Raw genomic sequence first — 144,179 nt, 5'->3', positions numbered from 1 at the left:
ATTTTTCGTTCGACCCAAATTGGGGGACATCAGAATTCGTTTTAGAGGTATGGTTCCTTGGGCAAAGTTTCTTATTTTGATCCCTAGAATATGATTTTCACAGAGCAATGAGCGATTTTTAAATCGACCCGCCCTAATGTATATTCCAGAGACAAGCAAGCCTTTAACTATCTTCCAAGTTTTTATCTAGAGCGGAAAAGAAAAGCGTTTTTTTAGACGTACCCCCTAGAACAAGAAGCTGTATAATTCTTAGTTTCTCAGATTTTTTAGAAGGCTAGAGTAGTTACTACAACAGTTTGACCAATCCGCACTCTTACAAAGGCTCCCTAAAACGAATACGTCGGTGCTCTCAGGAATACTAACAAAGAACTGGGCGATTTCATAGAAGCTCTAGAGATGAGGAGAAGTAGAATCCATTTAGTACTTCTTTTGAAAATTTCTCACACTTAGAGGAGTATGAATCACATTTCTGCGCGTCCAGTCCTCCGAGAAAGCTTATACTTATACGTTGTTAGAGGGGTTGATTGCGGGATCGGGATCGAAAATCACTTTATTGTTTTTCAAAATATTCTCCATGAAGATCTATACACTTTTGCATGCGTTTGAACCAATTGTCGAAGCACTTTTGCCACTCTGAATGCCGCAACCGCTTCTTCAGGTGTCGAAAAACGTTGACCTCTCAGTTTGTTTTTTACGTACGGGAATAAAAAGAAGTCATTCTGTGCCAAGTCAAGACTATACGGCGGATGACCCATTAATTCGATGTTTTGGGTGCTCAAAAATGCAGTTGTTTGAGCCGATGTGTGAGAACTCGCATTGTCCTGGTGAAGAGTGATCCGTCTTTGGCGATTGGTTTTCCTAATTTCTTGGAAGACAACTGGCAAACAAATGGTTGTGTACCACTCAGAATTTACTGTTCTGCGTTGTTCTAGTGGTACGGTTGCGACATGTCCAGTTTTTCCGAAAAAACAGGCGACCATTTGCTTGGAAGTGCTTCGTGCGCGAACAACTTTTGTTGGATTTGGCTCATCTTGAAACAACCATACAGACGACTGCTGTTTACTTTCAGGCTCATACGCGTAAATCCATGATTCATCACCTGTCACGATGTCATAGACGTGTTTCGAAGCCCCGCGATCGTATTTTTTGAGCATTTCCTTCGACCAATCGACACGAGCCTTTTTTTGAGCGATTGACAAGTTGTGTGGGATGCAACGCGAACAAATTTTTTTGACAGTCAAATGATTATGCAATATTGAATGTATGCTGGTCCCACTAATGCCTAAGATTGTCTCAATCTCACGATAGGTTACATGACGATCTTGCAATACGAGTATCAGTTCGCGCACAGCATCAATGGTTTTCGGAACAACAACTGATTTTGGACGACCTTCACGAAATTCGGCTTGGAGTGAACTACGACCACGATTGAATTCACCATACCATCGATAAACACTGGTCCTTGATGGAGGTTCATCGCCAAAAAATGAATTAAGTTCATCCATGCAATCCACGTCGAAAGTTGTAAAAAATAATCGCACGAAAATGTTCACGATTTAATTCCATTTTTGGACCGAGATTAATCTTTTAAGTTACTGTAAACAACACAAATAGCGCTGGTATTTCAAAACGTTCTGAGTACGTAAAAGCCAAAAAATGTCAAACTTTGCGATACAGCTGTCAGTTGCCAGATTGCAACACTAGGGTTGCCAAATCCTGCCAAATAAAAGGCACCCCTCGTAAAATGGCAATTTAATAAACAATAACAAACCTTGGTTTAACTGCACCACAACATAGGTACGTATTTGGTAGGTTCAAATGAAATCTTCAGCTATGTTTAGTTCAAATTGATTTTATGACACTTTGAATTTATTTGCGTTTTACGATTAACTCAAAGTACGAGGACTTTCAAGTTCGAGCTTATTTTTTAACCAAAATCAAACAAATATTTTCGACGCGAATTCGATATCTGTCTATTGACAAATGTACTTAAGTAGAAAAGATCTATAACTTATGAATGATAACTGATATTTTGCACGTGTTCACTAAAATAATTTCGATGACATTTAAACATAATTGGGTTTCTATCCTCTACCTTTGCAATTTCGAAACGACCCTAATATTTAAAAGCTGCAAAGGCGTTCAATGGAGCATGATTTGTTAAACAAATTGATACAATAATATTTTCGTGAATTTAGTTGCCATACCAGCAAGATATCAAGAAAACGTTGGTGGCATATCTCGAAACCGCAATTTATTGACTGTACTCGTAATTGTATTTCTAATTGAATTTTCGAAGAAAGTTTGCCCAATTAATGTTTTTATATTTTTCCCAGCGAACTTCAACAGCTGCCAAAATGAACGACTGCTAAAAAGAAACTCGCACTTGGCAGACCCTGTACTTAAATCAACAACTTAAATGATCCGATAACATTGTGTGTGCATTTTTAAGACTCGGCTTTCATTATTATTGGAGTTCAGGGGTCTTCCTGTGTAAAGCTGATTCTTTTATGTTTGTCAATGTGTACTCACCCTTAATTGTGTGGTACACATATTAAAATTCAGACCTGTTTGCACGATATATATATCTTAATTATTTACTATGTGGCTTTACTTCCTGCTGTGAATTGTGTCAGGGGTGTGGTGAATAAAAATAAACTAAAATAAAAAAATTAAAAGAATGTCAGTAGCGATTTTTATATATGTATGTAAAATTGTAAGTGAAAATATGCAAAAAACTTGTAAATGAACTCATTCGAACAAGGCTGCTATACATAGATCCTCACAGCACATGGCTCTGATTTTTATGATATAAGTATGCAACACTTAACACAATATTATTTATGCACTTACACACCTAAAAAAGCAAAAATATTTTACATAGTGGCTTTTTGCATTATTTATAATATTACATTTGGCTGTTTTTGATTTACCTTTTCGGGGCTTAGTGCGACCCTGACCACGTATTAATTTATAGATTTTGTATGGAAATAATGTGAGTTTATGGCGTTTAATTTGCATATGTGCGGGGTGCGTGAGTGTAGGTAGTATGAAAGCCTATTATAAATTGAAGCGTTTTTCTATCACACAATGCAAACTATGTTGATCTTAAAGTTTAGCTTGCATAATATTAGTGCAAATTTATACAAATGGCATTGAATGCCATTGAAATCAATACCCAATCACTCAACTACACTCCGCGATTTATGAAGTGTAACCTCTTTAGACCCAAGTAATAAGGGAACTTTAAACGGGCCATAGTAGTTTTGAGTTAACACAATAAATGCAATACTTTCATCTGGCCGAAGTATATAAATATATTACGATATATATATATATATAATTGGCGCGTACACCATTTTTGGGTGTTTGGCCGAGCTCCGCCTCCTATTTCTGGTGTGCATCTTGATGCTGTTCCACAAATGGAGGGGTCTGCAGTTTCTACCTGACTCCGAACGGCAGATATTTTTACGAGGAGCTTTTTCATGGCAGAAATACACTCGGAGACTTGCCATCGGCTGCCGAGGGGCGACCGCTGTTAGAAAAATGTTTTTCTTAATTTTGTTGTTTCACCGAGATTCGAACATACGTTCTCTCTGTGAATTCCGAATGGTAGTCACGCACCAACCCATTCGGCTACGGCGACCGAAGAACTTGGAGTTAAATTCCAATTAATTTACTTTCAAACGTATACATATGTATAACATAAACTACATACTCAGGCCCCAGTTTACCAATCACAACCACAGGTCGTGGGCCAGCAGCCTTCTCGCTATAGGATGGCTTGGCCGCACCCTTGGATGTGCTTGAGCTTGTACATTTGCGCATTTCTTATTTCATATAGGTATACCGATTTTGAGTTTTCAAAAATTCACTATATCCCCTATGTACATGATGAAAAGATTTTTAGAGGTGTGCTCTTTAGCAGACCGTTATTGGGCTCTGAGTGAATTTGACAGAGTCAACTGATGGGCTGCCGTCACATTGCATGTGATAGTACAGAAATCGGCTGCCGAATCTTCCTTGTGACGTTGCAGCCGAAGTTCTCCTCACAATTATCTTTTTCACTAATAGTTAAAGAGCAAACCATGTAAACTTATTATCCTTTCCCTATGTATTATAGGTATGTATTTAAGATAATACCTTACGGGTAATAAAAATTTTAAGCTCGACATGCACATATTTTGGTAAAACTTCTGTATTATTAGCAGTATGTTTTTGGTGTAAGTAACTGCTTACATACTTTGGTATACATTTGAGGTGTGAGATTAATTTGTAATTTCAAGTTATTTTGCACCTGCTTATGTTTTAAATAAATTTTTTATTATCCTATTTCTCCCTTTCCTTAACTCACTTTTGTTTATTATTTTACTACGTGAATCATGAAGACTATATATTTATACTTGACTTCGTACAATGGCTACATTCATTTACATTAAGATGGGCTAATTTCTGTCGAAAAAGTGTATGTTCTAATGTAGGAACTGTAGCATAAAGTACCACAAATCAATAATTTATGGCACTTGCTTTAGAAAAGTTGAGACTTGGGACTCAATTTTTTAATGATGATTTACTCGATTTATAAATGATAGAAAAGCAAAGGCGTTACCGTTAAATAAACGACGCAATTGACGCAATAACCACCTCAGTGAATTTGACCGAGTCCAATAAAGTGCACCAGTCGTTTCTTTCACATGCTAACCAACCCTAATTAGAAATACCAGGTGAAACCTTCTCAACTTAGTTCGTCCAACGCAGTGGAGACCTTCCTCTTCCTGCTACCGTCCTCGGGTGTCGAATTGAATATTTTCAGAGCCAGTGCGTTTGTACGACATGACCTGGCCAACAGAGGCGCTGAATATTAATTCACTGCATCATATCCATGTTTAATTACGCGAATGTGCTGACTTTTTTGCGATGACGAGAAATACTTCTTTTATCCGCGTTCACCTCCAGACCCACTCGCCTCGCTTCTTTATCCAGATTGAAAACGACAAAAGATAAGATAAGAGTTTATTAAGTAGAAAACGTTACAAAATTTATGTTATCGCACAATTTACAGAATATGATATAAATCTTAATTCTACATCATTATATTTGTATATTTATCACAGGTTTGGTTTTTTAACCGATTTTTTCTTTTTTTTCGGAGGAAAAAACTACTATGAAAAACCTCCGCTATACATCTTACAAGCTAGGGTTAATCTGTACGCATTTAAGTACCAGGGCCTAATTGAACATTAAGAAAGTTCAGTTATTAGTAGATTGTCCGAAAAACTGGAACGAATTTTGAATCTTTTAGTCAAATTTTGTATTTGATCTGACAAAATCTTAGTTTTTGATTCATCATGAAGCTTTCTGGTGGAGAAATGCCATGGGAGTCGTAGCATCATTTTGAGTACCTTATTTTGGCAGATTTGCAGTTTCTTAACATGTGACTTTGCGGTATTACTCCAGGCTGGACAGGCATATAATATTATTGGCTGAAATATAGACTTATAAATTATTAGCTTATTTTCATCACTTAAGCCTGAGCGTCTATTTATTAGGGGATATAACATTTTAATCGCCAAATTTACTTTCTCCGACAAAACTATCATCAGAATACGCCAGTAATTACAAGGTCTTGTGCTAGCTCTTTAACACGCGATAGAATGTTGTCTTTTCTTTTTTAATATCAAACAGCTCGGTCCTACCCAATTCTTATCGAGGTGACGGTATTGCTCACTGCAATATCGAAGTCGACTTTGAAATCGCCGAGAAGGTGGTGTATTTCGAGCTTCTTCTCGCGGGTTTTTTCCAAGATTTGACGAAGCACTGCATTTTTGTAAGTCATGCTTTCATGGACTTTTTTATGGAGAATTGTTCAGTGGAATACTTTAGTTGCCGAAACTAAGTAGAAAACAAATCTGACCCGCTCTAATGTACATACGAATATGTATGCATGTAAGAAAGGGTGTAAAATATCAGGGCACGCTTTCTTTGTTTGCTGCTCACGGTCCGCCATTGTGCACACAGTGACTTTAGCTTGCCGGAGTCGATTTGCCAAAAGTAGCGAAAACTTTTAATTACCAACGTAAAACCCAACAACAGCATTTCGTTGCCCACTTTTTTGGATCGCCATTATCACCCGTCGCGCCTTTACCAATTTTCCATTGCCTTTGTTTGCAAAAGGAAAGGTGCCGTCGGCAACTTGATTTGAGAATGAATTGGAGGCGGAAAATAACGCATCACTCTGCACTGTGGTTCCTGGTAGTTTATTTTCAAACTGGCTCCGCATTTACTTACCTACATTAATACATATGCAAGTATGTGTATACATACATACGAAAATAAAAAATAGTAAGGTTGGTTAAGGGTAATGTTCTCCATTGATTGAGGTAAGTGTGTCATAATTTTCGCTTTATTTTATGCACTTTAGCAATTATGTATGTATGTAGTCATCGCGGAAAGCAGTATGCGAGCATTGTTTGCAAATTGAAAACTATTGGAATAAACGCCACAATATGTAAATTTAATTTTTATAAAACTATATTTCACATTTAAAGGGTGATACAGATACAGTTATATTTATATATATATAAAGGTTTTAAATTTTATTATGATGTTATTATGAATAAATGCACTCAGGATTAGCTAAAACGATATGCATTTAAGGGACTGAACTATTTCTGGATTGTATTCAGAACATCAAAAAAGTCTAAAGTTGATCTCTTTATATCGGAGCTTCGAGATGGTCAATTAGCATCGCTAACTGAAGAGTGGTAATAAATTATACGATACGAAATTGTTCTGAGTAAAATATGAAATAAATTCTACAGCTTGAACTCCGTTGGGTTATAATTTGAAACTTCCAGAAATACACACCCTCAGGTAAAATTGGATGCCACAATTTCAGTCAGCTAAAATGTGTTTTCTAATACAAGGTGGCGCAAAAGTAACCTTGCGATGTTTTTTGGCTGTAATTAAAAAAAAAATGAAAAACTTTGATTCTTCTTGTGGATTATTTTTATTTGGTCTTTTAATTTTTTTTACATCAAGTCGAGAATATGATGTCATGTAAATGGCCGCCGCCACAGTTGATTGCCATTTGAGCCCTTTTTATGGCATTTTCCATCACTTTGGCCAAAACTTCCGGCGATAGGTCCTCACATTCTTGACGGATATTGTCTTTAAGAGCTGCAAGAGTCTGAGGCTTGTTGACATAAATCCGCGACTTCAAAAAGCCCCACAAAAAGAAGTCTGGAGCGGTCAAATCAGGCAATCTTGCTGGCCAGTGCAAATCGCCAAAACGGGAGATTAGGCGCACGGGAAATGCATCCTTCAGCATATCCTGTTGGAACTACATGTTTTCCAATCCCAATTCATCAAGTTGCGGCAAAAAGAACTCGTTGATCATTGCTCTGTAGCGCTCACCATTCACAGTAACCGTCTGGCCCGCGCCGTCTTCGAAGAAAAAAGGTCCGATGACTCCTCCAGCGAAAACAGCACACCATACAGTGGCTTTGAGCGAGTGTAATGGCTCTTCGTGGGTTACACGCGGATACTCATTTGCGTGGCACGTCGTCTGGTCGATGTCGATGGCGCTTCCATGACATGCTCGGCTACAGCAGCAATATTCTCTGCAGAACGGCTACTCCGGGTCTGCTACGCCTGGCAGCATCTCGTGTTGTGCCAGTCTCTTCGAGGCGAGCGGCTAAACGTCGCAGTGTTTCACCAGTAGGCGTTAGACGGCGAGGAAATCTGCGACGAAATTCACGTTGTGCCAAAGTCACCGACCGATTATTGGTCAAATAAATAGTCAGCAATATTCCGCGTTCTGGAGCAGTGTAGCTTAACATTGTTTATTAACGTGTATTTCGCATGTGTTTACTACACAAATGTCAAAACAGAACTGACATTAGGGGCCAATCGCAAAATTTATAGCATTTTCTGGTAGGAGGATTACTTTAGCGCCACCTGTTAGATACCGATACCAAAAAGCCCGATCACAGCTTGAGTTTCCCCAAACGGTACCACATATGGTTTATCTATTTTAGTATTCGAGTATTCGATGTGGCTATCCTCAAATATCCTTAATATTCGGGATATTAAAATTCTGTATACAAATTTATTTTCTGTATTTTTTAAGGTACCTTAAAGAAAAAGTATCTGCCATGTTTACAATGAGAAAATTAATGTTTATTAAAAACTGAAAAACAAGTGAAAGCAATTGGCAACTCAACAATTATATATCGACTTTGAAACATATACTCGTACTCCTATATACTCTTGTATCTGCCTTCATTGTTATAAGTTGAAACATTTGTCGGAATTTTTAATACAGAATTTTATAATACTTCATTTCAAAACTAAGAATTTTAGCAAATAATATAGAATTTTACAATACAGAATTTTCAATAGAGAATAATGTATCATAAGAATTTTGTGCCCAACCCACCGACATAGATTTACGCAAAAATCCAATCACTTGCTGGCTTGTGTGACATGGCAAGTAATCCTACCGAAGCCAAAAATCGTTCAAGTGTTAGTCTCGGAAATCTGCCCAAAGTTAGTCGTCATGGTTTTCATTAACCTTGGAGAGTATATACATATGTTGAGTTCTTGAAATCGACTGCGACTGGTTGATACAATATTGATTACACCCTCTTGGTCATAGAAGTGCATTATTGGCGCTATACACTGTACGACGGCGGGTATCACTTGCAATCCAGTCTCAGAATTTACGCAAAATTGTATACGGCTAGCTGGTCAAAACTGTTCTTCTGATACTTACTGACTTATTGTTATCGCGTTATCGACTTATCGTGACTGAATTATCGTTATGGGTGTCGAAACAACCTATCATTAAATAGGAAACTTGTACTACTGTCGGCAAAAAGTAAGATGAATTTGGTTGTAAAATGAAAAATCTTTATTTATTCTTGTAAATCAATTTCATCCCCTTCAAAATAATCCCCTCTCGATGAAATACACTTATGCCAACGATTTTTCCAATCCCCGAAACATGCCAAATAGTCCATTTCCGGTATAGCCATCAGCACCTTCTTCGATTCAGCTTTTATATCCTCAATCGAGTCAAAACGCGTTCCCCGGAGTGGTCTCTTGAGTTTTGGGAATAGCCGGAAGTCACCCGGAGCCAAATCAGGCGAATACGGTGGTTGCGGAACGATACGCGTGGAATTTTTGGCGAAATAGTCACGAAGAACGAGTGCAGTGTGAGACGGTGGATTATCGTGATGCAAAAACCAGATCAAATAATATTCCTTATTAACAGTTTGGCCAGGTGGAAGGAATTCATAGTGCACCACACCACGAAAATCGAAAAAAACTGTCATCATGACCTTAATTTTTGGACGACTTTGACGTGGTCTTTTCGGTCTGGCCTCGCCTTTAGTACGATATTCGCTTGATTGGTCGGTTGTTTCAGGGTCGTAAGCATAAATCCAAGTCTCATCTCCCGTAATGATGCATTTGAGCTTGTGCTGATAGTCTGGAAGCATTGTTTCACACACATCAACGCGACGACTTTTTTCCAAGAAATTGAGAGTTTTCGGTACCAAACGAGATTTGACTTTTCGTAGGCCCAAATGGTCTTTCAAAATGGTTTTCACAGATCCTTCTGATATTCCGATCATATCAGTTAGGTCTTTAACAGTCAACCGACGATTTTTGAGCACTAACTCCTTCACTTTATTGACGTGTTGGTCATCTGTTGACATCGATGGTCGTCCGGAGCGCTCCAAGTCATCAACACGTTCTCGACCCTCTTTGAAGTCTTTGTACCACTTATAAACATTTTTCTGCGACATGATCGAATCACCAAATGCCTTCTGCATGCTAAACGTTTCCGCAGCCGAAATTTCATTCCGCAAACAAAATTTGATGGCACTTCTCTGCTCAATCAAATCAGACATTGTAAAAGTCGAAAAATGCACTCTTGGTCGTTTGGTAAACACAAGCGTAAATATATTACTGATAATGACATTCACATGAAAGTTGGCCCAGATGTTATTAACAGTGCTGCCAACTCATGAAAAAAATAACTAGAGCGAAATTTTAATTCCGCGAACTTTGACAAATAAATTCACCTTACTTTTTGCCCACAGTAGTATTTGCAGCGCCCTATACATACTTGTTAACGATGAGACCCCATTGACGGAGACCGAAGGAAGTCGATCGAAATATAAGCGTAAATATATTACTGATAATGACATTCACATGAAAGTTGGCCCAGATGTTATTAACAGTGCTGCCAACTCATGAAAAAAATAACTAGAGCGAAATTTTAATTCCGCGAACTTTGACAAATAAATTCACCTTACTTTTTGCCCACAGTAGTATTTGCAGCGCCCTATACATACTTGTTAACGATGAGACCCCATTGACGGAGACCGAAGGAAGTCGATCGAAACAGTGTTGTTGAGAAAAGTCCACGCGAAAGTCATAAAATATCATTGCACGAAATATTTTATGATTTGATACCACTTTTTCTGGGATGAGTCTTCGAAGTCAGAAGCAATAAAAAGCCCATACCTATATGAGAAAATATTCTTGTACTTGTAAGTGTATGAAAATGTATATAAAATTGTCAAGCACTGCAAAGTAAAATTAGTTGGGTGAAATGTTATTAGCGCCACAAGTTCAACCCAGATAAATGACAACATACCTAAATTTAGCAAAATATCTCAACTTAATTCATTTCCTAAGCTATTTGCCTTTACTCTTTGTTGACAAACGGACTAATGCCGCATACCCCGTTTTCACTGTTGCTTTTTTTCTTTAATATTTCTCTGCTTCCATTTCATATGCTTCGAAAAAACGCCATTTGGGAATTGCAAAAGACTGGGAACTTGCGATATCCCTAATGCATACATTTGTATATCCCATATCCATTCATTGTATTCCACACTTCCGCTCAGACGAAATGTGAGAAATGCGATATCTTGTACGAGCAACCTGATAGGCATATTTAAAAATTTTGATTAAGCTGGGGTTAGATGTGAGCGAAAGAATTGTAATTATTTCAGCTTTAAAATAGAACTCAAACAGGCTGCAACTGAAGTGAAATAAATAATATTTTAATAAAAAATTAAGAAATAATTAGCGCGTACTCTTCTGTCAGGTGTTTGGTCGAACTTTCCTCCTATTTGTGGTGGTCGTCCGAAGTACGACCGCTCTCAGAAAACACATCAATTGACGTTTCTTAGCCACAGTGAGTGGCTTTGAGGACAGGTCTATCGAACAGCAGTGGTACACAAACCCACTCAGCTACGGCGATCACCACATGTATGTAGTAAATGAAGAAAAAAATGCAATAAAAATAATCAGTAATTGAGCCGATGATGCTCGATTAATTTTGTATGGCATATCGCTCGTTTGCTGTAAGACTGTCTTAAAAAACCAAAATGTCAAGAAAATTGGCTTCAAGGCTTTGCATTTATTGTGTCGCCCTGAGTAACAGTAAACACACATATCCATCGAATGAGATACTGATACTGTCGAATTTTTACACAACTTAAATAAGTGGTAATTTCTGTACTGCTATTAGAGAAAAGTTTTATTTTTGGATTAAGTCACTCTTTGAAATGAGTGATAGTTACTTATAATGCCCATTATAGCTTCAGGAACGCGGAAAAGTCAGGCGAGACTTTATCATCTGATCATAAAATGAGTGATAGCAGCACTGTTACTTTTTATCCAAATGCATGCGCATTTCTAAATAACGGTTTCTAGGAAAATTTCTTACACATTAATTTGTTTATTATAAATAATTACATTTATTACAAGAGGAAATGCACTTGTGACTAAAACTATTAGCCGTTTTTATATAATATTATAGATATTTGAAATACTCGTACAAGCAAACACAATTTTATCCAAAACACCTTTTCCATGGCAACTCTTAAATTAAATAAGAATACATGGGACAAGATGAAGATTGTAATTATTGGCAGATTGCCGCTCGCCTGTACAAGTTTATACCGCATCATTACGAGCAAGTGCAGCTCCTTGCACATCTACGGAGAAATAAGAGCGTATGATATAGCAGAACTAAAATCCACTTCAAATTTTAGACTCTTTAAATTTTGCTTGTTCACGAAGCTACTGGATTAAGCAAAAGTTTGCGCACTCAACTTTTAGCAAACAGAGCAGCTTTAAATAAATACTAAATACTTTAAATATTGTGTAACAAATATTAACAATTTCTAGGCGCTTCTGAATCGTGTAGCGTTCCAAGTTGAAATATTAAGGCAAAATAACTATTCCCAGCAGCTGTAAGCCTATAAATATAACCTCAACACTGCCAAAATTCTAGTAAAAGATGGAAACCAGAGCCGCCGTCTGCACCTACATTTGTTCTGTTCAGTTTGGAAAGCAACACCTCCGTATGTCTTTTTTCATAAGATCCGTCCACTTTTTAGATTACTTTTAAGATTTTAGTTTGTTTATAAAACCTGATTTAAAACAAAATTTCAAGCGTTTTGTGCTTACATTATTTCTTTGAAATTCTCCGTGCGAAAATTAATGGGCTCACCAGTAATTAAAAAAAGTGTATACTGGATTGATACCATCCTCTTAACGGCATAAACGTTCTTTAGGCAAAATGGTTCTACAAGAGGCAAACAAAAGAAACATTTTTTTCGAATTCCTGAAACATTGGAATCCCCAGATCCCTACTTCAAAAGTAAAATAAAGTGAAAAAAGCTTAAATTTTATTTATAAGATACGAAATGTACATCTACTTTAAAAGCAGTTTTGTGTAGAAATTAACGCATTAATGAGCTGTGTTTTGTGCCTTCTAACTTCTGTTTTCGTCCTTTCTCATTCCATATTTACGTTCTGATCCTTCTAAGTGTAGTGCTTAGTAAATGATGAATATGCTTTAAAATTTTTAAAAGTTGCAAACATTTTTATCATCTAAATCCTGTCACTTAAACACTAGACTTACAAACAAACACAAAAGTGACGCCTAGTTGTCAATAGTGAATAATTCCTAGACAGTACTTTTTTCATATCATCTTTGACATTTGTCAAGCAGACAGATGTACAATTTTAAGGGAGTGGTTAATTTTTAAGAACAACATATCGCCAAATTCGTAATTTTTTGGTGCAAATAATCGTCCGACATTTCAAAGGTTGGTGAAAAAATTTCATTCAGCTGCTACTGTCGAGGATGGAAAAAGACTGGCAGTCCAAAAACTGGGCGCTCTGTTGAATATTGCTCATATAGCGTAAAGTGTTGCTGAACAGCCTTCAATATCGTTTCGTTTGTGGACGTTTAAATGATGTAATGTTTTACATATAGTTGTTTAGAGCCATATTTGGAATAAAAGTAGGAAACCTCAGAGAATGTAAGCGTTTACAGCTTTAAGCGCGTCTTTTGAAAGGCCCTTTATAATTTGAGGGATTAATAACTCTAGAGACGTAATAGCGCCAAATAATATTTTTTACTATTTCCTGGCATAAAATGACAAAATAAATATTTATTTCTATTTTAAATGCATTTTGATCGAATTTTTCTTTATCCAATTACACTGTGAGTACATTTCCACTTGCGCACCTCTGCATCATTGCTTTTCACGTTCTGCTGCAATTTCGGATAGTATACGAGTACATACGAGTATAGCTTTTCTTACCTTTGTTTTCATTGTAATTAAAAATTAAACTCACTTGCTACCCTCAATGCTATTTGGAATTTGAGTTATTCCATTTTCCTTTGTCAATTACTTACTTTTAAATTTACTTTTTTCATTTGCCCAAATACGCTAAGAGAGTTTATTTCATTACTTGTATGTAAACAGATTCCAATAAGAGGGTTCTATATAGTCCAAATATTTTGATTACCACCCACACTAAATTAAATTACTGGGCAGAAAGCAATCCACACGTCATTCATGAGGCACCGTTGCATCCCGAAAAAATCACTGTTTGGTGCGATTTATATGCCGGCGGCGTAATTGGCCCATATTTTTTCGTTGACGAGAACGATCGCCACGTTACTGTGAATGGAAATCGATACCGCGACATGATAAACGATTATTTTTGGCCGCAATTGAATTTTATGGACTTAGACGACATGTGGTTTCAACAGGACGGGGCCACAAGCCACACAGCACACGCTACAATTGATTTGTTGAAGAGTAAGTTCGATGAGCGCATTATTTCCAGAAATGGACCGGTCGAATGGCCGCCGCGCTCGTGTGATTTGACGCCTATAGACTATTTTCTTTGGGGTTATGTGAAGTCATTGGTCTACAGTAACAAGCCGGCGACGATTTGTGAGCTCAGAGCCAATATTGAACGCGAAATTGCTGGAATTTCGGCCGATTTATGCAAAAGAGTGGTCGAAAATTGTGTTCAACGATTGGACTTCGTAAAACGTGCACGCGGTGGTCATGCAAAAGAAATCGAATTTTATACTTAAATGTATATGTTCAAACTCGATAATAAAAAAAAAAAATTAGTTAAAAAAGTCAAACCGTTTGTGTTTTATTCAAAAAAAATTTGAAGCGCTCTTACTGAAAAACAGTTTATTAGTTTGGGGAAAGGAAATCTATTATTTTTGCGCAAATGGTTTACAATTCTTTTATGGTCGATCTTTGGCTCCTGGGCGATGCTACGACTACTAACACGCTGGTCGACTTCGATTATTTCTGTGATTTTATCGACATTACGACATTTTCTTTAACATCGAAAATGTCTGAACGGAATCGACGAAATCGAAACCGAAATTTCGGCTAAAAGCAAATTCTTTGCCATTTTCACACCTTTAAAAGAGGACTTGGCGAGTTTTAACGCCTATCGTGCCCATACATCTTGTATTTTAACTTGCAAATTATCAATGAAATAAATTTTATATTGTATCGCAAATTAGGTGGTATTTACTGTTGAATAGAAATCATTTCACATAATACCTTATTTACTCTGATGATATTTGATTTACTTTTAAATAATTTAAAAAAGTTAACAATCTTGTTCGACTAAGCTCTGGAGTTACAGCTTTCTAGGTAAACATAGGAATACCAATCGATCAAGCCCATTTTTAATATAATATAGCCATCAACGTAGTCCAATCCACCGAACTCAATATCACTCAATACTGCTATATGGTTTAAAAATCGTTGACTTCATATTGTTTAGTAAACTAAAATAGATATTTTCAATTTCTGTGAAAAATTACCATTAATTTTTTAATCTCACAGCAGAGGTGTATTATGGCAAAACCAACTAATTCATGTTTTTCTTTTTGTCTTATGCTAAGAAGGTATTCATCGTCGATTTGATAGTATCTGAGCAGCATTTGTGGTAAACGTTCGTTTTCATCGCCACCTTTGAATGAAAACTGTTATGAACTACAAGCATTCGAGATTTTAATTATCTTATAAATATAGTTTATGGTTAGACAAATGCAAAACGCATTTGAGTTTCGCTTGAAGAAAGTGAAATATGTTAAAATATCAATAATCAGAAAATTTTTTGCGGAGCGTCATTAAGGCATAATCATAATCATAAAGTTACGCCAATCATCGAGAAGTTGAAACATTAAATCGAAGTTGCCAACGGTGAAAGAAATGCCGAAGCTCTCAAACTTGTACTAAAAAATTAGGTTGACTGAGCTTTAGAGATTATTTGAATGAAAAGGCTTACTATGGAAAAAATCATTGAGAAATACTCATACCCCTTTTATTTACAGCCAAACTAAATTCAATTTCAAAAGCTGGATGGACCACCCTATAAATTTTTTTTAACCAGTTCATACTTCAGTCGTTCGTTCATAAATCAAGAACCTTTCAGAAGCGTATGCCTTTTAAAGTTTGTGCTTTCCACTTCTATTCTTTCTAATTGTAAATGAAAAATACAGTTTTTGGAAAATTTGCAAATAGTCTTGACATCAGAATAATAAAATTTAAATAAATCTGCCAAACTGCTAGATAGTTGTTGGTTCGGCTGTCAATACTATTAATGGGTTTTCAATGTTTGGTTTGTTGTTAGCGACACAATTTCTTCAGACATTTGTAAGTCATAAAACAAAAATACTCTTTTCGTTTTTCGAATTTAGGCTCCGTAATTGAGATACGGCACTTCGAAGTTCGAAATAGAATCTTTTTTAAAAAACTATATATCATTATTATTGTATGAAATAACTAAAAAAGTTAATAGTATACAACTCATATTCAGGTGCTATTAAAGAACAACGTGAATACAAGGTTTTTAATTTTTCGAAGATCTGGCCATTGACGTCGTGTAACATCTATACAAATTAAGTAATAGGTCTATGAATAAGTTCGTGCGGTTTTTTTTCGAAATTTGAATTTCGGATCATTCCCATGGCTTTTAAACGTTTGGAAATGGTTGATTGATCAACTCCCAAAGTTTTTGCAACCTCTTCTTGCGTTTGAGCCGGATCTTGATCGAGCAATTCCTCCAATTCGGTATCCATGAACTTTGGCGGCGCGGCCAAAATCACCACTTTTAAAGCGTGCAAACCACTTCTGGCACGTTCGCTCAGCTAGAGCATGCTCACCATAAACTTCCACCAAGATACGATGACTTTCGGCTGCTTTTTTCTTCATATTAAAGAATTGCCCGCAAAAACACATTATTTGGCACGAAATTCGACATTTTCAAGTGTGGTAAAAATATTGTTGTTTACGCTTCAAATAAAAAACTTATACTGACGTTTGTGCCTTACGACAGTAGCTCTCCAATGAATGTTTGGAAATGTGGATCGATGGAATAATAATCAAGTTACGCCATCTGTTGTAAAACCGCACGACCTATTAGAAAAAAGAGCGCAACTTTACTGTGACGTAATTGTTGAAGAGATGTGAGCAAGAACCTAAAAGAGAATATCAATATACCGAAGATATGTAAATAAAAGTGAAAAGTTAGGTTATGGTTATGTAAACGAGAAAAATAATAGATAGGAAAAGTCATTTGTCAATAAAAAAAGTGAACATTATCTCTACATTTGTGTCAGCTAAACACCTGATTCTGTTAAATTTACAAAGAGCCGTACAACGGTACCTCGACATGCTCAACATTCCGTATTCTCGCAACCGTGATTTAAAATAGTAGACGATTTGCCCGACTTACTATTCTCACTATATTGGCTCGAAATCCGCTCTGAGCACGAACAATCATAATGATGAATAAAGTTTTTCTAATAGCGGGTGCCCTGCGACAGGCAATGGCACACCTCCCATAATGTGGTAACTTGCTTTACCTATTTAAAAACATTATGAGCCAATTAATGCGAGTAAGAATATGACCTCTCGTCTCCAAAACATGTAATGTCACAACCTACTTCTGACCGGGGATAAAATGAGATCCCAAAATAAAAGAAAACTCTCGACAACGATTGAAGTCTAAGTTTGGTACATGGTTTGCCCATGATTTGGTACGTGGCGAAACTCAACGCAATTTTGAGATACTACAAAGCTGATCCCACCACTTCAATATCTTCTGCTCAGCTATCCGGCTATAGCGAGGGCAATATGCTGAGCCCCTGTCTCGTCGTAAAATGCAGACATCCTATAATTAGACTTCCTGTCGTTTAGACTTATTTTACATTTCCTTTTTTCTCGCGTTTGCCTTTATTCTGTTAATTCATCAAATTTTTTACGCTACTCATAGTCTTAATATTTCTTTAGAAAAGTATACCAAAACTCTTCGGACGGCTTTAACGCGGAAAAGCCGAATTTTCAGCAGTGAAGGTCGTCAAATGACGTGACCAACATTGTGACCTTCTTGCCATATTCGATTCACACTCCTTTATTTCATTATTGGCAAAACACTTCAATCAAACAAGTGTACACATATTCAAGTGTGTATGTATGCACATAATGTAAATTCAAATAAACAAAGTTTTTTCATTATGTATTGATTCCCAATTTTATTAATTTATTGCATTTCCTAACACTCCCTTCCCATGGGAAAATACAGCCAATAAACAAACCAGCTTTGCCGCGAACAAAAAATGTGCATACATACATACATACATGTATATATATATATTTATATACATATTCATAAGTATATGACATTTACAATATAGTCAATTATGTGCGTGTGTCTAAACAATTGTCATTGTGGGTAGTATTGTGGTTAAACGGAAAATCGTGGCTAGGTTTTGTGGAAGTAATAAAAGTAAAAAAAGTTAGGAAAAATTGAAACACAGTATCGAGGTCGTCGTCGAAAAAGTTCAGTTCAAGTAAAACAATCTAACGAAGACAGTAATCACGCAAAAATCATTTCGAACAAGCGAAGGCCAAACAACAACAACTAAAAAATCATGTAAAAAGAAAACAGAAAGCCAAAGAGTGAAGCGATGTCGTTTACTATTTTGTTAGCCATTACACACATCTCGCTAGTCATTGATTACAACTCATGTGCCTTAGCTCTGCATGGATACGCATACAGTGGCTTACATATTTGATCACGTATTTATAAAAATAATTCAAATTTTCCTATTATGTACTTATGTGGATATTTATTTAAATATTAAGAGAAGGAGAAAGAAGTAGAAGCACTGTAATTGGCTGTAATTGGATATGCGAGTTGTTATACTCGAACAAGGGGCGCAAAATGAATCATTCAATTTTGTTTTTAGATAACTTTTTTGCTAAATAAATGTTTTTGAGCTTCGCGCTCCATTGCTTATCTGTTTGTATACTAAAACTGTCTAGCTCACAAGTATCATTTGGAAAAATTTTAAATCTCACGATTAATTTTGGGCCACCTTGTACAATTCCTTAAGCGTTCGATACCTTTTACACCCTACTTGCATCTAGAACTCAGTATGAGCTACTCAAATGCATCTTAATAATTTCTTCCTCACTTGATGAGCTCTTAACTATAGTTTCTCCTGCATTTACATTCACGTTTTCATTTTCTCAATAGTTCTAATCAAAAATCGTTTCTAGAACCGTTCGTTGTTTCTCGAAAGATGACTAAGACGTGAGCAGATCCAAAGTATTGCGAGAACAGAACTCCACCATCTTAGTTAAAGCCTTCAGTTTTGCACGTACTCTCATCATTTGCAGGAAGTTTTGATTGGAAGAAAATTGCATCTGGGCGTCATCGAATTCGTAAGTGGGTTGAACGCTGCAAGAGCGGTGGCTTGCTGTGGAAGAGCGGTAAGGCATCTGTATTTGGTGGAACCAATCAATGCATATCGCCGAAAGAAAAAGGACATATTTTCAAGAGAGATATTAAAAGTTGTGCTGCGGCATGATTACACTCAGCCCAATGCACTTAATATAATAATACTAATAATAACTTAAGATTTTCAATTGGATTCATTTCTTCCATTAATCAATATTGTGTCAGAAGTAACACTCACTTTGCTGGAAAATCTATACGAAAGCATCTTTCATAATCAAGAACAAATTTGTTTAAATTTATAAAATAATTCATTCACTAAACTACTATAAATATTATCTAAAAAGTTAATTTGTTAAGCTCACAGGAGCTAATACATATTTACTACATATATGTTGATGTCAAAGTAAACAAACAATTCTTGCTTCAAAGAATTTAGAAAATTTAAATATTGCTAACATGGGTGCAAGTGACAGTCACTGTGTGTACGTATGCCATGATGATTCGCCAATCGATGGAACTTTAGCTTATCTATGTGTAACAGATTTATGCACAAGCATAACTGCTACCATCGAAATAATACCCTCGGCCATAAGATAAGTATAACACCGCCAGCTTATATCTGTGTAAATATCAACTTAGGAATGGTTAGTGTAGGTTTCAATATCTAAGTGATGAATAAAATACGAGTTGCTTTAGACGCACTTCGGCACTCTCATTCATACATATACATACGTGTGTGTCCATTTCCTGTAGTAAAACGGACTTTCTCAAGACTAGGCCAGGACTAACATAATATGAGACCGCTATTAGAATCATATTGCCTGCGGATATTACCACAATTTGGACTATCTTTAAATGTTAACACTATTAAAAATATTAATGTCTAGTTAACATACCAATTCTTTTCAGCCCGAATTCTTCTACAAAAGTTATTTACTTAAAATCCGATAAGCTCTATTTTGGCCCATTATTGAACAAGTACGTATTATATTGATCAAGTAAAAATTGAGGGCCAATTTTGCGCATTATTTCGACGATGAAATTTTTTCTTAGTTAGGATTATTAAATTTAGATTTAGATCAAATATAACTTTCTACCTATTTTGAAGACGAATGAGAAGAAGAACTCTACCCCTTTGGTAAAGAGTGCTAACTTATTTTCAAGGGTCTGAATTCATCGACAAAATTTTACGAGTGCTTGAAAAGATCAGTTGATCCAGACTATACGGCGAATGCTTCCGTTCGGGCTGGTGGGGCCTCCCATTTGCCAATTCTGACCTCTTCTAGTCAGTTTATATACAATATTTTTATATATTTTTTAACATTTTTTATTTAATGATTCGATCCCAGCACAGCAAGGATAAACGTTATAATTATTAGTACTAGTCACAAAAGGCCGCCGTAGCCGAATGGGTTGGTGCGTGATTACCATTCGGAACTCACAGAGAGATCGTTGGTTCAAATCTCGGTGAAAGCAAAATTAATAAAAACATTTTTCTAATAGCGGTCGCTCCTCGGCAGGCAATGGCAAACCTCCGAGTGTATTTCTGACATGAAAAAGCTCCTCATAAAAATATCTGCCGTTCGGAGTCGGCTTGAAACTGTAGGTCCCTCCATTTGTGGAACAACATCAAGACGCACACCACAAATAGGAGGAGGAGCTCGGCCAAACACCTAACAGAAGTGTACGCTCCAATTATTTATTTTTTTTTTTAGTCACAAAAGGTTACAATTTTACAAACTTACAAAGATATTTTAATTTACTAAGAAAAATAATTCAAGTTAACATTACTTATGATTAAAATTAAAATTATCTCTTTTACTACTAATATATCTCTGAAGTTCGTGCCTTTTTTCCAGAGGAAGTTAAAATTGAAAATGGCAGAAATATCATCAAAGGTACCGTCCCACCAGTGGTATGCTCTCACTAACCAGATAGTATTCCTCCCCTCTCGACTGATTCCACCCTGGGACTGCCAATGCATTTCATCAAAGTGGAGCCGTGTTTATGCGTTTAAGATGCCCAGATACCAGCGTCCAGGTTCTTCTCTTAACTGCGTATTGGGATTATTGTTTTGCGACCAATAGGGGCATCAGAAAGTGGCAATATCGTTGCTCGATATCGACTTGACATCTGTTTGGGTTCGTCTTGAGGCTTTACCTCACGCGTGCGTGCTTTTCGTCTGTTCGTTGAGTTTGCGTCTAAATGTTTTCATCAAAGTCGAGTCACATGCACCAAGAACTGTCTTTTCGAAGTTAGTGTTTTGTATCTAGCAGCGAGAAGTTTTAAGTTTCTCACTGACTTTGTGGCAGTACCCAAGTAGTTTCGCGTAGTAGATTTTGTGCTAAAGTAAGAGGGATCTGGACTAAAAAAGCTTTTCGAAGGACTTGGAGTAGATTGTGTCCGAAAGATGAGAAACGTGGTATCTTGCCTTGATCCCGAACACATAACGAGTAATACTGCTACAATATGGCCAGACTGACATTTTTGTTTTCGGAATTTAGTGTTTAGTCCAGTAGGAGGAGTTCATGGTAAATGGTTCCCTCCAAACACAACGCAAACCCCTCTTTACCATTAATCCGGTCTTAATGATCGTTTACTCCGGCTCACAGCAATTTGGCCGCCATCTTTCTCAGCCATTTTTCTCGTATGTGACTCAATTTTTTGTTGCCAGCAGCGTTGGTAAAGTTCATATTATAATCTACTTACACGTCCTAAGAGGCCCGCTTTCTCTTAATTTCTGCATATACAGTAAAATAAATCGTAATTCAGGCATATAAGCAAACTCACAACTGTCGCATTATGTAACCACTTTGTACTACTTTGTATACAGTTATAAATTGTTTAGAGCTGGTTTTGTTTCGACACTGTCGATGCTGTTGCGCTATAAACATTCTCCACCTTAATTCACGAAGGTTTATGTATACCTATACATATTTATATTCATACAAAGGCCCGTATCAGTATTCGTACGGGTACAATGAGCGTTTGAAGTTCATAGTACGAATCGAAATTGCTAAATCTAAGGACTTACATAGATAACCACATACCTATATTTGAAATATACTTACGCACCAATGTAACAATGGCAAGTGACTGCAATATAACGCTTGTATTTATACATGCACGTATGTATTCGGCATTATTTTGGGCACTTTGGCGTAGACATTAAGCCAAACAGAAAGAGCGTAACATCGGGTACGAGGTGGGCATGCGTATGGCTTCTTTCCGCTCTCGCTGATGAGTGCCTTCATCGCATACTAACCGGGTGAACGGCTTAAACCAATGTTTCAATTTCATAAGTATGTGTGTATATTTGTCATACTATGCCGCTCTCCCAGATTTCGTGGTGTCATTACCCATCTCAGCTTCCGCATACGGTCGTTCAACATGTCGTATACGCAACATGACCTCGCTCTTGCATCGGAGATTTAAATTGTTGACTTCGCAAAGTGCGAATTCGCAGTTTTCATTTATCGGTATAGTGCCAAAATCGACATGAGTGTAGCTGCACCGGAGTGCAGCACCGATTTGAACTAATCACAGGATTAGGGAAAATTTTTCGGTATCAGAAACAATAAAATCCATTGCGAACATACTTAAATTGTATTGTTTTGCATATTCTCAAAAAAAAATAAAATAAAATTGTATTTAATTCATTTAAAATCAAATTTGAGTTGACAAAAAAATAGTTCTAAACACGGTTGAACAAGGTTTTAGTGAGTGCAAAAAATGTGTCATGTTGAAGTTAAAATTAGCTATGCTAGTGCGTTTATTAAGCTAATAAGATTCTGGCGTGAGTGCATCACATATACCCGTCGAAACCCAATTTTTGATTTGCTGTCAAACATGGAAGTTCAATACAAAACAAGACAACCGTCACTGCAAGTCAATTAAGGTCAGTATTTGTGACAATCGACAAATTCAATAGCTTAGCTCATTAAAAATTTAGCATATCAGACTATGCATTTCAGTGATTAAAAATTAATTGATATCAAAACCGCAATTTTCAAAGAAAAATTTCAGCAATTCTGTGCACAAATATATGTGTGCATATGTATGTACGCACATAAAAATTTTTTGCAGTGTCACATTTGTATATCTGAATCGTAATGCAAAACAATCCAACTTTCCAACTACTTATTTTTACTTTGGATTCGAGCATAATATTCTGCTTTTAGAATGAAGGCTTGTATGCTCCATACAATGTATTTAATATACATATGTATGTATATATGTATTATATTTTATCTCAGCAAACATTTTGTTTAAATGATAAAAGTGTTCTTTGATGAATTTTCAAAACTTTCGGCGTCAATAAGTTCTGTTAAAGTTCTACCTTGAATTTTCCGAAAACCTAAAAGAGCATAATTTCCGACTTCAAAGACAAATCGGGTGTTCAGTTTTGTTGTAATTCATTATTATTTCATTTAAGTTGTGCATTTTTTTGTTATATTTACCAAAAACATAAGCGAACCTCACAACAGAACTGCTGGAATCGGTCAATAGCCACGAATGTAGAAGATGTACATATCGTTGTTTCGCTACTCGGGTCTCAGTGGCCGTATCAGTTGTTGAGCTGAAGTAATTCTAGACTATTTTGAGTCATAGACAATATTTTGCTTTCTATTCTCTTCTTTATTTAGCTTATAAATCTTCACAATTTTGACTTTCTCTCCTTAGTTCTCTCACACACCTCATCTACATTTACGTCACAGCAAAGTTATGCTTATAAACTTGGTGTCCTCACACCGCTAGATGTCCTAATGTTGAAAGATGAGTGGAGCATTCCTGAAAAATTTTTAACTCGAAACGAACTGGCGGAATGTATGCTAAAATAATTTTCCCATTCATTCTTAGCATGGAATTCCTTCTAAGGGAATGTGGTTTTTCACGATTGAATGACATTTTAACTAGTTTGGCTTTTTCTCGGGTTTGAATATCTCTGATTCCTTTCCAACATCTAAATCTTATGTTTCGAAATTTTTTTACAAAATATTTCCTTAATTCGAAAAAGGCCTTTGAAACCCCCGTGGTACAACTACGGACTTCTTCTTTTTCTTGATTGGCGCTATAACCGCTTAAGCGTTAGTTATAAAGGTAAAGGGTGTTTTTTTTAGAGGTTAGGTTTTCAAGATGAAATAAAACGTATATAATTTAATGTTATGGCCAAGAATTTAGCTTTATTATAAAGATAAGGGTTTGCCATTATGTTTTGAAAATGATTTCGGGCAAGTGGCCGCCGCGGCTGGCTCGTATAAATTCCAGCCGAGAGGCCCAATTTTCGACCACTTTTTGCAGCAATTGGGGCCGTATGTCAGCAATAACGCGCCGAATATTCTCTTCCAAGACGTCAATCGTCTCGGGCTTATCTGCGTAGACAAGCGACTTCACATAGCCCCACAAAAAATAGTCCAGCAGTGTTATATCGCACGATCTTGGAGGCCACGCCACAGGTCCTCGGCGCGAGATAATGCGCTCACCAAAAGTTTCCTTCAATAAATCGATTGTTGCGTTGGCTGTATGGCATGTAGCGCCGTCTTGTTGGAACCAAGGGTCGTCTACATCAACATCGTCCAATTCAGGCACGAAAAAGTCATTAATCATGGCTCTATAGCGCTCTCCATTGACTGTAACATTATGGCCGGCTTCATTTTTAAAGAAATATGGACCAATGATTCCCTCTGCCCATAGAGCACAGCAAACAGTGACTTTTTGAGGATGTAACGGCGTCTGAGCAATGGCTTGTGGATTATGTTCACTCCAAATGTGACAATTTTGCTTATTGACATACCCATTCAACCAAAAGTGAGCTTCATCGCTGAACAAAATTTTCTTGTGAAAATCGGGATCGGTGGCCATCTCGTTTTGGGCCCATTCACCGAACGTGCGACGCGCTTGATGGTCGTTCGGCTTCAATTCTTGCACGAGTTGGATTTTGTAAGCCCGCAAACCAAGATCCTTCCGCAAAATCTTCCATAAAGTGGATGGGCACATCTCCAATTGCTGCGCGCGATGGCGGATGGACTCATTCGGGTCTTCTTCGATACTCTGCTCCACAGCAGCAATAGCGTCTTCGGTGCGCACTGTACGACGTCCCTGAGGATGCGTATTATCCACTAGAGCAAACGTGGTGCGAAACCGATCCATGGTTAATCGAATTACTGACACTGATGGACGATTATGTCGACCGAATATTGGACGCAGCGCGCGATGCGTCGCGCGAACCGAACCATTATTTTCGTAATAAATTTGCACGATTGCACGATTGCAAACGTTGTTCAGGTGTAAGTCTATTCATTGTGAAATGGCAAGCCAAACTGAGCATAAATCAAGTAACAGCTGTCAAAAAGACCATCTACGAAAAAAGTAGTGCCAACTTGAAAACCTAACCTCTAAAAAAAACACTCTTTACTTAGTCGAAAGTAGCACTTGTTGGTAAGAGAGATTCTCCATTGGATTTCAAGGCTGGCATTATTATCGATGTTAATGTGGTTCCAGCTAAGCTTAAAAACCTGAGAAATAAGCTGTTTAAAAAATTCAAGGTCCAAAAACTTCCGCAGAATCTTTCTCTCAAACCCTTCAAGGGACACCTCACCGGATATTGTCATCGTCCAACCTTCTGCGCCATACGTTAGGACGGGCATGATGAGAGTCTTGTAGAGTGTTAGTTTTGTTCGTCGGGAGAGGACTTTGCTACTCAATTGCTTACTTAGTCCAAAGTAGCACTTGTTGGTAAGAGAGATTCTCCACGGGATTTCAAGGCTGACATTATTATCGCTTTTAATGCTGGTTCCTATATAAACGAACTACGTGAAAGTTTAAAAAATTCAAGGTTCAATTGTTAATATACACATAAAAGCAGTACTTGAAAAAATTAAACTCCTTAAATAAATTTCTTTACAATAATTACAGCTGTTGAAGGCCTAAAACTTTTTGGGACTACGTTAAATATAAGAAATCCTGTAGTGGTGTTCCATCTGATATTTGATTTTGTAGTAAATCTGCTAACACGCCATTAGAAGCAATGATTCAGATTCTCCTCGCCTTGTAGGTCGGTCTTCAATTCAATTCTCAACTCTGAATTTTGGACACCTAAGTCTTGCACTCTTGGGGCGGCTACCGCAGCCGAATGGGTTGATGAGCGGCTACCATTCGGGAGCACGTAGGTTCGAGTTTCCGTGCATGAACATCAAATGATAGAACAAGTTTTTTCTAGTAGCGGTCACCCCTCGGTAGGCAACGGCGAACCTACGAGTGTATTTCTGCCATGGTAAAGCTCCTCATAAAAACCATTTGCCGTTCAGAATCGACTCCTGGTCAATACATTTGGGAAACAACATAAAGGCGCACACCACAAATAGAAGGAGGATCCCGGCCAAGCACCTAACAGAAGTGTGCACGCCAATTATTTATTTATTTTAAGTCTTGCACATCATGATGTCATGGAATTTTAAGCTCCTCACAGACTGATATCGATCGGAGTTCTGTATTTTTCTAAAGAAATGTCCGGCAGTTATTTCACCTCTAAAGGAATCTTAGAAACTTTTATCAATAACTGTAAATGAATAAGCATATTCGCAATGAAGTGAGTAATCAAATAATTATCGCCCAATTTTAAAGCCCTTGACAATTTCTAAGCTTTTTGAAATGGTTGTCAAAGAAAGATGCCATAGTTTCGTGCAATCAGCATGGATTCGTCAGTGGATGATCCCCAGTGTCTATTTTCGCCGTTTTTAGTGAATATTGCATTAGAACCTTTACACGCGGATTTTTCCAAAGCTTTCCACAGAGTTTCTCAAAATATTTTATTGTATAAAATATCATCGATTAAGTTTCACTCTGTTTTAACTGCAATAGTTGAACTCTGTATGGTAGGAAAGTATTGTATATTCTCTGTTTAAGGTCCGCTACTCCTTGTGTTATTTATCAACGACAGCAGTAAATGCTTCTAATTGCTCATTTTCTGTTATATGCTGATGACTTAAAAAATTTTCCGCTTTAAATAACTCAGCTGATGTATGTAAGCTTTAAGCAGATATAGACAAATTTGTTATGTGGTGATGAAAATCACCACTTTCTTTATTTTCCGTCGTTTCATTTCATCTTAACAAATCATATTATTTCTTAATCTTTGTATGACGGAGTAGCTCCGATTTTACGGACCCTTACACGCTAAACTTACTGTTGACTGTACTCGTTCGCTCTATTTGGAGGCCATTACCAAAAATTTTCAATCGACAGGATCGAACGTGAGCAAAATATGTCCCTGAAATTTGCATTTCAGTAAAATTTTCTGATCGTACATATGCCTTTATGCTTTTTGCAGCTAATATATCAACCAGAGAAGACACGTAAAGCACTAGAACATTATTTATATTATGAATGTTATTTGTTTAGTAAGGAGGAACAAATTTTATTTTTGGACCGTTGAATACATGAATTTAATGTTCATCATACGCCTTGTCAGACGAATTTAAAAATTTTCTTGAATTAAATTTTCAGGCCATACAGAAATTATTTTGCTAGAAAATCTAACGTTTTGCAGGGTTGTAGCAGTATAGTAGTAGTGTAGTGAGGGTGTCACAGACTATACATTTGCCATTAATTCATTTTTCAGTATAATATTATATATTTTAATAAACGTTCCTAACTAAAAATTCAAGTAAAAGCCGGTACGGATTATCGTTATCCAATGCCCAAAAAACTTCATATTTATGTATATTATTTATCTAAAAATCACAAATAAAGATGATGATTATCACAAAGGGCATGAATAATAAATTTTGCATACAAATTTTTCTTCTCCTTATACTCTTGAGGCACTCTAATACATATTTAGGGAATATGCATTAGTTGCGTAAGCGAATGGGTTGGTGCGTGACTACCATTCGGGAGTACGTAGATTCGAATCTCCGCGCAAGAAACAGCAAAATGATAGAACACGTTTATTTCAATAGCGGCCGCTCCTCGGCAAGCAATGGCAAACCTCCGAGTGTACTCGTAGATGCTCCTCTTAAAAAAAATATCTGCGATTCGGAGTCGGCTTAAAACTGTAGGGTCCTCCATTTTTGGAACAACATCAAGTCGCACGTCACAAATAGAAGGAAGAGCTCGGCCAAACACCTAAAAAGGGTGTGAACGCCAATTATATATATATATATATATATATATGGAGTGAGTGTCTGTATATATTTATAGTCATATATTTCATTTTAAATAAGCAAATAAATACTCAAATCAAATTGCAAGAAAAATTATTACAAGTTGATTGGATAAAGTCATGAGTCGGAAAACCTTTTAATTTTTTGTGTACACACAGAAGGAAAACAAAAGCTTTTGTGTATCCAAAAGCATTTCAAAAACAATAAGCGTACCATATCTTCTTTGATTAACGTAACCACGCATTTCAGGTATTAGCTAGTATTTATGTATAGTAAGTGCGTATATACATATATCAATCCGCATGCCAGATTTGCTACTTAGTTTTTGTCGGATTAATTTTTTCCACTTTTTATATGAAACCCTCTCTGTTCCCCTATATTGTGTTCTTTATGTCCATAGGGGATAATTAAAGAAACTCTTCAAAGAAGGAGGTGAAAAAGGAAACAGGAAAAGTGACACATTAAAGAAATATGGCACATTAGAGGTGAGCGCACGTTAGCTACAAATACTTTTAAAATTTCTGGCTAAAATGAATCCAATGCTTTAAAAAAATCGTTTAAATAAACTACACAAATACGGATGCATATTATTTATTTATTTGTTTATTTATTTACATACCCTTTGATCAAAAAGTACCGGGAATGTTTAATTTAAACGAACCGCGCACGTGGGAACCATATTTTCTTCTTATGTTGGTAGGACTGTAAGACACACATCTGTCACTTTTTAGCGCCATCAGATCGTTTGAGAGATGCTGTATGTCGCAAACAGCCGGAAATGTCGGCAAACAGTTCTTGGATTTTGCATGAGCCCACATTGTGGATTATTTGACCATACACCAAGTAAGTACCATCGTGCGAGCACCGTATTCTCTTGATATGCCCCGTGCGATTTCTTTTGAGTTTCCCAAGTTGAGGTTACCACTTCATGGAAGAAGATTTCAGTCGATAGAAGAGATCAAAGAGAATGCGACGAAGGAGCTCAAGGCCATCCCTTCGTCGGCCTACCAGGGGGACATGGAGGACTGGGTTAAACGTTGGCACATGTGCGTTGCTTTTCAAATGGGGCATATTTCGAGAGATAAAAAAAATTTTCCTGAAATCTAACTCTGTTTTGTTTTATTTAAACATTCCCGGTACTTCCTGATCATAGAGTATGTATTTAATAATTCCTTGGTTCCTAAGATTTGGCGGGAGGTTAAGGTATTATTTCTACCAAAGGGAGGTAATAAGCTTACTGAATCTCTCAAATCCTACAGATCAATCAATCTTACGTCTTTCATATTGACAACCATGAAGAAACTATTGGACTGTTACCTAACCCCACTCCATAAGCTGCAATTTGCATATCAAAAAGGGAAATCCACAGTCACAACAGTGCACGCAATTGTTCGTGACTAGAAAAAGCTAACGGGGCTGATCTAGCAATTGTCAAATAGGTAGGCGACATGCTAAACTAAAGATTAACACACAAAGCTACCTTAAGCCGGGAAAGGATGCCCACAAGGAGTGGTATTATCGCCACTGCTTTGGTCTATCCTGGCTGACAACCTAGTACAAACCCTTAACAATAAAGGGTACAAAACAATAGGATATGCGGATGGAATTTCTGTAGTAATTAAAGACAACCACTGAGAATGGTGTAAGAAAGAGGAACCACCCGTCCAAAACCAACATTGTCCCATTTATCAAGAAAAAGGGTATTAAATAAAGGGTGCTTTTTTTAGAGGTTAGGTTTTCAAGTTGGCACTACTTTTTTCGTAGATGGTCTTTTTGACAGCTGTCACTTGATTTATGCTCAGTTTGGTTTGCCATTTCATAATGAATAGACTTACACCTGATCAAGCGCGTCGCACGTTCGGTGAATGGGCCCAAAACGAGATGGCCACCGATCCCGATTTTCACAAGAAAATTTTGTTCAGCGATGAAGCTCACTTTTGGTTGAATGGGTATGTCAATAAGCAAAATTGTCGCATTTGGAGTGAACATAATCCACAAGCCATTGCTGAGGCGCCGTTACATCCTCAAAAAGTCACTGTTTGGTGTGCTCTATGGGCAGAGGGAATCATTGGTCCATATTTCTTTAAAAATGAAGCCGGCCATAATGTTACAGTCAATGGAGAGCGCTATAGAGCCATGATTAATGACTTTTTCGTGCCTGAATTGGACGAGGTTGATGTGGACGACCTTTGGTTCCAACAAGACGTCGCTACATGCCATACAGCCAACGCAACAATCGATTTATTGAAAGAAACTTTTGGTGAGCGCATTATCTCGCGCCGTGGACCTGTGGCGTGGCCTCCAAGATCGTGCGATATAACACCGCTGGACTATTTCTTGTGGGGCTATGTGAAGTCGCTTGTCTACGCAGATAAGCCCGAGACGATTGACAACTTGGAAGAGAATATTCGGCGCGTTATTGCTGACATACGGCCCCAATTGCTGCAAAAAGTGGCCGAAAATTGGGCCTCTCGGCTGGAATTTATTCGAGCCAGCCGCAGCGGCCACTTGCCCGAAATCATTTTTAAAACATAATGGCAAACCCTTATCTTTATATATTAATAAAGCTAAATTCTTGGCCATAACATTAAATTATATACGTTTTATTTCATCTTGAAAACCTAACCTCTAAAAAAAACACCCACTCTGGAAATAAATGGAATGGAGGTACCCCTAAAGGAGAGCTTAAATATCTAGGAATTATCCTGGACAAAAAACTCACCTAAGAGGCCTACCCCAACTCAGGAATAAAAAACGCAACGAAAAACCTTCGGTCAAAAAAACAAAAAACTAAATCCTGAGACCTGAGCCCTAAAATGACCTTCTGGATCGACACTCAAATGGTGAGACCTATCCTACCACATGATGCATTAGTATATTAGGCAAAAACGAATCAAATAACAGCTATATCAAAACTGTGTAGACTACAAAGGCTGGCGTGCCTAAGCATAACAGGGGATATGAGAACTTCCCTAACTGCTGGGATGGAAGCGCTTTTAAATCTACCACGTCTACACTTAGCAATACAAAAGGAAGCTGCTATGCCAGCACTCTTCTTTCATGTGAAAGAAAAATTTAAACCACATAAAATGGTTGAACATGCAGCATACATGACCCAGTCGAATGACCACATGGAGCTCGTGCTCAATTTTACTACTTCATGAACTTTAATACCGACAGAGCAAAATCTGCTCTAGCCCTAGGTAAAAATGACCTCAGATAGGCACTTACAGGCCAATAAGCATTTCAATACAATAGCACCAGTTTATGTCAAAATAGCGCAGGTTCCCGACTAGGACATCTACTTAAGATCTCGCCACAATCTTCGTAAAACAAAAAATAGGGCTCGGCCAAAGTTCTCTTTTTCAATCTACGGGATTTAACTTCAAAAGCAAGTTCTATAAATGCACGTGATCAGCAAAGTTGAGGGACCGTATTTGGCGATTACATCGTTTGTTGGGTATTCGGCTTCTCTAATTTCTATTCTGAGTCCTGATGTTGTTCCACAAATGAATTGGCTTACAGTTGTACACCGCTTCCCAACGGACGATGATTACTATATTTATGAGGAGGTTTGACATTGCCTGCCGAAGGATGACCGCTATTAGAAAAATATGTTCTTATCAATTTGTTGTTCCGTGTACATAGCGGGTTTCTATCACGGCTCATTCCGTTATGGCGACCGCGGCCGGATTCTGAAAAGCTAACATTGGGCACGCATTCTCAACTATATGAATTATGTAGCTATTGAATGTAAATTTAGAGTCAATTTAGTATTTAAATTTACCTACACATGTCAGTTGAGCTCCAAATGTTTTTTTTTTTTTAACGTTTTTTGAAAAACATCACCTAAGCAATATATTTGCGAGGCGTGTTCAAAAAATAAGGTGAAATTTCAAATTTTCCGGTTTACGTATATTTCACTTTCGATTATTATTTTTTTATGTTAGTACACTCGTCGTGAAGACATGTTTACGGTTTTAGCAATATAGCAGTGTTTAGTTTGTTTGTGAGAGACATAAATAAGACAAGTGGTTTGCTATCGAAAAAAAATTAATGGAATTAAGTGCTCAAAAACACTTGAAATGTTGACAGTGGCATACGGCAAGAGTACTCTGAGTCAAAAAAATGCTTACAAGTGGTACAAGATTTTCACAGAAGGCCGAGAAGAGGTGAATAACGCGGCAACCGATGAAAATGTTGAGAGAGTGAAGAAAATTGTTATGGAAAATAGTTGAATCACAATTAGAGTATTAGAGTAGTTGCTGAGGATGTCGGCATATCGGTTAATTTCGGAAATTTGGGAAATGAAGCGTGTGGCAGCGAAGTTCGTTCCAAAATTGCTGAATTTTTACCAAAAACAACGTCGCATGAACATCCCTTAGGAATTGTTGAATGACGTCAACGATGATCCAGACTTGCTTAAAAGGGTCATAACTGATGACGAATCATGGGTATATGCCCAAAGTCCATTGTGCCAATAGAAGAGTCCAGGAGAGCCAGGACCAAAAAAAGCTCGCCTAGTTGGATCACATGTCAAGGTTTTGCTAACTGTTTTCTTCGATTACCATGACGTAGTGTATCAGGAGTTCTTACCCCAATGTCGTACGGTAAATAAGGAGTATTGCCTTGAAGTTATGCGCCGTTTGCGTGAAGCAATATGAAAAAAACGCCCACTCATCTTTGCTTGTGACAGATTATTTGACCAAAAACAACACGGTTTTCATACCTCAGCCACCGTATTCACCAGATTTGGCGACTTTTTCCTGTTCCAAAAATTGGAGAGACCCATGAAAAGACGGCGGCTTGCGACAATTGAGGAGATAAAAACCGAATCCCCTCTCCGCGATTCAAGAACATGCAAAAAGTGCATATCACAACTACTTCCAGGATTGGAAAAAACGCTGGCACAAGTGTATTATATCTGAGGGGGACTACTTTGAAGGAGCTAAATTAGAAATGGATGAATAAATAGATATCTTTTGAGATAAATGAAAATTCACCCTATTTTTTTAACACACCTCGTATGTATAAAATATATTATGTAAGTAAAGTTTATGCTTGGTTGCTTTTGTTTCTTAGTTAATGTGTTTATTTATTTTTTCTCCTTCCATACCAAAATTGTGGAAATTTATTACCAAAATCAGCGCACATAAAAACCCATCAAAACTGCCAAATTGAGTTCGTTTATGAGTCTCACTTTTGGCTCACTGGCTTCATCATCATCATCATTAGCATTACAGTCTTGTGCAGATTATTGCTTCCACAACTACGGTTCTCCACTCCGATCGATTCTCTACTACTCCTTTCCAGTTTGTGATACCCATTTTCTGCAGGTCGGCTGTGACCTCATCTACCCAGCGTTTGTTTGGTCTCCCTCGAAATCTCCGTCCAATTGGTTGTCTATGGAACGCTATATTGGCAGCTCTCTATTTGGGCATTCGGTACATGTGCCCCAGCCATCTGATTCGTTGACTTTTTATAAAGCGTATTGCGTTTCCATTACGTATCAATGTGTCTAGCTCATGATTGTATCTTATCCGATACGTTCCGTCATCTCGCCGGGAAGGACCATATATTGTTCGCAGTATCTTTCTTTCAAACCTTAGTATTTGGTCCATGTCTTTTGTTTTAAGTACCCATACCTCACTGCTGTATGTTAGTATGGGTCTTATAAGCGCTTTATACATTGCCATCTTTTGATCTCTTGATAGCAATCGGGACTTGAATAATTTTATGTGAGCAAAGAATGCTTTATTTGCCGCACTTACTCGGTCATTTATTGCCACGGAAGTGTCAGAATTACTGCTTACTAAGCTCACTGGGTTAGTGAATAAATAAACTTGTTACATTTGGTGTAAGACTAGTCCACCAACCCACAGTGTTGCAACGCCCTGAATTTTTGGGAAAAAAAATCTCAATCACTAAAAACTTCATGTGTTTGGAACACTCGTCTTGATAAAATGAGAGAACAGTTGCCGAGAGTGGACGTGTCGAACTTGTGCTCTAAATAAATTATCTATTTAAACAATTTTAAAGTGTCAAATTAAACCAAAAGTTACCGTGACTACTTACCAGCGATTGGATACCCGTCCTGGACAGCAGCAAAATCGTGGTGATCAGCAAAATCAATTGGAACAAATTGATAAGTAAACAAATAGATAAGTAAGCAAAACAAAAAAAACAACATAAAAAAACTGAAACAATTGCGGCAAAAAGAGGAGAGCGGTCTTCAGCTGCTCTTGTTTATCAAAATTAAGGTAGTAGTCTAGTAACTCACACGTTTTTTGAGGCCATGCTTGGGACATTTTTGGAAGGCAAAATAAAATTCAATCGGTTTGATTTTCGGATATGTTATTAAAGGTATCAGAAGGTGTACAAAATTTTTTTTTTTTTTTAATGTTTTGATACTATTTTTGTACAGTGCAGCAAGCGGCAAAAAAAAGAGGTACAGTGGCTGGCCCGCGTGATTTCGTCACTTGTGGTCATCTGAAACAGAAAAAACAAATTGCTTATTAATCAGTGTGCTTGTCGTTCTGGCGGGTAGTAAGATCAAATAATTTTGACAAAAAATATATTAACAAAATGGCGGACTTCGTAAGAAAATTGCCTTTTTTTAAAGTGGAAATCGGACTAAAAAATGGAAAGTTAGGGACGAAATAAATTAAATCTACTACCCGCCAGAACTATTGATGTGTAGAAAAACATATCTAAATTTCAGCTCAATCCGTTAGATAGAAAATTTGTTTTCACGACGGCCATCCGGAAAAACGTTGTTTTGAGAAAAACGCGTTTAAAGTTTTAGCGGCTTACCGCGTGCAAGTACGAGCCGCTCTCATGTATGTGCTATAATTTCGTCAATATTTCGAATTTCGGTCTAAAATTTGTACAGTATATTACCAATACATATATCGCACTTTCAAAATATGTAAAAAACCGAAATTCGAAATTTTCAAAATAAGTTACCAGACTACTACCTTAAATACTGTGTGGCGCACTACCTATGCACTGCCATAGAAATCTTAACATCACCTGCATTATCGACGCCAGGGCTGCCATTTAAATAAAATAAATAAATAAAAAAATGAATTTGCAAAGAACACCTGCACCGGGTGGTGGAAATTCGTTAAAAAATCGAGCCACTATTAATACACCATCTATAGGTGGAAATCTATTAAAAAAAACAAGAAAATATAGTGAAAGAAGAAATTAAAAACTTATCGAAACAACTACAAAATATGAAACAAATTTGTGTTGAATTAAAAAATGAGCTACAGCAGCTAAAAATAGAAAACGCTAAACTAAAAGCTCAAACTGTTGTCACTAGTAAAACCAAGAGAGCACAGCAAAATAAAACACCACCTCAATACGAAACCGATGAAGAAGAGCTAGATCGAGAGACGGACTGGATCTTAAAAAAGCGTCCATCTAAAAAACGAAAAGCTGTCAATTCACCTGAACAAATAGGTTCAAATTCAAATTTGAATACAGTAATAGCCAACAATAGAACACCACGAGATGATAAAAAAGCCCCACGTCCGCCACCAATTATGGTAACACCTGAATGTGAGTACCAAAAACTCTTCAACATTGTAAAAAACGGGTCTAGCAATGCGTTCTCTACTAAACTTTTGAACAGTAAGATCTACGAGGGTGGATCAATAAGTCCGTACCTTTTTGTATTTCTGACCTCTTTACTGAAAAAGAAATACTGCTCCTGTCAACAAGCATCTGTCAGTTGACTCCTGTCAAAATTTGAAAGTGCTGCGTCAATTAGTTTGTGTTTTACAGCTACCTTTATCAGACTACCCAGTAATTCCCAGTCGACCACAAACGCAATCGTGTAACAACTTCACAGGAAGGTTTGGCGTTTTTTAATCGCAATACGGAGGAGTCTTTGCGCCGTTTTGTAACCGTGGACGAAACATGGGTGCATCACCACATACCAGAGACCAAACAGTCGAAACAGTGGGTTTCTAAGGGTGAATCGGCTTAATAAGCACACGAAATTCAATTTTTTCCATTTTCTCCTCAAATTACAGGGTAGTCTTATAAAGGTAGCTAGCTGTAAAACACAAACTAACTGACGCAGCACGTTCAAATTTTGACAGGAGTCAACTGACAGATTCCTGTTGACAGGAGCAGTATTTATTTTTCAGCAAAGAGGTTAGAAATACAAAAAGGTACGGACTTATTGTCCGCCCTAGTATAACATAAATACATTTAATCCAGACGATTATATAAAGACTACAAAGTCGCTATCAACACAAAACATTTCTTGATACACTTATGAAAATAAGCAAACAAGACCAATAAAAATAATAATCTTCATCATTCGTGCGATCCTACTGATATCATACAAGATCTTAAAAAACAAGGCCTAAAAATCACTAATGCAGTTAAAAAGCTCAAATAGAAAACGAAGGAGCCACTAGATATGTTTCTACTCACATTCGAATCAATTGAAGATATTAAAAAGATATTTGAAATAAAAACTATCTTACATGCGGTTGTCAAAATTGAAGCGATTAAACAAACAACATGAATTCCTCAATCCAAGTCATGTCAGTCCTACGGACACACTCAAAATTATTGCGGCAAGCAGCCAAGCTGTGTCAAATGTGCGCAGAACCACAAAACAATCGACTGCACAAAATCAAAGGAGCAGCTGCCAACATGCCGCAACTGTGGAGAAGCACACCGACAAAAAAATCGGACAGCGGAAAAATATATTAACACTGAGGCTGAAAGCCAAACTAAAGGAAGAGAAAAATAAAGATGAAGCTAGTACAAAATCAATATCGCATAAACCAATATCAATTCCAGCACCAAGCAACCTACCAACCTATTCACAAGTGGCAAAAATTAACGAAAATCTCACTACACATGAAGACTTACTTTCAAAAATATTGCAAGAACTAACAGAACACAAAGAATTTAACAAATCACTGGAGCAAAAGTTGCAAAATCTTGAATTGAAAATTTATCAGTCAATTAAACATGCCTCATTTTTTAAGAATAATGCTATGGAACGCGAACGGTCTCCCAAAGCACCAGCAAGAATTGGAAATTATTCTCAATTCAGAAAAAATCGACGTTTGTTTAACTGCTGAGACGAATTTCACTAATCAAACTTGTTTCAAAATCAAAAACTTTGAAACTTACCATACTATTCACCCAAGCAACAGTGCACGAGGCGGAAGTGCCGTAATTATTAGAAGTAATATTAAACACTACAAACAAGAAAAAGTCAGCACCAATGAATTCCAAGCCACCACCACCACAATTAATGCTGGAGGTGATCTAGCATTGACAGCTGTTTATAGTCCTCCAAGGCACCAATTCAAATGCGATCAATATGTCCATCTTATTGAGCGTCATAAAACAAAATTCATTATGGGCGGCGATTTTAATGCTAAACATATCATATCCATTGCGGATCTAGGCTAACAGCCACTAAAGGAAGAGAGCTCTTCAAGGCGCTTCAACAAACAAACTGTAACACTGCATCTTCATGGATGCCAACGTATTGGCCATCTGATCCACAAAAAAATCCGGACCTTATCGATTTCTTCAACACCAAAAAAGTCTCCAGTGCATATTTTAATATTAAAAATGGGCTAGACATGAATTCAGATCGCTAGCCAATCTATCTAACTCTCAGCGAAACGGTAGTGTTACGTGATCCAGTTCTCAAACTAACTAGTCAATTTACCGATTGGGATTATTCCCGCAAAATGTTAGAAGAATCTGAAGACAATACGTTTCCAATGGAATCAACAATAAAGATAGATGGCGAAGTTTTAAAACTGACGAGTGAAATACATCACTGTGCTTGATCGAGCACACCTCCTTTAATGAAAATCTCCGCTGGCCACAAATACACGAAAGATATCAAAGAAATGGTGCTAAAGAAGCGAAAAATGCAGCGTAGGTGGCATCAAACAAGATCACCTGTTGATAAAGCAGCTTTGAACAAAGCAGCGAAAGATCTCAGCCGTAAAATTAAAGAATACAAAAATCAATCATTTACAAACTACGCACGGCAATTAAATAATAAAAGAGACACAAACTACTCACTATAGAAATGCACCAAAAAGCTTAAACAGCCAGCTAACCATAATCCACCAATCAAAGCAGACAATAATGGATGGGCGAAAACAAACACAGAAAAAGCAAATATATTTTCAGATTATCTAGCAAAAATCTTTACATCCAATAGCGGCACATCACCAATACTAAATAATGATGGCATATCCAATGATAATTATGGCGATATAGTACCCATAACTGAAGATGGGATGTATGCCGAGATACAAAAGTTGAAGCCGAAGAAATCTCCAGGGTTTGATTTAATAACTGCCGAAGTCCTCAAACAAGTTCCACGAAACATCATTGCAAAGCTAACAAACATAATGAATGCTTGCTTTAAGCTGCAATACTTTCCAATATATTGCAAAATAGCTGATGTCATCATGATTCTAAAACCAGGAAAGCCCCCAAACGATGTAGGATCATATCGATCAATACCACTGTTGCCCATCTTAACAAAAAATTTTGATAAAACGCCTGAGCAATATCATAGAAAATAAACAAATATTACCAACCCATCAATTTGGATTCCGCGCGCGCCACTCAACCATTGACCAAATTCACAGATTTACTCGTATAATCGAGAACACATTTGAAGAAACAAATTTGCGTTCTGCTGTATTGCTCGATGTCTCTAAAGCTTTCGATAAAGTATGTCATGTTAGCCTCCTGTGGAAAATAAAGAATGTACTACCAACAAAATGTTTTAATATCTTAAAAACCTACCTGTCCGAGCGCTATTTTCGCGTCAGACACGAAGATGAGTTCTCTGAACTGAAAGAAATAAAAGCTGGTGTGCCGCAAGGAAGTGTGCTTGGTCTTCTTTATCTATTTTTTACTCACGACCTGCCGAACAGCAGGAATTGCTTTACAGCAACATTTGCTGATGACACTGCAATAATAACCGTCGGAAAGACAGAAATAGAGTCTACTACACAACTGCAGCTTGCTATCAATAAAATATACAATTTAACAGATAAATGGCACGTTAAACTGAACGAAACCAAGTCAGTACACATCAACTTTACAAACAAAAAGACCAACTACCTGTGAATATAATAAACAGCATTAAAGTACCATGCTCTAATACAGCAAAGTATATAGGTATGACGCTCGACACGAAGCTTAGGTGGAGTGCGCACGTGAAAAAGAAAAGAGAAGAACTGAACCTAAAATTCCAAAATATGCGTTGGCTAATGGGTAAGCAATCAGCTTTATCCGCACACAATAAGATACTGCTTTACAAACAAATTCTCAAACCTATCTGGACCTATGGGATTCGGCTATGGGGATGCACCAGCTATAGTAACACATTGCAAATACAAAGATTTCAGACTAAGGCACTCAAGCATGCAGTTTGTGCTCCATGGTATATTAGGACGCAAGATCTAGAATTTGGCAAAGTCGCACGCAGAGCGACTAAGCAAGCATGTGAACAATGAAGCCTTGAAGGCTCAAACGTAAAAAACCTCTAGATTTAAACTAATAAATAAATAAAAATCAGTTAAAAGTATGAATTGTATTTTGCTGAGGATTAATATAAATTATTGCGAGGTGATTTCCCCGCGAAGGGAGAGAATTGGGATCCCCCTGACTACCTGCGGTCTGCTCCTGGAAAGATGGGCATCGCACCAACTCAGCGAGCGCTGGGCAAGTACACAAACGTGTAAGGTCGCGAAATCCTTCTGGCCACGTGTGGACCGCAGGCGCTCGGGCGAGCTTCTGAGGCTAACAAAATATCAGCTCTCTAATCTCATGGGTTTTCTCACAGGACACAATGCGCGAGGAATTCATGCTGTGAGACTTGGAATCCCCTCGAGTCCTTTTTGCGCTGGATGTATGGAGGATGAGGTGGAATCATCTCTGCACCTTCTCCTTAGCTGCTCTGCTCTGGCGGGGCTAAGATCTAGGCATCTTGGCTCCTACTTCTTTGTCACGCCTGCTGATATAGCTGGCGCTGACATTAAAAATCTGATGAATTTCATCAGCAGCATAAAGCGGTTGACGCAAACATAGTCATCGTTCGTAATCCGCACGCTCCCAACTATCCCAGCACCACCTCTCCCCGCCCTCTCCCTGTATCCCATCGGTCTTTCTCTCCCGCCTCACCCGTCCATAATGGCATCACAAAGGACGAATCCTTCTTCGTCCAAGTGTGCCCATTCCCTGGGCAACCATATCAACCTAACCTAATATAAATTATTTGTTGTAACAAAACTCCACATAAACTGCTCGTTAGTATATACATATATGTAATATTATACTAGTTGCAATGAAAATACTAATAAAAAAAAATGTGTTTGGAATCAATTTCCCCGATTGATAGCTCGAATAACCACATCAAGCAATCTCGTACTCGTTGACTCTGATAAAAATGCCAAAATAAGAGATAAGTCTTTGTATGATGTATTTTACCATTAGTTATAGTTACAAGATTTTCTTTTGTTCTCTTTTTTAACAAAACTAGAAAAATTCCACAAACTTTTCATCAGAATTCCAAAAAAGATTTTCGGTATGTAATTTTATGGCTTATTAAAGCAAGCTTGAAGTTGCCACAAAATCTCCCTGACTTTTTATAATATGATATTGACATCACCGGCCTTAACAACCGCGCGGATAGTGCTGCCTTTTACAAACTGGATAAAGAGGCAAAGCGAATGGGTCTGGTGGAGAAAGAGGACAAAACTAACTACCTCCTGTCATCAAACAAACAGTCATCATGCCCGCCCTAATGTATTGCGCAGAACCTTGAATGATGACAATATCCGATGAAGCATCCCTTGCAGTGTTTAAGAGGTTCTTCAAAGGATTTTTGAGTCTTTGCACATTTGCGACGGCGAATATCGCAGACGACATAGACATAGCGCAGCTAGACATCTAGCAGCTACGTTGGCTAGGTCATGTCGTCCGAATGGATACACACGCTCAGGCTCTGAATATATTCTATGCGGTACCAGCTGGTGGTAGCAGAGGATGAGGACGACCTCCTCTACGTTGGAAAGATCTTGATGTGTCCAACTGGCGCCGGTTAGAACGAGAAAGAAACGACTGACACGCTTTGTTGAACTCGGCCAAAATCGCGCCGATTAAGAAGAAGAAGAAGAAAAATTGTATAGCTCATTAAACAAAGTTTAAAGTTGCTACAAAATCTCCTTGATTTTTTATAATATTTGAACATTTTCCCCATATAAAAAGAAAACTTTCGTGCATACTTTATATAGAAAAAATTATAAGGATAAAACCCTACGGCTTTTTCTAACTGTATCATTAACTATTTCGTGGATGCAAAATTGTATCATATTTAAAAAATAAAGAAAAAAAACTTCAAGTTTCAGCAGAATGATGCCATATATCATATTACCCGTGAAACCATCGCCTTATTGAAAAACAAGCTTCGGTGGTAAGATTACCTTCAAGTGATTTCCTGCCGTTATTTAAGGGCTATTTGAAGAAATATCAACAGTTGTCGTTTACCAATCTACCTGTGGAATACATTTAAATGTGAAGTTTTTCCAGAGATCTCTGGTTCCCTGGTAAGGCATATATCTGAAATCAGGTAATTGGAAAATGGAGTTAACATAAAATGTGCACCTACTACTTAATTTTTTGTACAGGATCTCTCATTTTTAGAACAGCTTTTAGTTTATTATAGTTTAGTTTACTGTTAAATTCCAATTTCAGAGAAATAACCCTTTATCTAAAAAAAGAAAAATAAATATTACTATGAAAATAAATTATCCAATGTTTTTTTATTAATTCCTCTCCAAAGTGCTCAGCAATTTTGAAATGATCCTAATGGTCTCATGTGGTTTAAACCCTACCATCGTTCAAGCTGGTCCTTTTCACAGCTCTCTTCCCTTTAAAGAGGCCTGGTTGTATATGATTTATTCAAATTATTTTCGATTTTGGACTTATTGAATCAATCGGCTAGTCAAAACATTAGTTTTCGTTATAAATTTCATATGATTCAAGTATTATTGTAAAATAGGAGATTTACCCCTCAATCTTCTAATTCACTTTCTTGCGGAAATGTTGTTATAAAATATTTTTTATGATGTAAAAATTTTACTTCCACGAATGGAATATTTTGTACATAATTACTAAAAAACAATTATTCACATTTTCAATAATTGCACTGGAAATACTATTTAAAACAAATTTGGGCACCACTTTTTGATTCAAGATCCCTTTGAAAAAAAAACAATTTTTTTTAACTCTCGTCACCTTTAGGTAATACTGGGAACGGAAGTGTTAAATAGCTTAAAAAGCAAATGGCAGAGCTTTACGGTACAATATTAGGTCAAAGGAGGGTTGCTCAAATATTTTATTACTTTTAATGGAAACATTAATCATAATGCTTTAGTCATCAACACTACCACATGTGTATGTGTATGCTGTGTTAGCTTATCTCAATTGGCGCTTACATCCTTTGTTGGTTATTTGGCCGAGCTCCTACTCCAGTTTGTTATTGGTCCTGATATTATTCCACAAATAGAGAAACCTAAAGTTTTATGCCGCCTCCGAACAGCAAATGGGTTTTTATGAGGAGCTTTCTCAAGGCGACCGCTATTAGAAAAAGTCCTTTCTATCATTGATATTTCGTGCTCACAGTGGGTTTCCAGCCCGTGCAATAGCGAAACCGAGATGCCAGAAAAGCACTCGCTCTATGTGCTTTCAAAATACATTTTTAGCCACTTCTTTCCCTCAATTGTTTTATTGGCCATTGGAAGACAACTTTGTTACTTATTATATTTAATTCTGGTAATAATTAATTCGGCGGCCGCCGTAGCCGAATGGGTTGGTGTGTGATTACCATTCGGAATTCACAGAACCCCTTTCTTTCTTCCCTTATTGACTGAACCGAAATGTTCTACAAATGTTTGATCTGAACCGAGAACCGAACCACTTTGTATAAAAGTTTAATGTTCCTTTGAACCAATTTTTAATAGACAAATTGTCGCTATTTTTTTCTTTTCTTTTGTTAAATGCAGTAATACCATCTTTATTTATATATATGTACTTATATATACCATATAATTGGCGCTTACACCCTTTTTGGATGTTTGGCCGAGCTCCTGCTCTCAATTGTAGCGTGCGTCTTAATGTTGTGTCACAAATGAAGCGACCTACAGTTTCAAGCCGACTCCGAACGGCAGATATTTTTTTATGAGGAGCTTTTTCATGGCAGAAGTGCAGTCGAAGGTTTGCCATTGCCTGCTGAGGAGCGACCGCTATTAGAAAAAAAACTTTTTTTCTATCATTTGGTGTTTCATGCACGAAGATTCGATCCTGGGCACTTCCGAATGATAGTCACTTACCATCTGACATCACTTTCAGCTGATTTTTGTAAATAATTTTTTTTTACTACGTGTAGCAAATTATATATATTTTCATAATTTTTTTGTATTATTACTGAATAAAAATAGTACAAATACAGGGTGGCTGATGAAAGATGCTACCAAAAAAAATTGAATAATTTTTTTTCTTTTTAAGTTATCTGTTCCATTTTTGTTTTAATTTGCAGATTGATCTTTAAAATTTATTAAAATGGATAACTGGGACACGAAAACAAGAATTTGGATAGTCCGCCGCTATCACGCACTGGAGTCCGTAGTTTTGGTACAGAGAGAGTACAGGCGGATGTTTGGCGGTGATCCCCCGAGCAGATGGACCATAATGAGACTGGTGAATAATTTTGCTGAGCAAGGAACAGTCGCAAGAAGGCCTTATCATCGAAACCCACCAGTTCGGACGGAGGAAACGATCGCTGCTGTAGCTGCAGCTATACAAAGCAATCCAAGGGTTTCAACAAGAAGCTTATCTGCTCAACTTGGTGTCAGCCGACAGTCTTTGCAAACAATAATGCACAAAGATTTAGACTTATTTCCCTACAAAATTCAAATGGTTAACAAACTGAATGCAGCAGACTTGCCGATTCGCTTGGAGTTTTGCCAGAAGATCCTGCAAATGGTGGAAGAAGACCAAAACATGTTAAACTGCCTTTTCATGTCTGATGAGGCCCATTTCGATTTAAACGGCAATGTGAACAAACAAAATTGTCGAATATGGAGTACTTCTAACCCACAGATACTCCTCTTCGCGTGACAGTGTGGTGTGCGGTTTCTTTACGCTGTATTGTCGGGCCTTATTTTTTTGAAGAAAATGGTCACACCGTTACGGTTACTGGAGACCGTTATTTGAAAATGCTGAAAGAATTTTTCTATCCAGAACTACGCGGAAAGAGAATTCCTTTCAACTCTGTGTGGTTTCAACAAGATGGGGCAACGTCTCACATAGCCCAGACTGTTATGACAGAGTTGCGACGAAAATTTCCCAATAAACTGATCTCAAGAAACTCCGAATTTCGTTGGCCCCCCAGGTCGCCTGACCTTACTGCACCTGACTTTTTCTTGTGGGGTTTATGTAAACAAGAAGTTTATAAAACAAAGCCAACAAATTTGGATGAACTAAAACAATCCATTCGGGCAACAATTGCGGCTATTCCTGTCGCAACTCTCAAAGCAGCAATGAACAACTTTTTACTAAGATGCCGCACTTGTGTCAACGAGCATGGGGGGCATTTAAATTCAATTATTTTTAAAACTAGTTAAGCTACATTTAATAAAATTTAATGACCTTCAACTTGAAAAAAAATAAATTAATTCCATACACTAAAAAAAAGTTATTTGAGTTTCTTAATGTAGCACAATTCATCAGCCACCCTGTATAACCGTACATGTTTTTTTTTTTCAATTGAAACGAAGCCCCGGTTCAAAAGCAAAAACAACAGTTCTACGAGCCATTCCAACGAGCAAAAACAGTTCGAATCGACAAAATGTCTCATTCTGTACACGAACTGATATAATCTTAAAGATTGATAAATGACATAGTTCACAGTTCCCCCACTTTTCTTGAGCAAATAAACTTACAGAACATTGCGGTTTCGGTATCCGCTTTATGTAAAAATCTTTAATTCTTCCTAATTTTGTAAACTTCTAATTTTGCCACTACTTCAAGTGCTATAAGCATTCAGCTAAATAGAGTTTCTATAAAAATTGATTTGAATTTTGCACTTTACAGTTCTCTGTTTTTCTCTGGAATAGGTCCTTTTATAAAATACATTTTTTTCAAAGATTTTAGCTTGTAGGAATTATTTTGAAAACAGTTCTTGTGCCTCTTGTTTGTACGATTTTGATCTCATTTCATTACATTCATAGACTTGATAAAATATAAAAATACATACGAGTAAGTTATGTCCACTAATCTTCAAATAGTATTTTGAAAATTGCAATCGCTCCACCAATTTTCTCATATACGCATACATTTTCTATTTTCGAATAAAAAGTCCTAAGGAATTTCTTCATTCTGAAGAAAGCACCGCTTAAGTGATTTTGGTCGAACTTAACAAAGCACATCTTACTAACTACATTTAAATACTGCCTCTAATGTAAGCCTTCCCTTTGTTCCAAGTTTTTCAAGTCTCGAAACAACGTTATCTTGCCTAAAAAATTTGGAATACCCTAATGTTCTCAATAGTGAGATCTGGTGTGGCATATGCACATAATCACTCGTATGTACCCTAACATATACTACAAAGCCAACTGCTGCCATTTTCTTTGTTTAGTATTCTGTATATTGTATATTACACATACATATATACGTACATGGGTAGGTACATAATACTCGTACAGAGTTTATCACCTGAAGGCTAAAAGCGTAGCTCCCTAATTCTATAAGGTACACGCGTAAGTCTCTTAGTCTTCTACTTTTTATTTTTATTTCAACAATTTAGTAAGAGTATTTTTAAAGAATGTAGATTTTCCGAGTAGATGTACCAAGAGATTTACTACTTTTTTATACAGAAATTAATTTTGATTTACTCATTTTGCCATATAGTATGTGTACGAGTATGTAAGTAAGTGTATATAAAAAATTGTATACTACTTGTGAGTTGTCACTAATCCAGTGTCGCAAGAGCATGACTTCACGTATTGCATAGACACTCTTGCCCGTTTAAGAAGGGGGCTGTACTTGTATTGTTTATGTTGACGCGCTTGTGTGACATCCCTGAAGAGTGACACGAAAGCTCTGCGTATTCTTGTTAAATCATATGCTAGTTGCGCATTTTATTTACTTAGACCATAGAAGGAGGAAAGTCATTTTCCAAATGCTTGTTAAAGGAATTTAAGGAATTCGGTCAAAAGCTATTTGAATTTAGTATATACATTCTACATGTTCATGCATATAGTATGTATATAGTACACTCAAACGAACATAAGCGCATTCTACATATACACACACTTGCACAATATCTATTCTATGAGCAAATGGCTTTGTTGACCCTTACAACTAGATTCTGCATATGTATTCGCATTGTTGTTATTCATTACTTTGTTTAAGAGTTTATGTATTGTTTTAGTGAACTGGCAACATAAAGATCCTGGGGGACTTTGCGATTTGTCTATGCATTTTCGTCTCTTAAACCGCTTCATATAGCAAAAGTAGTATATCTGTGTACTTAAAAGTACCCTGCAGGAAAATACAGTTGTTCCAAAACTTTGCACTTCCAGGTAGTGAAAAAATGTTTTGTTATGTAATAAACTGGAATTATCGGAATCGGAATTGCACAGGCTCGTAACCTAGAGAACAATACACCAGTTGATAGAATAAGTTGTTTGTTAATAGCGGTTACTCCTCGGCAGGTAGTGGCAAATCTGCAATGTATTTCTGGCGCCTGGAAAAAGGCGGCGTAAAAATTTAGGTCCATTCATTTGAGGAAAACATAAAAACGCACTCAAGAAGTAGGAGGATAAGCGCGGCCAAACAAACCAAAAATTGTGTAAGTGCCAATTATATATATATATACATATATATATACTTATATAATAAACGTACAAATTGTACCTATCCTATAGTGTAGCAATCCTCGCATATGTTCATTACCTCTGGTGGCATTCCACCATAGTACAGGGTGATACAATAAGACCGCAGATATTCTTTTATAAATAAATTTCTCGAACATATTTTTTTGTATGCCATCATGTTCGAATTCACATTTATGCGTGAAACAGAGTATCCGTTAAAGGCATTTATGACCCCTCTGGCAAAACCTGATGTGAACGACGAAAAGCGTGCCGCACGCCCGAGCCCTTCAACAACAGACGAAAAAATTGATGAAGTGGTATTGGTATTGGCCAATCGTCGAATCACCGTTAGAGAAGTTGCTGAGGACCTAGATATATCGATTGGCCCGTGTCATTCGATTTTTTTTCAATGATTTGGGCATCAAACGGGTCGCCGCAAAATTCGTATGAACATTGCTAATGAGATGTTGGACTCTGTCCGCGACCACCCAAATTTGCTCCAGAGGGTCATAACTGGTGACGAATCGTGGTTTATGGTTATGACGTGGAAATCAAAGCTCAATCATCTCAATGGGAGCTGTCGCACGAGCCAAGACCGAAAAAAGCGCTCCAAGTTCGATCGAATGTAAAAGTTTTGCTTACCGTTTTCTTCGATTGCAGGCGTTGTGCATCATGAGTTCTTGCCACAGGGTAAAACGGCCAATAAGGAATATTACCTTACCTCGGCCGCCGTAGCCGAATGGGTTGGTGCGTGACTACCATTCGGAATTCATAGAGAGAACGTAGGTGAAACACCAAAATTAAGAAAAACATTTTTCTAATCGCGATCGCCCCTCGGCAGGCAATGGCAAACCTCCGAGTGTATTTCTACCATGAAAATGATCCTCATAAAAATATCTGCCGTTCGAAGTCGGCCATAGCCACCGTATTTTCCAGATTTGGCTTATTTGACCTTTTCTTGTTACCGAAACTGAAGAGGCTCATGAAAGGACGACGCTACGCTATGATTGACGGGTTAAAGACGGCATCGAAGGAGGAGCTGAACAAGATTAAAAAAAATGATTTTTTGAAGTGCTTCGACGATTGGAAAATACTTTGGCACAAGTGCATAAGGCCTCATGGGGATTACTTTGAAGTGGACAAAATAGATATTAATGAATAAATGAATAATTTTTGAAAAAAACACAAAATTCGCGATACTTTTTGAACACACCACGTACAACTCATCCTACCAAGGATTTTTGCGGGCTCTCCGAAATCTAAGGAATATTGAAATGTGATACAAAAAACAAAATATTTGCAACAATCGCTCACTTATGTCCTTATATTGAAAACCACAATATTTCAGAACTCGCATTGTTTTACAAAGGTTTCAGCAGGTTTCAGTCTCGATAACGAGCCAAATATTGTCGGTATTAAATGGGGGTTAACACCTTGTGTTTGGTGGCCATCTGCTCAAAATGCGAGTTACGCTAAAATCGTGAGTAAGATCCAAAGAAGAGTTTCTTTATGCATCTCTGGTGACTTAAGGACTACCCCAAACAAAGCGCTGGAAGTGCTAATCAACTTGCCTGCACTAAACCTCGTAGGGAAACACGTGCCCGCCGCCTCACCGCTTAGACTTAAAAATATGTGGTATAGCCACGCTTTTTGCATAGCTTCACGTAAAAATATTGCTTATTGTTGAAAAAAAAACAGATCGCAAAAAAGAAATTGATTAAAAGAAAAACACAAAGTTGGGGGTATTCCACACATATTCGGATGCTGAAAAATAGATTAGTGTCTGTATTTGAGCACGACAAAATAAAAATACTCCTCATCTGCAAAAAATTACAATTGCGATATTTTTTATATAATTTTACTCCTCACAGTAGCTGAGATCTAATGAATTGGTTTAAATGAATGAACCTTAGAATCGTTTGTGCCCGGTGCATCAGTTTACTTAAAAAAGTGATAAATATTTTTATACCTTAAGGCTCCACTGTTATGCGAGCCGTTTGAAAATGTAAAAAACTGGCTTTGAATACCGACAAAAGACAGTTCTACATTACTGGAATAACCCCAATTCATATACCCAAAACTTTATGTGGAATGTTTTAAAATAATATATGATATATAATATATAGAAATAAAACAAAATTCTTATTCATTTCAACGTCAACATTTTTAATCATTTTAGTTACCTTCTCAGAAATTCTGTATACATACCTATGTAATACGCGATGGCCCTCCTAGCGTACGAAATTCGAACTATGGCTTGTCTGATTTTGGCAACTGAAATAACTTCCGTGTTGTGCCTGAAATTTAATTTATCTTAGACATTTTTTAAATGGAATGCTTTTCGCTTGAAGATGAGCATTCTAAACGAAAATCATCTTTCCAGATGACTACATTTACAAAAAATGCCTGTTTAGTTCGAATTTCGCACGGTAATTCAATTGGCCTCTTGGAAGCTGCAATTAAACTCCATTACACTTTTTTCTGTGCGGCGCCATAAAGGATAAATGTTACGCCAACCATCTAGAGACGATTTAAGAGTTGGAGTTGCCATTGGTGAAATTCATAAAGGCCACAATTCATCTATATACTGAAGTCAGAATCAAATAAAATAAATTCAATACTCCACGTTCCTATAAAGTTAAGTAAAAAATAATTTTTCCTAGACTAATGTATTATAATTGGTCTTATATGTTTCAATTTTCAGATTATAACAATAGTTTCTACACAGAATTTATGAGGTTTTAAATGAAAAACGTTATTGATATGAAAATGGATAAATACCAGAGCTCTAGATACTCAAGTATCGAGCGATGCTAGTAGTCCTATTCTCACACGAATTTCGTTCAATATTAAACAGTATAAACTCCAGTTTTTGAACAATTTCAGCAGCTAAACAAACATTTTCAATATTATTTGTCAGCATTTCCTTAGAGGCTAGCACTATTTATGAATAATTTGTAAAACTTGAAAAAAGTCTGGACAAAAAAGTCAAAATAATCAAATGGCATCGCTTAAATAACTTGAAAAGATCGATATACTCGAGTTCATGCTCCATAATTTTCGAGAAATAGACATCGAACAGATGTGCAGGTAGGAACAAACTCGAAAGCTCTGATATTCACCAACTTTCGATTACTGTAGAAAGACTATAAAATTTCAATATTATTTACATACATAGTTTGAAGGTCAAATGAAAGAATTCATATCATAGTCTGTAAGCTTATTGTCAAATACTACAGGGCTCGGCACTCGAAGTATAATCAATTAAAAGGTCCACACATTTGGTTTGGAAAATTACTTTTATTCAATTCAAAGTAAAAAATATGTGAAAATAATACAATTAAGAATTAAGAATCAATTTACTTTTGCGCGATATGACCATCTTTTGTCTTGACTATGGCCTTGAGACGGTTCAGAAACGAATCGCAAGCTGCCGATTGTGACTTGCTGGTATTTTTGCCCACTCGAGGACAATGGCTTTTTTCAGCGCCTCCGGAGTGGTGAATATTTTAGTTCGGACCTTGCTCTCCAAAATGGCCTCAAGAGAATAATCCATCGGATTCGAATCTGGTGAATTTGAGAGCCATTGTGTGGGCATTCTATATGTGTAGACATTCTTAATTCACTCGAAACCTCCATGGTCTGCCACCGAAAAGTTTGTCCGTCCACGGCTTCAAAGCAACCTCCAGAATAGGTAGGTAAGTAGATGAAATGGTTGGAGTGCCAGACTGGCACTCCTCAAGTAGAACTAAAGCGTCTTTTTGATACCATTATGAGACCTCTAACAGACAGATATCTACAGCCAGCCAGAGCTGTGGGCATAATGGAGGAGATTGATTGGACTTAGGTTAGCGTACTGCCCCAGGCTGTCGACGAAAGGAGCGTCCAGTGACCTTAATCGTCTAGCTGCCAAACCCGGACATTTACAGAGAAAGAGATTCACAGTCTCCTTCTCTGAAAGGTCCCCACAGCTTCTGCAATGGGGGTTAAATGGTAACCCTAGCTTTTTCGCTTGTGTGCCGATCGTCCAAAAACCGGTAAACACAGCTACGAGTTTGGAAATTGAATGGCGAGGAGTCCAAAGGACTTTCTGAGTCCTTCGTATATTGTATACAAGGGCCAAAGGATTTTCGACATAGCACATGAAAAAATGGAGCTCCATCTTTTCTGCGATTTCCTAAGAAATAATTTGTGCAGTTCCCCTTTAACAACTATCAGGGGGATACCGATGACCGGGTAGGAGGTATCTGTGGCCAATTCAGTCCCCTTCCTGGCAAGCTCATCAGCAATTTCATTGGCCTCTATGTTCTTATGTCCTCGAATCCAGTTCAAAGGAACGTTATGTTATGCACACCCAAGAGATTTGATCTCCTCCTTACAGGAGTTTCATTGGCCTCTATGTTCTTATGTCCTCGAATCCAGTTCAAAGGAACGTTATGTTATGCACACCCAAGAGATTTGATCTCCTCCTTACAGGAGTTTACTAGTCTCATTCTGCACCATGGTGTTGTCAGAGCCTTGATCGTGGCTTGACTATCGGAAAAACCTCCAGAATACTTTCCCGATAATATTTCGCATTTACCTTGACGCCAGGTTCGATGAAAACGATCCGAGAGCGCCCATCTGTGCTTACAGCGCCCCAAACCATTACCTGTGTTGGGTGCTTCCTTCTGGTGGCCAATCGATGACTCAAATTCTCGTATGAACGGTAGGTCAAATAAGCCCTATCGTTTTGAGAGTTTCCGAATTGCTGAGTTTGAAAAATTTTCTCGTCAGAACACACAATGTTTGGAAATTGACCGCTTTCGGCCAAGCGAAGTAACTCCTTGGCTCTCTCAAGTCTGACTTGTTGCTGCTTTGGTGTGAGATCCTGCTCCTTTTGGATCTTCTAAGGTTTGACTTTGAGATATGTATTTCAGTATGCGGCGGATGCTACGATCAGATATTTTCAGTTCTTTCGCCACTTGATTGGCACTTCTTCACTTTTTGAACCATTTCACGTAACGTTGCAGTTTTTTGATGAACACGTCCATGACGTTTCGCGATGCTACCAGTATCCTTGTAACGAGTAACGGTGCGATAAACAAAAACTTTATTTACTTTAAGGTGCGCGAGGTGACGAACAATCGTTGGTTGTGATTTCCAGCCAAATATAATATAATGCAATCACACTGTTACGTTTTAAATCACTTACTGATTTTTTTCGCGTTTTCGAAGTCATTTGAATGAAAGTGTAATAGGCCTCATTTCATTCTCAACAAGATTTCAAATCTCTATTATTTTTGCTTATAATACAAAATCTGCGAAAGCAGAATTGTTGGAAAATTTGTTTGTTCTATTTTAAAGACTTTTTCATGGAACTTCTTTTATTTTTTAATACGCCTTAAGCTATTTTTTTCTAACTGGACACGATAATCACTAAAATCAGTTAATTTTCAATTTACCGATAAAAACAAAACAATCATTGGGTTATGAGGGGCGTTCAATGTATTCCGGCTAGTGAGGTGAGTAGTTTGCTAATTACAATAAATGGTTACAGTACTTCAAGGAATATATATATATGATATAATTGGCGCGTACACCCTTTTTGGGTGTTTGGCCGAGCTCCTTCTCCTATTTGTGGTGTGCGTCTTGATGTTGTTCTACAAATGGAGGGACCTACAGTTTCAAGCCGACTCCGAACGGCAGATATTTTTATGATGAGCTTTTTCATGGCAGAAATACACTCAGAGGTTTGCCATTGCCTGCCGAGGAGCGACCGCTATTAGAAAAATGTTTTTTCTTAATTTTGGTGTTTCACCGAGATTCGAACCAACGTTCTCTCTGTGAATTCCGAATGGTAATCACGCACTTCTGGGAATAAATAAAGAAATTCACTTAATTACGGTCTTTAGTTATCTTGTAATCATAAAGAAGATCGTAATGGCTGAAGCGACATGTTGAAGACAATCGAACACCGCGTTGTGATTAACACAATTTTTCTTTCTTCATTATTTCAGAATCCAAAAATAGTCAAGTTAATTGAAAAGGGCAGGGAGAGTATTACATACGACCATCGCTCAAGCCGCCTGAGAAGAAAATGAAAATGCCGCTAAAGAAGAAAATGTGAACAAAATTGCGAAACTAGTACTGTAGGATGCTAAAATACTAGCAGTGAAATATTATTAGAGGAGACTAACCTTCATCTTATTCTCAAAAAAGTTAAAGCAAGGGGGTACCGCGAATTCTCAAGACAGCTCAAAAACAAATGCGAGGGGAATGCTCTAGAGAGCTTTTGGAGCTCTGTTGGGGAAATTTGATATAAAGCGAGTATTTTCGACCGTACTGTTACTAGAGATGGAACATGGACTCAACACTATGACCCTGAAAGTAAGCAAGAGTCTATGCAGATCCTCCAAACAACCCGGCGGAGAGATCATGTGTTTTAGTATTCGAAAGGAACTTTATTTAATTAGTATACGACTAAGGGTGAAACCATAAATGTTGTATGCTACGCTAGTACTTTGCATAATTTAAGGAAAGCAATTAAAGAAAAAAGACGGGGACAATTAAAGGCCGGTGTCCTGCTTTTTCACGATAACGCTCCGATTAAGAAACCGCGGGTTTCTAAGGCCGCTCCGAGAAATTTAACCACCCACCATATAGCCTAGACCTGGCCTTGATCGATTACTTTTTGAGTGGAAACAAATTTTCCGACTATGAAGAGCTCAAGTCTGCAATAGACACACACTTTTTATGACAAGGAGGAAAGATATTTCTAAGAGGGTATTGAAAAATTAATTTAAAGATATAACAAGTGTTTGGAGGTTATGGGGATATAGTGAATAAATAATAATACTTGTACTTTGGATTTAATACGAGTTGTTTTTCATAATGATACCGGCAACTCATTGAACGTTCCTTATACTTACATACATGTCTCCTCAAATGACATTCAACACTGGTCGTGTATATCAGAACCATTTACCAAATTAAAAGACATTCAACAATTGTCAGCCGACAATCAGATAGCCATTCCGCTAATTTATCACCATTTCCGAACTACTGATTTGTGGAGGTGAATTTTATTTTATAACTTGAAACAACAGTAAGAAAAAACCTTAACTCTGCTGGTTGGCAAAATAAGAAGAGTAAAAGGAGAAATCGAAATTACTTTAGGAATAAATTAGCATGAAAAAAGTTCAACTACTTATTTTATTAACTAGGGCAACATTAACGAGGATACCATCTTCTTACTGTGAAATGAAGCACAAGACAGCAAAACCGCACAGACTGGTGGCAATAAGAAGATTGTATCCTAATAAAAATCAGCAAAGAAACAGAAAAAGTTGTATAAGATACCCGTACATATTCAAGTAGACTGGAAGTGCATTATCGCGGTCTCTTAATTAAAACGTTAAATGAAGTTTAAATAACTTTTTGTTTTCACTTATTAATCAGTAATTTAACTGACTTGGTGTAAGTGGCAGCTTATAGCAAACTCGCTTTTTATTGCTTGTTGGCATTCATGTATGTTATGCACTAACTCGTATTCGACAATAATAAATATTATATGATACATGGAAGAGTACACACTCAAAGTTATACGAGTATTAGAGCAATCCGCGTAAGATTATGAGCATCAATAAATTTTGATACCAAATCAAAAGGATATTCTAGTCAACGGTTCTTATTATGTTATACCACAAATATGTGTGCGCTCGTATGTGTATGTACCAAACCATTTGTCTCTCAGGTATCCTTGCGATTGCATTATAGATATTTACCGAAGCAGAGGGACACATAACAGTGATTATCAGGTTTATCAGATTAGGACGCTGGTACTTGTATGCTGTTAATGTTGCTTCTCTCGCAATAACATTGTCACAAAATTTTAGCATCTCTGCTATGTGAGCGAATGTATGTATATATTTATGCTTGTAGACTCTGTCTCCTGAGCATTTGTTTTGCTTAAAATAAGCTAAAATCATCTGGAGCAAAGCAGTTGCGTGGATGCTGTAGACAAAGCAACATTAAATGGTGCGCCGCGTATGCAACATCTACCAAATACGGTGGCTCTATTGTATCTGTGTGTACCGGGTTTACAAATCGAAATGCCCGAATGCATCAAACAAATAAGTGTAAAGCTTGCATCCTTTCGGCACTACTTAAAAATGAGTGAACGATTAGTTGAGTGGCAATGTACAGCGTATGGGGAGAAGAGTAACGCCTCACTGAGATTGTATGCGTGTGCGGTGTGCATACTGGCTCGGGACTGCTGACCCACATTGACGGAAATATATTTACATATATACATATATATGTACATACATACGTGTACAATGAGGTTCTCGTACGTGCTCGAGTTAAAGAACGAAAATACAGCTATATATTCAACTTAAGTGTGTGTTGAGACTGCATTGGTTTAAAAAATGTCATAAGTTAAAAATGAAAAAAAGTTAAAAACTAAATATTCAAAAATTCTATGGAATGATAGTGATAAATGTTTGTTCCGCTGACTAAAATGTTATTAATAATTGTAACGTACGATGGCCGTAAAATGCATAGGAGTTATGGCAAGTGACGTATGCTACAATTTGTGGCCACACAAAGTATATAGGAATACCAAATTTTGCAATTAAATGCAAATGGTGAGTACCTATATTTGAATAAAATCTACACTGGACTCAAATACAATGTCCATAGACAATGGACTATCGCATCCCTCCTTTCCCTCAAACATACACTTTAACACTATAACCTGTAATTGTGACTTAAGTGCGGTGTGATCAGAATGCTGCAGTACCACCAGTCCAACAAATATAGGGTTTTCCAATAAGAGGTGTTATTTCGATATTCAAAGAAAAATGCTATTTTTAAATATAAATGATTGGATGTTTATTTCGTTATAAAGAGGAAGGTATGCCGTTAATAATGGAAAATAACATCAGGCAAATGACTACCACGACCACGCTTACAGGACAATATCCTTTTTATGAAATTTTCCATAACCGAATTGCAAAGTGGCTGCTCTATGTCCTTGATAGCCTCACGACTTCCATCTTTGAGGTCTTGAATCGACTCTGGGCTGTTGGCGTAGAATTTCTCTTTCACGTAGTCCCAAAGAAAAAAGTCACAAGTTGTTAAATCAAAAGATCTCTGTGGCCAATTGTGATTACCTCTTCGATAACACGTTCCAGAAACTTTTCCTGTAAAAAATCAGTGGTTTCGTTGCTTGTGTGTCACGTAGCGCCGTCTTGTTCAAAATAAACGTTATCCAGATCAATACCATCCAATTCTGGCCATAAAAAATTGTTAATCATCTCTCGATAGCGCAATCCATTCACCAATAACACCTGTTATTGGAAAACCCTTTACATATTTACTTACACATATGTACATATGTTATATTCGATTAAAGGGTCGCCAAAGAAGAGGCCGCTACAGGCAAACCTTTTCCCGATGAAACTGATCGCTATTTAAATAACTAACAAATTCACAAAACCTTCCCGTATTCTGGATGAAATTACTTAAGCGGCGCAAAAATAAATTCATCTTGTGTTCTCTGAAGGCCCTATTGAGGCGCTATGTTCCCCCTAGGAACGACGGGAAAATATATATATATATACTGTAGTAGATTCGCTTATTTTATTTGAATAAATAAAAAATATAACCAGCAAATGCTAGGCATATTAATACCGTACAGCTAAGCACCATTAGCACAGTTACAGTCGCAGGCACAGTTTTAGTGTTTTAATCTATACGCCTTTCGATCACAAAATAATGGTCTCCTCTGTTGGACATTTCCTTTTATAGCATTTACAAATGAACATTAATACTTTCAGGTTTGTATCAAAACGAATTCATATGAAGTATTAAAACTATTAAACCTAGAGAAAGGCGCTCATTACAATAATATTTGAACTAGGTGTCGCTAATAACTTAAAAGTAAAACGTTATAATAGATATGTATATTCCTTAAACCAAGGAAACTTTCCCAGTTGGTAAGTAACGTTTTTCACCTAAGTAAACTTACAGTTAACTGCTCTCAGATGACATAACAAATCTTTCAAGAGAGCCATATGAACTATAGCTTAGCAAAGCAAACGAAACCCGTTAACTCAGAGAACTGCGTCTAGTTGGTTTATTCCTAAATCTCTCTCTTTTCTCTGCCTTTTATAGAAAATATAAAGAAATAACCGTTAATTTAAACAATGTAACAATTGTAGCCGTAATCATACAAAGCAGGCTCAAAGATATCGAACGCTCCTTAAGAGATGAGTAAGCTGATTTTCGCCCTCACCGAAGCTGTGTTGACCAACACAAGTTGAACCAACACATTTCGGATTATAGTAGAACAATCAGTTGAGTGACGCTCGCCGCTCTACATGCTGTTCACAGACTTTAAGAAGGCGTTCGACACTATCAAACGAGATGCAATATGGCTGACACTGAGTAGAAAGGGAGTTCCCGTCAAGATAATCCGCCTCATCACAGCGCTCTACGAGAACTCCGAACTGGCAGTGCTTCACAAAGGCGATATCAGCGATCCATTCACTACCAACGCTGGCGTAAGGCAACATTGTCCCCTGTCGCCCCTTCTCTTCGCCATCGTCCTTGCTGACATCATAAGCTCACTGACCCTGCACAAAAAAGGCATCGTATGGAGTTTCACCAGACATCTTGAGGACCTGGACTTCGCCGATGACATCTGGCTCCTCTCTCACAAACTCTCTAACATGCAAGCGAAAGCAGTAGTAGAACTCTCTCTGAAGCAGAGAGTGGCATGAACAATAACGGTAGCAATGATGGAACCTCTAGGTACAGCTGGTATATTGCTAGTCGGATAGTGACGAGGGAATCGATAAGGTTTTCCTTGTCTTCCTTTGAGAACTTTAAGTCCCCTGGACCCATATATCCAGCAATGCTTAAAAAAGGAGGAAACAGGCTGATTGAGGCCCTGAAAAGGATCTTTATAGCCTGTCTTGCATTTGGTTATATACCATCCCAATGGCGACGCGTAAGAGTAGTATTTATTCCGAAACCAGGAAAAGATGACTATTCCCTAGCAAAAAGTTTTAGACCAATCAGTGGTGGAGAAACATATTCGAGTGGGGGTATTGCCGAGAAGTCCACTTAGTAGAAATCAACACACTTACCAGAGTGGAAAATCATGTGAATCAGCCTTACACGATCTTGTTAGCAAGATTGAAGCCAGGCTGGAAGCTGACGAATACACAATGGGCGTGTTCGTGGACATTGAGGGGGCTTTTGATAATGCCACTTTCGGCTCGATATGTTCTTCTACCGAACGACACGGAGTTAATCAAGCCATTATAAAATGGATATACTCCATGCTCTCTGAGAGGCTGTTAACCGCTGGTGGGAGCAATGACGAACAAATCACAGTCAGGGCCAAGCAAGGATGTCTCCAAGGGGGTGTTCTTTCTCCGCTGCTGTGGTGCTTCGTCGTAGACTCTCTATTAGTGGAGATGCAGGAACTCGTGTCCAAGCATATGCGGACGATGTCTGTGCGCTAACATCGGATAAATCCTTAAGGAGGCTTTGCACGAAAGTGCAGAGGATTCTTGACAAAATCGATGACTGGTATATGAGACAAGGTCTTTCCGTTATTTTTCAGCAATGCCGTAGAGCCTTTGGTCTGAAACTTGCTGTAGTCCTATGGATATACACAGCACTTATCAGACCAATCATCACTTACGCTTCTGTGGTCTGGTGGCGACGGAGCATGATTAAATCTACAATCCGGGAGCTATACAGACTGCAAAGAAGTGTATGTTTATGCCTCACGGGTGACATGAGTACAACCTCTGGTGATGCCCTAAATGCTATGCTTGATTTGCTCCCCCTGGATCTTAAGATACAACAGGAAGCAATAAAAATAATGTGTAGACTCCATAAATATGGTATCTGGCACGAAGACGGAACTGCGGGACACAGAGAAATCTTTAAGCTGCTGTCGGAGCAGTTTTTGGCACCTAAAGATGACCTGATACCCACAGTTTCATTTGGAAGGGAATTTGATGTCAGATTTCCATTGCGTGAGCAATGGAGCAATCCAGAATGCATTCAGGGAGGTTTGACGGATATTTTCTTTACCGATGGGTCTAAGAATGAAATAGGGTCTGGAGCCGGATGATACTTAAATGATAGTAATAAGTATTACTATGCTATGGGGGGAATGGCAACTGTTTTCCAAACAGAAGTTTTTGCCATCCTAAAAGTAGCCGAATGGATAATCGAGAGGAAATGGAGCGGGAAACAGATTGGAGTCTTCAGTAATAGTCAGGCTGCATTGAAGGCCCTGGAGAACGCGAAGCAAACCTCAAAGATTGTTCAAGAATGTAAGAAGAAGACATTCAAGAATGCTTAATTCTGTCGCAAGACAAAACAGGCTTGTACTTGTCCGGGACACTCCGGTGTTCAAGGAAACGAAATTCCCGACGAATTGGCCAACCGTGGATCAGCGGGGCCCCACAGGGGCCAGAGCCAATAATCGGAATCAGTCCCGCATGAATCAAGAACTGGATCAGCGATTATGTAGACAATCTACATAAAGAGCGATGGTCCTGTCTGGAACCCTGCAGAACTGCAAAGTGTTTTGTTACAAGTCCGAACAGAACACTGTCAAACTTTCTACTAAAACTTAGAAGGAAAGATATTCGGTTGATGATCAGCATCATTACAGGACACAACCCATGGGGTCAGCATATGACCACCATTGGAATCATCGAGAATCCGGTATGCCTATCATGTTTGGAGAAGACGGATAGCACTGAGCACTTTCTCTGTGAGTGTCCTGCCTTTGCTAAAGCAAGGCTACGAGTATTGGGTTCCGATGTCATGAGATTGAGTAATATTCGTTCTCTAAAACTGGAGGATATTTACAGATTTGCCAAAGAGTCTGGAAAATTCTCACAGGACTAACTATCTCTATCTCTGTCTCTATTCTTTCCTATCTCTTTCTCTGATACTTTCCTCCTTCCCTCCTTGACTATCTACCCCCCTTTCCAGAGCTATAAATACAATGGGCTCTTTAGCCTGAGTGTTTTAGGAGCCACCAAATCTCCTGGTGCTCCTTGGCTCGACCTTTTCAAATTTCAATTTCAATTTCAAGCGAAAGCAGACAAACTAGTCGCACAGTCCGACTGGAGGTCAACATCGCCAAGACCAAGGCCATGAGAGTTAACCACAACATCGCAAGGCAGATATTGGTTGACGGATGCCCGGTGGAATTCGTTGAAAGCTTCTGCTACCTCGGCTGCATCATCACGGTAGATGGTGGAGCAGATGAAGATGTCAACTGCAGGCTTAACAAAGGGCGAATGCACACAGTATGGGAGAGTTCGCAAATCTCCAGGTGCACTAAACTATGAATATTCGGCTCATGCGTAAAGGCAGTATTGTTGTACAGAAGCGGATCATGGATGGTCTCTAACACTATCACACAGAGGCTACAATCCGTCATCAACAAATGCCTCCGCTTCATTTGTATCTATCGGCAGTAGGCAGTATTGTTGTACAGAAGCGAAGCATGGCTGGTCTCTAACACCATCACACAGAGCCTAGAATCTGTCATCAACAATGCCTCCCCATCATTTGCACAATATTCTAGCCCAACACCATCAGTAATGATGCACTGTGGAGATTAAGGAACGATGAACCCATCCTTAGGCAAATCAAACGCAGAAAGTGGCAATGGATAAATCACTCATTGAGAAAACCACCAGATAACATCACGCGAATGGCACTGGACTGGAACCCGCAAGTGAGCAGAGATGGCGGTCAAGCAAAAAACACTGCGCAAACTAGCAGATGCCGACATCTCATGGGACGGTGCAAAAACATCAGCACAGAACCGTGTACGATGGAAGAGTATTGTCGAGGCCCTATGCTCTCGAGAGGATTGAACAAGAATTTTTTTTTTTTTTTTTATTTAAACAATATAATCAGTAATTAACGCTAGCAAACCTGTACGAGCAATACTGTAAACAAACATTAAAATATAAATCACCTCTGATTTACACATTGTCGCAAACATATAACTGGCCGAGAGCTAAACATGGTTCATCTACATTTAGTCCACAGAGTTTTAGTGCTTGACCCTAATATTTAGCTGTTTTTATTGTCATTAGAAATCCAGACGGAAAACTGTAAACGTTTGAACTTAAATGACATATTCATAGGGAACATAAGAAATTATGTAATCAAAGCATCCTTCCTCAATTTACCCTTAAGATTTGGTAATTCAATAAAGTTGCGCATAATTTTTTAGTAAGAGACGATTTCAAATCTATATTCATATTTACATCCATAACATTGGCAATAATTTTGTACGTTACACACTTCCGGCTCGTCCGTAAAATATGTGATTGGTCGCATTGAAGTCATATGTTTTCAGCGAAGCCTTTGATGGTTTTTATTATATTTTGAAAACATAGCTGATAAGCCATCTTTTTACACATGTAAAAACATTTAGCTGGATGTTTCTTCACTAAAGCTATAGCTACAGCTGTCATATTTGGTTGATTTTACAGAAGGCATAGAAATAAACAAATTAACAGAGTCACAGGGCTTAAAAGCATCAGATATTTATATTGGAATACAATATAATCTCATCCGGGCTCATTAAACTCGACCGGTGGACAAAAAATGAAGAGCGATTGAACTTTGACAGTGGATAGCAGCCATTTTGGTTGAGCTATTGCACAATTATCAAATTTGGGGGCAGATTTTATCTAGTCTTCGCCAACGATTCAACTAAGGCGGTTCTCAAGTTGAAAACAAAGTTAATAATATAGAAACTAGCTCTTTCTTCAGCACTCATCTTTGTGTGGAAGACACAAATATACAGCGCTTCAGGCGCACAGGTCATCTGTGAATAATCTGACATTCCGAAGAATGTTAGCATTTATGGTTGACCTCATTGGAAGTACTTATTATACATATTTGAAAACTGCTCACCTTACTTTGGAATGTTCCTTTTTCATGTAGAAACAATTTTAATTTCAGGAATTTCTTTATTTCCGGGATGATGGAATTAAGCCTACAGCCCTTGAACAAACAAGGATTTATGTAGGCCAGCTGTAACCAAAAGAAGCGTTTTAATAGTGATCGAAATTTATCCAAAGTACAGGGTGGGCCATATAGCGTTTGCTTTTTGAACCACCTATTTTTTTGAGAATGGTAACACAAATGACATGTCAAATGTGTTCATAATTTACCTAAAGGTTTGACATTTACGAAATGGGACGCAATACGCTTAAACAAAATTGGGAAATATTGAAAACCTATTTTCAAAGTGGTGAGTCTTCTTCTTCTTTTCTGATTTTCACATCGGTGGCTACGTCAATAAGCAAAATTGTAGGATTTGGGGCTCAGAAAATCCACTCGTTACTGTAGAGAAGCAAATGTATCCATAACGAGTCACAGTTTGGTGCGGTTTTTGGTCTGGCGGCATCATCGGGCCATTTTTTTCGAAAATGAGCGAGGAGCCGCGGCTACAGTAAATGGCGAGCATTACCGTGACATGCTCAACGTTTGTTTTTGTTTCCAAAAATTGAAGAGGATGACATGGACGACATTTGGTGCAACATGGACGGTGCAACTTGTCACACTGCCAAAGTTACACTCGAACTTTTGGCTACCGTTTTTGAAAACCGAATAATCAGCCGAAATACCGATATCAATTGGCCGCCTCGGAGCTGTGATTTGAGCCCGTTGGACTATTTTTTGTGGGGAGCCGTTAAGGACAAATGGTATGCGAACCATCCAGAGACGATTGATGCTTTAAAACACGAAATCGAAGTTGCCATTCATGAAATTGGAGCCCAAACAATCGAAAATGTGCTTAAAAATTGGGTTGATCGAATGGCCTACTGTAAATCCAGTCGTGGCAGTCATTTGAACGATATTATTTTTCATTCATAAATGACAATATTCAATCTTCAAAATAAAAAAAAAAAAATTTGAAAAAATATTGATTAGTTTTTTTTTTATAGCCGATTCAAAAAGCAAATTTTACATGACCCACCCTCTAGGTAAATGTTATTAACAAATAAGGAAGGAAGACCTAAATTAGAACGGACATATAAAAAACGGGCGTGGGTTTAATCCGATCTAAATAATATTTATGTCGCATCTAAATGAGGAGGATGGTCCTGTGGGTAGAAGTCCACGCAAGTGGGGAAAAACCCCTGATTGCCCGGGGGCAAACCCCTAAGTCGCTCACAACTTTCGCCCACGTATCCTCTGAGTAGATACCGAACTCCCGTTTGAGAGCGAGCTAATGTGAGAAGACGAAGCATCCCAGGATAGGGGATGGGGAACGGGGAAGGTGCCTCTCCCCGGCTGGTTGGTGTCCTCGTTTTTTGGTAGCCTGCAGCACCAGATTCCAGAGTGAAAAAATAATCCAAGCTACGTAGGTGTTTTCTGACCGCAAAATGCGAAACCAGATCGATCATGTTGCGATAGATGAAATGCACGCTTCTAGTGTTTTAGATATACGTGTGATCCGAGGGCCCAACATCGACTCGGATCATTGGCCGCGTGTATTGATAAGCCACATCAAACAAGATAGTTCGAAACTAAAAATATAAAACACACAAAAAATCACGTGGATATGACCGCATTACTCTAGAGATGCTACTTTTCTAGTCACAAAACCTTTCAAAGCTTTACTAAATTTGGCATATTTTCCTAATGTACCGAAAAGGCCGCCGTAGCCGAATGGGTTGGTGCGTGACTACCATTCGGAATTCCCAGAGCGAACGTCGGTTCGAATCTCGGTCAATCACCAAAATTAAGAAAAACATTTTTCTAACAGCGGTCGCCCCTCGGTAGGCAATGGCAAACCTCCAGGTGTATTTCTGCCATGAACCAGCTCCTCATAAAAAATACCTGTCGTTCGGTGTCGGCTTGAAACTGTAGGTCCCTCCATTTGTGGAACAACTTCAAGACGCACGCCACAAATAGGAGGAATAGCTCGGCCTAACACACAAAATGGGGGTATAAATATATACTTGTATATATATTATAAAGGGTTTTTCAATAAGGGCGGGTAGATGTTGAAATGGAATAAAATGGCGTTTGCTGTGTGGCACGTAGTGCCGTCCTGCTGGAACCACATGTCGTCTAGGTCCATATGGCTCAATATGGGCCATAAGAAATTGGAAGGGCCACCACGTCTACCAAAAAATGGGCGCAATGCGCGCAACGTTTGCGTTAATGAACACTCATTTTGATAATAAAGTTGTATCATTTGATCGTGCTGCTCAATCGTGTAACTTGCCATGATGATTTGGAAAAAACAACTAAATAATAAGCAAAAGATTTGACAGATGTCACCAAAACAGAATGGCTGCCACAGGGCGCCAAAATCAACCCGCGCCAATTGAAAAACCCTTTATATGTGGCATTTACACTCAAGACAAACACGCTTTGAATAACATTCCCCAAAATAACAAGGTTGTGTACCTTTGTATACACTTGCCTGGAAAAGACATAAATAGAAATCTTCAAATCCCGATGTTATTAATAGCTTGTTCAATTTCGAGCCGCCTTATTGGAATACTGTATATACAACCGAGCCTCTCCTATACTTTATGGTGTCCATTTCAAAGTTTTCCTACACATGGAGAGGCAGACTCTTTCATGGCGCCTTCGAACATTAGAACGGATGGTTTACAGAAATACACATGGAGATTTGCCTTTTCCTGACGAGGAGCGACTGCTTATTAAAAACTGGTTTTAATTTTTATTTCTATAGGTATTTTTGTACATATTCCTTAGCTTATATTTGATAATAATTCTTCTTCCCGGTCCAATTATTCGTATCATAAAACTTTTCCTCGTGATTTGCTGGTTATCAGTCGAGACTTTTCGAAATATTTGAATATTGCTCCAATAAATTTAAACATCGTTTCACAATTGCACAAGTTTCATAATTTTATTAACGTCGCCTGTGGTCACTCTCCCGGTAGCGGCAGTATTATTTATTAGTAAATATTTATTGAAAATTGTATGTATAAACCTTTTTCTGCCTTATATAATTGTTCCAGGGTTCACTATTAAAAATTCCTTAAATTACGACAAATTTCCACAATAATAAGTTTATAGTAAGTATTTTAATATAAAAATGATTTTGGCTTTTTACAGCAATGGAATCTAAACTAATTTGGATAATAGCAATATTTTATTCAACTCTTCAGCATATCGGTTCCGCCTCATCGCCACGTAAGTAAATATAAAAGATAATATGAATTTGAATATTTCATTAAATCCAGTATTTTCCAGAATCTATGTACATTAGGATGGTCCTCAAATGTAGGAAGAAAATGTTTACATCAGGTTTCCTAAAGCTTATATAGGGTGATCAATCATGAGGTGCTTTTTTCAATAGTTAAAAAAAAAAAAAAATGTAAATTATGTTCAAAACCTTTATTTATCATTTGAAAGGACATTCTTTGACATTTACTTTTTGAATATGACTTCATTCAAATGTTGGCCGCAACTACGCTTAAGGTGGTCCATTCTGAAGGCCCATTTTCAATCACTCGTTCGAGCATTTCGACTGGTATGTCGTGAATATCACGCGTAATGTTGGCTTCCAGAGCTTCAATCGTAGCTGGTTTATCAGCATAGACCTTGGACTTCGCGAATCCCCAAAGAAAAAAGTCCAAAGGTGTGATATCACAAGATCTTGGTGGCCAACTCACAGGTCCTAAACGTGAAATCAGCTGCTCTCCGAAATGACTTCCCAATAAAGTCATTGTTTCACGAGCTGTATGGCAAGTGGCTTGTCACAGAACGCTGATTTTCATAATACAGTTGAACAATTTGTAGACGTTGTTGCGGTGTGAGTCTTTCCATGATGAAATGCCAAACGCTGTTCCACAAATCCACGATGACAGTTTGCCACAACTCGCGCGCGATCTGTAAAAAAAACGCAAATGAAAAAAACTCCTCTTAATTGATCACCCTATATAATCGAATAGGTCACATATAAATATTAGTTCCGACAAAGTTCAGATCCCTCTATGGAGACTCAAAAAATGAGAAATAAATGAATATTAAAAAAATAATGATGTTTTCTAATATTTTTCCGTCTAAGTGTTTAAATTAAGCAACTCGCCAGGAATAATTTTTTAACGCTAAATCACGAATGATTCCGATAAAGGTTGCTTTGTAATGTTAGTGTATTTTTCTCTACAGTATTTGACAACTTTCAACATGCATCCTTTGTTTTTATGATCAAGTTGTACGAGTATATAAATCTGATAAAAAACGCTAACTTCCCTGTTTAAAGGCAATTTTTTACACGGTATTATTCCCTAAAATAGTACCAATTCCAGTGGTCCCCAAATTTTACCAAAACATCTGCTTTACATACTTTTATATTTTATTTGTTTTGTTATTATTTAGACTTTATTTTTGAGTCTTCGTAAGATACTCTGAACTTTCCTATGTGCGACACTCTTAACAGTCTCCAATCCGAACAAAAATTTATATTGGATACCTTTAACCGTACTATTATCGATTGAGGGGGTGAAACTGAGAAAAACTTCCATTTGAGTTTTTAAGAACCACACTAATTTGCACATGAAAAAGTATTTCCATAGATAAAAAGTAGTTAATTTCTCTGTTTTCGGAGACACTCACTTCATCCTACTATTACTATACTATTTATGTATTTTACATGTTATCAAATTTCACACTTCGCTATTATGATTCAAGAGTTTTAGAATATTACAATGTATTTGGTGGCCGCCGGTTTGGTTATGGTTTTTTCCGTGACTGCCAATCGGTTGACGCGGATCCAAAGCTGACAAGAAATACCAAAATATGTATGTGTAGAAACAATTTTTCCTAAAAGTGGTGGCCTCTCAAGTGCATATCTGCCATGAGAAAACCTCTCATAAAAACCATTTGCCTTTCGGAGGCAGTGAAACAACATCTAAACGCACATCAAACCAATTGGAGGAAGATCTCGGCCTATTTAAGGATGTACATGTCAATGATATCCACACCCATATTGGAATTCCTTTCCATTTGAATTTAAGTCCAACCTAAAATTTTTTAAGAACACCAACCAAAAAAATTGAAATAATGTCAATAATGGGACTATCGAAGGCCGGCCGCATCCAGAACGATTGTCAGATCCATATCTAATAAAGATATGTACAGATACATAAACATGCATACAAATATATAAATGTATACATACATTCTCGTATATAACGTTCATGTCAGTGGTATTTTCAAATTCATTTTCAACATTTACTTAGCTCCGAAAATCGCCCCTATAACAGGAACCCCTTTTCGGAGTACCTGCTTGCGGTTCGTAACAGTAGATTATTATTATTATTATTATCAGTTTAGTTTTATAATTAAGTTGTAATTAAATAAACCTTAAACTAAGATACTAGCAACTAGAGGATATCGATCTCAGTACGAGCGCATAGTCCAGAAAAAATAGATATTTTTAATTTAGACTTGAACGGCTAAACGGTGTTCGAAAAAATATACCATATTTTAAAATGTAGTATTTTGAAAGAGAAGATTTTTCCAGAAATTAAAGAGATCCACTGGGAATATACGGAATTGACAGTGATGCCTTCCGAAAACCATTACTTTATTTTTCGTGATTTTGAAATAAACAAACAAAAGGAAAAGAAGTTACTTGTTTAGAAATAATCAGTGAATGGCTTGGTAATATTGTGATTTTCAAACTAAACAAACTAATAAAAACGAAGTGTCGCGTGTTAAGTGTGCTGCTATATGTCCAAATAGTCGATGATGCCGTGACAAGAAAATGCGCCTTGGTATAGTAGATAGTAAAATCCTCACGAATGTCAGCATAAAATAAAATGACGACAAGCCGTTCCATTCGAATGCTTCCAGCTCCAACTGAATTTCGGCTATCCGTTCTTTTCTTTTTCTTTTGTAATGACATTCTAATGTACAAAACATTCTGGTTAGTGCGGTGCCACCACCTTTAATGAATTCGTATTAGAATTTTGTGCTGTGTAGGTAGTACAGCAAACGCTTTCAATAAGATACAATTTTACTATATTGTCAAATTTTTAACAGTTTCTTTCACCAACCATAAATTACATCCGTTTAGCTCAGTGATTGATCTTCACTTAGTTGTCCAATTATTATTTTGAGAATTTTCACGTGCCTGAAAAGATGAGGTAACTAAAAAAAAAGCAATAAATAATTGGCGCGTACACTTCTGTTAGGTGTTTGGCCGAGCTCCTCCTCCTATTTGTGGTATGGGTCTTGATGTTGTTCCACAAATGGAGGGACCTACAGTTTCAAGCCGACTCCGAACGGCAGATATTTTTATGAGGAGCTTTTTCATGGCAGAAATACACTCGGAGGTTTGTCATTGCCTGCCGAGGGCGACCGCTATTAGAAAAATGTTTTTATTAATTTTGCTTTCACCGAGATTCGAACCAACGACCTCTCTGTGAATTCCGAATTGTAATCACGCACCAACCCATTCGGCTACGGCGGCCGCCTATAAGATAGGTAACTCCATGACCTAAATATCGAATATTCCCAACAGTAAGTCAAAGTTTTCAACTGATTTGTAGTGTCACTTAAAAGTATAGCTAGCGTACGGACTCGTATTACGTCCATTTGCAAATCGATCGAAGTATCCCTACTATGAACATTTCAGAGATTACTGAACATAGTCCCAGCTTTAATGAAAAAAAAAGAAATCTGATGGGGTGTGTTTTTTACAAATGACAAAAATTTTGAATAAAAATTTGTTTTTGGTTGAATGGACGAGCTCCTCCTCCTATTTGCACAAATGGAGGGACCTACAGTTTCAAGCCGACTCCGAACGGCAGATATTTTTACAAGGAGCTTTTTTGTGACATAAATACACTCGGAGGTTTGCCATTGCCTGCCGAGGGGCGACCGATGTTAGAAAAAACTTTTTCTTAATTTTGGTCTTTCACCGAGATTCAAACCTCCGGTCTCTCTGAATTCCGAATGGTAAATAACAAATTAAAAATGTATAAAAATGTTAAAAAGAATTGAAGATATTTTACTTTCACTTTATGCCGAAATTGCATTTTGCAAAGTTGATAGCATTCGCGGAGCCAGTTCCGCTATTTTTGCCATGTGCTACTATAAATATTAGCTTTCACGAAATTAATCACATTTTAATTCTCTTCAGGTTAACTTAATGTTGTTAAATTTTGTATAATTGTTTAGAAGCCTTTGTTAATTAATTAATGCGAAAAGAAAAAGTTGAGAGTAAGGCCGAACGCCATAACCAATTGGTTGTTAAAATATATGGGCAACGCTCTGGCACCGAATTAATAATCAAAACATGTAAAGTAATTTGGAATATTTTTGATGAAACAGTTCTTTGAGAAAAACCCACGCCGAAGAACGTGGGATCATCGCTCGGGTAAGTACTCTCGGTGAACGCCGCTGCGAGTTTACGATTACTCTCTATTGATCCCTGCTCCTCTGTGTATACTGGGTAGTCCATAAGTGTGTTCTGTTTTTGAATAATGTGATATTTTAACATTGGCAGCTGTTCGCCACAAGAAATCTTAACAGAAGGTCAGGAACAAGATGTGTGGCCCAAACCGTGAGTTTATTGAAAACGAGTCAAACCCATCTTTTCTGACAAGACACGATTTCATCTAGGCGACAAAGTTATGTTAAAAAACAAAACTGCCTTATCTGGGGATCGGAAACGTGGTCGCTGAGAGTCCAATTCATCCTCAGAGTGTGACAGTTTAGTCCGGATTTTCGATCGGTGGTATCGTTGCCCCATTTTTCTGTGAAAACGCCATTTCGGGAAACGTTGAGCGCACCAAGGCATATAAACGCTTTTTGTGGACGAAAATCGAAGGCATGGACCTGGACGATCTTTGTTTTCAGCAGAATGGCGTGACATGCCATACAACCTACCACAATCGATCTTGTGAACGCCAAGTTCGGTAATCTTGTTTCCAGCCATTTCAACGATGTCAATTATCTACCTCGGAGTTGAAGTTTGACGCCTTTAGATTTTTTTGTAGAGTGCCATGAAGGACCGAAAATATGCGAACAATCGATTAATGATTCAGAACTTTAAGGCGAATATCAAGCAAGCTATTCAAGAGATAAAGTCAGAAACCATCACCAAGTTTTAGGAAAACTGGATTAATATAATACACTATTGTGAATCCAGCCGAGAGATCGTGTTTTAATAATAATATAATGTTCGCTATTTCGAATAAACAAATAATTTCCTAAAAAAATTTATTTGTATTCATTTTTTTTAATTTTTGAAATTAAACCACTATATAGACCACCCTTTACTCCCTTTACATATATTAGGATATTGGAAAATAGTAAAAAAAGCTTCACAGATATTTAGCATTTTCATAAATGATATTTTCAAGTGCTACACAAGTGAACGTGTACATGTTAATCCCGATGATGTTCCACGGTATTTCTCCCCTAATGTTGAGCTCAATCTAGGTATCAGTTATGGTCTTACCGAGTTGTTCACGTCAATCTTAGATTGATCCATTGAGAACTAGCTCTATCTTGAAGCTTAAATAATGTCCAAAAATGTGGAAAGTTTTTGTCCAGATGTTACTAACTTTTATATTACAACCGTGATTAATTGCAAAGTAGTGTAAAAATTCCATTTTCTGTAGATTGAGGAGCTTCCATTTTGATTTTAATGAGATGAATGATTTCGCTAAGAAATATCTACATGTGTAATTAATACTAACTTTTACTGTAGTATTTCTGGCTTCTAAGTGCTTTCCGAACGCCATTTTAGGTGTGAGAATGACACCACTTTAATTTATCTACCTTGGTACCACCATTTTTCTGCCTGAGAAAGTCGTCCACTCCCTTTAAAGACCTTCATCTCCGATTTAATTGGGTTTACTTCCACATTCCACTGTATTTTTCCAGGTTATTAATCATGGGTTGCATGACCTTAGGGTTTTCTGCCAGGAGAACAATATCATCGGCCATCAACCAATAGTCCACCTTCCAAATAGTGGTGCAGATGATTTAGGTATAAAGTGAAGAGTAAAGGCGACAACAGGCATCTTTGTTTCACACCAGTGCAGGTTTCAAAATAGTCGGATACTTCCTTTCCCGTCCGAGCCGCTGATCTAGTATACGCGTAGATATTTTCTATCAGGTTTGTTATTTTTCTGGATATCCCCATCTGTCGAAGTTTATAAATCAACAGCCTCAGCAACACCCTGTCAAACGCCGCCTTCAAATCAACAAAATATTCGTAAAATTTTTGATTTTCATTAAACTTTAAATGTACAATAGACGCTTTCTGTCGCCGGACTTCTGATATTCCTATATACATATGTATATCTAAAACTCTAAGTTTTTACCTTAATATGGATTTCTCTGATGGCTGAATGCACTGTCCTCCTGCTCTCGGTTCTAAAGTTATAATTAAATTTGAAAGGAAAGCAACGTCGCGTTTTAGCATTGTCTATCAAAATGATTGTCTATCAAAACGTTTCCACTAGGGTGGTTCGACATTTATGGGGTTTAAGGTGTGGCCTAAGCAGAAATAATTAATATTTTTGCTCTTAATTAAATTCATTGTTATTATTTTCTAAAAATCTAAGTTTTATGCTAATTACTCTATTTAATAGTGAAACGTCCAAGAGCAGGAGATCCTTTCGATACATTTCCAAAAAATTTTTGGCAAGAATTTTCATCCCCTTTTACGGACACACCAGAGGATGAAGAATCGGAAATAACAGAGACTACAACTCATGAACCTTTTCCTTTTTTTGCTGATCCTTACACAACAGTAAACGTCAGCACGCAATTGAGCTCGAATGTACATTTGCATTGCAGAGTTAACGACTTGCAAGGAAAAACGGTGAGTAAAACCTTTAAATTCACCTGTCCCATCAAACCGATTACAGCAACATTCAATTTATTTCTAACTCATTATTATCCTTTTTGAAAATTTCACGACCTACTAGATACTTTAATATATTTAATTTTTATGAAATACCCGCATATAAAGAGTGATGAATTTAGAGGTATCGGATTTCAAATTGCTTGGGCAATCCTTATTATTTTTCTGTAAAACTATTCATGACATTTATTTTTTGAAGAGAATCCCTTTCAAATGTTGGCCGCAACTGCGCCGTAATTCTGCCAACCGTAAACATCAACTTTGAATGATTCGCTGGACGACTTCGGTCGGTAACTCATGAATATTTTTAGTAATGTTAGCTTCCAATGAATCAATCGAAGCTGGTTTATCCAAAAAGCATTTAGACTTTACATACCCCCACAAATAAAAGTCCAAAGGTGTGATATCACATGGCATATATTGGCCCCCGTCTTTGAAAAAATATGAGCCGATGTTTCCTCCAGCCCTTAGGGCGCACCAAACGATTGTTTTCAATGGATGTAATGGCTGTTCTTGAATGGCAATTTTGCGTATTAACGTAGCCATTAAACCAAAAATGGGCCTCATCACTGAAAAAATTCTGGTGACAAATGGAAATCTTCGGCGAGTTTTTCAAGAGTCCAACTACTTAAATTATGACGCTTTGGAAGATTGGTCGGCCTCAAATTTAGCTATATTTAGCTATATGCTTTCAAACCAAGATCTTTGAGTAAAATCACCCAAGTAGTACCATAAGATAGGTCAAGTTGTTGAGATCGGCGCCGAATCAATTCTTTCGGGTCTTCGATGAAACTCTCATTTACAGCCGAAATATTCTCTACACTTTGGGCTGTACGTGATCTATATATATATATATATATAATTGTCGCGTACACCCTTTTTTGGTGTTTCGCCGAGCTCCTCCTCCTATTTGTGGTGTGCGTCTTGATGTTGTTCCACAAATGGAGGGACCTACAATTTCAAGCCGACTCCGAACGGCAGATATTTTTTTTATTTTTATGAAGATCTTTTTCATGGCAGAAATGCACTCGGAGGTTTGCCATTGCCTGCCGAGGGGCGACCGCTATTAGAAAAATGTTTTTTTTAATTTTTGGTGTTTCACCGAGATTCCGAATGGCAATAACGCACCAACCCATTCGACTACGGCGGCCGCTACGTGATCTAATCGGTCGAATATCATCCCCTACTTCAATCCGATGGTTTGCCGAATAGTACGTTCGGTAGGACGGTTATGTACATCATAAGTTGGCCTGAGCGCGCGATGAACACTTTTCACATAGCGTTGAATTTCGTAATACAATTATACGATTTGTAAACGTTGTTGAGGTGCAAGTCTTTCCATGATGAATCCATGAATCCATTAATATCCGGCTGTAAACGTCGAGGATATGACGAAAAATTTAAAAGGGCGACCGCTACGTTTTGACCATTCGAATTTAAAAACTTGCATTCCAAATCGAAAACAATTTTTAGCGAGCTTAAAGATCTGGTGGTAAGTCCGAGAGCCGGGTATTTGGGATGGGATGGGACTTGAGAAAACTAGCAGCGAAGCTCCGGATGGATTCAGTGAAATCCATTTCAAAATATGGGTGACCTGGACTACCCGGATGACATATTTTTTCTCTCACATTCACTATACAGAACAAAGAAAACATTGGAAAGGGTCGTTGAAAACGCAAGACTGGTACTGCTGAAAATAAACATGTCCAAGACAAAACTCATGCATATGGAGACGACGATAGCAGAACCTCTAACCATCCGTTCGGGTCCCGACACTATAGTAATTAATAACGTTGAACAGTTCACTTATCTGGACAGTGTGTTAACGCAGTATGACGGTACAGATGATGACGTAGACTCGCGCATTAGCAAAGCTCGCGCAGCCGTCTTCAAGCTGAAAAAAATCTGGGACTCCAATGTTATATCACGAAACACCGAAACACCAAACTGAGGATCTTCAACACAAGCATGAAATAAGACCTTCTGTTTAGCTCAGAGCTTTGGAAAGTTACTGACGCGACAACAACTGCCGAGTTGTTGCCAGAAATCAAAAGGAGAAAATGAGCTGGATTGGCCGTACTCTTCGAAAAGACACCGAGAGAAATACACAAGGGAAAATCGTGCGTGGTTGACCAAAGATGATGTAGGTGCGAACGGTGTTATAAATATGACAGAAGACGTTGGAAGAGGTTTGTCGCCGCACTTTTTTTTTGTTTTGTGTTGAGAGGAGGATAAAAATGTCAGAAACATTCAACTGATGCCATCGCGTCAGTGATATGTAGGACTGACTTCCACCCCGGTCTTCCCACCACCTTCGGCTGACTTCCACCCCGCGTCCGCATTTGCACTACATCGAGGGTGGAGCCGTAATTATGGATAACAACCACAAAAGAAACCTGCCTCCAGGCTCTCTACCTATGACGTATGGAGGTTATACGTAGCTGATAGTCTGCATTACTCCATTAAGAAGTAAATGGAACTTCAAAAGTGTGCGGTAATGTCATGTGCATTACCGTCTGGTCTGCGTATGATATGGTCGTGAGTCGTTAACTCGAGCGTCCGTAATTGTTGTCGATATGTCTGAGTCCACCTCCTCTGGAACACTGTTTCATGTTAGCTTTAGCACTTGTCTTGAAGTGCGGTTGCATGCAGCATCCCAGCAATGTTTTAAAATGCACATACTGCCAATTAAACTAGTTTCACTTGGCTGTCTTCCAAAGTTAGTGGCTAACTCATCATGTTCTCTTGCGAATCTTGTACAGTAAAAGAGTACGTGTCGCGCATCTTCATCCTATTGTGGGCAGTTAGGGCAGAGTGGTGAAGCGGAAAGACCAAACCTATGCAGATTATACTGAAAACACCCATGTCTGCTCAGCATCTGGGAGAGGAAGTAATCTACTACTCCGTGTTTTTGCCGTAACCACGTGTCAAGGTTAGGGATATGTTCGTGCATCCAGCTTCCTTTAGAAGGATGATCCCATCTTCGCTGCCATTCCTCAAGTGACGCCATTCGCTGTGCCAGCTTTTGGTCCCTTGTTGGTTTTGCACCTTGCCTTGGATAGAGACGGTTTTGTTCAGTTACTCGAATAACCAGTGGAATTTTTCCAGCAATCACGCAAAATGCATTATCCGATACTGTCTGGCATGAACAAGTTACTCGCAAAGCACTCACTCTATAAACCTGCCTGGCCCCTCGTAGGTGTGTGTCTCGGGGTTGGGACCAAATGGGAGTCGCATATAACAGGATGGAGTCTGTCACAGTAGATACTAATATCCTTCTTGCACCTTGGGCTCCCCCAATGTTCAGCAGCAATCGTGTTAGAGCATTTGCAACTACAGCGCCTTTCGTACTGACTTTCACCGCCTGCTCTCTAAAGGTCATGCGAGAGTCAATCATAACCCCTAAGAACTGTATAGCCGGCTTTTACCGACATTTACCGTCAAAGTCTTCTTCTTCTTCTTTTTGCTCAACAAGACTGCTTCAGTTTTTTGCGCTGCTAGCTGGAGTTTGGCATTGTATAACCGGCGCTCAATCCTCGCTATCGCATCGTTGCAAGTGAGTTCCACATCAATGACCTGTTTCTCCGTTACAACCAGCGCAATATAGTCTGCGTATCCTACCAGTGTCGCATTCATGGGCACCTCCATTTTGAGGAAACCATCGTAAAATCCTGCCATCGAAAAAGCTCCAGATAATCCGTAGTAGGTACGACGGCACTCCAAGACGACTCAGTACTGAAAGCATTAGTGTCCAATTTGCTGAGTTGAAAGCGTTCTTTATGTCGAGCGTTATGACAGCGCAATATTTCTTAGAGCCGGATGCCCTACCTGTCCTGTTAATAGCCTCGCTCGTGATTTCGGCCACCTGTCGAATGGCGTCGACAGGGAATCTTGCTCGTGTGAAGCCAAATTGTCGCTCCGCAAGTCCTGTTGGCCCCTCTAGGTATTTCTGCAACCGCCCACAGATGATTCTTTCTAGTACCTTCCCCACTCTTTCTAATAGACATAAAAGTCGGTGTGCTGATGGATCATTTGGCAATTTGCCCGGTTTTAGCAGTAGCACTAAACGCTGTCGTTTCCATCTCCTGGGAAATATACCAGACTTGATACAATCGGTGTAGAGTTCAGCAAAAATTTCTGGACTCGCTTGGACCGCTGCTTTAAAAGCAATATTGGGGACACCATCTGGGCCTGGAGATTTTGCGTCGCTGATTCTCGAAAGAGCGCCCAATACTTTGTCTTTTGAGACCGTATACTCTTCTGACTACCGGGGGAAGGATGTAAATCCGTTACCTTTACAGGGCTCTGGGGTGGAAATAGGTGAGGGACCACCTTTCCCAGCAAGACGGGCTTGTCTTCGCACTATGCTCTGACTAAGAGCGGAACACTTTAAAATTTGGACACCAATTTTGAACTGCATTGTAATTAATTATTGAATACGTTACTTTGAATTGTTCCAAAAAATAAATATATAAAAATCTATAGCAAAGAAATTTTAACAAAGAACTCAAAACAGTTTAGAGGTTTTACAATATGGATATAGGACTTTCATCCTACGTTGAAATCATTGCGCCCTCAAAAATGCTGTTTACGGTGTAACCTTCAGCAATAGAAAAATGTATTTCACTGAACGAAGTATTGTTTCATAACATCAAAAAAAATGAAATATTTATCTGTAGAATCAGACCTGATATAAAAAATCTTACTCTAACGAAAAACTTACAGACATAACGCAGTGTTTGAGAAAACATTGTGTTTGGCAAATTTTTCAAATAAAAATACATAGTAAAAAAACCTACATATAAAGGTTCTTGATAAGTTTAAAGGAATAATTTAATACCATCCCTGATGCATTATGAATGGATAAAGTATCGTATTACATTTCAGTATTGTTTTAATCTGAGAGAAAATGAGTAATAAAATGGGGCGTATATTAATAGTAACAACTTGCGCTTTACACTGAGCGCTATATTTAATATAAGTAGATGTACCGACTTGATCAAAAGGTTTCCGGAATATATTCAGAAAACTCAAAATACAAGCTATTCCCCATCAACTGCAACGCACTTCTGCCAGCGTTTATTCCAGCTCTCGAAGCATTCTTGGTACTCTATTTTCAGTGTAGCCATGAGAGCCTCTTCGATTTTTCCATTACTCCCTTTCGACGCTTAAGACTAGGTGGTCGATTTTTGACTCGATCAAACGGGAAAAAAATTGCAGTGAGCCATATCAGATAAATTCGGTGGCTGTTGGAGGGTATTCGGTGGCTGTTGGAGGGTATTCGGCACTGTGCGTTTCCTTGGTGCAAAATAGATTATTGGTTTTTCCACAAATCCTTTCGTTTTTGGCGAATTTCTGCACGTAAACATACCATAAAGCACAAATAATAGCTTTTATTAACCGTCTGACCCTCTAGCAAAAATTCGTGGTGTGCAATACCGTTGTAATCCATAAAACCGTGATCGTCGCTTTCTGTTTTTACTGAAAACGTCGTGTTTTTTGATGTCGGTTCATTCGGAGCTCTCCACTCACTTGCCTAATGTCTGGGTTTCGTGTCGTACTCATAAACCTACGTCTCGAGTCCCATCTGTCATTCGCTCTTTCAATGAAAGTCAGTCTAACCCGATAGTCTAACATTCTCCCACGTACAGAATTTTTTATCCAAGCTCCTGTGAGAAGAAATCAATACAACGCTCGTAGTACATATGGTAGCCAGCTCGTTCCAAATAGATGAAATGCCATTTTGAAGAATATTAGTCATACATAATTAAGTACATGAGTACATGTATACATATGATATTTTTACTTGTAGAGGATCTGTCATGCATCTTTTTAGGAAGTCTTTTGTTTTGACAGTTGAACTGCGCCTGTTATAACTTTTGTTAAGTAAAAAATCTGCAATTTATCAAAAAATTTTCAATCTCGCTCGAAAACTGTTCAAAAAGAATTAAAATCCCGTACAGGTAGTTTTGCTGGAAAAAATCGTCTTCTCAGACATGAGCTTCGTCTCTTCCTCTTGTTTACTTTGTGGGGTCTCTGGACCATTTTTTTGCGACAGCGAGCCTGAAAATATATTAACCGCCAAAGGATTGCAAAGGATTGAAACAACTGAAGCTTTGAATGATTGCATTCGAAGAGAAAACTTTACCAATAGATTTGAAAAATATTATTTATTATTCATAAATTATAGACCCTCAACTATGAACTTATTATACATTTTCCAAATATTGGCTGATTTAAATGTATGAAAAAAACTACTCGAGCTTAAAAATTATTGTACAACTGGTTTGTTACTTTTATGAACTAATAAAATATGATTTACATCAAAGGTATCATGGATGCGCCGCAAAGGTGATGACTTGGCCCTGATAACATTCGGCCGCCACACATACAGTAGCGATTCAAGATATTCCTTGGAGTTTGATGAGCCAAACGACTGGAAACTTTCGATACAATACGCGAATGAACATGACGAAGGCCCATACGAATGTCAAGTCTCTTCACATCCGCCTTTAGTATTGTTAGTGTATTTAACTGTAATTGGTAAGTTCTAACTAAGTCTACATATATAGTATTGGCATGATCTCCATTATGAATTACATGTCACATCATTAAGAGAAATATCCAGTCTACTAGTGTTAAAAAAATTAAAATATTATATATAGAGGTAGGTTATAGGTAAATTTGGGTGTTTGTTTTCTTGGGATGTCGCCTGTGGAAAGCAAACTTTCTAAGGACTGTTATACAGGCATAGCAGTATGCACAACTTGTAGTCTCACAGCTACACCTACGCACTACATAACTCTCCACTACATATCATACCACTCTCCCCGCGGAACTGCCAAAAAAGTATTACCTCACGTGGCTGGTAGCTGATTTCAGCATAAAATCCACAATATTTACTCGGCTTGAAATTTTGAAGATTTCGGGAGCATAACTTAGGCATTGGAACACGATGTGATCAACATCTTCCCTCTTCGTGTGGACTGGGCAATTTGGTGAGCTATCATGACCAAACCTATTGAGACATTTTCTAAATACCCCATGCCTTAAAAGGAATTGGTTTAGGAAATTGTCCAGAAGACGCAGATAGTTTGCAAAGCACTTAGCCTATAGACGGCTATTCGTTTTTTTGCATAGCTGTATAGGTAAATTTGTGGGACCTTTAATAATAACTACAGCAAATATCGAACACTAAGTTTTTCTAATTTTTAGCTAGGCTAAATAGTGTCGACACTTGATAACAAATAGGAAATATTGACATTTTTTATGCTGACATATCGATACTTATAAACGGGTATCCTGTCTCTTAGAAGTAACTGCAGTACATTTAGTTCTGTATCAGAACAACAACAAAAATATAAGGCGAAATTTATAATATATAGGTACTTTAAATATACATATATGCTCTTAAAAAAAATAAGCAGATTTAAAAAATAGTATTGCCTTAATATCACTCCAGAAATTCAATGGAAAGTTTATTAAATAAAAACCAATTTTATAAACTTTATCATAATTATTCTTACTCAACATCTTAATAAGTTTATTAAACTCCTCAGTAATTTTCACTCTCTCAACAGTTCCTCATGTGGAAATCCTCGACGAAAGAGATTCGGCCACACCTGAAAAATACTACAAAGCTGGAAGCACCATCGAGCTAAAATGTGTAATTTCAAAAATACCGCAGCCATCATCTTACATCACGTGGCGTCACGGTACACGAATGCTAAATTATGACACTAGTCGAGGGGGCATCAGGTAAGGCAATGAATTCCACTGTCTGTGCAAACATCAATACATTTCCATTTGTTGAGCAGAATGAAGGAACTGCAATACATTTAATAAGATAAATTTAATAAAACTATTACACACAGGCGGCCGCCGTAACCGAATGGGTTGGTGCGCGACTACCATTCGGAATTCACAGAGAGAACGTAGTTTCGAATCTCGGTGAAACACCAAAATAAAGAAAAACATTTTTCTAATAGCGGTCGCCCTTCGGCAGGCAATGACAAGCCTCTGATTGTATTTCTGCCATGAAAAAGCTCCTCATAAAAATATCTGCCGTTCGCAGTCGGCTTGAAACTGTAGGTCCCTCCATTTGTGGAACAACATCAAGACGCACACCACAAATAGGAGGAGAAGCTGCTATATATATATTACAAACAGAGATAGATAATTAAATAATTACAAAAGAAACTTGGACAAATCCTGAGAGGTACTGAAAAATGTTAATTCTCGAAAGTGTGTTATTTCGCCGTCCACTTCCAAAACGATATTAACTGGTATCTGCGACGGCAACGTATATTTAATAGCGACAAATACGGCTTATAATAAATTAGGAAGCCATTGTTACTGGTCTATTCTAACCGGTAACTTATTAGATTTCAATTTTAGTATCTACCATTAATAACGGAGTATTATTTTTACGCACACTAAAACTTGTAGCGTTGTCACTGGGCCAGAATATATTCATTTGTATCAATATATGGATATAAATGACGCAAAAAAAAATTTTTTTTGGCGTTTCATTGACGAAACACACTAGGAAGTTTGTCATTGCCTGCGACCGCTATTAGAAAAAAACTTTTCTTTCATTTGTGTTTTATGCCCACAATGGACTTAGAACCGGCCCCTACCGAGTGGTAGTCCGGCACAAACCCAACCAACTACGGCGACTTGCAGAATGCAACTCCATTGAACTTCTGTCCATTGTCATGATTATTTTCCTCGAGCTCGACTTCATCTTGGAAAATAAGAAAAACGATGATAGATAGATCGGATGAAAGAGTGTGTGAATCAAAGTCGGAATGCCCTTTACCCCACCAAAAGTTATTACACAATGACGGTAGATAGCCAGCTTGTTGTCGAGGGGCAAAATCCAGCCATTCTCGGTGAATTCGGACCACACATTAATGCGTGCCCACAGCCACTCCAGGAATCTTCCTGGTATAATATCTGCCCATTATCATCTGCCTAGTAGGAAAATATTCACAATGAATAATGCCGTACATCAAAAACAACGATCAGCATAGTCTTCAGTCGCGGCTTGGCTATGCTTGATGGAAAAACGTACGATTTCTCGAATAATTTTTTATAACTAATTTGGGATTTATTGCTAATAAAAGCAATACTGACTGAAATTACAGGTTTTTGTGTTACTGCTATTTTCTATGTAATTTATATCGAATACTCCAACTTAAATTCCCAAAAATTGGCGTCACCATGCAGTTGTTTCACTTCAAATGCATGACCAAAAAAAGGTATATGTACTTTGTGATTTGAAGAGATATGCTCAGAAATTCTAACTATACTCTGGACAAGAAAATTCGGACAAACTCTCAGCAACAGGAAATGTTGTAGTTCGCTTGCTTCAGGAAGTACCAAGAAAGATGAGCCACATTATTCACTTTGCTATTTTTATTATAAATTTATATATAGGTTGTCAAAAAAGTCTTGCGGTATTTTTATTGAATTTTCAATTGTTCATAAAATTGGTTATAATAATGCGATTTAAGTCAAATATGCGTCGTTTTGTTCGATGACGAGTTCCCAACGAGATGCCAACTTCATAATGCCCCTCTTATAGAAGCTCGCTTCCATATTGTCAAAAAACTCGGAGAGCCAATTTTCACAGGACTCTCTTGTGGACAACTTGCGACTACCAAGCTCGTTCGCCATGGACAGAAATAGGTGGTAATCACTTGGTGCGAGATCCGGACTATACGGTGGATGCAAAAGAACCTCCCATCCGAGCTCCCGGAGTTTCTGGCGCGTCACCAAAGATGTGTGTGGCCTGGCGTTGTCCTGATGGAAGACAATTCGGCCTCTGTTGATCAAAGATGGCCTCTTCTGCATGAGTGCTGCATTCAAGCGGTCCAGTTGTTGGCAGTACAGGTCCGAATTGAGCGTTTGGCCATAGGGGAGCAGCTCATAGTGGATGATTCCCTGCCAATCCCACCAAACACACAGAAGAACCTTCCTGGCCGTCAATCCAGGCTTGGCCACCGTCTGGGCAGCTTCACCGCTTTTCGACTACGACCGTTTGCGCTTCACGTTGTCGTAAGTGACCCACTTTTCATCGCCAGTGACCAGCCGCTTCAAAAACGGATCGATTTTGTTGCGATTCAGAAGCGATTCGCATGCATCCATACGGGCAAAAATGTTTTTTTGCGTCAAGTCGTGTGGCACCCATACATCGAGCTTCTTTTTGAATCCAAGCTTCTTCAAATGGTTTATAACGGTTTGATGACTCATGCCCAGCTCTTGGCCGATGCTAGGGCTGCTACTATGCCGGTCTCTTTCGATCAATTCAGCGATTTTATCGCAATTTTTGACGACAGGCCTTCCGGACCGTGGCGCATCTTCGATCACCTCTGCACCAGAACGAAAACGTTGAAACCATCGTTGTGCGGTGGAAATGGAAACTGTATCGGGTCCATAAACTGCACAAATTTTATTGGTAGCATGAGATGCATTTTTGCCTTTATCGTAGTAGTACTGTAAAATATGCCGTATTTTCTCTTTATTTTGCTCCATGTTTGCGACGCTATAACTCACGAACAACTAAAAGCAAACAACAATTAATCAAACACGTGTTAGTACGTGAAAAGAGCTTTCCAAAAAGCTCTAGCGTGAACCGATGCGACGAATACAACGAAATACCGCAAGACTTTTTTGACAACCTATATAATTAACGCTTACATCCTTTTTGGGTGTTTGGCCGAGCTTCTCCTCTTATTTGTGGCAAGCGCCTTATTGTAGTTCTACAAACTGTTATTATTTGCCCGTTTATTGCCCATACAATCAATATTGTCTTATACAATAAACATATGGGAGGAGTAGAGCTATGGTGATTAGATGGTTAGTTGATTTCTGGGTGCTGAAGTTTTCTAGCCCAGATTTGTTAGTGGAACGGAACGGGAAGTGCACCTTCTTGACTTTATATAGTTTTGCTCCTACCTCTTCAGAAACATAAAGCATTAGATATATAATCCAAAACTAATGGCGCATGAGGGAGACTATATTGAATATAAAAACTAATTTCTTTTAAAAATGCATCTTTTTTAATTTGTGCGCTCAATACTTTTCAATCAACTTATAGTTTCAAACAAATAAATATGTTTCTATCGCAATGCAACTTGGCAGTTTTTTACATCCGTCATTACAATTCTAACCATTATTTTTATACTCTACAGATAAATTTATGCTCGTACTTATGTATGTGTATATATGTATGTTCGAGTTCCGACATAATATTTATAATATTAATTTTCACAAAATCTTTTGTTGTTTCAAGTGTTAAGACTGACATGCTGCCAGGAAGAGCTTTAAGCCGTCTCTACATAGCCAATGCCAACCGGCACGACACTGGCAACTATACTTGCATGCTTGGCAACGATATTTCGGGCACCGTCATGGTACACGTCCTAAATGGTAAATCAGGCTCATATTAAATGGTTTTTAAAATTTAATACTATGTTATTTACTTTTTCAGGCGAAGAACCAGCCGCCATGCAGCACGCATCCGCAGCTAGACTCGGCTCTCCTATATCGATTGTTGTAGCAACTTTACTTGCAACAAAAATATGTTTACGATGACAACGCTAGCATCTAATGTTCTGAACTAACACCAACACCACTTGTCCAAAACTGCATTTTCCATGTCTACTCGTACATAATAATGGGTTGTTTTAGTATAACAATAAGAATAGATACATACATATGTATATGTATAAATTACTAAGATTGAAAAATTAAAATTATGAACCTTAAACTTCTAGCGAAATATTAGCATAAATTCATATGTGTGAATGTACTTACAGCATTCAAAAGTAATAAGTATGTTTGTTGATATATTAACTTTTGTGGTAAAGAAACAGGATCATTTGGTTTTTATACAAATGAAGCGTAATCGCGTACGACAGTTAAAATCTCCATAGGAATCACTAAGCTGATTCACACGTTTGCGGTCCTTATCGCCTATTTCTAAATAGTTCCTCGGGTCACCTATATTTGGCCATGAAATTTCGTAAACTTTATTTTATAATTTAGGAATTTAGGCTTATTGTGGTTTAATTTCTGTCCTACTTGCTGGCGTAGTATTTCAGATCTTTTAGCCTCATATCGGCCTTTTGATTTACATATTTCTACATACACTTCACTATTGAGTGTTTCATCCCTTTCTTGCTTATAAATTTGCCCTATGCATTCACTCCAAAGATTCTCAATTTGATTGAAAGAAAATGCAAAAAATGTATATTCTCACCAAGGTAAGGTAATATTACTTCCTCCATTAACCGACTCCATTCCACGAACGACTCAAAAGCCGCCGGGTTTAACCGTCTTGTCAAGTTTTAAATAAAATTATTTACCTCGGCAAGTTCTTGCTCTTATATTACATCCGCATTTCCCCATCAGCGGAACTATGCGATCTCTCCTGCCAGAAACTTTTGTATTTTGTAGTCTCCTACAAATGCGTTTTAGAGGTATGGTTCCTTCGGCAAAGTTTCTTATTTTGATCACTAGAATACGATTTTCACAGAGCAATGGGCGATTTTTAAATCGACCCGCCCTAATGTAGATACATAAATAATTACTTACTTTCTCACTGTCCTAGTTTCTCCCGAAATTGCTTGAAAAACTGATCTAGCGCACTATTTGGGTTGAGTTTGGCGCTGTATTTACAATAACTTGAAATACGAAAAGGTTTGCACAGAATAAATTTTATCCACTAAGATATATTCACTAAAAACCGGCCAAAATTTATTCTAGCCAAGCGACCGACCAAAGTAAATTAATCCGCCCAGCTATTTTCTACTTTATAATCGTTTCCGATTCAACTTCTACGATGTTTCTTTGAAAATCCGAAAAGTTAAGCTGCATTTCTTTAATTCACCAACTTGTCTAAAAGTTGCTTTCCTGGTGGCATAACAATATGCTTTTTACGGGAGAGTCATGGCTTTCCTTGTTTCGATAAAGACGAAAATTTTTTTTGTAAATTTTTTTAGTCTAAGCTGCTCTAGGGCATCCACGTTTTCTGAGAATTTCAACCTGGAAAAGACCACAGCGATAGGACAACTATCCAACTATTATTTACTAATTTGGTTTAAATCGGACTATTAGATAGGTTGAAAAATTAAAAAAAATTCTCAACGTAAAGTCTAAATGAGTTTCACTTCTCTTTGTCTTGGAATTAATATTACAAATAAATTATAATAATCCTTTGGCAAATTCTGTAGAGTTTTCAATATTCTTTTGAGTGTGACCCGAAAAACAGCGACTTTGAAAATATCGTGATCTGGAAAAGCATGTTGTACGGCATGTTGTGACAAAAAAACTTAAAATATTTCAAAAACTAAATTTTTCGAAACTCATAACTATAAAATCGTTGACAACATATTTTAGAAAAAAATATTCACAAAATTCATTAATACAAAATTACCTACGAGGTATTAAATAAAATCCAAAAAGTTATTTATACAACCAAAAACAATTTACACACTTAAAAGCAAGTAAATATAATATTTTATAGCAATTAGGGTGCTAGTAAATATTATTATATTCGAATTAGGATTATGAAACGTGCATCCAAGATGATTTATAAAAGTAAAATTTACGAACACTACTCTAGTACATACATTCATACATAGCATAGAGGTACTCAAGTACATATTCGTCACACGTAAGTCCTCTGAGGGTAGCGAGATGTGCATAAGCCACAATTTTAACAAAATAAGGCAAAATAATCGAGTGAGATAATGAAACAATACTTATAGTGAAATAAAACTAAATTATCTAAAATGATACAATTAAACTAGAAATCAAAATACGTGCAAAAATTACATTCATGCATACATACAACGTACATATTTATTTACGAATGATTGTAAACATTTAGTACTTCATTTATGAAGGTGTCATTCTGCCAAAATAAATTAATAAACATACATGCATTCATACATATGTACGTGCATGTGCAAGTTCTGCTTATGGTGGTAACCAAAAAAATCAAAAATTAAAGAAGGCAAGACTATCTCTCTTTCGGAGGCACTATGTAGCTAGATAGCCCATTTGTGAACCTGCCAATGTTACAGGGTCCGGCACTCGAAGGGTAACCAATTAAAAAAGCCGTACATTTAGTTTGGAAAAATACATTTATTCAATTCAAAGTAAAAAATATGTGAAAATAATACAAAATTGAGAATCAATTTACTTTTGCTCGATATGACCATCTTTTGTCTTGACTATGGCCTTGAGACGGTTCAGAAACGAATCGCAAGCTGCCCGACTGTGAGTTGCCGGTATTTTGGCCCTCTCGTGGACAATGGCTTTCTTCAGCGCCTCGAGATTGGTGAATCTTTTAGTTCGGACCTTGCTCTCTGAAATGGCCCAAAGAGAATAGTCCATCGGATTCGTGTCTGGTGAATTTGAGAGCCACTGTATGGACGTTATGAAGTTCGGAACGTTGTTTTTTAGCCATTTTTGGTTCACTCGAACTTTGTGAGACGGTGGCGAGTCCTGTTGAAACGTCCATGGTCTGCCACTGAAATGATTGTCTACCTACGGCTTCAAAGCAACCTCCAGAATACTTTCCCGATAACATTACGCATTTACTTTGACGCCAGGCTCGATGAAAACGATTGGACAGACGCCATCTGCGGTTACAACGGCCCAAACCATTACCTGAGGGGGGTGCATCCTCCTGGTAGCCAATCGCTGACTCAAATTTTCGTATGAACGGTTGGTCAAATAAACCCTATCGTTTTAGGAGTTCGGACCTTGCTCAATTTGAAAAATTTTCTCGTCAGAACACACAATACTCGGAAATTGACCGCTTTCGGCCAAGCGAAGCAACTCCTTGGCTCTCTCAAGTCTGACTTGCTACTGCTTTGGTGTGAGATCGTACGCCTTTTGGATCTTCTAAGCTTTGACTTTGAGCTAATTTTTTAGTATGCGGCGGATGCTATGGTCAGATATTTTCAATTCCTTTGCCATTTGATTGACACTTCATCGGGGATTTCGCTCAAGTCGCTTCTTCACTTTTTTAACCATTTCACGTGACGTTGCAGTTTTTTGATGAACACCTCCATGACGTTTCGCGATGCTACCAGTACCATTGTAACGAGGAACGGTGCGATAAACAAAAACTTTATTTACTTTAAGGTGCGCGAGTTCACGAACAATCGCTGGTTGTGATTTTCCAGCCAAATATAATGCAATCACACTATTACGTTTGAAATCCGTTACTGATTTTCTTTTTTCGCGTTTACTCCCGTGCGCTTGTAAACAATACTCTGGACTGTCATTTAGTCAACTAACAGACTAGTTGCACGTACATCAGCTGCGCGAGCGCTCTGAAGTTGGTTACACTTCGAGTGCCGAACCCTGTAATATTATTATGGTTTTTTGTCACATGCCAGTGCATCAGCTGCGCGAGCGCTCTGAAGTTGGTTACACTTCGAGTGCCGAACCCTGTAATATTATTATGGTTTTATGTCACTGATATCAGTTAGAAAAATATTTTAATTTAATATATAATATATTATAATTTTACTAATACTAATTTCATTTTACCCCAATTAATTTAATTTAATTTCTTTTTTTTATTTGTTTTCTTCATATGTTTTTGATTTTATTTTATTTTATTGAAACATTTTTTTTTTTATGTAAAAGGTTAAATAGTGTATAAGTACATTTGCTGATATGTTAAACACATTACAGAAATTGAAATGTACTATAAGTATATATTACATATAACTTCAGCAATTAATTTTCGGCTAATTTAAAACTCATTTGAGTAGAGATTTTGCTTCAAAAAGAAATAGATTTTGTTTATTCAAAGCTTTCGGCTTGGATGAAGCTTTATCCTTGTTTGAAAGTCACATCTTACGATTTTTACGGTTACCGTTTATTATAAGATTATCTCTAAATTAGACCATGTGATCTAAGATGAAATTCTTTATATTTTTCAAAATGAAATCAAACGTCGGGGCTTATGACATTTGTTGATACAGCTATGAATATTATCATAATTTATTATTCTTTAAATTTGGAACCCATGTAGGTCTAAAAAATGTTAAATGAAGAAGGAGAGTGGAACATTTTAATTTTCCTGAATATTTATGTATATTTATATTGAAATGCATTGCAATATATTCGTAAATTAAAGTTAAGATAACTAAGTTAAGGATATAAGTAATAAAATTAAATGAAAACCAACACCAGTATTTTCATACAAAATTGTTTTTCATATTATGAAATGATATTATGAGAATAAAACATTTAAAAATATTTTTAAGGTAATTAATTTCTTTTAATATAATAATTTAATTGAAGTTGGAGTTTAAAGCTATATTTATGGGAAACGACATTTCAACTAAACTTGCCCGAAGAAAAATCAAAGACAGGTATTGTAAATTTAAGGAATTTAGTGGCTTGGTCTCTTGTGGTAAAAATGTACATTGACAAATTATATTTGTTTCCTTTAATCTGTGCGTGACTATCATTAGGTAGGACCCGTGTTCGAAACCCTCTATGGGCATGGCAAGCAATGTCAATCAACCGAGTGCATTTTTGCCATAAAAAAGCCCTCATAAAAAAACTATAGGTCCTCGAAATGAGCCCCAGTAAACTAGCCCTATCTAGTGAACCGTCGAACTAAACCCCCTTAAAGGCCGGGAGTTTGTAATGGCTGGTGCCATTTTCGGAGATGCTCTGGCCTGCGCACCACCCGTGAGTGGACAACTGACTACGTTGCCCTGTGCTGCACAGCTCTGCACCGGCAACCGCTCCTCGGGGCGCAGCTGATCACAACCATCAGGCCACAACAACAACAGCGGAACGCACAACAGAGCCAACGTAGGCAACCACACGCGTCCCTCACACCCCGAGTTACAACAGTCTCGCCGAGAAGCTTCAAGCTTCTACAATTTAACTGTAACGAACTAACGAGCAAGGTAGATGAGATGGTCGACTTTATGAGCCGCCATAGAATCGCAATAGCTGCGGTCCAAGAAACCAAGCTGCATGCCAGCTCTTCTCTTATAACCAGGGATGGCTATAACGTGCACAGACAGATCGCGAGCGAAACAACGGTGATGGCCTAGCGTCCATAGTCCACCACTCAGTGCAACATTGTCTGATCGACGAAGGCATCGACCGCAGGGACAGCACCTTAAAATATCAAGGTATAGCTGTCCGGGCAGGCTGTTCGAAGCAGCTAGTTTAGCAAACGAGCGTGACCACCTACGCCAGGTTGATCCCGAGATCCCCGCATAAGGGATCTCTATTAGGAGACCCGGCAACTGGTAAATCAACACAAGCGGACCAAATGTGTGCGGTTGAGCACCTCAAGGCCTGTAACTTCACCACTGGTGTGAGTAAGCTCTGGTCCACTGTAAGGTCCCTGTCGAACCCGACGAAGCACAACGACAAGGTGGCCATCACCTTTAACGATTGCACTTCGTCGGACCCGAAGAGATGCGCGAGCTATTTTAGCCGACTATTCACACTGCACCAGACGGCTGCACAAACTGACGAACGGCAGTGCGCTACCTACTTTCTCCTGTTATGAGGTTCAGGGGGACATCAACAAAACCAAATCATCTACTGATGCTGAAGCACCTGGGTCCATTGGGAGTAGGATTTCTCACAAGGATTTTCAATTTGCCCTTGATCACTCTCATTATCCGTGACAAGTGGAAAGCAGGGAGAGTGGTCCCGCTACTGAAACCTGGGAAACCCGCCAACCAAGGAGAATCTTATCGGCCGGTAACTCTCCTTTCCTCAGTAGTGAAGACACTTGAAGCCCTCCTACTCCCACTCTTCACGAAACACAGCACCACCCCAGGATCCACCGTCATAAAAGCCCAGATAAACCGTGGGCGTAACCAAAACCGCCCCTGTGAGAGGACTGTCCTAGTAGCGTTGGACTTGAAGAAGGCTTTCCATACTGTCAACCATTCCTCGCTACTAGATCCAAACAGAGGAAGCAGGGTGGTGTCCTTTCACCCTTGCTGTTCAACTTCTATCTATCGAAGTTCCCCCAACCACCAGAGGGAGTCTCCCTGGTCTCATACGCTGACGACATTGATGTCCTGTGCCTCACCGACCTTTCTCGCTTTTTCACTGTGAGGAATCTCCAACTTTCCCCCACAAAGTCGACGGCGACCCACTTTACCACCTGGGCAAAGGAGGTCAAACTGCAACTCAAGGTAAAAGTCGATGAGACACCAATTACGACTGTTAACAATACCATAATTTTGGATGTAACCTTCGACAGTTTGCTCTCCTTCCCTGCGCACACAACCGCAATTGCCACTAAAGTCCAAAACCGCAACAAGGTCCTCAAATCGGTTGCCGGCAGCACTTGTGGCAAAGACAAAGAATTGTTGCTATCGACATTTAAGGCAATAGGCCGACCGGTTCTAAACTATGATGCACCTGTCTGGTCAGCTGGAGCTAGTGACACGCAGAGGATAAAGCTCCAGACTTGCCACAACACTGCTATTCGGACAGCAACGAGTTGCCTTCTGATGTTCCCTCTCCAAAACCTTCGCAACGAGGCACAGATGCTTCCAATAAACTGCTCAGCAAGCAGTTCCTGTTAGGATGCTACCGCAGGGTTCACCCTTGCAGACACCTGCTTGAGCCAGAGCCGCCTCCCAGGACACGTCAGGAGACACCTCCTCAATTACGCCGACGAGATCCAGGACAAAATTAATATACATTTACTTGACCAGTCACCACATTCCTTAGCTCCCGACCACCGAATTCCGTAATCGGAGTTCAACCACCACCCGCGTACGTTCTGAATATTGTAGCAGGTTAAACTCCTACTTATCCAGAATTGACCCCGAAATACCAAACATGTTCCTACATGTGAAGGCACCCCGCATGGCACTAACCACCTCTTCACATGCCCCTTAAAACCCACTCATCTAACACCCTCGCCCTCTGGACCCAATCTGTCGAAACAGTATATTTCCTGGGCCTACCTTTATACTACACTGACAGGGCTTGTATTACTGCTACAAAAATAACAACAACGGACCTTATTGGAGTTTTTGCAATGAAATAGCAGATTGGCGTCACGGCAGTCGGTTCTGCGGTTAGTTTCCAATAAATTCGTGCTACTTATTAGTTTTCTATAAAGGTTCGTTGATAATATTCAACATAACAAATGAAAGTAGCTGCTATTTTCTGTATTTTTTATACACATTTTATACTATATACTTTTTATAAATGCTTATATCAACTAAACAAAAAATAATAATAAAACTCAAAAAATCTCTTTAATCCGTATTTCTTTCTCCAGTAGACATAATATGTGGAAAATAGTGTTCTTATTCATAACACACATCTTTGTCAGTGTACATTTCCATCGGCACTGCAGCAGTTTCATTAGTACATTCCATCATTTCAACATCCCGACAAGTTGCAGCCACTAGCTCTCTTCGAATTTCAGATGTAATCTTTGGATGGGATTGCTTCCTAAATATAATAAATTTGGACAATATTTGAAGTTCGATGCATTAATTTATTTTCCCTCACCTCAACAAATTAAGAAGTGCTTCCTTTTGTTCTGACGAGATATCATTCTTATAACGTTGAGCAAAAGTTAATAAGCTTTGGTGCCACAAAACAGGCATTTCACGTTTATCATTTTCAAACCTAAATATGTAATAGAAATATAGAATATGTAAATTAGAAATTAAAAACTAGAATAAAATTTCAATCTTACCTAATGAAATGAAACACAGCAGCGTCGATTACACGGTACGGTAAGGCATAACGTTTGTCCAGAAAATAGCGGATAAATATTGAGTTTGCTCCAGTGTATCCCATCTCGCATATTTTTAACAAGCACGCAGACGAATGCAATACCGGAATGGAACTGCGTGCGACAACGCTACCAAATATAATTGCTTCCCGCAAAGTGCAATCGCCAGCTTCTAATAAGGGTAATATTATTCCTTTCATAAAAGCAGCTGGCTTGAAGAGTGCCTTCTTTAGTGCATTGTACAAATGCATATTTAGTTTTTTATATTCGCACAGATCATCGCGTATGCGGGGAAGTAGGACCAAATTGAAAAACCGTTGAGCCATAGCATGTGAGAGGACCGAGCAAAATATGCTGAAAAATAAGAAGATTCATAGAATACAAGGTTACATCAGTTATCCCCTCCATCTTGATGACGTAGATGGAGCACTTATTAGAGTTGCGATATTTCAAAATATTAATTTCAATAAAAATTAATTATTTAAAAAATACATAGTCTAATGTGTGTCCAGTATAAACAGCACTATTTTTTGTTCGCACTTTTTTTCATGCATCATTCTTCAAACAAATTTAACTCGCTTAGTAAATATTTCTATTATTTGAAATTTAAAATTGTAATCAAGCATTTGAACAAAACATTTAAACAAAATTTGTTACGCAAAAAAATTAGTACAGATTAAAAAAATACTCAAAGCTGCTTTTGATATACATATGTGCATACACATATGGTCAATAAAATAGGTACGTAGCCTTTATCTTTCGATTTCATTGTGCCGCTCGTAAAAGTTTAAAACTATTTTTAAAATATCACTTCTTTTACAAATGGCATCACTAGTTGGGAATTTAAAAGACCCATTTTAGTAAGTTGCGTTATTGGTTGCACAGATTTGGTTATTTTCATAAAGTGTAATTTTCCGAGGCCCCCAAAAATATCACTTAATTAGTTAAAAATATTAAATATGACGTAAGCAGCGAATTAGATATATCATTTAATATCTAATAATTTATACGAATTTCTTTGAAAGATGGGTTATGCGCAGCACTGCACAGTTGAGGAGCAGAAGCTTGTTGTCAATTTTCGGAAACAAAAAAATTGTACAAATTTATCGTTGAGTCCCTTGGATGGTCCAAAAATGTTGTAAATGCCTTTAATACCAAAAATTCACGCATGATGGCAGAAAGAAAGCGACTTGCACTATTAATAAATTCCGTTCCTGTGACAGTCGGTTCTGCATAACCGGATCGACCCGGATTTATATTCAGCCAAAGACTGTCACCTTAGCAGCATTCACCGTATATGTATGGGGAATGTTTATGCTGTTACAACAGCAACAACAACTATTTATAATTTAATTGTGATTTGTATTTTTCATATGAAGTTTTCGAGATATAGAAATTGAAAAGGAAGGGAGGAAGGGTGAAAGGACACCACCCTGCGGAACTCCTTGCTTTAGATGTTTGGTCTCGAAATATCACAGACGAATGACGACCACTCGGTAGTTCGCGGTCCACCTCTTCAGCCCTGGCAGGAGTGTCGACTGTAAAATGTCATCTAGTAGCGTGGCGTGGCTGACTGTATCGAAAGTCTTTTTTAGATCCAACGCTAAGTACAACCGTTGAAGGTGATATCCACCTTGTCGTTGTGCTTCGTCGCGTTCGACAGGGACCTTACGGTGGACCAGAGCTTACTCACACCAGAGGCGAAGTTGCAGGACTTCAGATGCTCTTCCCATGCGCACCGCTTATATTGGGTTACCAGTTGCCGGATCTGCGAATTGAGATCCTTTATCCAAGGATCCCCGGGATCGGCCTTGCGTAGGAGATCACGATCGTTCGCCAGATCAGCTGCTTCAGCTGGGAAATTGGGACGTATGTCCCGAATCCTTCCAACGGGTATGAAGCGAGCCGCGGCGGCACGTGGCCACATACCTTGTGGACCACTCCCTGTGACCATCACCCGTTACTTTTATTGCACCTAACCGAGGTGGAGTTCGGGTGGAGCTGTTTGTGACAGATGCGGCAGTAAAATACCTCTGGTCCAGGGTAGGATTCAACGCCAGCCCTAACGCCAGCCTCCTGTGACGAAAGATTGGGGGTGGGATACGGTACACCAGACAGGGCTAGTTTACTAGGGCGCGGCCCCAGGAGACCGTCACCACTTTCCTTAGCTCCCGACCACCGAATTCCGTAATCCGAGTCCAACCACCACCTGCAGCAGATGAAGAGCTCCAGCTTCCCCGTGATACCCGCGTACGTTCTGGACATTGTAGCAGGTTAAACTCCTACTTATCCAGAATTGACCCCGACATACCAAGCATATGTCCTGCATGTGAAGGCACCCCGCATGACACTAACCATCTTTTCACATGCCCCTTAAAACCCACTCATCTAACACCCTCGCCCTCTGGACCCAACATGTCGAAACAGCATGTTTCCTGGGTCTACCTTTAGATAAGCTAGACGAAGACGACCGGTGATATACACTACACCAACAGGGCTTGTATTAATGCTACAAAAACAGCAACAACAGCGAATAAATATATTTATACTTCAAAGGTTATGCTGTCCATCCGGTGGCATCAGAAGGGTATCATCTATTATGAACTCCGTAAACCATCTGCGTTTGGATCGAGCTTTGAAAGAAAAGCGGCCGGAATGGGACGGTGAACATGAGAAATTGATTTTGCTGCGTGACAACGTCAGGCCACACGTTGCTAAATCGGTCCAGAAATATTTAGAGAACATTTACTGAATTGGGAAATCTTGTTCCACCCGCCGTATTCCCAAGACATTGCACCTTCGGATTACCATCTGTTCCGATCAATGCAGTCAGCCCTTATTGGAGAGCGGTTCACTCGCTATACGCTTGAACAAAATTGGGAAATATTGAAAACCTATTTCCAAAGTGGTGAGTCTTCTTCTTCTTCCGCGGTTACAGTAAATGGCGAGCGTTACCGTGACATGCTCAACGAGTTTTTGTTTCCAAAAATTGAAGAGAATGACATGGACGACATTTGGTTTCAACAGGACGGTGCAACTTGTCACACTGCCAAAGTTACACTCGAACTTTTGGCTAACGTTTTTGAATTCCGATATCAATTGGCCGCCTCGGAGCTGAGATTTAAGCCCGTTGGACTATTTTTTGTGGGGAGCCTTTAAGGACAAATGCTATGCGAACCATCAAGAGACGACTGATGCTTTAAAACACGAAATCGAAGTTGCCATTCATGAAATTGGAGCCCAAACAATCGAAAATGTGCTTAAAAATTGGGTTGATCGAATGACCTACTGTAAAGCCAGTCGTGGCAGTCATTTGAACGATATTATTTTTCATTCATAAATGACAATGTTCAATCTTCACAATAAAAAAAAGTTTGAAAAAATATTGATTAGTTTTCTTTTTTTTATAGCCAATTCAAAAAGCAAATTTTACATGGCCCACTCTATATTATTTATTTGTTTAAATAATTCGTAACTTTGGCTAAGAAAGGACGGAAACTAATTCCCATACCCAATACAAAAGAGGCTAATTGGGAATCAATGCGTTTTTAATTTCAAACTAAATTTTTTCATATCAGAATATAATATTGTTCTGAAATTATTGTTTTTGTATAAATATACAATTTGAATCGATGTTCTTATTTTTGCATGCAAAGAAAAAGGAAATTTCTCAATGAACAAAATGAAAATTCATTAATATTTCCTACTGCCTATTCGAATATGTACGTGGTTGATCAAATTACGATTAAAAAACAAAAAAATTCCCTATTTCATACCATATTGCAAACAGATGTTCGTAGGAAATTAGCAACAAATGACTTAGAAGCATTAAACTTATATACTGTGTATATTTACCGAGTGCCCTGGAACATAGCGGCTGCACTCCAATTATGGGGCTCCGTTATGAAAAGGATTTGCTCCCAATTTCGTAACCTCGGAATAATCTTAAAAGCTTTTGGAACTTTCCCACTTCGATATCGCTTCATTACGTCACGGACTCCTTCATACATTTCACGAACTCTACAGAAAATGTAATGTTTTAGGTCGGTTTAATAAATATGTGTCAAAATCTTATACATTTTAATCTATAAAAACTACGTCAAACAATAACAGATTTTACAGTATTTTGTAGCTAAACTTACTTTATCACAAATATTTTAATTATATGCATATTTATATTATATATATCAGCGCGTACATCCATACTGAGTGTTTGGCCGGGTTCCTGCTTAAATTTGTGGTGTGCGTTCAGTTCCAAAAAATGGAGGTACCTACAGTTTTATGCCTATTATATCCAAACGGTAGATGGACTTTTATGAGGAACTTTTTAATGGCAGAAATATTCAGCGAAATACTTGCTGAAGGGCTACCGCTAATAGAAAAAACCTTTTCTATCATTTGGTACTGGTTATTAAATTTTAATATATTAAAGCTTAAGTTTGAAGTTGCTAAAAAATCTCTTGTTTGTTTATACTTTTTCTAGCTAATATCAGCCGCAACAGGCTATAAAACAGCATACCATAATATAATACTTTCTAGAAAGTGTAAATAGCAAGCGCGGAATTGTGATGTAATTTGTGAAAATTTTATAATTTTTGCATAAATTTAGAGACTTCGATTTATATGGCTCTTCTTAGATTAAGACTTTTACAAAAACAAAAGCAAAAAAAATAGTCAAAACTTGCCAAAACGTTAAGGTGCTATCGTTGTCACGTTACACGTGGAATTGTTGAATTTCTTAACAATAAGGACAAATTGTGTCATCAGATATCATGGATCATAAAAAATTTCGGAAAAGAAACTTCTAAAAAAAAGCAAATATGCCAGCACAAACACAATTTTAAAATATTTAAGTTTAATTTTTAAATTTCGTGCTTCGAACGTTTTCGGGGTGTCACGTTACAAACAAGAACCACTAAATTCCAGACAAGTTTTGAAAGATTTAAGGCATTTCATTGTTGCAAACAGTTAAAATTAAACAAAAGATATTAAGCAAATTAATTCCGCGAAAATAGTTGTATGTTTCACAAACCTTGGGTCTATATCTTCTATTTTTAAGGAGCCATCGTCCGTAAGTTTGCTCTGAATATCCTGTTGCTTTTCTTGAATCTTTTCCATTATAATATCCGATAACTTTAACGTCCGTTTGCCTTCCTGTGGATTTTGGAAACGAGCAAATGCTTCAGCGTCCTCCTGGCCAATTTCCAAATTATCCATAAAGTCGTTTTCCGTGACATCTTTATTTTCATCCTCTTCGATGGATTCGCCTATAAGTACCTTACATGTATGGATAATTGCAATGTAAAAATAGTATGCAACAAACCTATATTGACATTTGCAAAAGTTCTTTTCCCTTGAAGGCTCGGAAAATTATCCTCATTAAACTCTAGTTGTTGCGCTTTGGCCGCCGCTAAAATTTTCTTACTGGTTTTACTATCCAAAACCTTAAACAAATAAGCAACAGATTAAATAAGTATTATTTTAAATTACTGACTTGAACAAACCGATGATTCCTCTGTGCGCAGATGAAACTTGTCCTTGCCCCTTCGCTTCGCAACCTTTCCTTCTGTCAATTGTTTTTCCAGCGCTACATTTTTATTTGAAGCTAAATTGGCTTTCTTTGGTTTAACCATTATGTTATCTCAGGCTTTATCAAACTAATTTATATGTAAAACTTTTGGTTTAATAATTGTATGCCAACCACACGTGCGCTTATTGTTTCTTTTATTTCTTTCTCCAATATTTTGAGCAAAGTAAAACACATTTCACCACATCTGTCTTCACAACAGCTGACTCAAAGCGAACAATATACAAGGTGAGCTGGTTCGGAAAGCTGAATTGTTTAGTTGCTTGTGATTTAATATTGTGAATGTCAATGTGCCCTGCTTCTTGTTGCATTGTTTGATTCTTTACATTCTTATTAAAATTTTGACATTCAAAATACCAAGATGCAATAACAATATGTAAATGTTACATGTACGCGAAATGTTTATGTTACACAACAGCAACAAAGAAACAATACAATTTCTTGCCTCAGCGTCATGGCAAAAAACGCAAAAAACTGCTTTTGGAGGTGTTTTTAAAATTTGTGTTTTCACAATTTAACATTCTTATTAGTTGATTTGACTGAAAAATTATAAATCTTAAAATCACACTGTTCTTTGAATATTCACAAACAAGTAACTTCTCTTCCTTCTGCTTATATATTTGTAGTGCTGACATCATCGGTTGGCAAAATCGAGAAAAATCAAGTAGCGCTTCATTGTTGAGTTTTACTCAAGAATGATAGAATACAACATTGCGCCCATTATACTACTCAAGGATAATAGATTACACAGTTTAGTCATCCAAAGCAAAATTGTGAGAGTAACTTTGGTTATTACCTCACGGGGGCTTAAACACAATAGTCAATTATTTTAGAAATGTGGGTATTCCCCTAAACACTTAAGTGTCTCGATCACACGATCTACCTAACCTGAATGACACGGATTTACATCCGGCCAAGAACTGTCACTTCAGCAGCATTCCCCTTGTATATTTGAGAAATATTTGTGCTGCTACAACAACAATAACAGTTGTCTCAAGAAATTTGATTTAATGCTGCCTGAACATGAATGGTGCGCGTTTCGTTAATCCCAATTACTTTGGCACACTATCTACACAAAACACAGTGCACTACAGCTGTGGTAGGTAGAAAGGTGAAATAGTTGAAGTGCCGGTCTGGCACTCCCCAAGTAGCACTAAAGTGCCGTTTTGATACCATTATGAGACTTCCAACAGGAGGATATCTACAGCCAGCCATAACTGTTGATATAATGGTGAAGATTGATGGGATTTAGGTTGGCTCACTGCACCAGCCTTTCGTCTAGCTGCCAAACTCAGACATTTAAAGGGAAAGTGCTAAACAGTCTCCTTCTCTGAAAGGACCCCACAACTTCTGCAATGGGGTTACTTGGTAACCATAGCTTTTCCGCGTGTGCCGATCGTCCAGTTACCGGTAAATACAGCTACGTGTTTGAAAATTGAATTGCGTAGAGACCACGGCTGTACTGAATTTACCGAAAAATTACTTAAAGAAAAATTTTACGTCTGAAGAAGCGAAACATTTTTCGTGTAACGTAGGCGTTCAGACAGTTTTAAAGATATTTCACTTTTAGTTTGACACAAATACATGGTTTAACTTCGACTTTTTTGGGATTACATTTAAAGTTTTCCGAAATTGAGTGCCCATTGCGAAATGTCGCCGAATAGACCATTTAACCTAAATCTTTTGCCAAATTTACTGTATTTGAAAAATCAAATACATGGAGAACCCAATGAGAGGGTTGTTAATTTATTTGTGAAAAGTGTGAATGCAACCAATGATAATGTGTTAGAAATTGATAAATAAATTGCTTGAAAACTTGTCCATGTAAGTTACTGGCGTTGCTTTATTTGTTTTTCTTAGTCTTACTTTGAGAGTTTCTATGGCCAAAATGTAGTTAAAATATTCAAATTTTTTAGCTTCCTGAAAAATTTCAAAATTATTTAAACGGCCAATGAGAGTGGGACCACTAAATATCGCATGCCCCACTTCGGGAAATCGATTGCATCAAACAATGTAAATACTATACATTATATTATAAATTATTATACTGTAGCACATAGAATTAGTTATATATTATTTACGTTCTTTGTAACAAGATAATTCTGAAGTCAATGAAAGTTATGAAATAAATCCAAATCTCGTGTGTTTATTGTGTTTAGAGATGTTTGTATGACTACTTAAATTGGGTAAATTAAATAGAATATTCTAAGGAAAATCTCCGAAATGAAACAAAAATTAATGTCGAAAATAAGAAATGAGTTTTAAACTGTTAAGACACCAATAACAGGAGAGGTTCTGATACATTTTGAAAGACAACAAAGAATATTCATGCCATACTTTGGTAAATAATGTATTCGACAATTAACTTGAAACAAAAAAATATGTATATTTGTTTTAGCACTCGTATTCGGAAATTGTTGGTAATGTTTTTTATATTGTTGGTAAACTATGCTAAGCCAATTTAAAAATTTTAATAATTGAGTTAAAATGCGCAAACTGGTTACATGAACTGTCTTACCGACAATTTTGGGCGTTAAAATCCCTCATTTGCATCCATTGTGAATTCTCATTCGCATCCATTGAGAATGGACATCCACTCATGCTCGCCGAAAGTATTTCGCTTCCCTTTTCTGTTCGGTGTTCCATGAAATTGGAGTGAAAAATGAAGGTGTGTGGGAACTTTTATTAAAATAAATTCATATAATGTATTTTTGCGAAAAATTTTTCATTTGAGGCTATTCTAAATGCAGTGAATAAAGAATATTGCTTAAAAGTTCATCATGTGTTTAAGTGATCACGGAGATATATGTGGATTAAATTAGCCTCAATTGATGGGACCTGTTTTTCTTTATTTATATTCTGGTGAAACAATTAATAACTTTGTGCGTTTTCAGCTTAACGTGTCTTTCCCGGCCACTGGATGCCAAAAATTATACGAAGTTGTGGATGAGCACAAGCTGCGCATCTTTTATGAGAAACGAATGGGACAGATTGTGGAAGCTGATGTGCTCGGAGATGAATGGAAGGGTTATCATCTGCGCATCGCTGGCGGAAATGATAAACAAGGTTTCCCAATGAAACAAGGAGTACTGTCCCATGGTAACAAAATGATTGATTAATGTTTGGGAAAGTTTTTTAAATCCATTTCTTTTTAGGTCGTGTACGTTTATTGCTGAAAAAGGGTCACTCTTGCTACAGACCTCGCCGCACTGGTGAGAGAAAACGGAAATCGGTTCGCGGTTGCATTGTCGACGCTAACATGTCGGTTTTAGCTCTCGTTATTGTAAAGAAAGGCGAACAAGAACTTGCCGGTCTCACTGACACAACTGTTCCAAGGAGGCTTGGTCCTAAAAGAGCTAGTAAAATTCGCAAACTTTACAATTTGACCAAGGATGATGATGTGCGCCGCTTTGTGGTTCGCCGCCCATTGCCCGCCAAGGATAATAAAAAAGCAACATCCAAAGCCCCGAAAATCCAGCGTCTTGTTACTCCAGTCGTCCTACAAAGAAAGCGTAGACGCATTGCTTTGAAGAAGAAACGCCAAACTGCTTCCAAGGAGGCCGCTGCTGATTATGCTAAATTGTTAGCACAGCGTAAGAAGGAATCCAAAGCTAAACGCGAAGAGGCAAAGAGACGCCGGTCTGCTTCTTTGAGAGAATCAAAGAGCTCAATTTCAAGTGACAAAAAGTAAATATTTTAAAACGGTTCTGAAATAAAGGATTGAAATATTTTAATCTTCTTGGTGTTAATATTTGGTGACCTTTAAAATATACATTTAAATGTGGTTCTACGCTACTAAATGAACTTTTGTGATTTATGTTATTTTGTTTTAAAATTATTGCAACAAACTTAAGAGTGCGAGCACTTAAAAGTGCATTTATGTGCCGCTTTATTTTGAAACAATTTCATGTTTCACTAGATCCAAATATTTCCCATAGCTATAATACTAGAGGTAAGAATTGAGAGGCCGCCGTAACCGAATGGGGTGGTGGGTGACTACCATTCGGTATTAAGAGAAAACGTAGGTAGGTTCGAATCTCGGTGGAAGACAAAAATGAAGAAAACGTTTTTTCTAATAGCGGTCGCCCTTCGACAGGCAATGGCATACCTCCGAGTGTATATCTGCCATGAAAAAGCTCCTCATAAAAAATATCTGCCGTTCGGAGTCGGCTTCAAACTGTAGGTCCTCCCATTAAGAAGCACACCACAAATAGGAGGAGAAGCTCGGCCAAACACCCAAAAAGGGTGTACGCGCCAATCTTCAATAGTATTATTTTAAAACATGGCGCTTATTCTGACTAAACTACAATATGTACAGATATGAAATATATATCAAAAGAAAGGTTTTGATGAGCATATTTCCGGAAAGTTATAAAAATTAAAATTGGTTAATTTGTTCATGAAATATTTGCGAGTAAAGTTATCAAAATTTTTATATTGATAACAGCGATGTCTATGCAAAACGGGATGACACACAAATATATATGAGTACGTTTGCTTTGTTTAGCTCTCTTTCTAATGAGCACAGCATTGTATGGGCAAAGAACTCTTTAATTTGTTTTTGGCCAAAACATGCACTTTGCTCCGTTATCTTCTTCTATCCATAGTATTACTTTAAAACATGGCGCTTATTCCGACTAAACTACAATATTAGGGTGGTCCAAAAATGCATGGGAAAAAATGTATATTAAAATTTTTATGCTGCCGCCCCCCATAATGGTAAAGAATGAAAAATAAAAAGACCCGTATTTTTTTTTTTAATCAGACCATATTTAATGGTGCCGCCGGGGCTTTGAAATATCCCATGTATTTTGCATGGGAAAAAAATACTTTTTCGTAGATTTCATGTAAAAACCTGGAAAATGAATATATTTTAACCGGATAACTCAGTTTCTCTTCATAATTGGTCAGGGAATAACAACCAATTATGAAATAATTAATTTTTTTTGTATTAACTATTTTCATAAAAGTAATATAAAATATTGTTTTTCGATTTTTTCTTAGTTAATACAAAAAAATTAATTATTTCATAATTGGTTGTTATTCCCTGACCAATTATGAAGAGAAACTGAGTTATCCGGTTAAAATATATTCATTTTCCAGGTTTTTACATGAAATCTACGAAAAAGTATTTTTTTCCCATGCAAAATACATGGGATATTTCAAAGCCCCGGCGGCACCATTAAATATGGTCTGATTAAAAAAAAAAAAAATACGGGTCTTTTTATTTTTCATTCTTTACTATTTTGGGGGGCGGCAGCATACAAATTTTTTTTGGACCACCCTACTACAATATGTACAGATATGAAATATTATATATATCAAAAGAAAATATTTGACGAGTATGTTTGAAAAAATTAAATTGGTTCATTTATTAATGAGATATTCGTATGTAAAGTTATTAACATTTTCATATTGATCACAGCATGTCTATGCAATGAGTAAAATTAATTTTGTGAGCGGGATTACGACACATACAAGAGCACTTATAAATGTACATTTGGATTCTCAATAATTGTTTTGAAATTTGTCAATTCACTTAAAACAACGGTAACAGTGCAAATTAGAAAGAGTTTTGGACAGACGCAAAATAGAATTTATTTTAAGAAAAAAGTACATCTATATTTAATTTTAAAATATGCCTAGAGGACGACCAACTGACATTGAAGTCGATTTGATATGCGTACAAGCATTAAAAGATCAGCTTAATCGAGAACAAAAACACATTTTTGACGAAGTATGTACAATGTTAAATGATGAGGGCATATCTGTTAAAGCTGTTTTTATTGATGGACCTGGTGGCTCTGGAAAAACATTTCTATATAAAACTCTTACTCACTATATTCGTGGCATTGGAGAAACAGAGATTACCGTAGCTTGGACAGGTATAGCTTCAATTTTGTTGCCAGGCGGGCGAACTGCTCACAGCGTTTTTAAATTTCCCATACCGTTGACTGAATCGTCAGTTTCTTTGGTAAAACCAAACACTAAAGCTGGTCAGGCATTAAACGCAGCAAAAGCTATTATTTGGGATGAAGCTAGCATGATACCTGGCAGAGCTCTGTTGTGTTCAAATCGTCTTTTGCGCGATATTCACCAAAATGAGACGCCTTTTGGTGGGAAAATTATTATTCTGGGTGGAGACTTTAGGCAAGTTTTGCCTGTGATACCGAGAAGTACGCGAACTGGCATAGTTGGTAATTGTTTAGCGCGTTGCTCTTTGTGGAAATTTTTTAAATCATTTAAGCTCACAATCAATATGCATAGTCAAGAACGCGACTATTGTAATTTTCTTTTGCGCATAGGACACGGCGAAGGGCAAGATGAAGTAATTAAAAAAAAAAATTACTGATTTAACTGAAAAAAATTTTAAAAATGATATATACATAAGTTCTTACATATTACATATAGGGTGATCAATTAAGAGGAGTTTTTTTCATTTGCGTTTTTTTTACAGATCGCGCGCGAGTTGTGGCAAACTGTCATCGTGGATTTGTTGAACAGCGTTTGGCATTTCATCATGGAAAGACTCACACCGCAACAACGTCTACAAATTGTTCAACTGTATTATGAAAATCAGCGTTCTGTGACGGAGCCACTTGCAATACAGCTCGTGAAACAATGACTTTATTGAGAAGTCATTTCGGAGAGCAGCTGATTTCACGTTTAGGACCTGTGAGTTGGCCACCAAGATCTTGTGATATCACACCTTTGGACTTTTTTCTTTGGGGATTCGTGAAGTCCAAGGTCTATGCTGATAAACCAGCTACGATTGAAGCTCTGGAAGCCAACATTACGCGTGTTATTCACGACATACCAGTCGAAATGCTCGAACGAGTGATTGAAAATTGGACCTTCAGAATGGACCACCTTAAGCGTAGTTGCGGCCAATATTTGAATGAAGTCATATTTAAAAAGTAAATGTCAAAGAATGTCCTTTCAAATGATAAATAAAGGTTTTGAACATAATTTACATTTTTTTTTTTTTTTTTAACTATTGAAAAAAGCACCTCATGATTGATCACCCTATATAAATAAAAATATACACTTTTCTAATCATCATAACTTTTAATATATAAAAGTGTCACATATGCTGTTTACTTTCCGTGGGAAAAAGGCCCACCCGATTTTCGGGGGTTACATACTAGTTATATATGTATATATTATATAATGAGAGTGCATCAATCATCGTAGCGCGAAATCTTACTGAATTCGAGAAGCTGTATTATAGCGATTTTAGTTTCTCTGTGGATCATCAAGATCAGGATTGGGTACCTTATGGGTTTTGTAATATATGGCTTTCGAAAAACCCATGATTTGGGCAAAGCAAATATATTTGGACAACCAGTTGTCAGCATATACTTATAGGTTCAGTGAAACTTCCTTTGGTGGTTAAGGGAGCTTCGATATGTAGAAGTTATAAAGCAAGGGTAAAAGGACACCACTCTGCGACATTCCTTGCTTTATGCTCCTCCTTTTTTTGGGTTTTGGTCGTGAAATATTACTTACCAGTATTGACCACACAGGTATTTTGCGGACCACTTCAGTCACTTATTTGTGTGTTTATCGTTAATTGTGCACTTTACCACTTTGATACCAACGGGTCAATTGGCGTTGGAATCTTTATGTTTCCTCATTCCAAAAGTGATTGCTGTCATTGTGCTTCATTGGGTTCGACAGGGACCTTGCGGTGGACCAGAGCCTCTTCACCCCAGGTATTTATTTATAGATATACATATGTGTACAATAAAACAAATTATAGTTTATAATTTTAAAGTTTTTACAGCCTAATTTATAGTTTAACATGGTTAATGTAATGCATATTCCCACTCCTTGGAAAGGAAGGGTCTAGTTACTATCTAATCGGCAACGTTTTACTGTGATTAAATAGCAGCCTCTTGGAAGTGCTAATGTTAACAGAATTTTTTATTTAAGTTGGTAGTTCGTTAAAATATTTTAATCCTTTGTCTCTGATTATTTCTAGTATGGGTGTATCATAACACTTATTCAAAATGAATCGCATCTGTTTTGCATTTTTTGGAGTTTCTCAACTAGTGTGTCCCTAGTCATGGAAAAAATCGTATAATCGTATATTAAATGCGGCTCAACTATTGATATATAAACCCAACTTTTATACCTCTTTCCTATGTAGGGGGGGTAGTAGCCGTGGAGGTATTGGACGCCTGATGGCGGAAGCAACACGAGGCCACATACCGTGTGGACCACTTCCTATGAGTCTTAAGGCCTGAACAGGTCATAAGATGGCTCCACCCGTTGCACTTGTTTCACCTAACTGAGGTGGAGACAGTAATAGAGTACTTCTGGCCCAGGAGCCATCAGGAGAAGCATTTGGAGCAAGGTTGCTGCGAGGAGTTGCTCCTGTGACGTAAGAGGTGGGGTGTTCACTAGACAGGGCTAGTTTACTGGGGCGGCAGCCCTTGGTCAGGAAAAACCCGAGTCATTCCGGTAACGTAGAACCGGCTGCCATGGGAATGCTATAACAGTTTATTGCTTCGGGTCTGACAAGAAACTACGGAACCATTCAAGTTCAGTGCTTTCGACGTCAATATATTCCAATTTTTTAAACATTATTTCCCGGTCAATCGTCTCGAAGGCTCTTTTAAGGTCAATAAACACTGCTACATTGAGCTCTTCCTTCCACTGCGATAGCAGTTTCGCATGAATGTTTTGCCCTGAAACCGGACTGTTATTTTATGATATATTATTGGTCTCAATATAGATTATTAGTTGGTTTTTAACCACCGTTTCTAATATTTTCTTCCAAATTAGGAAGGGTGTTTATAGGTCTAACTTCCTCAGCTTTAATAGTACTTTTCACCTTCTTTACTGGTACTATGGTGGAAATTCTCCATTGCAGAGGTACTGTTCTTGACCTAAGACTACTATTTACTAGATGGCGTAAAAGTGGCCCATATATGCCACTGAATCCTTAATTAAGGGGTTAGGGGTAGTCAGAGGCTCGAAAAAATGATGATTTTCACGAATTTTTTTTTGCTACTTAATTAATTTATTTAACAAAAATAAAAACATAGCATAAAAACATCATGTTTTAACTTGACTTCACCAAAATTTAAAAAAAAAAATTAATAATTGCAAAAGTTATCGCTGTTTGTGTGAAGCCCGTTTCTCCAGAAGTCCCTTGCGGTGAACATCACAAGTCCTTGCAGATTCATCTAAAACCAATCGGACAAGAAAAATTAGTTTTATTAATAGATAATCTTGTGCCTGATCGAAGCTTTTTTTTTCAAAATGAACAAAATGGCGGCCTCAGAAAATTTTTTTCCAGATTTTCGGGAAAAAACCAACAGTTAATTGTTAAAAAAAAATCGAAATTTTTGAAAAAAAAAAATCCTTCGATCAGGCACAAGTTTTTTATGTTTTTCAAAAGCTGTATAAATTTTATTGAAATCTACGTAGCGGTTTTTAAGTTACAGTGTTCACCAGTTTGAAAAACATAGTTTTGAGAAAAACGCATTTAAAGTTTTGCTATCGGCTCCGGAGCGGCCGAGCGCCCTTTGTTAATTGTTGAATAACTTGAAAAGTATTTGTCGGATTCACTTCAAATTTTTACACAATATTTTTAAAACATTATACTTTAAGAAAATGCAAAAAAAAAATAAATCGATTTTTTGAAAATTCTGACTACCCCTAACCCCTTAATATGAACGATTTTATCTGTGCTTATTTCCTCGAATTTAAACGTAGTTGGGGGTTTTCCCCATTTTATCAATTCATAATCAACATTTTCAATGTTACTATGTATTTATGTATATCGAGAATACTATTCACAAAGAATTCGTTTAATTTATTAGCCATCTCACTATTATTTCTGTATATTTTCCTATTTTCCCGTCGATAAGCTCCTCTTTAATGTTTCCTTTGTTATCTGTGTTATTAACAACATTTTTTAAATATTTCCACATTAAACGACTATCATATCTATTTGTTTCAACCAATCGCTCCATATACTGAATTTTTTTACTTTAACCATTTTCTTGTATTCTTTCTTTATTTCATTGTATTCTAGTCAATCTCCTGTCATAATGGCCTTTTAGTACAACGTAAACTTTTTTTTATTAGTTTCTACTAATTGTCTGTTGCGTTATTGGTTGCACAAATATGAACTTCTTTCAACGATGGGTCGTGCGCAGCATTGCACAGTTGCGAAGCGGCGGCTTGTTGTCAATCTTCGAAAACAAAAAAAAAAAGCTTGCATTGCATCAGTGAGAACTGTACGACGTCGATTGTACAACATGAACCTACCAGGCAGAATAGCTAGTCAAGTTCCTCTGTTGAAATTTAAGTAAAAAGTTTCGCTCCAGAGCACAAGGCATGGTGTGGACCAAAGGGTATGCAAAAATGGTATAACACATAGTATTTTTGGAGCGATGAAACAAACGTATATTTATTCGGAAATCATACTGGACGAAAGTCAAGATTTCCCACCGCGGTTCTCGAAACACAAAAAAAAACAGTATAGCACTGTGGCGGCCACATAATGATTCGTGGATGTCCCTCTTGGTATGGAGTAGGGCATATTCACCTCATAACTAATAAATGGATAAATTTCTGTACAAGGACATACTTCAAGAAGTTATGCTATAATTTGCTGAGGCATGCTTGGGTGTTTTTTGATAATGACCCAAAAAGCTCTTAAAAGTTAGTACGGGGAATGGTTTTTACAAAATAATGTTAAAGTTATCGATTAGCTTAGCCAGTCACCCGACATAAACCCCATTGAAAACCTTTGGGAAGCAAATTATGTATGCTGTGTAAAACGTTATTTAAAACAATAAAACGTTCTTAAACAATAAAAATTTAATTATTTTTTTATTAGAAGAAAACGATGTTGATGTTCACATAATAAATATTTACATAAACATTTTTTTCGGAATTATATGGAAATACACTGTTATATAGATAAAATTGTCGTACGTTCTATATATAGATTTACTATACTTATGTGGATCTACAATCAATTTTTTTAAGGTATTTAATTAGTAGTCGCACTTTCTGTACATTTACTAATATTCGCATTAGAGGTGCCTTCATCGAAATTTATGTCTGTTTTATTTTCCGTTTCATCATCATTTTCAACAGGCACACCGGCTAAGCGTAGTTGCTGTTCATATTTAATAATTTTATTTTCTTGGTCCATAAGGAGTTCCAGCAGATCTTCTTGATCTTTCTGTAGTTTTTGTAAATCTTCATTCGCAGTATTAGCTCGTTGTTTTTCATTGTCAACTTGCTTGCGTATGTCCTCTATTTCTCGTGTCAAACGTAGGTTTTCTGCACAATATAAATTCGTCTGAAAATGTGCAGCATTAAGGGCATTAGCCGTTGCAACATCACACGCAGAAGAAGTGCCATTTTGTACGGCTCCCAATTGAGCTTTCAGCAGTGTATTTTGGTCAGACAGTTGGGTATTAAGGCTTTCTACTTGCGCCAGATTATGTTCTAATTCAATATTTTTAGCTTCAATTTTTTTTGAATTTTGCTGTAACAAATTTATTTGTCCATCAAGATCCCGTATAATACTTTTGTATTTTGCTACAAGCGCCGAAGCTTCAGAACTGAGAGTTAGTTCAGTTAGTTCTATGCCATCGACATCGAAACCACTAACTACTTTTCCTATTAAGGCTTCCAAACCTTTGTATAATTTACAATATTCGTAATCCAGTAATAGATCAGCGGCCGACTTCGCTCGAATTTGAGGTTGTTTGCAAGCACGGCTATAGGCTTCATGTCGTGATACTTCACTTAATTTGTTACAAAATGTTTCTTGACCTATACGCTTAATCACCAGTTGACAGATATCATCCCGCTTTTGATTGGGAAGACTATTATCATTAAATTGAATACACACGCCCATAAGAAACGCGCATAATCCTTGAATTAGATATTCATTCTCATCATGCTCATTGGCACTAATCTGTGCTGTCAAATAAGCCATCGTTCCATTTGTAGCGAGAAACATTTTAACGGCACCTGGACAATGTGCTAACCACATTCCAAGCAACATTAAAAGTCCAACTTTACTTTGTAGTTTGTAACTATCTTGCTGAAGTAGATTTGTACATTGTTCCAACAAAGTTACGGGTTTGCCTCCGCCAGGTGTGGCCAAAAGTACGCGCATAAGTTCCTCTTTCTGAGCAACACTATCGACAAGCGCATGCATAAGAGCTACAGCGGAAAACCAGTTAGCTAAGGAATCTGTTGAAAAGAGGCCGACACATAATAATTGCCCTGTTGAATGGCTACTAACTTCAGCTTCAGAAGACGGTAATAATGTTTGTACTACCGCTTGATGTCCATCTACGTTGCGAAACAGATAGCACTGAAAACAATACAAAACTGCGCACCTTAGTGCCAACATCTGCTTCTCGTTGATCATGGACATTAAAAGTACGACTATAGCTGGTCGAGGAGGATTACTAGGCGCCATAACCATGCTCAATTGCTCTTGGTTCTCTTTGTCACCGCGAACTATTTCCGCAACGGCGTTTATGGTTTCAGTGAGTATATCAGCTGGTACTCCGCTACCCATCAAAATGCTGCATAATGCATCCAACAGATTTGACTTGCGCATCACCTTTTGACAAGATGACACAACTTGCTGTTGATTACTTGGTGTTACTAATGCGCGCACTACCTGCAACATGCAATGTATATTTGACACCTTTTGTGGTGACCATCCAACTTCTTCAGTTTCCGGAGCGATAATAAACATTGGCGACAGCCGTTGGATAAAAGAGCCTTCTTTGAAAAATTGTTGATTGCTTGAATTATTCTTTAATAAATTCAGTAAAAGTATTAAACAATCTTCAACAACAATGCCGCCATCGGAGCATCCCTCACTTTGAATAATTTCGAAAATTTTATCAAATGCGTTTTCAAAAGCAACAATTTTTTGTATATTGGAGTTACCTTTTGTTAACTGAATGAGTAAGAGTAGTGCATCGTTTCGAATAACCTCACGGCTATCAGTCAGTAGGTCCATTAACTTGGACACACCCATCGGGCTCACCAAAATTATTTCTTGTAGGTCTCGAGTTTTGTTGGCAATTAAAGTAGTAATAAGTTGAATTGCCGCACGTCGTACACGAAAATCATATTCTTCCAGGTAGCCCATAACTAAGGTAACATGATCGGGTACTTTTATAAACATTTCAGTAAACTGCTCTCCGATATTGACTGAAACAACTGGGTTGTCAGCTTCTTCATCGAACTCTTCAGATGTTGTTATATTACACAATGCATCTAAAGCGTAGCTTATTATTTCTGAATCTTGACAATCATGTTTCAGAATCTGCACTAAAGCCGGCATTCCTTGGGCTCCGACCTCAATTCGATATTTTCTAGATAGTGCCTTTAATGCACGACAAGCATCGCGCCTATCATCCAACAACGTCGAAGACACAACACGGTCAACCAATTTTTCAACCGTTTCTGCTGCACTAGGCTGCTGCCCAGGCTCCGTAGTGCCCAGCACCGTCTTAAATCCGCTTTTAAGAAACTCCATCGACAATCTTGATTTTCATATATTTGCACTAGCCAAAACAAAATTGTTTGCTTTTTCGGTCTGCCACGGCAATCTACCACGTCCAATCCCAAAAGCAGATATGTTAGTGTTACTTAACCCTTATGTGAGTGCCACATTTACAGTTTGGAGTGACAGTTGAAATTCATCAGTGAGCTGACGTTTTGCAACGACCAAACAATCAGTTATGTTCGACGTAAAAACTACATTTAGTTACAAATTTACTTCGTGCCGAACATGTTTGAAAATATGGAAATATAAGAAATTTATTTAGTCAGAACATATGTAAATGAATGAATGTGAGTTATAGAAAAGAAAGAAAAGAAAAGTTCGACCCATATTGGGGGGCATCAGAAATCGTTTTAGAGGTATGGTTCCTTCGGCAAAATTTCTTATTCTGATCCCTAGAATATGATTTTCACAGAGCAATGGGCGATTTTTTTGCCTTCCCACAAATCGACCCGGCCTAATGTACAGTAACCTTGAACAGGCAGCTGCGGTTGTCGAGCATTTAGAAACATATATTTACATACATATATGGGTGCAAACATATTTACGGAGCCGCGGGCACTCGACTTGACAAAAATTGAATATTGGCAAATAATTCTACGCGAAATATTCCAATATTGACTATTTTCGAATTGTCGAGAAAATGCAAAATGGGAAGAGATTTGAATAAAAAAGTGCATCCGTTCTTTAAATTTAATCCGCAAGAAAATAAAAATCAATTTGTAATGTATGCGGTTTGAAATTGTCAGGCACTCATGCTACAAATTTAAAACGACATTTAACTACAAAACAAGCGGAAATTTATAAAGAATGGGGCAATAACGAGGACATCGAAGTGCAACAATGTGAAAAAAAGAAAAGTGACGTATCACCCGAGTGCAAATTCAAGTTTCTTCAATATTAAAAATTGTCACCACCAATGGAAAACCATTTCTGTTCCTGGACATTGAAGGGTTTAGAGAAATAATGGATCCAATTTATGAATCATTTGGCATGAACCCAATAGCGCTTAACGCTTTATTAGTTATTAAGCTCAACTCGTAATAAACAATAAATATGTATGTATATAATGAAACATAAAAAACAGCAAAATAATTGGAAACAAATTTAAATTGTTCTTTAAAAAAAAATTCCTTTCTTTTTATCTACAAGGAAAATTAATGTGAAGACCGTTTGCATTGACTTTTTCAGTCATTTGCTCACTTACTGAGTCTCATTTTGCGAACGTTAATCGTATCTCTCGTTACACGATGTTCTTAAAAGAGCGTCACACGAATGGCTGAACTCAATGCGCTCAAGAGAAAACAAAAACAAAAAGAAACGAAGTATCTTGTTCAGAGCGAGAGCGAGTGTGTATGCTTTTTTTCGATGGTGTTTGCGAACAGAGCGTAAATAATAAAACAGTCAAAGTTATTTGCATGCTATGGTATCAACCTTATCAATCCATAGGTATCGAATACCGATACACCTGGTATCCAACCAAAAGTATCGATACCAAGATTATATACATCCCAAACAATAAACCTTCATTGAACAGACCTCACAGTTCTTGACATTACATATTTGTTTGATGTCAATTTGTTTAGTAATTTAGGAAACAATACAATCAATTGACGAAGTGAAAGTTGATGGATAAGATAGCAGAATGACGGACAAATCACTTGTTGCGAAAATCTCGAATGATAAAAACAAGTTCTTAACAGCTTCGAATAAATATGCTGATACAGGTTGTGCAAAAAATGAAGACTACTGGTCGTGTTTTTCGCAATGGATTCATTGCATGTGTGTGGTAACATTTGATTTGAACATTGGACAAGCTCTCGAATTTGTTTACCCACCACAATTTATGCCTACTGAGGTGGAGACGGCAAATATATGTTATATGGCTTTTCCCGATTCGAACTCTGGGTGCATGGGCGATACAAAATTCCATATGCGTTTTCGAAGAACACCTAGCGAAAGTGACAATAAAAATCTGACACCGATATTCCACTCATATAATTCAGATTGCATATCCGTTCTTCGTGTAGATGAATCGCATTTCTGGGGGTTTGTTTACTTTCGTCAAAAGCGCGATTCTAATCTTCCGCGGGGTTACTTTCAAAAAAGTTTTATCTTAGTCACACATTTGCCGTTCTGCAATCTTTTCTATGATATTGTCGCCCAATTAGCACCGAAGTACTTTGAAGAGGGAAACTCAATACTAGAAGATGCCTGTAGTCAAATAAACAGCATGTGGCCAACTTTACAAGCAGGCGTCCCATTAGATTTACAATTACTTGATCACTTATACCAAATAAATATACCGGCAATTAGTGGAAAAAAGTCAAATCCTATAGTATTAAGGAAAGAAATATATAAAGATACCTCCTGCAGTTCATTTTCAATAAAAACGTTGAACTCAGTTTACGAACTCGAGCTATTTAAAAGCTTAAGCTTCACCGTGGAGAATTTATATACTTTATGGGAATTGGTGCTGATCGCTGAACCACTGGTAGTTGTTGGCACCTCACCTGCGGATTGCTCACATATGGTGCAGACTCTTGTATCACTTATAAGTCCAATTGAGTACTGCGCTGAAGCGCGACCTTACTTTACTATACATGACAGTGAATTCAAAGAGTTTACTAGAGAATATGGAAAAACTCCACCTCCAGTGATTCTAGGTGTAACAAATCCTTTTTTCATAAAGTTGCTCAAGGATTGGCCACACATGCTGCGACTAGTGGATAATCAGGTAAATTAAAATAATATTGTTCTGTTTTTGTGCATACATTTGCAAATAATAAAAATAATTATTTATATAAATAATTGCCTTTGGCATTCTATATGTATTAACGTTCTTATAAATACTTTAGATGAACATGCAGCAACATCAACAGTTTCATAAAAACATGCGAAATTCAGACTCGGTAACATCATTCAACTCAAGCAGTACAGGCATAATAAGAAAGAGTTTACCTAGTACAGGCGCTTCCTTAACATCAAACACAATTGCAGCTGCAGGCGACGGAACGTCACCTGGATTATACACAAAATATAAACCATTTCTTAAAAAAGACAAGAATTTAATTAAAAAAGTGTTAGCCGGCATTAAAACTAAACGACCAGATCATGTACAAACTGCATTAATACGCCGACATCTACTGGAACTTACCCAAAGTTTTATGATACCATTGGAACGTTATATAGCTTCACTAATGCCGTTGCAGAAAGACATAAGTCCTTTCAAGTCTGCGCCGAACGCAAACACTTTTAAATTGGACGATTTTTTGGCTACTATTGAACAATCTGGGCCACATTTAACATCACCCTTAAAAGGTGATTGGAAGGGTTTATATCGGAGGTTTTTTAATTCACCTAATTTTCGTGGTTGGTACGACTCAAGACATCGTGAACTACAATTAACATTACAGGATTTGCAGCTTCAAGCACTTTCAGTAGCTAACCTCGAACAATGGGCGCGAGATAAACAGGAGGTGGAAATTATTGATATGATACTGAAATTAAAACAAAAATTGAATCTCTATGCCGGCAGTAGTAATAATAATAGCTCAACTCGAGAGCAAATACGTGCCCAAATCAACTGTATGAAAGATCTACTGCCCAATGATTTAAAAAATGTAGTTAATATTTGATATGTAAATTGATGGGAAATTTAAAACTATCAAAATTTTAGGTAATTTTTCTTGTATGGTAAAATATTAATACAGTTTTGTTTTTTACTTTTAACGAAAATAGAATAAGATAAAATATTTAAACAAGTTATATCTGTTTTTAAGAAACAAACAGTGCAATAGTCCTCAAAATCTCAAAAGATTCCCTTGATCCTCGAATGTCGTCCAGATTGAAAAAAAAAATAATATTTATATATATGCATATTGTAACATACACACTTAATTCCATGCAGAATCTAATACTAATATGGTTAGAATTCAGGATGAAGAAAAACAATACGATACTTCACTGCTTCATGCCAATTGTTTTTTAATACAAAAAATGATAGCCCCAGTTACCTTATCTACGAATTAGCAGTCCAGTATAAAATTTTATCTTATTAAAACAAAAGCCGCAATCCTCTATAGTATATTTAATCGAATAGGGAAGCACTGCAGTTATTTTTAAATCCAAAAGGCTTTGAGTATAATGTCATAAGTTTTATTGATAAATTGCGTTCACAATTTTGAAGAACTCTTAAATCAAGAAATCAGACGCAGCATCTATGGCAATCATGCAGCGGACACGAATTTTTTGCGTGATTCAAATTACTGGTTCGTAAAAAATGGCTGCGGTGTTCCTGCTATAACTGCACATAACAAAAAGAGCACAAATTGTTAACAATTAGCCAGTATGATCTAAGGAGTGGGAAACGGTAAGCGTATCCTTGAAAATCAACGTCACAAAAATTAATTTCTGAGTAATTGATTTCCAAGTTATTTGGTCAGATGAAAAAAAGGAAATCTCGATGGTCCTAATGATTCTCTTCATTACTGACATGACCCGCGAAAAAAACTTCGGTATTTCTCTGAAAGAAATGTTAGTGGCGGATTTGCAATGTCTGGGAAGCTTGTTTCTGACCATAGAATGATCCCCCTGGTTTTTATTAATATGTGAATGAACTCAGAGAAGCTTCTTCAAAAAAATTTTATCAAAATTCTGCATTTCTAAACGTCATGCTGACGTTTGTAGAGGATAACGCCACACTTCATGCTTCGGAGTTGTTCAATAGGGATAGCTTCCAAGAGCATAATATCCGTGCACTTGAGTGGTCAGGAAGATCAACAGATCTAAACCCCATGGGCATGATATTGAGTAAAGTTCACGAGGATTACAGACAGTTCTATAACGCGCAGTTGAGTTACTGATGAGGGTAAATTATTAAAATTACATATATATAACTAAATTTATAAAACGAATATTCGTCGTTTATTGTCGTGATGCTAACATTTATTAATGCTAAACAAAGAAAGGTGACTTTGATGCTTTTATATAGAATATGGTGTAAAGGGGCTAATGATTGCGCGAACAAAATTTTAACATTTTTGAGCAATCATTTCCCCCCCAAGTTATTGAAATTGTAAATCATTTCCTAACGCACTGTAATGGATGTAATCTTCAGCAACACCGCATTGTTCTTACTGCTGCAAGAAACTGAAGCCATTTTTTTTAGATATCCATAAATGATTAGATACGAGTTACGTTTAAAGTTAATGACGTCAATTTTTTTTTATAATATCTTAAGCTGCAGTATGATGGCGTAGTTAAATTAAAAATTATATAATTTTAATTTATTCTTAATCAACTCTCATTCCACAGTGGTAAAGATATAATAACTTCGCCAACCAGTCGTGCTTCGTTTGCATCATTCGCAACAATTATACGCTGGTCCTGCTCATTAGTCATGGAAACTATTTCATAGCAACTGCTATCTTGAGTTACATCGGATGCTTCTAACGGGTGTGGTGATAAAATCTGCTTAGTCACTTCGAGACTTTCAATACGCAACGTTTCTAATAGGTAAAATCCATTTTCATCGACGCGGTAAGTAAATCGTTTATGCCCAGAAGGAAGTTGGAAGTCATGTTTCTTAATTAAATGTTCTGATAGATATTTACTATGTTTAAACAATTTGTCGCAGCAATGACACATGTAGATAAATGGACTGTTTCCATGAACTTCCAAACAATGCTAAAATAAAAAAAAAGTTTTTATATATGTTCAAATTTATAGAAGTTTACATAGATTTAGAAACTTTAGTCGTACCCGTCTTAACAAATTATATGTTCGCACGGCATAGTTGCAGCCAGCTTGTTGACAACGATGAACTTGATTGCTATGAATGTGTTTCATATGTTTTTCGAGATCGCATTTGCGTACGCAACGGTGTTCACATTCAGTACATTTAAACGGCTTGTCCTTCAAATGACGATAACGTATATGCGTTGCTAATAAACTTGAAGACGGACACGACATATTGCAAAGGCTGCATTTATAGCAATTTACGTGCTTTAAGAAGTGGGAACGTAATAACTTCGCTGTCGCGAAATACTTAAAGCACTGTTCGCATTGAAATTTGTGTGCTTTAAATATAAATAATATAAAAAATATTTAGTAATACACAAAAGTTAATATTACAACTTACTGTTATTCTCCGGTTGCCTTCGCAGATGATCGAAGAGTGTGGTTTTAGTCCGAAAAACTTCGCCACAATGATGGCATGCAACAAATTTTTTATTCGAATGGGTAAGGATGTGCTCAATTAGTCTGTACCTATTGTCCAAACGCTTTCGACATATGCTCCATTTACATTGTACCTTTGGTCTGGTATCATTCGGCGACTTTTGAATTTCATATTCAAATGAAGCATGCTGTATAATGTGATCCTGAAATTCTACTATAGATATAAATGTGCGTTGACAATCTGTCCATTCACAAATGAAATCATTTTTCAATTCGGGTATCTTATCAGTTTTTCTTGGACGCGCACTACATTTGGGTATACTGGGATTCTGTTCACATTCGTATTTTCCTCTTATCAAGAGAGCAGCATAGTAACCATGGTAATATGTATGTCGCTTGAGTTCTGTAAAATCATTGGTTCTGAAATTACACTCATTCCATGAACAATCAAACGTTTCCGTGCCATCCTGTATGATTTCCTTCAAATGTTCTTCTATATGTCCATTCAATTCCCAATCATTACTGAAAAGTGCGTCACATTCTTTGAAGCGACATGGTACAGGAGGAATATTTTGTTTACTCTTTCTCTTTGAGGCCATTTCATATTTTTGCAAAGTAACAACTTAACAATCAAAAATTGTTGATCACTATCATAGCTAGCTAGGTTAAAAAGTAAAATGGAATATTTTATTTTCTACCCATGAATTATAACTTTTTATTATGTTGCCAAATGCTCAAACTCGTTGCTCGAATTGGTAGCGGTCAAGGCGAATTCATAGGTGACATCGATAAAAAAACAAAGCGAATTTAATACAGAAGGTGACGCTTTTTCAAAACAGTAAACTGCACTTTCAGACTTTATATTAATTTGTGATTTCACAATTTAACACACGGCACTTCGTTTTCATTAGTTTGATCAGCTTTAATTTCACAGATCACAATATTATCAAGCCATTCAATGAAATATTGCAAACATGCAACTTTTCATACGTTTTGTACGTTTATTTTGCACTGCGAAGGGAGTTGACGTCCGAGTAAAGTAACTGGTTTTTAATGACACCACCCTCAATACACAATTCGCCTTGGCTAACGCTAGGCTTGCCAAAATCGCGAAAAATAAAGTAACTGTTATTTAATGCCGCCACTTAAGATACTCAGTTCATTTTTCATTTAGTTTCATTTGGTTTAGTTTCATTTCTGGATTTTAGACAGATTAAGGAGATTGTTTATTTGAAATGGCTGGGATTCGCAATAATGTATATTGGCCAATTTTTGGCAAACTATAATGTCTTTATTAATGAAACTTGGTAGAGATGTTAGGGAGATGTTAAGGGACAATCTTTATAATTCCAAATTATTCAGGAAATAATAATTTCATAATTATTTGCCTTCAAAGTGCCCTCGGGAACTTCAATATAGTTTGGCACATTACACTATATATATTTTAACACTTCACTAAATATACACTCACACGCGTGTTTTTACTTATTTTTATCCTTATATTCGAATTATTTGTCCATACAATCACTTTTCAATTTTAAACGCGAATAAGAAGAAGATTGGAATAACACAGTATGGTGTTGCCGGATGCCTGCAAATGACAACAAAAATATGAACAAAAACTAAGTATTTGAGTTTAGTGTTAATGATGGGGATGGGGGTTATTGTGCCTCCTTACTACACACACGCGTATGGTATTAATATGGAAAGGAGTTCTACGCAAAAATACTGTGGATTGCGTAGCCGGAGTTGGACTGATGAGGGTTATTTTTTTGAAGCGTGGCCGAGGGCCGCCCACGCGAAATGGAGTCATACGCAAAAATACTGTGGATTGCGTAGCCGGAGTTGGACTGATGAGGGTTATTTTTTTCAAAGAAAACGAGTTTTTTAATAAAGACAACTACGACCACCCTATTTGTTTTGCAGACATGGTAATCGAATTTTTGTGGAGAAAATCTGTTTATAAAAGGCATGAAGACTCGTTTGTAAAACTGATCGAAGCAATTGCTGCTGAAGTGACAGTCCTTGGCCGGATATAAATACGGATCGTTCTGGTTACGTATAACCGACTGTCGTGGGAACGACTAATTTATACGATATAATAGGACGATGATAGGAAATCAAAGGGAGTGTTTCGAGTGTAATGTGTCTTGAAAAAGTCAAATCGATGATGGTGCCTCTTAGTGCTGTTGACTTATTAACGTCTGATGTTCAATCGAAATTGAACATATCTTTCATGAATTTGATAAATGTTTCGTACTTTTTCACGTTTGTGTAAATGTAACTTTACCAATTCCATTGCGATTCCATTTACCTCCTTCTCTATATCCATACAAAATGTCTATCAAACAAATAAAGTTAAAAATTTCTTTTGAAAAATGCAACCAATCCATCAGTATTTTCTTATGACGTTATCACGTTAAACTACGTCAGTAAACCGACTTTAAAACCTCTTTTTTCCCCCAAAAAGTTTCATTTATTTGGTCCACACATTTTTTGAGCTGTTATAAAAAATGTAATTATTTGTTTCAATAAATATGGACTTTGTTTAATTTGATACTAATAAATAGAAGTTCAGATACTAAATTAAATTAATTCCTCTTTCAATCATTATTCTACAAAATATGTAATTTTAGTACAAAAGGGCAATAGTTGTATATGATTTGACCACCATTGTTGTTGTTGTTGTAGCAGCATAAACATTCCCCATACTTACATACGGTGAATGCTGCTGGAGTGACAGTCCTTGGCCGGATATAAATCCGGGTCGTTTCGGTAACGTAGAACCGACTGTCGTGGAAACGTGACCACCATTGTAAATACCGTTGCCTTAATTTGAAAAGCGCTTATCTCATCAATGTAGTTTTATAAAGAGAAAAAATATATAAAGCGACAATTCCATTGGGACGGCTTTAATAAAATGTGCACCAGTTATATACAATGTTGTTGTAGTAGTTCATGAAAATCCTGTCAAGCTGAGTGAAGTCATCGGCCCTCATCTAATCTTAGGGCCACGAAACAGGCTGTTTCTACGGGAGCCCACAGGGAAGTGAGTATACGTAGGCATGTGAAGAAGTGGTTAGTATTGCTGGGTCCCTTCACATGCCAGATATGCATATCTGGGGCAATTCTGGATAAATGTATGCGCTTAACCTGTTAGAACATCCAAAACGTAATTGCACCGCAGTGACTAAAAAAAACAATATTTTTTTAAGCCTCTTTAGTGCATTTTTAAGTGTTTTTGATAACTTTTGAACGGTTAAATATCACACTTACTGAATCCTTTCAACCGTAACTAATGTAAACCTTATAATTACGAAGCTTTATAGTATAAATATTGGTACAGCACACGACTATCCGTACTTTATCAATTATAAGAAGCAACTTAAAAAGCGTGCAAATTTTCTGTTAATGTGACACGAAAAAAAACGCCATTACAGTTTCAAGGCATACACGAAAATTTCTATCCTAACACCCTATGCACCACACATTTCTAGTTTGATTTAAACTGCTTCACATGAACAAATTTGTCACATCATCCCAGTTGGTTCGTATTTACTAAAACCTACTTTGCATTCATAATCAAAATCTAATGTTGAAAAATTTTGCACCGGCTTCGTGAGTAGTTGCTTTTAATTTTTATAGCGTCCACTTTGCTCCTTCAAGTTTTTCTAATCAGCTGCGTCACTAAAAACACTATCACTGAAATTGTCAACCAACCGGATTCACCAACCATCACAATTGTTTACTACAATTATTATTTAAATTCTAAGTTCTCGTTTTATTTCTAACTTGTACAAAGAATTATATGCTCATCTACTTAGCATGGGTTTGAGCCTTTCTCATTTGAGTCAGGATGTTAGACAGTTCCTCACGCTTCCTCTTGGCACGAATGTGTGTACCTAAACGACGTTTCAAAAATTTCAAAGCACGTTTATCTTTTGAAACTTTCAACAATTCCATCGTTCTCTTCTCGTAAGGAGCATGACCCACAACTTCACGTACTAAATCGCGCATGAATTTGGTGTGTCGGGTTTGAATCTGCAAATATAAAAGTTATTGTATTTATAAAAATATAAATATGTTTTTATGCGTACGTTCTTCAAACGTGATCCACGAAGGCCTTTAACCTTCTTGTCTCCAATATATTTTACATTCTTCACTTTTGTGGTCTTATGTCCCTTATTGAGACCAACGCAAAGTTCATATCGCACTGCCATGATCGCTGGAAAATAAACAAAACGTTAAATTTTACTCTCTAAACTATTTAAGCGAATAATGTAGGAATATTGAAATGAAACGTTGTACAAATATTGTTTTTAAATGAGATTTAAGGATGCTTAGAATATTTGAAGATTTTATTAAGAAAATTTTGCAGTGGCCTACCTTAAGAGCTGTCAAAAGGCGGAAAGACCATTGACAAGCATTTATCGAACTTCACCATTTTATCTACGGCATTGCCAACACAAGCTATTACTAAAATGTTTCTGAAGGGCTGTATTTTAAAAATTTCGTAAACTCTTCCCTTCCCCATAGTCAATCATATCTAGTTTATGTATAATTATATATTTTTTTTATATAACAGACAACAGTAACATTAATAATTTTAAAGATTCAAAGGATGCTATTCTAGGTGATAACAATAAAAAACACCGGCCTGCAAAAACTAATTTGGCTTAGCGTATTTATCTTTTTGGATTATCATTATATTAACAGCTTACAACTTTTTTGGAGGGGACATACAGTTTTACGCCGCCTCCTAACGGCAGATGGTTTCACGGCAGAAATGCGCTACGAGGCTTCCCGTTGTCGGCTAGTGGAGTGACGGCTCTTAAGCTACCTCGACATGCTCATACATTTGCTGTCCAGCAGCTTATATGTCCATAAAAAATCGTTAATCACCTCTCTATAACGCAATCCATTCACCGTAACTGTTGCTTCAGCTTCATTTTCGAAAAAGTAGGGTCCAATGACTCCGCCGGACCATAAACCGCACCAAACAGTCACACGCTGAGGGTAGAGAGGCTTTTCAACAATAACACCGAGGTGGAAATGGGCCTCATAACTCAAGATGATTTTTCGATGGAATTCCGGATCATTTTCATGTATTTCAACGACTCTATCAGCAAAGACACGACTTTGTTGATGATCGGCTGACTTGAGCTCTAATGTTAACTGGACTTTATAAGCCTTAAGACCCAAGTCTTTATGCAAAATGCGGTGTAAAGACGTTTGTGGAATGCCTAATTCCAAAGATCGACGAGGAATGGACAAACCTGGGATTCCTTCAAACCTTTCGGCTACAACAGCAATATTTTCGGCTGTTCTTTAGCTACGTGTACGGGTTTTATTCTCCGCGTCACTAACTTTTCCCAACAGTTCGAATTTTTTCACCAATGTCTGTATTGCGGTCCGACAAGGTGCTTCACGATGACCCAAAAATGTTCGAGTTTTACGAACCGTCTCTACCACCATTTTCACCATTTTTATAGTGAATTTTAATAATTTCAAAGCGTTGTTTAAGCGTGTATCGTTCCATTTTTATTAATGGCGTAGTTTCTACTTGTGAAATATCAGAAAGTAATAGCTTCAGAAGTGACATCTACCGAAATAGCGGGATATTCAAAATAACACCTGTTATTGGAAAACCCTTTACCTTTCCGGAAATCGTAGGTCTCTCTCCTGTAGCTGTATGAAGTTTGTAGCCAAAGCAACTTTGCTTGCAGTACTCCAGCGATTTCTTGTTACTGTTGTTTCGAACTAGAGCTGTCTCAAAGCAACTTTATTAAAACTTTATTTTTCGCGATTTTGCCAAGGCTGTCAGGCTCCTACTAATACAAAACGAACGAACAAAACAAACAAGAGGAAAAAACTTTCATGTTTGTGAAACAGTGAATAGCTTGAGAATGTAGTGATTTGTGACATTTAAAGTAATCAAACTAATGAAAACGAAGTGCCGCATGTTAAATTGTTAAAGCTCAAATAAATATAAAAACTTCAAATGCAGATGCCGTGGCAAGAATGTGTGTGTGTATAATTTCTATTGCTTTCGCCTACTCTTCTTCTTCACACACAGGTTTTGATTATTTATTCAAGGAGCCTGAGGACGCAGCGAATTCGGAAGGCGCAATTTTGTATTCGACCATCCTTGCTGCTTACATGCATGGCTTGGTTAACTATCGTATCTTCTAGATTTGGCAACTTGTATCTTTTGGCGAATTCATGTTTTGACGTGATAACGTCTTATAATTCGATTTAACAGGCTGCACGCACGAAAAAATGTGTCGTTACCTTGCTCATTAGTGTTACCTTACTCATTGCCGTTACCTTGCTCATTAGTGTTACCTTGCTCATTGCCGTTACCTTGTTCATTTGTCGTTACCTTGCTCATTGCCGTTACCTTGAATGAACTGCAAGCGAAAGCGCGGAGCGAACGACAAAGCAAACGAACGGCAACGTTCGACATCTTGCTCTCTCCTACTTAAGTGAGCGTATATGTGTATGTATATGCGCATATGTACATATATAAATTCACGTATTTGTATTTGCATATGCCTTCTTATTGATTATTATTAATTTGATTTACTTGAAGAATTTAAAATAAAACCAAGTTTGTTAATAATACTTGTTGTTTTAATGTTATTATTATTTTTTGACGTGATAACGTCTTATAATTCTATGTAGCCGGCTGCACGCACCAAAAAATGCGTCGTTATCTTGCTCATGCGTCGTTACCTTGCTTGAACAGCATGTTATGTTATGTTATGTTATGTTATGTTATGTTATGTTATGTTATGTTATGTTATGTTTTGTTTTGTTTTGTTTTGTTATGTTATGTTATGTTATGTTGTGTTATGTTATGTTATGTTATGTTATGTTATGTTATGTTAATGTTAACTCATTCTCTATATCCATACAAAATATCTATCAAACAAATAAAATTAAAATTTTCTTTTGAAAAATGCAACCATTCAATCAGTATTTTCTTATGACGTTATCACGTTAAACTATCGTCAGTAAACCGACCTTACAGACTCTTTTTTTTATTTTGGTATCTCATTCGTTCGGTATTGTTGCTAGTCGGTTCGTTACAAGATGATTAGAGTGTAAGAGATTGCACCTTCCGAATTCGCTGAACATGAATAAACAAACAAAAGGAAGTGGAATTACTTGTGTGTGAAGAAGAGTAGGCGAAAGCAATGGAAACAACCAAGCACAAGAAATTATACAAACACACACATACGTTCTTGCCACGGCGTCTTGCGCATAAAAACGCAAACAAACTGTATTTCGGGGCTTTGTATTAATTTCTGCTTTCACAATTTAACACACGGCACTTGGTGTTCATTAGTTTTTTTATTTTAAATTTCACAAATCACAATATTACCAAGCTACTCACTGAATTTTTACAAGAATGTAATTGCTTCTCCTTTTGTTTGTTTGTTTTGTATTTGGCAAGGGAGCTGATGTCAAAATCGCGAAAATTTAAGTAACTGTTTTGTTAAGGCGCCAACTAAGGTATTCAATTCGCCTTGGGTTCGCTACAATACGTTTTATTGACGATTAAAAACGCAGGCAAAATCATCTATGCAAAGCGAATGCTCTTGCAACCGTGTGTTTAAACTTCGAAACTGTGGAAATATAGTGCGAAAAACCAATTCGAAACGTATATTGGAAAATTCGTACGCCGGCCATATTGTTATTGTGTGCATGAAAGAAAATACTCTAGACACGTGTTTAAAATCGCGATTTTTTCGTGAAGATTACAGAAGAACTAACAAAATTTAGAAAGCAACCCTAAAGTGTATTATTAAGAGCGTCATATTAGCTTCGAGGAGCTGAATATAATCGTTTTTTATTGTATTTATTAAGGTAAGCGTGTAGGATGCAGAAAAACATAACCTAGTACACTAGTGTGGATCTCTAACACTCTAAGTACGTCTAAATGGATTTCGTAAACATATTTCAATTGGTTTTCGACAATGAATCACATCAAAATTAAAGGTTTATGGATCGGTTTATTCTTAAGTATTGTGCAACATAATCAATATTAGGTGATTCGGGAATAAACGCACCAACTACAAATGTAGAAGTAATTGTGCTTGGGCTTGACGGGGTGGAGTTGAGGTAATGTGTATATTGCTCTATGTGTTCGTCAATAGAAAAATAGTACAATGGTATGTTAAACTAGTAAATAAATGATTAATTTCATAATTTAGTAGAATTTGTAGAATATAAGTTGTTAGTTCTGCGATGTTCTTTTGTTTTTGTTGTTTTTTAGATATGGCTCTCATAAATATGTAGATGTGTATATTTTAGAACATTTATTGGTAAAATTAGGTAAATGTAAGTTTTAAATGAGTTACGTATATTTTTACAGCATCTCAATCTTCGTAGGTCTAACAATAAGCAGCATAAGTACATAATAAACCAAGTAAAATATTTAGAAAGTCCTGAGTTTTTTTTTTATTGTATTTTGTGGTAGATATGCTAGTGGAAGTTTGAGGCATTATTTTAAAATTTAGAAAAATTTTTTTCCGAAAAGATTTTTGGATGCAGCACTAACCACGCGTACACTTTTATGCCATAATTTGGTAGAGATACAAATAGTTTTAAGCTTACGTACCTATTTACTTTTCGTTACCTAACCGCGGTAAACGAAAACGTCTTATTTGTAAATCAATGTGTTGCCGTTGTTGCGCATATTAAATGTTAAACCTTAACATAAAACATTTTTCATAAATTTTTGAGGTATGCTCCTCAAGTGACAGTCCTGGAATAAACCCGGAATAAATTATTGATATAACACAATAAATGAAACTTTTTAAAAATTTAACTTTAACTTAACGTGTGCTAGTGTCCATCTGCGGTTTTATAAAACCCGTTTCAGAATTTGTTTCGTATTAGTGTATCGAATCGCGCTACTAATACAGTTTTTAGTAGATTATCTACCATTTAAATTTTTTACCATCATTTTAGATATTGACAGAAAGTTGTTGTAGCAGCCAGAAAGTATTCGGTGATGCCTTAGTGTAGTAAACCATAAGTTAGACGTTTCCTCGACAGTGATCTAAGTTACGGGAACAACTCGATTTACAGTGCCGGCCAATATAATAGCACCAGTTGCAATATTCTGATTCGAAAGATGTAAAAATTTCACCTATTTACTATATTATTTTTTGGAGTGTAAAAAACAGTTACATTTTTTATGCTATCTCAGAGTGTGTGAATTTGTTGTAAAATTTCGTAACTTTTAATCAGTTATAAAAGATCTTTTGTCAACACTTAAGATTTTGTGCAGAAGGTAATATATATTTTTTTTAAATACTTTCTCTAAAATCGTGTAATAATATTATAAAAATTGTATAGTTATGGGTCGCGGAAAGCATTGTTCTACTGAAAAACGTGGACTAATAAAAAAATTTGTGTCCGAGGGTAAATCGTATTCGTAAATAAGGGAATTGCTGGGCTGTTCCAATAAAATGATAATAAATGCCCTAAGATATGAGCAAAAAGTTGAGTCCCGTGGTACGAAGCGAGTTTTGTCACCCTTAATAGTAAAACGGTTAGTACGGACGACTAAAGCAAATCCCTTTATGACAGCTACAGAGCTCAAAAAACATTGGATGTGCCTGCAAGCGTGGAAGCTATTCGTCGCAGACTTCAGACAACAGCCTCAATGCCTGTAGTCCTCGAAAAGTGCCGCTCCTTTCCTCTAAGCATGTTGCTAAACGGATATCTTATCTAAAGCATATTTAAATTTTCCAAAGGAAAAGTGGAGAAATGTGCTATGGACTGACGAATCCAAAATTGTTCTTTTTGGTGCAAAGGGTTCCAGATGTTTTGTCCGTAGGCGAACTAACAGCGAATACAAGCCACAATTCCCAGCAAAAACTATCAAACGTGGAGGTTATAGTATTATGGTATGGGGTTGCTTCTCGTTTCAAGGTGTGGGTCCTATATATTGGATCAAAACCGTTATGGTTTCATCGGTTTATGTAAAAATCCTTGATGAAATTATGCTGCCAGATTTGAACCCTATCGAAAATCTGTGGACGGACATAAAGAAGGGTGTATCTACAATAAAACCAACAAGTGTTGAAGGGCTCTGGGAGGCTGTGCAGAAATTTTGGAGTTCCATCAAAGTTAAAAGATGCCAGCATTTAGTGGATTCCATGGGAAGGCGTTGTGCCGCGGTAATAGCAAACAAAGGGCACGCGACAGAGTATTGAAACCATACAATTAATTTATATAAAAAAATCTGAGTGAAATTTTTTTTTATTTTTACAAAGACCACTAACTTTTGTTAAAAATAAACTGAAGTGCTATAATATTATTTTGACTGTGTAGTTTTTAAGTTTTTTGTTTAAATTATTTAGCGTATTATAAACTGTTGAAAAAAACCAAGTAATTTTCTTATGATAATAAACCATTGACATCAAAGAATTTATTATTTTGTTTTGATTCGGCCCGACAGTTAAACAGATGTAAACGGAGTCAGTATAAATTTGTGCGTGGTGCTATTATATTGACCGCAGCTGTTATCTGACCTGGCATTATTACCTCGGCAGTATTTCAAAAATAATATTTTATGGCAACTAAAACAGCATCTATTAGTTTTTAAAAATAATTTGTGGAGTCATTGTTTGCACTCCAAAGATATAGAGCTTTATATAAGGCTTGTACAAAAAATTTGAAAATTCAGCGAAAATACTGTAGTTAGTTTAGTAAAACTTGAATGAGATTTTCCATGCAATATTACACAATAATTCGCGTTAATAGAGCTATTAAGGTAGATGTATATATGTAGATTTGTTGAAATACGAATCAAAAAGTTACAGGTACAGGGATGTGCCAGTTGAAGAAAACATTGCTCTGTCAAATATTATATCGGCAATGAATCAAACCACATTGGACTTGTTGGAGACATACCAATTGATTTTTGCAGAACATCTCTGAGTCATTATGCTAACATTTGGGAGGGATATTAGATATACTATAAAACATTTCATTTTCCACCTAGTCGGTCAAGAAAACAACATTAACAAGTTGTGCTAGATTTGCATGCCACAGGGCATTTCGATCTTGCTCATTGGTTCCCACCACTATGAGTTTTACGTTGCCGGAAGTACTCGGATTTAAATCCGGCCAAGGCTTGATAGTTCAGCAACATTCTCCAAAAATGTATAGCTAATGCTTATGCTGTTATAACAACAACAACATTGTTCAGTGAAGTGCCATTTCAGGTACACATATCGAGGAAAGTCCAGTTACATAAATTAAAACATATGTATTGATTTTCATAGTAAACGATAAATATTAATTTTATAGAATTCATGAGCAAATGTAATACGAAAGTAATTCATTGATAAAACGTACGTAAAATGCACGCACGAATATATGGATTTTGCAGATCTGTAGGTTGTGCAACAACTAGTCTTCCTTTGCTGAAGAGGAAAGAAAAGAGCGAGCTCATTCTCACGAGGAGAAGAGGAGAGTGTTGCCAAGAAATTGTAAACTTTTCTAATAGTATTTAGGAATTTTGGTGTTAGTTAATATCTGCTTATCGGAGTGTTGTGAGTGACTTACACGAAGAGAGTTGCACTTTATGCAATGTAAAGAAAACAATGCTATTGATATTATTAACTGATATTAAATATTTTATATTTTTTTTAAGTAGTTCCAATAAAATTATTTCATTAATTTTAATGACGCGATTATCTGCGGGATTACATTTTAATAAGTTTCGTAATAGCTCTCAGACTAAAATTTAAAGTCTATCGTAACGAAATTTTATAAGATTATATCAAAGTTTCAGGAAGAGTATCCTTGTGAGATAATAATATATATTTTAAACATGTTGATAACAGATTTTAATATGCAAAATTTATTTGATGATATTGTAAAGTGCGTGCTAACAAATTTAGTTAAATCTTCACCGAGCACAGATGGTGTTTTTCTTGTTGTTCGCTGGCATCTTATTGAATGCCGAATCTAAAAATACGTTTCTCTGAGTAGGAACTAAATTTTCCGTTGGTAAAGCACACAATTGCACAAAAATAGTGCGAACGCGGTAGAGATTGTGGGCGACTAGTAAAACATTTCCCCAATATAAAACTTGTGATTACATTAACAAAATGCACGTGATGTTCATGATTCGTTGCGAATTTTCACGCCACGCTTCTAAAAAAATGCCGCACTTAGTAAAATGTATAACATCTAATATATGCCTTAGTTGCGCCGGAAAAATGTATTATTTCTTTACAATTATTTTAGAAAGTATAAACTCCAAACGAAATGAACAATTAAACTACGAAAATATTTCGAAAAAGTCAAACATTAAAATACCACATTTAGAATATTAGTATATATTGTAAGAGTGATACAAGTTTTGAAAGCTTGTTGTCGAATTTGAAATCTAAAGAGGTAAGTCTAAATAACACCTCTTTTGGTGGTGAGAGATTTAGATGACTTAATTTAGAAGTACAAAATCGCCGTAGTTAGCTCCGGTCTAGCATTTGAAAAAATATTTAAGAGATAGAATTAGAAGAGATACATTCTAAATCTGTAAGTGGACATTTCATAAACTGTAGTCTAGGGGAAAAAATTATCATACATCTACGAATATTTTGAGCGAATTTCTAACTTGCATTTTGTTGTACTAAAGTCTATGGACTATAAAACTGCTTACTCAAAAAAATGTAAAAAAATTCGGATTAAAAATTTTGATGATGAAATCAAAGTTAAAAAATAAATAACTAGACAGTGAAAACTTATTAATATGTATTATCGTAATATTTCTTATAGAAACCTTAGAGAATGGGGTTGAATATAAACCTTGGCTGTTTTTTAGTGTTGTCGTTATTGTTGTTGTAGCAACATAAAGCAGTCTTCTAAGCATTTTAAGGATTGCGTTACAGTGAAACAGGCTGGATACATGCGTGGTCCGGTTTAAGGGGGGACCCTCATTTATCGGGTCAAAAAAATCGATTTTTTGGAAATAATTTTAATCTATTCTACAACTATTTAAGAATATACTTTCAAAATTTCAAGTCGATATCTGTATTTTTGAAGGAGTGACAAAATTTTTAACAGGACGCGACGGGTGGCCTGATCGCCTGTATCCAAAACTTTAAATGCGTTTTTCTCGAAACATCATTTTTCGATTTTGTGTACACAATTGAGAACGCTGTATTGAACCAATCAGGCTTTACAATAGCTCATTTTAAAGATAATTAAATTGTTTTCAATGTGACATTAAGTGTTTTTTTAAAAAAAAGATTTTCATATTTTTTTGTAATTTTAAAGTCAATTTTTATGCATGAAAAATCACTTTTAACATAAAACTGGGTAAAAAATATCAATTTCGACATTTTTTTTTTAAATCAAAATGTCACATCGAAGGTATTATCCTAAAGTTTTAAAAAAAATTTGGTTTTTTTATTTCAGAAAAAAATTCAGAGCGCTAGAATGTACACAGATAGAATGAGGTGCCATGGACGAGGTGTATATTTCCATACTTAAAATGTTTTTTTTCTTCTCCGAAAATTTTTGTAGACAGTCAAGACATTTATTAAAGTACTTTATGAATTACAAAACGTTTGAAGTTATTTTACCTGAGAAAAAAATTCCCAAAAATGATGCATTTTTCGACCGTCTAAATGAGGGTCCCCCCTTAATGTTGTTCGACAACAATGGAAGAGTTTGAACCGGTGTTGCTTGGAAAAAGGCTGTGCTACCCAGGAAAAAGGCTGTTTCCATGGGGTAGGATCAGAAGAAAAGTGGTGTTAGGTGAGTGAATTAAAGAGGGATGTCTTTTTGGGCATTTGGCCGAGTTCTTCCTCCTATTTGTGGCGAGCGTCTGGCGATGTTCCTCCACAAATGGAGGGACCTACTGTTTCAATTCAACTCCGAACGGCAGATGTTTTTTTATGAGAACGTTATTCATGGCAGAAATTGCCTGCTGATTTGCGACTATTACAAAAAACTGTCTATCATTAGTTGTTTCACGCACGGAGATTCGAACCTGGGCACTTCCAAATAATACTCACGCACCAACCCTTTCGGCTACGGCGGTCGCTTTTATACATATACGTTATTGCCGAAAAAATGCTGAATCTACCGTCTCCGGTCTCAACAATAAAATTAAGAAAAAGGCTAAGGCAGCAAAATAATAATTCGAAGCTGAAGCGTCAGATCAGTGAGCATTTCTGAGAATTTTCTTCCTTATAAAGCCAATGATTGCAAAACAACTTTGTGTAGACAAACTTATGAGACTTATGGCTCTAATATAGAAACATTTTAGAATCAATTTTGACAAAGACTGGGAGAATATCACATCTATACTTCCTCTTTTAACTCCCTTATACATACATACACATTTGCGCCTCAGAGTTCCAAACTTTGTACATAATTCACAAAAAATTAACAAATTACAAAAAGAAAAAGAAAAAATCATGCAATACATTATTCCTTTGGATTATGTCTTTTGTTATTAATATTAAAAGGAAAAAATTTAAAATGTACTTCTTTTTTACAGTTTCCAATATTCAACGAAAATGGTATCTCGTCCACTTCTCTATATGTCGTTGCCGGGAGTAGTATTTATTCTCGGAGTATTTTGGTATCGGCGTCGTAATAAAAACCGTGAAATCGGAGATACATCGGCGGGACAACCAGACACATTGAATAAACCACTTTCAGACGAATTACCAACACATAAAATAGATATAAATTGCTCGCGAAGCAAGTCAAATCCATTACCAAGTGATTCAGTCAACATAAATAATAAAAATCCAGACGAGGAGGAGAGCCCAACAGTTAGACTTTTTGGTAAATCAGCTCCCATAAAAATTGTTCAAAATTCCAGGGGATCTCCAGTTAAACAGCAGCAGGTTAATTCTGAGGTTCTAAAAAGCAAAATACAAGACGCTGAAAATAAGGTGCTTCGTTCAATTGACGAAGATTTTGAAAATTTGTCATCGCCAATTGATTTGCCAGATTCGTTTAATAAAAGAATCGCATTTTATTCCCGGAACGTCAACTGCAAAAACGATGCTCCTGTTGTAATTAGGGCTACTCGCACACCAAAAATATCACCGGAAAACTCTTTTCTTGAAAGTAAATATACCAAAGAGAGCGAAGAAAATAACAATTTAAAACCAATAGAAAGTGTTATAAAGGAAAGTAAAGAAGGGAAGCAACAAGAACAACCAAACCAATCATCATCGATCATACAGCAGGAAAGTGAACAACAACCAATCCTTCAGCAAAACTGTATGGAAGGGGCGACAGTCAACGCTACAAGTCAAGATATAGGTGCCACTGACAATGACAAGCGTGACGTAGATGCTGCTAGTCCATCATTGAGTTTATGTAGCGTTCAATCAGGCGATTCGGGAAAAGGCTCAAGCCTGCCACGTTCTGAAGCAAATCGTGCCAAAACTACATACGAGTTCTTCTTCCCAAATAGTTTTGTTGGTCATTTATATGGCAGGAAGCATTCATTCATAAACCATATTAAAGTTAAAACCTCAGCAAATGTAGTTATAAGCAAAACAAATTACGCCGGAAAATTCGTATGCATATGTACCATTGAGGGCTCTGAGAGCGAAATCAAATCAGCTTTGGCAATGATAAGACAGCGCCTGCCCGCAAAACGCTACCCTAATTTTACAATGCAAAGAATACACTTTGCCCCTCCTCAAACTGTAGTTCCTTTATCTACCGAAAGTTTACTTAATCTACAGGCAAGTAAACGTATTTTTTCCTATTCACATATTCTTTTCAAAAGTACTAAAAGCAAATAGTAACTCTAAATTTTTAATACAGCTTAACCTTATCGAAGGCATTAATAATGATGTACTTGTAACTGCTGTCGTAAATGGCGCACATATGTTCGTACAACATCCTTTACATCCCTCACATCCTTCTCTAGCTGTTCTTCAGAAATGTTTGTATGATAGCTACACCGGTAGTGAAGCACCTTTGCTTCCAGGTATCGAAATTAATGCTGTTTGCGTACTGCCAGTAAATGGGATTTGGTATAGAGTTCAAATCGTCGAGCAAGACTGTGAGGATGAGCAACGTTGTGTGGTTAAATTTTTAGACTTTGGAGGCTATATGAATGTACATTTCAATGAATTGCGGCAAATTAGATCAGATTTTATGACTGTGCCATTCCAAGCTACAGAATGTATTTTGTCTAATGTGGAACCAATAGGTATGAAATTAAGAAATAAGTAAATTGATATCGAATATTGTATATTATTGATAACATTTCGTTTATCTAGATTCCATTCGGTCAGAAGCAGCAGACATTTTGTGTCAACTAACCAAAGGAATTGTTTTACAAGCACAAGTAGCGGGATACAATAGTCATAACATACCAGAAATTTATTTGTTTGTTTGCTTAAGTCCAAATGTAAGTATTGTATATTTTGCCTTTTTCATCATTATACATACTATTATATGGAAGTATATTATGGTAAGATAGTTTACTCTTGTATATGAAGTGTATATTGGAAAACATTACTTTGCATAAAATTATAAGACCGATGAATACCATTCGGAATTCGCAGAGAGAATCTCGGTTCGAATCTCGGTGAAACACCAAAAATTAAGAAAAACATTTTTCTAATAGCGGTCGCCCCTCGGCAGGCAATGGCAAACCTCCGAGTGTATTTCTGCCATGAAAAAGCTCCTCATAAAAATATTTGCGGTTCGGAGTCGGCTTGAAACTGTAGGTCCCTCCATTTGTGGAACAACATCAAGACGCACACCACAAATAGGAGGAGGAGCTCGGCCAAACACCCAAAAAGTGTGTACGCGCCATTTATATATAATATATATAATACCATGATAGACAGACGAACGCGAAAAAGAGTTCGTTATTCGCAAAATCTTAAAGGTGAAGATTGCATGCTGTTTTTCATTACGAAATTACGAAATTAAAATTGAAAAATTGAAAATTGTCAGGAGGTGTCCACAAATGTGTAAGAAAATGGTCAAAATGCGGTCCTTTGCGCAAACAAAATATGCCTGCAAAATTATTGTGGTATATTATACAATATTTATACAGGTTTATATATGTAGATATAATTTTGTTCCCACGATGGTAGCGTACCAGTCTCATGGTGTATAACGCTTTTATTCTATTCGCTTCTAAAAGTGTGCAGTAACAACATTTACAAAATACGATTGTCGGCAGTTGGCGTTATGAAGACGATGGGCAAATTGCTTAGCAGTTATTAGCGGGCTTTCGAAATAAAATCTCAAAGTTATCATTTGGAACAGATGATAATCAGGGGACCAATTTATGTATAGAATTATTATATTATTATTACTCTCGAATCTCGAAAATAAAAGTCAATGCGGCCTATTATCTGAAAATATAAAGTTCATAATTTTCGTCATATAAATTTTAGAACCATATTTAACTAATATATTTCTAAACTCCTTTTCAGAATGTCATCTTCATAAATAAAGAGCTTGTAGCTAGAAATCTAGCTAAGTGGGTTGAGCGAGACTGATTGAAAGGAGTGTAAAGTTTATTAAAACTACTAGTACAGAAGCTGCAACTATCATCTAATTCATTTTTAAATATTTAAAAGAACAAAAACATCGCTCTTTAACAATTTAGAAATAGTAAATGTATTTCATTAGTTAAGTTATGATAGGGTATACAAGAAATCAACAGTAAGAGTTGTGAAAATTTAAGGGTCATTGTAGCATTCTGCTATACAATATGCTATACGCATTAGTCATTTGTGTCAAGAGAATGACCCTGTTGTAAATATAGAGCAAATTAAAATATTCGCCTAAGGTGCGATGAGAGTAATATAAATAGTACTATAGCAAGCAATAGAAGGCTCGTATTATTTCTGCCGGACAAAAGTTTAACATAAACACTTGTACATATAATATTCATATTCAAATATTATTTATGTAGTATATTTTTACGCCTCTTATCGATGCATAAATACCATATGTTAAAATCATATATCTACGTATATTTTTTTACCAAACTTAGAAGGAGGTGAATAAAATAAATTTTTTTTATAAATTATGGAAAGGCATTTTGATGCAAATTTCTTAGGGAAATTTTATAAATGTTACATAATTTCTTAAATTTGTAGTAGTAAGATTAACTCGATTCTACTATTTAAAAAGCAAAATTTCATTAACTTTAACTTTTGATTTGTATTGATCAGCTGTCCGTTGGCATTTCATACTAACTGCCTTTTACTACTTCACTTATTTTTGAGCATATTATATTCTATTCGGGATGAAAATGCGTCAAAATGCCTTCTATTTTATAACCCAAATTTATACTTGAATACAAAATATTACAAATTAAAATAGTTAGGTTTCCATAAGTAACACTATAAGCTTTTTAAGTACAGATAAGTATGCTAAATGTTTATAAGTCATCGTTCTCTTATTCTTTATAATGTAATATTTATTTTGCACTTATGTAATGACCAACAGGTATGTTTTTACCAGATTGAAAACCTATTAGCTTAGTGTTAATCATTGTATGATTTCATTCACTTTTGTTAGTTTTAATTATAAATAATAGATTTGTATTTATTCTTAAAGTGATTTATTGAAACGTTATAATACTGAAAATTACAATTGGATGAAAATTTAATAAAAAACAATGGAGAACCATGCTGAAGATAATACATATAACAATATAATGATTTGATCGTCGCTCGACTGCACTTAAGCCAATTACACCAGTAGCTTTGCAGCGGAAGAAGCTTACGGTTACTGCACCATACATATAATTCAACTTTACCTCTATTTTATGTATTGAAATATAAATTAGAAGAAGTTGGGCAGTGCAGCTCAAGTGTATATCTACTGTATAAGAACATGTTATAAAGAAATAAGAAAAGTGCATCAAGTAGTCGCGACAAAAACTAAGTTGACAAGTAAATAAAGAAAACGTTATGAAATCGTTAAAATTCGAGTTTCTATTGAATTAATGTTAGAAACGCTCCCTAATTTCCCAATTAAGGCAATATGAGTCAGGTTTGCCACGATACCCTGTGAAGTAATATAGAAGAACAGAAGTCCTGAAAATGAAGGAAAGACTAGAAGAACCTAAATAAGACAAATTTTTAAAGTCAGTCTCGAACACAACTCGATTGTATTGACTGTAAGAGTACAATATTTGTATTATAAAAAACAATATTTCCCCAATTTTTCACAAACAAAATCAAAACTTGTTCAGCTGTGAATGCTAATTGAGAGTGTGTGAGAAAATCGTTAACTCTATTCAAAACTTAATTAAGGTGCATGTATGAACAGAGTATTACTAAGCCCTACCTGGGTGTTATTGTCATCGAGATAATCTATGGGTTGGCCCAAGAAACGTTCTGTTGCGTTGGGGTCGGACCAAAGGGAATGGGTTGCTGACGAGTTGATTAACGGGCAAGATTAGTGTGCAAGTGGGATAGTGATTAGTGCCATAAGTTGGACTAATGTGGAATATGTCACGAAAAAGGTAGGAGCTTAACCTGAAACATTGTGCTGAGCGCGATTTTAAGTGGTTGCCTTTTGATATGTGTTACGGTGGCCCTAATGCTAGCGTTGCAGCACAAAAATATTCCAGATTTTATTTTCTTTCTTTGTAGCAACATAAACATTCCCCATACATATACGGGGAATACTGCGGAAGTGACAGTCCTTGGCCGAATATAAATCCGTGTCGTTCCGGTTACGTAGAACCGACAGTCGTGGGAACGGCTTTGTTTTTGTCGCAAGTGTCAGCTGCTGCCGACTTGAGGAGAAAATTATAAAATGTTTGGTTCAGTAACTTGAGATTCGAATTAGTTTGAACATATAGTGTAGTAGTAGATTTGATGTAGATTTGATATTAGAAATATGAAAGTCGTAGTGAAAAAAGCAGTTTTCAATGTATTTGGAGAGCGTTACCACCAATTCCGAAAGTTCTCTTACAACAGTGTCTGTGGTTTAGACCATAGATGACGTTTAGATCATGATTTACAGGGTCCGGAACTCGAAGTGTAACCAATTTCAGACCGCTCGCGCAACTGATGTCCGTGCATAGTTAGCGAAATGATAGTCCAGAGTACTGTTTAAACGCGCGCGGAAGCATTTTGCCGAGAGTAAACGCAAAAAAAGAAATTCAGTAATGGATTTCAAAAGTAATAGTGTGATTGCATTATATTTGGTTGGAAAATCACAACCAGCGATTGTGCGTGAGCTCGAGCACCTTACAGTAAATAAAGTTTTTGTTTATCGCACCATTACTCGTTACAATAATACTGGTAGAATCGCGAAACGTCTTGGAGGTGGTCATCAAAAGACTGCAACGTCACGTGAAATGGTCCAAACTATGAAGGCGCGACTTGAGCGAAATCTGAAGAACTGAAAATATCTGACCGTAGTATCCGCTGCATACTGAAAAATAATCTCAAAATCAAGCCTTGCAAGATCCAAAAGGGGCATAATCTCGCACCAAAGCAGCAACAAGTCAGACTTGAGAGAGCATATACATTCCCATGGCAGCCGGTTCTACGTTACCGGAATGACTCGGGTTTTTCTCGACCAAGGGCTGCCGCCCCAGTAAACTAGCCCTGCCAAGTGAACCACTTATCATCAACTTGAGAGAGCCGAGGAGTTGCTTCGCTTGGTCGAAAGCGGTAAATTTCCGAACATTGTGTGTTCTGACGAGAAAACTTTTCAAATTGAGCAAGGTTCGAACTCCGAAAACGATAGGGTTTATTTGACCGACAGTTCATATGAAAATTTGAGTCATCGATTGGCCACCAGAAGGAAGCAGCCGCCTCAGATAATGGTTTGGGCCGTTGTAACCGCAGATGGCCTCTCTCCAATCGTTTTCATCGAGCCTGGCGTCAAAGTAAGTGCGTAATATTATCGGGAAAGTATTCTGGAGGTTGCTTTCAAACCGTGGGTAGACTAAAATTTCGGTGGCAGACCACGGACGTTTCAACAGGACTCGGTACAGTCTTACAAAGCTCGAGTGAACCAAGAATGGCTAAAAAACCACGTTCTTCATAACATCCACACAATGTTTCTCAAATTCACCAGAGGCGAATGCGGGGGATTATTCTCTTTGGGTCATTTTGGAGAGCAGATCCGAACTAAAAGATTCTCAAAGCGCTGAAAAAAGCCACTGTCCGCTAGTGGGCCAAAATACCGGCAACTCACATTCGGGCAGCTTGCGACTCGTTTCTGGACCGTCTCAAGGCTATAGTCAAGGCAAAAGATGGGTATATCGAGCAAAAGTAAATTGACTCTCAATTTTGTATTATTTTCACACATTTTTTACTTTGAATTGAATAAAAGTTATTTTCCAAATTAAATGGTTGGCCTTTTTATTTGGTTACATTTCGAGTGTCGGACCCGGTAGACAAACCGCTGTCATAACCCCGCTTACGACAACGAATCAGCTGGTTCCTTTAACATCGCTGATTAACGCTTTGAACTTGGCCACACCTCTGCACTATGTACATATTTATCTCACTCTTTGTACAAAAACGGTGAGTCTCTGATTTTGCTTCAGCCATAAAATGAGGTAATGTGGGTCCAGGAATAAAAGAATACATTCTTTATGTGCGCGATAAAGTGAAGGTGTTTTTTTATTTCAAAAAGGCCATTATAGCGAAACGTCGTAAAATGAGGGGCCATACAAAGAGGCATGAGTATATTAATCAAGAGGAATCCACACGAGGTGACTTCGCCAAAGCAGTTCCTTGTTTTTTTTTTTGCATTTGCTGCTGTTAATCTCGAAGTGTTCTGCTTCTTTGTTGTTGTTTTATTTGTTTGCTTACATTCTTAATGCAATGTTGACATTCAAATAACCAAACTACTAAACTGCCAAATTTCAAAAACCAAGTGCATGTAAATGTTCTTTTTGCTTTAGCGAAGCCACCTTGTACGAATTCCGTTTGGCTATGTAAATACGTGAATAGTTCGACAAACACTCTTCAAACAGTAATCAGACAAAAAAAGGGTTTCCTAGTAATGTATTGTGGGTTCGCCCCAAGATCACTCTGAATCAAAATGTAAACATTTGAGAAATTTTCGTCAGCACAATACTCAAAATCCAATGCTTCTGGAAACCTGCTTAAAAAACACCATGAACTATTTAATTGTAATGATAATAATTTTTAATTCTTTCAAAAAACCTGTTACCTATATTCTTGAAGTCCACTCTTCGTATCTTCAAATTTAAATACAATTAACGAATCCTATGCATTTCAATTGCTTAAGAGGTATCGATACAAAAAAATCTTAGCATTTATCCATCGACTTAACTCAAACACGTCTTGATCTGAGTGCCAAAATGTTCAAGCTTTTAGAGCAAAATAGAATGAGAAACTTTAGCGAAAGCTTTGGAATAGTCAGTGTAAATGGTATCTACTTGAAACCCGCACTTAAATGCTGGTACACAATATTCAGAATGCTAGTTACGAAGGGCCGCCCACGCACGAAATCTTATTGGTTAGATTATACCATTGGCTTAATGTCAAAAGAAAGATTTTCTCATTAAGGCTTTTCTTTTACAATTTTCTCGAAAAGTTTCGAGCAATTTTGCTTAAATCAGAGCAAATACAACCATCAAAGTCACTTTCCGAAGAGGATTGTGGATAAGAAGTGCCATTACTTACGCACGAAGAGGAAGAACCAAAATCTAAAGATTGCATATAACCAACTATTAATGAGGACTATTTTTTTGTATGAAAGATTTGCGATGTTTTAAAATACTAACTAAAGTATTATTTTATTAAAATAAAGAAAAAATTATTGATTATTGGTCTTACTGGAAATAAAATGAAGTGTTACTAAAATAACACGAATTATGAGCAGAGCCTGACATGACTACACGTCACTCTATGAGTCAAAACTTTTAATGGCAATAGTTGAGAGTCAAGCTAGTCTTCTTTTGATATATAATACTCGTACTACAGGGTGGCTGACGAAAGCCGCTACCAAAAAAAAATTGAATAACTTTTTTTCTTTTTAAGTTATCTGTTCCATTTTTGTTTTAATTTGCAGATTGATCTTTAAAATTTATTAAAATGGATAACTGGGACACGCAAACAAGAATTTGGACAGTCCGCCGCTATCACGCACTGGAGTCCGTAGTTTTGGTACAGAGAGAGTACAGGCGGATGTTTGGCGGCGATCCCCCGAGCAGATGGACCATTATGAGACTGGTGAATAGTTTTGCTGAGCAAGGAACAGTCGCAAGAAGGCCTTATCATCGAAACCCACCAGTTCGGACGGAGGAAACGATCGCTGCTGTAGCTGCAGCTATACAAAGCAATCCAAGGGTTTCAACAAGAAGCTTATCTGCTCAACTTGGTGTCAGCCGACAGTCTTTGCAAACAATAATGCACAAAAATTTAGACTTATTTCCCTACAAAATTCAAATGGTTAACAAACTGAATGCAGCAGACTTGCCGATTCGCTTGGAATTTTGCCAGAAGATCCTGCAAATGGTGGAAGAAGACCAAAACATGTTAAACTGCCTTTTCATGTCTGATGAGGCCCATTTCGATTTAAACGGCAATGTGAACAAACAAAATTGTCGAATATGGACTACTTCTAACCCACAGATACTCCACGAGACGGGCCTTATTTTTTTGAAGAAAATGGTCACACCGTTACGGTTACTGGAGACCGTTATTTGAAAATGCTGAAAGAATTTTTCTATCCAGAACTACGCCGAAAGAGAATTCCTTTCAACTCTGTGTGGTTTCAACAAGATGGGGCAACGTCTCACATAGCCCAGACTGTTATGACAGAGTTGCGACGAGAATTTCCCAATAAACTGATTTCAAGAAACTCCGAATTTCGTTGGCCCCCCAGGTCGCCTGACCTTACTCCACCTGACTTTTTCTTGTGGGGTTTATGCAAACAAGAAGTTTATAAAACAAAGCCAACAAATTTGGATGAACTAAAACAATCCATTCGGGCAACAATTGCGGCTATTCCTGTCGCAACTCTCAAAGCAGCAATGAACAACTTTTTACTAAGATGCCGCACTTGTGTCAACGAGCATGGGGGGCATTTAAATTAAATTATTTTTAAAACTAGTTAAGCTACATTTAATAAAATTTAATGACCTTCAACTTGAAAAAAAAAAAAATAAATGAATTCCATACACTAAAAAAAAGTTATTTGAGTTTCTTAATGTAGCAAAATTCATCAGCCACCCTGTATAATAAATATTTACAGTAAAGATGTTTTTGGGTTCTAATACAAGCATATTATTGTCGGGACTAATTATTTTTGCACTATCTTATCCCAAGAAGGGCCAAGCTTTTCCTTATTCAACCATCGGCTAAGATTTAATTAAGTTCCTCGGTGTATTGTTGTTTATCGGGATGATTTTTTAAAGCCAATTCTTCGAAGTATGCTAATACTAAGTCTTTAAGGCTATAATGTTTTTTTTTTCGGTTGAAGACAACCTATCATATTTAGTTGCGTGCACAATGGTTTAGAAACAACTAATTGAATCCATACGAGGATCGGAAATTAAGTTTCCAGAATTTACCAATAAAGTAAAAGCAACTTAGGTTATATATATATTATAATATATAATACGTATAATATAATATATAATATACAATGGGTGCTAACTAGTAGAACGTGTTACTAAAATACATATAACATCGGAAACACATCTTACTATCGACCTTCACAGTAGTGTGCCTCTAACTCTAAAAAACATTTCTACAAGGTGAAGTTTAAAATAAACAAGACTGGCGTCATAAAAATGTTTTTGATGACGCCATCTTTTAAATGAGTTAGTGCGTTGGAAGCGAAGTTATTGCGTCTAAGGTGTCAGTATGTTTGTGTGATCGGTACAAAAATGAGTTTCGAACAAAAAGCTAATATCAATTTTTGTTTTAAAATCGGTAAAATGTTTACCGAAACATTTGAATTGATGAAAAAAGTTTATGGCGATGATTGTCTATCTAGTGCCAGAGTTCAAGAGTGGTTTACACGTTTGAGAGATGGTTGTAAGGACCGAAATCACCGAAAACTCCATCGAAATTGTTCGTAAATTTATCAAAAATGAACCGAAATCATAGTTGAAATTCATAGAATAGGAGTTGCATATCTCCAAAACATCGATTTATCGCATTTTAACTGATCATTTGGGCTTATGAAACGACTGTGCACGTTTCATTCCGCACAAGTTAACTGAGGGCCAAAAATTTCTCAGAATCTGAACTTCCTCATTAAAGAGGCGAGAAAAGTTGAGGACTTCCTTTACAACATTGTAACTGGTGCTGAAACGTTATATTTCTAACATGAACCTGAAACTAAGCGTCAAGGTGCCGAATGGAAGGCCGCAGATGAGCCACCACCCAAAAAATTGCGTTTGGAGAAGTCAAAAATCAAGTCGATGCTCATTTGTTTTTACGATTCCAAGGGAATTGTCACAAGGAGTTCGTGCCAACGACCAAACCGTCAATGAAATTTTCTATCTTGGCGTTTTGAAACGTTTGTTGTATCACATTGGTCGAATTCGTCCTGAATACCGGGAAGGAGGAAGCTGGCGCTTATTGCATGATAATGCACCATCTCATCGATCCACTCTTGAGATTCATTTTTTGACTAGAAATCGCATCATCAATCACTCACCGTATTCGCCTGATATGGCTCCCTGTGACTTCTACCTATTCGGAAATTGCATTTGGTCATGAAAGGAAAACGTTTTGCGTCCGTACGTTTGCGGCCATACAAAAGGGACAACTTTGGAATTCCGTTTTGGTAAAAACCATAGCTCCATGAATGAGGAAAGGCGTTTTCGATCCACCCGTTTCGATAAAGAACTCTCTAGTCACTTTCTGTTCGGCAACATACATATGCACGATGAATAATGCTGCGGATGTTGAAAAAAAAGTGTCAGACATCCTTGCTTTCGATAGCCGCTCCTCACCGTTTTCCTCGAACTGTTCATGAGTCTTGGGGCTATGTTTAAGTATTCAGATCTCATCAATGATTACCCAGCACATCCAACAATCTTAAAGTTGGATCACAACACGTTGCTTGTAAATGTTATCATGACACCACCAAAAAGTTACTTTAGAAAAATTTGCCTAAAACAGTAAATGCTCTATTGCCTTTCAATTTTAAATCAATGTGCATACTTCCAGATACATATATGCTTAAAGTACGACGTAGTGTACCCAGTTCACGAGTTATAACTAAATTCTTGGAACTTAATCCCCACATATCGTGTGCATAAATCGTTTTTAAACCGAGTTGAAAAGTCTACTCGAGTTGAGTGTGCACATTTTTTGAACATCTGTAGAAAATCGAACTCGAGTTGAAATTCGTGCATAAAAAGATTAAATACATATTAAAAAAGATTTTAGTACAAAATATAACAAAATATTTAAAAGAAATATCGAGTTGAAAATTATTAACTTACTAGCTCACTCGTATCTAATACCCATATGTGAGGGGCATAAGCATAGTACTACGCCATGTTCAGATTTTGAAATAACACATTTCTTGGCCTATAAATTGAATGAAAAATTAAATTACGCATATTATTTATTCAAACAATTTGATAATATTCCCCAATTAGAGTATAAAATTAGCCAACTGATTGCCCTTTCGCATATGTGGATGTATAGTAAAAAGGGTGACAACTCAAGCAACTAGGCTTACAAACAGTTATGGATATGTGGAAATTATGTAATATTGATTTATGTATACGAACTGATTGTTCAGTTACGGAGCTTTGAGTTCAAATACGTACCGCTCGTTTGTTGGAAGAATAGCATATACAAATTTTTTTTTTTAGATAAATAATTATGCGGAAATGCCCATCATTTTTCTCTTATATATATATATATATATATATATGGGGCATTC

At 37.1% G+C, this 144,179-nt stretch overlaps 8 protein-coding genes across 11 annotated transcripts; 4 read left to right on the top strand and 4 right to left on the bottom strand.

Moving 5' to 3' along the window:
• Positions 1–22,629: 22,629 nt before the first annotated feature.
• LOC129239529 (fibroblast growth factor receptor 1-A) lies at positions 22,630–84,157 on the top strand. Of its 2 annotated transcripts, none has more exons than XM_054875074.1 (7): positions 22,630–23,008; positions 65,387–65,464; positions 71,887–72,119; positions 78,491–78,704; positions 79,742–79,919; positions 83,461–83,597; positions 83,659–84,157. In XM_054875074.1, exons 2-7 carry the CDS (start codon positions 65,389–65,391, stop codon positions 83,760–83,762), a joined length of 942 nt encoding a protein of 313 aa, XP_054731049.1. In that variant the 5' UTR covers positions 22,630–23,008; positions 65,387–65,388; the 3' UTR covers positions 83,763–84,157. The 2 variants fall into 2 exon arrangements, with proteins under 2 accessions (XP_054731049.1, XP_054731050.1); XM_054875075.1 differs by lacking the exon at positions 22,630–23,008 and adding an exon at positions 55,262–55,860.
• Positions 84,158–91,451: 7,294 nt separating this feature from the next.
• LOC129239254 (bystin) lies at positions 91,452–97,731 on the bottom strand. Its single transcript, XM_054874621.1, has 7 exons — positions 97,449–97,731; positions 97,268–97,388; positions 96,977–97,211; positions 95,800–95,964; positions 91,906–92,298; positions 91,716–91,835; positions 91,452–91,655 (listed from the first exon to the last, which is right to left on the bottom strand). Exons 1-7 carry the CDS (start codon positions 97,575–97,577, stop codon positions 91,508–91,510), a joined length of 1,311 nt encoding a protein of 436 aa, XP_054730596.1. The 5' UTR covers positions 97,578–97,731; the 3' UTR covers positions 91,452–91,507.
• Positions 97,732–100,104: 2,373 nt separating this feature from the next.
• Positions 100,105–101,335, top strand: LOC129238888 (40S ribosomal protein S6). Its single transcript, XM_054874112.1, has 3 exons — positions 100,105–100,199; positions 100,426–100,630; positions 100,687–101,335. Exons 1-3 carry the CDS (start codon positions 100,194–100,196, stop codon positions 101,220–101,222), a joined length of 747 nt encoding a protein of 248 aa, XP_054730087.1. The 5' UTR covers positions 100,105–100,193; the 3' UTR covers positions 101,223–101,335.
• Positions 101,336–108,405: 7,070 nt separating this feature from the next.
• Positions 108,406–111,226, bottom strand: LOC129237798 (general vesicular transport factor p115). Its single transcript, XM_054872735.1, has one exon. The coding sequence runs from the start codon at positions 111,072–111,074 to the stop codon at positions 108,546–108,548; it is 2,529 nt and encodes an 842-aa protein (XP_054728710.1). The 5' UTR covers positions 111,075–111,226; the 3' UTR covers positions 108,406–108,545.
• A 1,422-nt stretch (positions 111,227–112,648) lies between these two features.
• LOC129237799 (protein DENND6B) lies at positions 112,649–115,045 on the top strand. Its single transcript, XM_054872736.1, has 2 exons — positions 112,649–113,838; positions 113,960–115,045. Exons 1-2 carry the CDS (start codon positions 112,747–112,749, stop codon positions 114,737–114,739), a joined length of 1,872 nt encoding a protein of 623 aa, XP_054728711.1. The 5' UTR covers positions 112,649–112,746; the 3' UTR covers positions 114,740–115,045.
• Positions 115,046–115,282: 237 nt separating this feature from the next.
• LOC129237800 (A-kinase anchor protein 1, mitochondrial) lies at positions 115,283–136,252 on the top strand. 3 transcript variants are annotated; one of them, XM_054872740.1, is made up of 5 exons: positions 115,283–115,473; positions 131,821–133,030; positions 133,113–133,503; positions 133,574–133,704; positions 134,747–136,252. In XM_054872740.1, exons 2-5 carry the CDS (start codon positions 131,840–131,842, stop codon positions 134,810–134,812), a joined length of 1,779 nt encoding a protein of 592 aa, XP_054728715.1. In that variant the 5' UTR covers positions 115,283–115,473; positions 131,821–131,839; the 3' UTR covers positions 134,813–136,252. The 3 variants fall into 3 exon arrangements, with proteins under 3 accessions (XP_054728715.1, XP_054728714.1, XP_054728713.1); XM_054872739.1 differs by lacking the exon at positions 115,283–115,473 and adding an exon at positions 115,851–115,971; XM_054872738.1 differs by lacking the exon at positions 115,283–115,473 and adding an exon at positions 124,952–125,153.
• Positions 116,368–118,051, bottom strand: LOC129237801 (histone H4 transcription factor). Its single transcript, XM_054872741.1, has 3 exons — positions 117,244–118,051; positions 116,865–117,181; positions 116,368–116,789 (listed from the first exon to the last, which is right to left on the bottom strand). Exons 1-3 carry the CDS (start codon positions 117,878–117,880, stop codon positions 116,400–116,402), a joined length of 1,344 nt encoding a protein of 447 aa, XP_054728716.1. The 5' UTR covers positions 117,881–118,051; the 3' UTR covers positions 116,368–116,399.
• LOC129237802 (60S ribosomal protein L36) lies at positions 121,036–121,732 on the bottom strand. Its single transcript, XM_054872742.1, has 3 exons — positions 121,668–121,732; positions 121,379–121,506; positions 121,036–121,322 (listed from the first exon to the last, which is right to left on the bottom strand). Exons 2-3 carry the CDS (start codon positions 121,499–121,501, stop codon positions 121,098–121,100), a joined length of 348 nt encoding a protein of 115 aa, XP_054728717.1. The 5' UTR covers positions 121,502–121,506; positions 121,668–121,732; the 3' UTR covers positions 121,036–121,097.
• Positions 136,253–144,179: the final 7,927 nt, after the last annotated feature.

This window comes from Anastrepha obliqua, chromosome 2, assembly GCF_027943255.1.
Source record: "Anastrepha obliqua isolate idAnaObli1 chromosome 2, idAnaObli1_1.0, whole genome shotgun sequence".
Lineage (NCBI taxonomy): Eukaryota > Metazoa > Arthropoda > Insecta > Diptera > Tephritidae > Anastrepha > Anastrepha obliqua.
Note: the sequence above shows the minus strand (reverse complement) of the source record. Positions and strands in the feature narration are given on the sequence as shown.

Excerpts from the sequence above, each read along its gene's own strand:
- LOC129239529 (XM_054875074.1), top strand. The coding sequence starts at position 65,389 with ATGGAATCTAAACTAATTTGGATAATAGCAATATTTTATTCAACTCTT. Across the intron at positions 79,920-83,460 it reads ACTAGTCGAGGGGGCATCAG|TGTTAAGACTGACATGCTGC; the intron begins GTAAGGCAATGA and ends TGTTGTTTCAAG. Across the intron at positions 83,598-83,658 it reads CATGGTACACGTCCTAAATG|GCGAAGAACCAGCCGCCATG; the intron begins GTAAATCAGGCT and ends TTACTTTTTCAG.
- LOC129239254 (XM_054874621.1), bottom strand. The coding sequence starts at position 97,577 with ATGGTTAAACCAAAGAAAGCCAATTTAGCTTCAAATAAAAATGTAGCG. Across the intron at positions 95,965-96,976 it reads ATAGAAGATATAGACCCAAG|AGTTCGTGAAATGTATGAAG; the intron begins GTTTGTGAAACA and ends CATTTTCTGTAG. Across the intron at positions 92,299-95,799 it reads GCTATGTTCCAGGGCACTCG|CATATTTTGCTCGGTCCTCT; the intron begins GTAAATATACAC and ends CTTATTTTTCAG.
- LOC129238888 (XM_054874112.1), top strand. Across the intron at positions 100,631-100,686 it reads ACAAGGAGTACTGTCCCATG|GTCGTGTACGTTTATTGCTG; the intron begins GTAACAAAATGA and ends ATTTCTTTTTAG.
- LOC129237798 (XM_054872735.1), bottom strand. The coding sequence starts at position 111,074 with ATGGAGTTTCTTAAAAGCGGATTTAAGACGGTGCTGGGCACTACGGAG.
- LOC129237799 (XM_054872736.1), top strand. The coding sequence starts at position 112,747 with ATGACGGACAAATCACTTGTTGCGAAAATCTCGAATGATAAAAACAAG. Across the intron at positions 113,839-113,959 it reads TGCGACTAGTGGATAATCAG|ATGAACATGCAGCAACATCA; the intron begins GTAAATTAAAAT and ends TAAATACTTTAG.
- LOC129237801 (XM_054872741.1), bottom strand. The coding sequence starts at position 117,880 with ATGGCCTCAAAGAGAAAGAGTAAACAAAATATTCCTCCTGTACCATGT. Across the intron at positions 117,182-117,243 it reads AAGGCAACCGGAGAATAACA|CACACAAATTTCAATGCGAA; the intron begins GTAAGTTGTAAT and ends TTATATTTAAAG. Across the intron at positions 116,790-116,864 it reads CATATAATTTGTTAAGACGG|CATTGTTTGGAAGTTCATGG; the intron begins GTACGACTAAAG and ends TTTTTATTTTAG.
- LOC129237802 (XM_054872742.1), bottom strand. The coding sequence starts at position 121,501 with ATGGCAGTGCGATATGAACTTTGCGTTGGTCTCAATAAGGGACATAAG. Across the intron at positions 121,323-121,378 it reads GTGGATCACGTTTGAAGAAC|ATTCAAACCCGACACACCAA; the intron begins GTACGCATAAAA and ends TTATATTTGCAG.
- LOC129237800 (XM_054872740.1), top strand. The coding sequence starts at position 131,840 with ATGGTATCTCGTCCACTTCTCTATATGTCGTTGCCGGGAGTAGTATTT. Across the intron at positions 133,504-133,573 it reads GTCTAATGTGGAACCAATAG|ATTCCATTCGGTCAGAAGCA; the intron begins GTATGAAATTAA and ends TCGTTTATCTAG. Across the intron at positions 133,705-134,746 it reads TTGTTTGCTTAAGTCCAAAT|AATGTCATCTTCATAAATAA; the intron begins GTAAGTATTGTA and ends ACTCCTTTTCAG.